The 116,433-nt window shown below is 40.9% G+C and overlaps 7 protein-coding genes and 1 pseudogene across 16 annotated transcripts; 5 read left to right on the top strand and 3 right to left on the bottom strand.

Annotated features, from left to right (window-relative positions):
* The first annotated feature begins 6,631 nt into the window (after nucleotides 1–6,631).
* Nucleotides 6,632–9,088, top strand: LOC133925960 (cinnamoyl-CoA reductase 1-like). Its single transcript, XM_062371694.1, has 6 exons — nucleotides 6,632–6,796; nucleotides 6,911–7,080; nucleotides 7,198–7,383; nucleotides 8,370–8,532; nucleotides 8,625–8,811; nucleotides 8,899–9,088. Exons 1-6 carry the CDS (start codon nucleotides 6,664–6,666, stop codon nucleotides 9,029–9,031), a joined length of 972 nt encoding a protein of 323 aa, XP_062227678.1. The 5' UTR covers nucleotides 6,632–6,663; the 3' UTR covers nucleotides 9,032–9,088.
* Nucleotides 9,089–13,395: 4,307 nt separating this feature from the next.
* Nucleotides 13,396–16,109, top strand: LOC133927736 (cinnamoyl-CoA reductase 1-like). Its single transcript, XM_062374146.1, has 6 exons — nucleotides 13,396–13,522; nucleotides 13,642–13,811; nucleotides 13,913–14,098; nucleotides 14,258–14,420; nucleotides 15,629–15,824; nucleotides 15,947–16,109. Exons 1-6 carry the CDS (start codon nucleotides 13,396–13,398, stop codon nucleotides 16,107–16,109), a joined length of 1,005 nt encoding a protein of 334 aa, XP_062230130.1.
* A 16,080-nt stretch (nucleotides 16,110–32,189) lies between these two features.
* LOC133927047 (uncharacterized) lies at nucleotides 32,190–35,956 on the top strand. Of its 5 annotated transcripts, none has more exons than XM_062373306.1 (9): nucleotides 32,429–32,567; nucleotides 32,675–32,838; nucleotides 33,078–33,201; nucleotides 34,237–34,366; nucleotides 34,576–34,612; nucleotides 34,709–34,934; nucleotides 35,054–35,173; nucleotides 35,253–35,348; nucleotides 35,467–35,956. In XM_062373306.1, the coding sequence occupies exons 2-7, from the start codon at nucleotides 32,761–32,763 to the stop codon at nucleotides 35,140–35,142; spliced, it is 684 nt and encodes a 227-aa protein (XP_062229290.1). In that variant the 5' UTR covers nucleotides 32,429–32,567; nucleotides 32,675–32,760; the 3' UTR covers nucleotides 35,143–35,173; nucleotides 35,253–35,348; nucleotides 35,467–35,956. The 5 variants fall into 5 exon arrangements, with proteins under 5 accessions (XP_062229288.1, XP_062229287.1, XP_062229286.1 ...); XM_062373305.1 differs by having other exon boundaries at nucleotides 32,431–32,567; nucleotides 32,671–32,838; XM_062373304.1 differs by lacking the exon at nucleotides 32,675–32,838 and having other exon boundaries at nucleotides 32,190–32,567; nucleotides 34,701–34,934.
* A 378-nt stretch (nucleotides 35,957–36,334) lies between these two features.
* LOC133927046 (brefeldin A-inhibited guanine nucleotide-exchange protein 1-like) lies at nucleotides 36,335–45,135 on the bottom strand. 2 transcript variants are annotated; one of them, XM_062373300.1, is made up of 12 exons: nucleotides 43,947–45,135; nucleotides 42,771–43,088; nucleotides 42,236–42,569; nucleotides 41,709–42,131; nucleotides 41,348–41,640; nucleotides 40,994–41,267; nucleotides 40,021–40,523; nucleotides 39,588–39,909; nucleotides 39,133–39,478; nucleotides 38,348–39,006; nucleotides 36,651–37,445; nucleotides 36,335–36,565 (listed from the first exon to the last, which is right to left on the bottom strand). In XM_062373300.1, exons 1-11 carry the CDS (start codon nucleotides 44,966–44,968, stop codon nucleotides 36,837–36,839), a joined length of 5,103 nt encoding a protein of 1,700 aa, XP_062229284.1. In that variant the 5' UTR covers nucleotides 44,969–45,135; the 3' UTR covers nucleotides 36,335–36,565; nucleotides 36,651–36,836. The 2 variants fall into 2 exon arrangements, with proteins under 2 accessions (XP_062229284.1, XP_062229285.1); XM_062373301.1 differs by lacking the exons at nucleotides 36,335–36,565; nucleotides 36,651–37,445; nucleotides 38,348–39,006 and having other exon boundaries at nucleotides 39,233–39,478; nucleotides 39,655–39,909.
* Nucleotides 45,136–52,031: 6,896 nt separating this feature from the next.
* LOC133925959 (bZIP transcription factor 50-like) lies at nucleotides 52,032–53,672 on the bottom strand (annotated as a pseudogene).
* Nucleotides 53,673–59,868: 6,196 nt separating this feature from the next.
* Nucleotides 59,869–69,188, top strand: LOC133927045 (cell division cycle protein 27 homolog B-like). 2 transcript variants are annotated; one of them, XM_062373299.1, is made up of 16 exons: nucleotides 59,869–60,209; nucleotides 61,059–61,131; nucleotides 61,326–61,435; nucleotides 62,507–62,553; nucleotides 62,644–62,741; nucleotides 63,227–63,525; nucleotides 64,194–64,340; nucleotides 64,829–64,961; nucleotides 66,212–66,426; nucleotides 66,511–66,576; nucleotides 67,037–67,156; nucleotides 67,234–67,310; nucleotides 67,699–67,818; nucleotides 67,949–68,168; nucleotides 68,283–68,564; nucleotides 68,798–69,188. In XM_062373299.1, the coding sequence occupies exons 1-16, from the start codon at nucleotides 60,105–60,107 to the stop codon at nucleotides 68,849–68,851; spliced, it is 2,166 nt and encodes a 721-aa protein (XP_062229283.1). In that variant the 5' UTR covers nucleotides 59,869–60,104; the 3' UTR covers nucleotides 68,852–69,188. The 2 variants fall into 2 exon arrangements, with proteins under 2 accessions (XP_062229283.1, XP_062229282.1); XM_062373298.1 differs by having other exon boundaries at nucleotides 64,829–65,069.
* Nucleotides 69,189–73,512: 4,324 nt separating this feature from the next.
* On the bottom strand, nucleotides 73,513–79,058 carry LOC133927044 (AT-rich interactive domain-containing protein 6-like). Its single transcript, XM_062373296.1, has 13 exons — nucleotides 78,292–79,058; nucleotides 78,152–78,191; nucleotides 76,918–76,970; nucleotides 76,721–76,766; nucleotides 76,092–76,184; nucleotides 75,721–75,843; nucleotides 75,596–75,644; nucleotides 75,451–75,523; nucleotides 75,140–75,206; nucleotides 74,819–74,869; nucleotides 74,615–74,707; nucleotides 74,390–74,524; nucleotides 73,513–73,916 (listed from the first exon to the last, which is right to left on the bottom strand). The coding sequence occupies exons 1-12, from the start codon at nucleotides 78,876–78,878 to the stop codon at nucleotides 74,423–74,425; spliced, it is 1,377 nt and encodes a 458-aa protein (XP_062229280.1). The 5' UTR covers nucleotides 78,879–79,058; the 3' UTR covers nucleotides 73,513–73,916; nucleotides 74,390–74,422.
* A 15,155-nt stretch (nucleotides 79,059–94,213) lies between these two features.
* On the top strand, nucleotides 94,214–105,230 carry LOC133927042 (uncharacterized). 4 transcript variants are annotated; one of them, XR_009911240.1, is made up of 19 exons: nucleotides 94,214–94,331; nucleotides 96,309–96,371; nucleotides 96,817–96,898; nucleotides 97,269–97,419; nucleotides 97,791–97,935; nucleotides 98,330–98,711; nucleotides 99,223–99,406; nucleotides 100,137–100,238; nucleotides 100,347–100,682; nucleotides 101,057–101,140; nucleotides 101,224–101,382; nucleotides 101,660–101,743; nucleotides 101,894–102,031; nucleotides 103,263–103,375; nucleotides 103,861–104,059; nucleotides 104,146–104,230; nucleotides 104,308–104,424; nucleotides 104,576–104,844; nucleotides 104,943–105,230. XR_009911240.1 is itself a non-coding variant. In XM_062373295.1 (19 exons), exons 3-18 carry the CDS (start codon nucleotides 96,323–96,325, stop codon nucleotides 104,403–104,405), a joined length of 2,391 nt encoding a protein of 796 aa, XP_062229279.1. In that variant the 5' UTR covers nucleotides 94,217–94,331; nucleotides 95,083–95,204; nucleotides 96,309–96,322; the 3' UTR covers nucleotides 104,406–104,424; nucleotides 104,576–104,922. The 4 variants fall into 4 exon arrangements, 3 of the variants coding, with proteins under 3 accessions (XP_062229277.1, XP_062229279.1, XP_062229278.1); XM_062373295.1 differs by lacking the exon at nucleotides 104,943–105,230 and adding an exon at nucleotides 95,083–95,204 and having other exon boundaries at nucleotides 94,217–94,331; nucleotides 104,576–104,922; XM_062373293.1 differs by lacking the exon at nucleotides 104,943–105,230 and having other exon boundaries at nucleotides 104,576–104,922.
* The last annotated feature ends 11,203 nt before the right edge of the window (nucleotides 105,231–116,433 follow it).

The raw sequence follows: 116,433 nt of genomic DNA, 5'->3' as shown, positions 1-116,433 counted from the left end.
AAGGAACCTTAGGTTGAGATCCAATGCCCTCAAATTTTTCCTTAAACTCTTCATGCTCTTTATTTAGAAATTCAAATTTTCTCAATAATTGTTTATAATTAGACACAAAAGTAGCATGAATTTCATTAAGGGCATTGAACTTCTTTAGTACTTTAGATTATTTCTTTAAGACCCTTTATTGCTCATTGATCAAATCAAGGAGTTCTTCTTGGGAGGGTGAATTCTCATCGAATTTATCATCACTTACATCGCTTTTGATACCTTTGGCCATAAGGTCCTTGTGTAATGATGACTTGTATGATAACGACATTGAGGAAGAGCTTCTCTTAGAGGAGTGGGTGATGAAGCTCTCATCACTTGAGTTTGAATCTTCATCTTTACTCACTCACACTACTACAGAAATGATTTAGTAGGACACCCCCTGTACAGATGCCTATTTGAAGCCGTCTGTGCAAAGAGTATGATAGACGGTTCCAAACTAGAACTGTCTGAAAAATGGTGAGAAGTAGATTCCACGAAGTGAGACACTTTATTACAGACAGTTCTAATTTACGAACCTTCCATACTAGTAATATAGACAGTTCCCAAATGAGGCCGTCTATACAAATGACACGGTACATGCGATTCTAATTTAGGAACCGTCTCAACTAGAGTGTCCCGCTTTGCACTTGCGCTTTAGCAAGCGTAGCCTCCACGCGTTCACTACTGTACGTCCCAGAACCTTCTCCAAACCGCTCCCCTCTCTAGTGAAAGCGAACTCCACCACGTCTCCTAGCTAGATATAGAGCGCCCCTCAGATCCGGCCCTCTCCCTCCCCATCTCTGGCGGCCTCACTGTCGGGAGGGAGTGGGGCCAACCCCCTGGCTCCGTTTCTTCATCAAACAAGATCCTCCCCAACCATCATCATCGGCCTGAATCAGAGCATCACCGCCGGTGATGAGCCACGAAATCCTCCTTGCGTCGCCCCACGTCCAGGTCCAAATCCGCCGCAACGACATCTATGCGTGCCACGGGGCCACCTAGCTCTCAGTGCCACTCTCCGAGGTGCGAGTCATCGGCAGGTGGGTGTGGAGTCACCCCTCGGCTGCAGTGGCGGTGGCTCCACGACATGGTGTCGGAGTGTGAGAATCATCGTTAAGTTCCTGGATTAGGCTTGACTCCTAGGCTCGTTGGGTTCATTTTCAATGCTTGAGCATTCTGTCAAACAGTTAGGGAGCAGCTCTGAATGGGCTCCTAGGTTCTTGGGGAGCAGCCTTCTTTAGTAAATTTTGTTGCTTTGTAGGACCATCAGCTGCGGACTGTGTTTGCTCATCTTGTAGCTTGCACTAATTTCTTGGGGGCATTTTGTTGAGCTATGTGATATGATGTTATAGATGAACGTGGATTTTCTTTCTAGTTTGCTTGCATCGATAGCTCTTTGTCGAGGGGGGCACATTGATTCTTGGGGTCTGAAAGCTGATTTGGAATTTGATTGTTTTAGACTGAAATATTGATGCTCTCATTGTCTTTAGATACACAACTAGCCCTACTAAATGGTTCTCTCTGCTTTCTTCTAATGAATATCGTTGGGTGTAGGGTCGGGATCAAAATGCTCACGATAGAGGTGCTCCTGAAGTTGATACCCAAAAGGTGGAACTAGAGAGCAGCAAGCTCTCAGATTTGGATCCAGAGACCAGACAAAGTGTGGAGAAGATGATGGTAAGATGTGCAAAAATGATCTAGTAACCTGTAACATTTATCTTCAAGCAGGCGTCCATAAAAGCAAGGGTGGAAATTGAGATTTCAGAAGACTCACAGTTTGTGTGTTTCGACTTCAATTAGTATGTCTTTGTTTGCTACTAAAATTTTGCCTTCAAAATCGATGCTCCCTACAAATTAGTACATGTCTTGCTCCTAACCAAATGTTTGATGACTCCCTTTTTCAGCATACCTCTGGCGCCACAGAGCACAAGGGAGGCCCGTGGATGGTTCTGCACCCTCAGTTTGGTGAATCTGTTCACTGAAGTAGGGAATCAATGCGACCGTATAGTCTTTTATCTCTGCAGTTCATGCATGTATAGTCTTTAATGAGTTTGCAATATACTTTTCCAGATTCCTTCTCAATTTTGGTATGTTTGGCTGCTACTAGTTTTATATGTTAATTGTAAACATACAATTGATCTCGGGTGGTATGTTCTTTTGATGTTAGTAATTCATTTCTGTTGTCTGATCAAAGTTCGCTGATCTATGTGTTCTACAGAAGTTCATGCATGTATAGTGTTCAGTCAATTATCAAAGTATGGGTCACAATTTTATTTTTTTGGTATTTTTATCCCAGTACAGACGGTTACAAATTACAACAGTCTATACTAATCATTTGTACAGATGGTTCTAAAATATTAGAACAGTCTATACAGATGATTAGTACAGATGGTTTTAATCACGAGTCGTCTGTACAAACCATTTGTACAAATGATTCAAAAACCATATGTACAAATCTGATTTATACAGACTCTTCCACATACGGTTTCAAAAAGCGTCCTACACAGGGTTTTTGAACTGTCTGTACAAATCTTTTCTCTAGTAGTGCCATCTTCTTATGCTTGCAAATGCTTTGCCTCTTCCCGTTGTCTCCCTCTTATTCTTGGTCTTCTTCTCCTTCTTGATATGATCAAGTGTGTTGACCAAGTTTTTCATGGAGATCGGATGATTAATCTTGGTGTTGATCGTCTTGAGATCCTTTTCCACTTGTGAGATGAGCTTGGCGACCTTGAGATCTATCTTTTCATCACTTGAGGTGCTTTGCTCATTTTCTTTATCGCTCTTTTCATCTTCATCACCATCATCTTCACCTGAGTTTGACTCTTACTCTTGCCTCCTCATCTTCACCTTCATGAGTGGGCAATGATCTTGCTTGCTTGTGAGGGCAAAGTTCTTGGCGCTGGATGAGGAAGAAGTTTCAACCTCCATGTTCATGGTAATCTCATGTGTGGTGATCTTACCGAGTACTTGGCTTGGAGTCATCTTTTTGATGTAGTTGTTGACATAGATGATGGAGACTATTAACTTGTACTTTGGAAGAAGAGCTTGAAGTATTCTTCTCACCACTTGATTGTCTCCGATTAATGTGAAATCTAGCCCATTAATCTCATTGATAAGAATGTTCAAACGTGAGTACATGGCATTTACACTTTCATGGGTAAGTTGTTTAATGCTATTAAGTTGAGAAATTAACACATGATATTTCTCATTGCGAACATCCTTTGTGCCCTCATGTATTTCAATAAGATTAGTCCAAATATCATGAGCATTGGTGAGAGAATAAACTCGATTAAATGCATCAATGCTTAGAGATGATAAAAGGGTATCTCATGGTATCGATGGCATAAACGCTACCGCTAGTCCATGTTGGAGCAGCCACCTAGCTTATAGCTCCAGGACGGCATCTGGTCACGACCCTTGAGCAACTTAAGCCTCAAATAGGTTGAGTCATCAAGCCACCAAGGCAAGGCCTCACTATAAGCCTATCTTTCGGTTACTTATCATCGTCTTCACTATAGAGTTGAGCTACCAAGGCAAGGGTCTCCGTATCCTCGTACAAGAGTCTTGCTGCTGCTCTACACCAAGTTGAAGGGTTAACAAGCTTGAGCTACCAAGACCCAAGGTGTCGGCGTACCACTTGATACAAGCTAGGATCACTCCTTGATCCTCTCTCTAGGCAGCAACACCTAGCAACAACTCTCTCTAGGCCTATTAGCACTGATCACTTCCTAATCTTGTGCTTAATTACCTTGTATGATCACTTTTAGCACTTTAATGGCTTGCATGTCTTCTCAAGTGTATATGAGCTTATCTAGACTCCAGCACCCTTAAATGGCCGAGTGAAGGGGTATTTATAGCCTCAATCCCGTAAACTAGTCGTTGCTCCAACGATCACATTTTGTTGTACTCACCAAAAGGTCTAGCGTGTGCAACATTACAAGCGTTGAACCATTCGGCGTGTATTCTCTACGAACTAGCCGTTAGAACTCCACATTCTTTCTTATGAACGTCAGAAGGTCCGGCGTGATGTCCTCCTTGAATGCTGGAACATTCTACGTACATACGAAGCCAACCGAACATTTTGCAACCCTTTTGGAAAAAAAGGTCTGGCGTGTTCATTTTGTGAACTCCGAAACAGCCGACGTGTATTAGACCCCATTTGGAAGCTCTCTGAAAAACAAGCCACCAAAAAACTTCTTTTGAACGCCGAATCATCCGATGTGTTCATTTTTTGTGAACGCTGGATTATCCTCTGCTCTTCAAATTGTACACGCGAGATTATCCTCTGCTCTTTAAATTGTACACTTTGGAATATCTATCGTGTATATTTCCAGCCGACTAGCAATTCATATTTCGAGCATAACTTTCTGTTATGAACTCCGATTTTGATAATCTTGGACTATGAAAAGCTTGTGAAAAGCTCTACATAATTGTATAGAAATCCATCCTATTTGATTACATCAAAATTCATAGAACAAGTTTAATTCATTCATCTCTTTGTCCCAACTTTGGTAACTTCTCTTTTGTTGCATTTATGAGACCTACTAAAGCATATACTTCACAAAAAATATTAGTCTCATTGACTATGTTATCATTAATCATTAAAATCACATACATACCCTAAGAGGTCCATATTCACTACATTGTATATATCTATTTATTTTCTATCTCTTTGTATTTCTCTATCTAGCTCTTTGTTTAATTATATCTATGTATATGTCTCTTTGTCTCTTTCTCTTTGTTTATCTCTCTCCATCTCTATATGTCCTTCCTTTTATTTCTCTCTATTTCTCTAGCTCATCCTTTCTCTTTATGTTTATCTCTCTCAGTCTCTGTCTCTCTCTTTATTTCTCATTCTATAGATATTTCTCAATATCTCTTTGCATCTCTCCCTTTTTTATCTATGTTTCTCTATCTATATCTCATATATAGTTAAAGACAAACTTTGATTTCTTCTGTGTGTATATGCCTCTTTCTTTTGTCCTCTCTTTATTAGTTCTGGACCAATGTTAATCACAAATTTCTCTATATGTGTCATGTGAATAAGATTCAGTCTAATACATACAATGTTTTTGTTATTGCAGGTGATGAGTTTCAGACGAGTGTGAGATGATCTTGTCTGTGCTGAGATGTATTCTTATAGGTTCAAGGTAGATTTTATCATACTTGTTACACAAAAATGGTGGATCACGTTTTGAATTTTGAGAGGTTTAAGTTGCTACTATATAGTTTTGAATGTAAACTTTTTACAGTAGTTATATATTATATCTGGACCTCATTTTTTTTAGTGTATGTGCTTCATCATTTTGTCCTTTTTTATCCACTATTCAGTAATAGTGATTTGCCTCTAATTCATTTTATCATGGGTACTGATCTCATAATTAACATCGGGTATAGTTAACTTTAATTAAGTTTAGTGTATCTTTATTTATGTAATTATATGAACTATAGGATTATCTATTTAATATTTGTTACAATTTTTAGTGCAACTTTCAGTGTCTATGTTCTTTTTCATGTGAAATTCACTAATTAGGTTTGTTTGAGAGGTACGTGCATGATTTTCTACGATTTTTTGTGAATTTAGTTCATTATTCTAATGCAAGTTGATTGTTATTGGGTTTTATTTCGCTTTTGTAGTTCGAGGCTTATTGTTTGTGTGCATTATGGGCTACCTATTGTTTTTGGGCTTCGATTTGTGTTCTTTATTGAGTTTTGGGCTCACGATTTCTATTGATTGGGGTTATGGGCTTTTTTCTTATGTGCTTTTGACAGGTTGGTGGTTTTTTCTAGAATTCTGGTGGACTTGTTGCCAAAGTTATATTTTTTACAATGTGCCAAGATGTTATTATTTCAAAATTTCATAGATGCTGTGCCACAAAATCTATCCACAGATAGCTAGAGGTCCCCAACAATATATAGCAAGATCAATCAGGCGTACAAGTGAACAGGCATTGCAAATAATCTCTAGACGTAAGCGACCGACCGTATGTGTACGTGCATCGGAGTGCTACAATAAACACTAGCCATATGCAATGATCGGTGTAAGAAAGCATGCTGAGAAGGATAGTGGAGGAAGCTGATGATGCACTGGTGGGCACGAAATAGGGTGCACACAGGATCCCATCCAGTGCTCTACCCAGTATGCGGTGTCCGCACACGGGATGTCGAAAAGAATTATATGCAATGGTGTTGTAGAACATCTCTTCCTGCAGCAACAACTAGATGGCATCTATCTGTTTTTAACGTGAATTTTAAAGCGGTGGACGATACCCACTCAACACTAATCATATATGTCATGTAATGAGAATACATGATAATTCTTTATTTTAATAGAATACATTGCTTTAATATATACATTAAAAATACGTGGCAGTTATCAGGAGGAGATGTCTGCAACACATTTGCATAGAATTTATTTCCCAGGATGCCAACTCTCGGCGTCCGCAACAGCCCACCAACGTTAGCTCAATATCTCCCACAATCAATGTTCGCCACCATTAAACAAATGCACACATTAATATTAGTAAAGTAATTACATCAAAATGGTAATTAGTGAGCCACCAGAATCAATGTCGTCACTTCTGGCGACAGGAATCAGTATATAAGCGACAAAGACGAGGCCGTCGTCATCGTGCCGTAGCAATGGAGGCCGCGGCAGGGAGGACGAGGACGACGGTGTGCGTGACCGGCGCGGGAGGCTTCGTGGCCTCGTGGCTCGTCGAGCGCCTCCTCTCCGGCGGCCGCTACACGGTGCACGGCACCGTCCGCGATCCCGGTAACCTTCTTGCGATCGATCGGCGGCGAAATCAACTACTCTTCTCTGTCTCTCTCGTCCTAATCGGTGAAGTGGCGTGCGTGCGTATACGTGACGATGGCCTGTGGTGCGCAGGCGACGCCAAGAACGCGCACCTGGCGGCGATGGCCGGCGCGGCGGAGCGCCTGCGGCTGTTCGAGGCCGACCTGCTGGACTACCGCAGCGTGGCGGCGGCCGTCGCCGGCTGCGACGGCGTTTTCCACGTGGCCTGCCCCGTCCATGCATACGCCATCACCGACCCCGAGGCAACTCAACCCAGCCCACCCTTCCCTGTCGCTCGCTGCAGCAGCCCCTTTCTTGCCTCGGCTTCGCCATGCCTTCGTGCAATCTTCATCAGACGCCGTCTCCATGTGCTGTTGCAGGTTGAGCTGCTTGCCCCCGCCGTGACGGGCACGAGGAACGTCCTCAAGGCGTGCTCCGAGGCCAAGGTCAAGAGGGTCGTCGTGGTGTCGTCTCTCTCCGCTGTGATGGTGAATCTTGGCTGGCCTCTGGTCGAGGCCATGGACGAAAGTTGCTGGTCCGATGTCGAGTTATGCAGAGCCACAGAGGTGATCCCCTGTTCCTCTAAGCAGTGCAGACTGCAAAGTAGTAACCACTAACCAGTTCCATATGATTATTTTCCTTACAAATGTTACATTTAGAATTGACACAAGAAGTCGAGCCTATCTTAGTTGATTGAAAGAGTAGATATAAGTCTACATCATCTAAGTTTAAGTCCTCTTGATACGAATTCATGTGTCTGATTCTTCTTGATATAAAGTTACACAGTTCCTCTCATATCGCTTTATTTTTATTCTTACATCTAGAATTGGTACACATATTTTCCTTATAAATATTACATTAAAAACTGGCACAACGAGCCTACCTTGGTTGAAAGAGTGGATATAAACCTACATCATCTAAGTTAAGAAGTCCTCTTGATACGAAGTTATGTGTCTGTTTCTTCTTGATATAAAGTTACATAGTTTCTCTTATATCACTTTATTTTTATTCTTACATCTAGAATTGGTTTGGATAGCCAGGGAGACTCATTCTCCCTCCCAATCCAAAAGGACTGATTGATCATACGGCAAAATACAAGCAGTAGTTGACAGGGATTATTTGATAGTGATGCTGTCACAAGTGCTGCTTTTGCAAATACACCTTTTTTGGTTTTTGTAAATACAGGGTTTATTTAATTCCTTTTCTGCTCATTTTTTTTGGTTTTTGCTTGTAAATACACTCTCTGTTTTTAATTTATATATACAGTAGGATCCTGTCCGACTGGTTCGGTTTTTAAAAAAGTGCTGCTTTTGTACTGTATAAGTCAGTGACTTCAGCTTGTAAGCCATCAGCATTTTCATCCTTAATAATGTGCCTATATATTCAACTATTAACTTCACGTTTTCATACCCTTTTTTTTTCACAAAAGGGGCCCACACACCCCCAGCCACAAAGAGACATTTGTGGCTGGGGGGCGCCCTTGTGGTATGAAAACGAGAACTTGTGGTTTTTCACACCCTCTAATCTCTGTCTCCCATCTTCACTCTCCCAGAACTGGTACTGCTTTTCCAAAACACTTGCGGAGCTCGAGGCATTTGACTATGCAAAGAGAACCGGACTCGATGTGGTGTCAGTCTGTCCATCCCTGGTCATCGGACCCTTGCTACAATCCACACTGAACGCAAGCAGCTCGGTCATAGTTGATTTCCTGAAAGGTTCAGCTTTGCTGTGCTCTGGACTGAAATTTTACCCGTTTTGCAAACGTCCAAATGAGTCCTAATATGGCTGTGCTGTAATCTCTCTGCAGGTGACTGTGAGGTGAAAATGAAGCTCAGAAACTTTGTCGACGTTCGAGATGTTGCCGATGCTCTCCTTCTGGTTTATGAGACTCCGGAGGCGTCTGGACGGTACATCTGCAATTCACATCGAAGACAGGTGTCTGGTGTCATAGAGCTGCTCAAGAGCTGGTATCCGGCTTACAAATACGCCACAAAGTAAGCCTGGTCTTTTGGGGGCATGGTAAACCGGCAATGGCGTGATCGTTGTGACCTGTTGTGCATTTTGTTCAAAACCAATGGCAGGTTTGTCCAGGTGAGCGACGAGCCTGTATTCAGCTCCAAGAAGTTGGAGACGCTGGGGTGGGAAGTCAGGCCGTTTGAGGAGACCCTCAGGGACAGCGTTGGATCCTACCTGGCTGCAGGTGCCCTGGACTAAGCAAACAACGTCTGTTGGTGTAATATTTGAGAACTGAGATTTTAGAAAATGAATAAGTATTCGGCTTTTTGCATCATGAGATGCAAACAGTTAATTATTACAAAGTTATGGTATATGCAGCTAACATCGTAGGAGAGAAAAAACAAAGTAAAAAGATAAAGAATTATGAAACTTGCAATCTATAACTGCATGACCACTCATGTTTAGCGAAGAGTTCTATTGCGACCGTCTCCAATATATGACAAACCGTCAGAAACTCTTCTCTTTATTCTTCCCTGTGTAGAAACCTCCAAACTTTAGCTAGTAAGTGACTCTGAAAAGCGGCTGCATGAATGATATTTTTGTTTTTTTTTATAAAATACTATATCATTACGACAAAGCCAAATAGCCCAAAATATTATCGATATCTCAACTAAGATTCTTCTCTTTTTCTTAGCTCCTATCTCCCGTAACCAATTACCGATCATATGTGACACGTTCTTCGGTTTTTTAATCTCTAAGGCTATTATGATAATATATTAGATAGTCTTAGCTAATGAACAATCAAAGAAAGTTTTATTATGATTATAAAAGTAGCACCTTAAGGTTTTCCTTCTAGTTTTTTTTGTCAAGTTATCTTTGGTCAAAATCACCTCACGTCCTATATACCATAATAAAACTTTTATTTTTAACGAGAGCTTAAGTTGCCAAAGCCACTTGTTTAGGATGTTGATGGGTTAGTCTAGCATTTATTTATACACCGACTGGACAGTAAATTTCTCTTTTACATTCAGATCCTATTTATAAATATCTCTATCATTAGAGAGTTAGATATGAACAAGTTATAACGTCAATTATTACCATTCAATTAATTTGTTCTTAGTGATCAGTCAGCGAAAGAATAAATTAAGATATATGCTAGTCCATTGCCATCTGAATAAACAATTCTGGGGATCATCTGGAGTTGTTCGTTTGCCGTTCTCGTGAGTCGCGACAGTATCCATTGGCTGAATGATTGTGAGCGAGTTGCTGAACGGCTGAAAGCAAGGTCCAAGTGCTACAAAGAAACAGCAGCCACAAAATTCACGCAGAAACTAGATCACGCATGCAGGGAGAAAAGAGGCACACAGGAAAACCCGACCGATAAAATGGCGGCCGGCGCAGGCAAAAGATGAGGACGGCCTCACGGCCGTGTGCGTGACGGGCGCGGGAGGCTTCGTCGCCTCGTAGCTCGTGCCGCGGCGACGAAATCGTGCAAGGGGCCGCCAAGTAACATCACTGACCCGCTCTCGGTTTTTTTTTCACCCTTCTAAATATCAGATGTCTAAAATTTAGAAAATGTGCCCAAACGACAACATATTTTTGTGGCAGTTCTCATCGGGGTTGATTAGGGGAGGACTTCCTTGTCACAGAAAATTGCTCTGTAGGAGGAGACGAACGGTGAAACAGCGAAGAGACGGGGACGCCATAAGTGATGAAGGACGGTCGGTGGGCTAGGTGAGGGTGAGGCGGGGATGGCCCGGCGGAACCAAGTTAACACGGCGGCTATGGATTCCGCAACAGGACACCTTCAAAGATGGGTGGAGACCCGGGTGGGAGGCAAGGGAGCGTGGCGCTGACACATCAGAGAAGAATAGCGCACTTAAGATGCAGGTGGATAAAGATGGTGGGGCTCATATTCGTGAGCCTGAAGAAAAGCTAAATTTCAAGCCCATGGCAAATAGCAACACCTTGGTTTTTCGGGAATACACGACGGCTTGCGCGTCTTCGCTTCGTTGGAGAAGAAAATCAACGTGGACATGACATGTTGTACGTGTTCGCACGCATGCAGGCGACCCCAGGAACGCACACCTGATGGCGCATTGGCGCTGGACGGGCCGGGGAGCGGCTGCGCCCGTTCAAGGCCGACATGATGGACTACACGAGCGTGGCGGCGGCCTTGGCTGCGACGGCGACGTCCACGTCGCCAACCCCGTCTTGACTTTCAAGGCCGCCGACCCCGAGCTGGAGATCGTGGCTAGCTCCGGCGGTAGCCGGCACACGGAAGTGCTCGACCAGGGCCTGCCACGAGGCGGACGTCGGCCGCGTGGTGGTGGTGTGGTCGGTCGCCGCCGTCGCCTTGAACCCAGGTACCGACCTGGGCGAAGATTGGTGGTCGGAACTCGGAAGAGGACTTCTTTTTTATGCAATGGAAACTTGTTCATGTCTCTGCACCTTGTTACAAAATTCTAGCTTGAGGCTGAATCATCAAAAGGAAATAACAAACCACAAAAAGTTTGAGTTAATTAGTAAGCATCACATAGCCTATTAGCTTATTAGTAAATTGTTATTTATGTTTGGCCAAAAAAATAATGACGACAACTTTTAATGAGTGGCATGCCATCCGAATGTTCTCCCTTTCTTCCTCCTGCAACAAGCACCGGTGCCCAGCGGCGGATCCAGCCAGAAAAAAGAGCTTGGACGGACTTTATGAAGCGAACATAGATGGAGTAATCACAAAACTAATCTCAACATTTGTGTTCAGATTTTCATCAAGGCTCAAGCCAATGATTACTCATTCTGAATTCTGAACCGATCAAGCATTCAAGCTAATAATTTCCAATTTTCCATCAACATTAAGCTAACTTGCTAATTGTTGTTGTTGTTAGCATTGCTAGGCTTTCGTTAGAAAATAACTTGCTAATTGCTAAAGGCCTAAAATTGGAGAGTTATAGCACTGCAGATTTGTAGTTATACTCAAATTTGTAACCAGGTGAGTCCGGTATACAATTCTATCAAGGACTTCTCTGGATTCCTTTCCTCTGTCTCTAGATTTATATGCAGTATACCTGAAAGGCTAATTGCTAGTCCAAGATAGCATTGCAGACTTGCAATATACCTGAAATTGGAGAGCAGATTGCTAGTCGATCAGAGGATGCCAAATGACCAAATTGGAGAGCAGCCGAGCAGAGGCCTAAAGCTGTGCGCGGCTGCGGCCTGTGCCTAAAGCTGTGCGACAGTGCAGTCATACGTGGCGCGGCTGCGTGCCTGTCGCCCGCCGCGTCGTCGCCTCACGAGGAAGGCCGCGGTGGGTCCAAACGCTGCGGAGAGCCGGAGACCCAGCGACATAACTAGTGTTAGTGGGGAAGGCTGAGGCAAGCTCGGCACTGACAAGCACCTTCGGGAGCAACCAGACCGCCTAACCCGCCGCTGGCCACTTAGCCCTAAACAGTGTTACCTAAACACGGACACAGATATTAAAATTCGTTTTGAATTCGAATGTTCGATTCGGTAAAGAAAATTTAGACTCGTGAAATACAACTCAGAATTCGACATGAGTGTCAAAATACGACTCGTATTTAAGGTATCCGATTTGACAAAAAAATTAAATACATATATCCAGGTAACACTAGCCCTAAACCTAAGTGAAGATTGAAGAGGGAGAGCCAGAGAGCGGAGAGAACAGAGGGGATAGCCGCTAGATTGGCTTTGTGGCCTTGCAGGCATGGGCGGCCGGTGCGGGCTAGGTGCCCAGGTGGCCGACCCAACAGGCAACAAGCAAATAGTATGCAGACCCTATAGGCTGTAGTGGTGGCATGATGGTCCAACAAGGCAACAAAACAGTAAAAATGAAACAATGCTCGTCGCCTATCGCCCACCGCCTAACTTAGTTATTCTTCAACCTCTAGACAACCAGAGTACCAAACGTTGAGACCGACCGTCAAATCCATAGGGCGTCGGGGGTGGGCAAGGGTACCTAGAGCGGCCGCTTGAGCTAGTCCTAGTGGTGGATCCACCTTCTGGTGCCATAACTGGTAAGCATATATGTATATTACATGCGTATCTGAAGTAACTTTTTTGTCAAATATAACGTCATTTTGGCAAAATCATATGAATCAACATAAAACCAGCCGCTCTAAGCTGACGGGATATATAATTAATAATATATACCTTAAACATCATATATCTGAAAAAGTTATATGACGATTGTTCATATCTTACTCGATATGAGGCCAAACGTAGCTGCCATAGAGTATTCTACCATGAACAAGGATTTCTAAATTTTGAGTGACAAGCAGGGGGTGGTTTTGCAATCCTCCATTCCTTTTCTATACGCTCAGGCTTTAGGATAGCAATGAATCCCATTGACTGCACTATTCTGTACTCGGAGCGAGCGCCAGCTGAGATAAATGGGCTGGAACTTACCTGCTTGCCACACGGCCGCCGTGCCGCACTAGCGGCGAGGCGTGTCTGGCTCTGAACTGGACCCAACATACACTTGTCAGAGCCCCTAGGCCACGTGCGGCACGTCGAAACGGCAGGCGCGGCCACCGTGCGTTATATTGCTAGAGGTGGCGTGCACGCCGGCGAGATCGGCACGAGGAGGAAACTTGAGGAGAGAGGCCATGGACGATGCGGGGAAGACGAAGACGGTGTGCGTGACGGGCGCCGGGGGCTTCATCGCCTCATGGCTCGTGCAGCTCCTCCTCTCCAGCGGCGACTACGTGGTGCATGGCACTGTTCGCGACCCAAGTAAGACACCTGATCTGATCTGATCTGATCCCCGTCCATTGATCAATTCCGCACGAGGCGCGCGGATCCTCTGCCGATCGGTTTGCTGTGGTGATCGGTTCAAAGAATTTGCGGTGCAGGTGATCCCAAGAACGCGCACCTGATGGCGCTGGACGGAGCCGGGGAGCGGCTGCGGCTGTTCAAGGCGGATGTGCTCGACTACGCGAGCGTGGCGGCCGCCGTCGCCGACTGCGACGGCGTCTTCCACGTCGCCAGCCCCGTCCCGGCCGCCAACCCCGCGAACCCCGATGTAACAGCAGTTCAAATTCAACAGGGAATCACATATTCAGCTGATGCCATCATGGCGTCGCCGGCCTGATCCATGCATATATGAACGCGCCATGCGTGCAGGTGGAGGTCCTGGCTCCGGCTCTGACGGGCACGCAGAATGTGCTCAAGGCCAGCCAAGCGGCCAACGTCCGCCGCGTCGTCGTAGTGTCGTCGGTCGCGGCGGTCATCATGAACCCCAAGATCCCCGAGGGCGCCGTCGTCGACGAGGACTGCTGGTCGGACGAGGACTACTGCAGAACCACCGAGGTGCAGTGCATCCATGGCACTCGATCCAATTTTTTGCAGCCATAAAAAGCGCTGCTCTCTTCAGCTCAATTCAGCACACCTTCAGCCATGAATCTCCCAACGACTCAACCTTGACTCGCTTCTGACATGCGGGTTCGAATTCGTTGCCACCTTCACCAGATGTGGTACTGCCTTTCCAAGACGATGGCCGAACGCGAGGCTCTGGCATACGGGGAGAAGGCCGGGCTGGACGTGGTCACCGTCTGTCCGCCGTGGGTTCTCGGGCCTCTGCTGCAACCCACGGTGAACACCAGCAGCCTGCGACTCGTCACGTACCTGAAAGGTAGGTGTCTCTGACTCTCTACCTCTCGTTGCTGAACATCTATAGGGTATTCAAGTGTTCAAGGGATATGCTATATTTCAGGCTATTGTAACTCACAAAATTACAATCAACAGTAGTTAGGAGCTATTTGGTAGTGAACTAGCTTTAGATTTGCTTCACAAATCTATAGATCCATAATGGAACAGATTCATCAGTGGACCGATGGTATGAGCATATAATATCCTCTTGACTAGGTGGGTTGGTTGGTTTTCAGAGGGACGGATCTATTTTTGAAGCAACGAACCGTTCTATAGAATTTGCATAGGGAAGTGAGACGATATATAAATCGAACTGCTCCATAAAATCGTGGAGTCGCAACCGTTTAGCAAGATATTGTCCAAATCCATCGTGTATCCTAAATCTAGAGTGTTGTCAAACACCCCATCAGTTTTTTGTTTGATTTCTATAATGGGTTTTATGTTTCTCCAAAAATTCTAGAACTTTTTGTACATGTTCCATAATCTATGCGCAACCTATTTTAATTTGATTTACCTAGAAAGAATGTGTATAATTTAAACTAAAATTATCTAAATAGGTTATTTTTATAACTCCTAACAGTTGTTAAGGCCTCAAATAAAATCTCAAAAATCTGAAAAATTCACTAATATTATTCTTATATGATGGACTAATTTATCAAATTATTTTAAGCCCTATGTTATATGGTGAAAAAGTAAGTTCCTTTGTAAGTAGGGATGAAAATTTTAGAAATTATTATATCATATAATAAGAATATTAGTGAATTTTTCTAGAATTTTGGGATTTTATTTGAGCCCTAACAATTGTTAGGTTTTATAAAACTAGTTTTTTTTTGGAGAATTTTAGTTTAAATTCTACACATGCTTTTTTGGTGAATACAATTAAAATGGATTGTACATGGATTATAAAATACGTACAAAAAGCTCTAGAATTTTTGGAGAAATATAGAGCCACTTTTTGAGTGAATTCAATTAAAATCGGGTTTTGTATGAAATTGATATATAATACTTATAGTTTTATGCTACTAGTCATAGTTTTATTTTATAAATAACATAATACTTATAGTTTTATGTAATTCACTCTAAAAATAATAATTGCACATAAATTCAGTAGCAATTGGACCAAACTTGCAGTCGTTTTCATTGTCACGATGAATTGATCTGATGCATTATTCTGTCTTGTGGATCGCGCAGGCGAAACCGCCGATGAGAAGACGAGGAACATGGTGGACGTCCGCGACGTCGCCAACGCTCTCCTCCTGGCGTACGAAACCCCGGAGGCGTCCGGCCTGCGGTACATCTGCAGCGCGCATGCGATGAAGGTGTCCGAGACGGTTGGCGTCGTCGAGAGCTTACACCCGGACCTGAAGCTGCCGGACTGCCCCAAGAAGTACGAATCAGACGTACATGATCATGCATAATGCATATCAAGTTATCGACAGCCCTCACTATTTGGCGATGATTCTTTTCAGTTATCGAAAGCCCTCACTATTTGGCGATGATTCTTTTCAGGTTTGTTCAGGTGGAAGACGAAACGGTGGTCAGCTCCAAGAGGCTGCAGGCGCTGGGGTGGAAGTTCAGGACGGTGGAGGAGACCCTCGGGGACACCGTTGGATCGTACAAGGCTGCTGGAATCCTCAAATGTGCGTGCGTTGGAGATTTGACAAAAGTGTAGTGAATCGAGGGGAGCGTGGTGATAACATATAACCTCCCCTTGTGATGATGCAGTTGTGGAAAAAATTTGGAAGTGAGTTTTAAAAAATCGCACACATTGCAACCGGCCGGATCGTCCAAAGTTCACCGGTATCATCTAGGTGGAAGAAGTGCAAGTTTCCATGCGTATAAAGCAACAAGTACTAGCGAGCTGTAATCTTAATAACTAGTAGCAAAATGACATGGAAAAAGGTGGGAGAAACCGGGATTCGAACCCCATGCCCTTTCGGACCAGTACCTAATGATTCTAAATTTATCTAGACTAGTTTTGAGACCCACCCGGCAAGACTTTTCCTTGCAGTCTGTCTTTGGCAGCCTGGTCTAGGTGGCCTCAAGACTCTGGCACCCCTCCGGTGCCAAAGCATGGCCCGAGCTTGCCGCTGATCTGAAGGCATAGACGCGCTAGTATAGAATATATTATAAGTAGCGTCTTATCGGTTGTGTAAAAACCGATATTAAGGATGTATCAGTGTCGGTTGTTAAATTTCCGAGCACGAATAATAACTGAAGCGCTAAGAACTGGGATAGTGACTTTTCAGTACCGGTTCGTACCATAACCGGTACTAATAATGAAGGAGTTATCAATACCGGTTCGTGTCATGAATCGACATTGATAGTTGATGACAACCGATTTTTCGAAATTTATAACTTTTTCATACAATGTCGGATGGAGATAAAATTTATATGAAAATTATAACTTTCGATGAGATCTATAACTTTGTTGTTGATAATTTTTTATTTTAATTAATTTAGGTGCAGAAATAATCATGACAAACTTTCAACAGGAGAGATCAAAATAAAAATATCTCGTAGTGTTATCAACAATGAGAGATAGGTGAGGTAGTAAGAAATGTACGTGCGAGGGAGATGGTCATAGCTTCGAATCCAACAGAACGCACATGCACGAAAAAACGCGACGACGACATATGCGTGTGAGGTAGCTCAGGCATCGATCATTGATTGGTTAAAAAAATCATTTTTTTTCTTTAGAACATCGATTTTTTAACCGATTGTTAATGCCGATTCAGAACCGACATTAACAATCAGTAATTATTAATATTGAGTAATCAGTATCGATCCTAATTAATATGGATAGTGATTTTTAATCGATACTGATGGAATGTTATGTAGGTGACCGCGTGCTCCCTCTCCCGACCTCCTAACTGTCCCGGGCGAAAGGCCAAGTCCAGGCCGTGATGCGACAGCAGAAGCACCGTATAAAGCAACAATTACTAGCGAGATGTATGAGACTTTACGTCCAGCGTAGAAGCAAGCAACGTCCTCTGAATGTGGTCATCTTAATAACTAGTAGCAAAATGACATGGAAAAAGGTGGGAGAATTATATCAAAAATGGATTCGAACCCATGCCCTTTCGGACCAGTACCTGAAACTGGCGCCATAGCAGATAAATTATCTAAACTTGAAACCTGCAGCGTGTGCCTTCGTTGCCAATTGCAGAAGACGGGTCGCGTATGAAATAAAATATGATGCCTCACCTCAACCACCGCGCCATCGAGGTGAGAGGCTGTTGGAAGATCAATAGGCAAAATAATTCTTCATTGCGTTGGAACCAGCGCGGCTACTTTTATCGCTCCTAATTTTTCTGCCACAGCGTGTGGAGCGATGCCCGCATGGCCGCATGCTCTCTCTTCTCTTCGGGCATCACTCCAAATACAAACTCGGCCATCTTGACTTTACTTTAGCACTTGCATGCATGCAGCATTTACTGCATCGGTAAGTAGAGTAGACCAGATAGAATTCAGATTACGGACCCAAACGCATGGAAATTCTTGACCCAAGCCGTGGTTGCTGATGCTGTCGCCGAGCGCTCCGTTTCCGGCGAGCCCGGAGTCTCGAACGCCAGGCCGGTGCGTCTCCGTCACCCCTGATGCGCTGCTCCTCGATCGGCGAACCCCGCTGTCTCCCTCCATAGTTCACTCTACTCGTCGTACACTGTCACGCTGCAATCGCGAACGTGGACGTGGTCGACTGCTGCCACCATCACGGAGCAAATGGGAGCGCAACCTGAATACGACTAATATTCTGGTTGGAATTATCCGTTTTGCCTTAATCAATAAGTTAAATAATTTTTTATCGACTATAGCTGAAATTAAGTCATTATCTTGGTCTCATATAAGACGGGGATTTAGATCCCGAAGGAGGAGACCTAATCCAGCGCATCTCAAGGCAAGCAACATCAAGATCGTAGCAATTGAGAGATGCGATGACTTCAAACTTAAATTAATCTAGATCCGATTTACTTAATTGTAATAGTTTTAGCTCTATTGCTTATACTTAGATACCAATATACAATAATATTCACATGAAACCTATGACATTATTTTAATCAAAAACTAAACCTATTTGCATTATGTATCTTGTTTCATACTTGATCTCTAATCTCGAACATACCACTTGTTCCATTGTCACGCTGCAATCGCGGACGTGGACGTGGTCGACTGCTGCCACCATCGGGGACATCGTGCTTTGGGTTGTCGATCGACCACTTGCAGATGGCAGCACATTCTTCCCAGAAGTAAAACGGGCATCATGCGGGTGCACAAAAATTCCCAGAAGAAATCAAACCCCATTAAAACGAAAAAGAAATTAAAAAAAGTGGTAATGTCAAGAATGGGATTCGAGAACCCATGCGCTTTCGGACCAGTACCTGAAACTGGCGCCTTAGACCAACTCGGCCATCTTGGCGTTAACTCTTTGCAATGATACCACCACGATGAAAGTTTTCCTTGCAGTTTTCAGACGCATCCGGCAAGACTTTTCCTTGCAGTCGTCTTTGGCAGCCTGGTCTAGATGGCCTCAAGGCTCCGGCACCCCTCCGGCGAACGGATGCATGCCGCGAGCTTGCCGGAGAAGTTGGGTTGCGGACGCGGAACGGCCCGAGCCGCTCGTGGTGATGACGAAACACCGATCGAGCTCGCGGTCGCCAAAGCATGGCCCGAGCTTGCCGCTGACCTGAAGCCGCAGACGTGACCGCGTGCTCCCCTCCCTCCCGACCTCCGAACTGTCGCGGGCGAAAGGCCAAGTCCAGGCCGTGATGCGACAGCAGAAGCACCGTGCGCGCAAGCGTCCTTTCCACTGCCCTGTGTTTTCTCATTATAGCATGATCATATCCCCTCCGATGAAAGCCTGCAAGATCATATCCCCTCCGATGAAAGCCTGTTTCGCCTGCTACCACCACGATGTTCTTGGGCAGTGATCATGGCTTAGGGGCGGAACTGGATTAGAATATGGGATCTCCAATGGTTGAAGATAGTGGTTATTTTTTAGTCAAGAGATTGTACTTTTTTAATGTTACAACTAGCATGATTTTTCATATCTCACAGAAAAAAGAGGAGCAGGTACTTAGCTCTCAAAGAGGAGACATGAAAAACTACTGCTTGCAAGTCACCTCAGCACTTCTCTTACATGTGAGATGTGGAATTATGAACGATGAAACCTAAATAAATTTTAAGAAGTATTCTCTTTCAATTAAGATGTAATAACTATCTATGACCATTAGAGAGTGCCAAGCAAACCTCATCACATAATTTTATTTGATGACAACGGCCAAATACTATACACTCTACTAAAATTTCACTGGTTATAGGCTTCTCTTGTGCATTGTTGTGTAATATTTGCTGGTCGACGTTAGTGAGAAACATAAGAATTACTTTAATTTGCTTGTACAGCATACCAAATAAGGCAATGCCAATAAATGTTTATCCGTCGGATAAAATTAATACAACCATAATTCATGAACTTGACCACGCTAAACCATTCTAATCTACACAGCATATTGAAATCAAGAAGTCGGTGCTGGTGCATCTTAGTATAATTCAGACTACGAAAGATCATAAGAATTGCACATTAGAGACTACGCAAGATCATAAGAATTGCACACTAGTTAGTCGACGGTTTTCTCATATTAATGCCCCGATGCTAAATACAAACCTTTCTTTGAAAACTTGTAGAGTGTGAAATCTTGCGCAAGTGCCAATTCATTGTATGCTAAAAAAACCAAATAGGTGGCGGTTGATCGTTGTCGGTTCACTCGATCAACAGACAAAAATGATTGAGCAGACAATAACTAAAAATGATAAATATTTTATCATTGTTGGTCTTTCCTTAAAATCAGCAGTAATAATTAGAATATGAAAGAGGTGCCTGAGCAAGCTTTGTTGCGAAAAAATGGATAAAGGTGCGTGATGATGATGAAACTTTAGAAATTTTTTATTTGGATCAATGTTTCGTAACAGTGAGTTGCATTACGACGACTTTTTGAACCGAGAGTGCATATTTACGTTTGCTTCTTCCGTGTGAACGTTCTATCAGTTCGTCTATCTCGCTAAGGCAACTTCCAATACTTTTTTTTATGTATAAAAGGAGAGAGAATAAGAAATTATTGTTTTAAAAAACTTTTAATATATACATATATGCTGCTAGTTTTTTTATATCTTCTAGTGCAATTAATTATCACACAGTCGTTTAGGATTACTCAAAGAGTTAGTTTCCTCCATAAAAAATAAGCTTATTATCTCTGCTCTTTAAATTGTTTGTCATATTAGCTTTTTACTTAGCTAGACATCTAATTAATGTTAAAGAAACCAGTATTGGGAGAGACCTAAGTAGTTATTCACCTATACATGTAGATTTTATAAGAAACAATATTCTCCTATATATATGACTCCTGCTATCAAATCTACCTTTCAAACATGACTTGCATTCTTTATTCCATAATTTTATTGAATAGTGTTGATAAAAAATTATGCGGTTAGACGTGTACTAATTGAGCATAGGGAAATAAATCTATACTAATAAGGAGTTTCTTCGTTGAAAATCCTTTTCCGTGCGTGAGCGCATGCAGCCAAGTCATGGACGACTATAGCGTGGGGCTTACGTATTTTTTTTGAAAACTTTGTCCTAGTAAACTTTTCTCGTTAACTTTTTTTCAAAGCTTTTTGAGCTAAATTTTCTGGTGCAAATTTTTCTCAAAATTTTTTGAGCTAAAATTTTCTTGTGCAAACATTTCCAAAAAAGACAAGGGAGATAGAAGTTTCTGAAAAAGCAAAGAGCGGAGGCTGTCGGGAGATTCGCAAGTTCGCATCCGAGCGCGTCCGCGCGAATTAGAATCGCCCTTTCTTCGTGTGCCAACACCAAACACTGCTAATCAGCGCGCGCGAGTAATCTAACAGCCCCCACCTTTCCTTTTTCGTAAACTTTTTCCCTCCCATCTTTCCTTTTTTTGGAAAGTTTTCTAAACAACCTTTTTGTTAAAACTTTTCAAAGAAAATTTTTCGCTCAAATTTTTAGAAAAATGTTTAGCTCACAACTTTTGAGAAAAAATTGTGAGAATTTTTTTAGAAAAAATTAACAAGAAAAGTTTATATTGAGTGAACTCTGTAAGCCGTCTCGAAAGCTACATGCGAGTTAGGCTGCTCATATGCAACCACGGAATAGGAATTTCAATCAACACGGTCCCCTCCGCACCCTCCGTATTCTCCCTCCCTTACCTAATCAAAAACTCCGAATCACATAGATAGGAACAAATGATACCTATCTGAGCCTCCGAGGTGGCCGAAGGGTGAGAACCTGAGGGGGAGGGTGATGTCATAGGGTGTAGAGAGATTGCGGTTTGGATCATAGCATGATTGACCCTGGCCGGATGGTCTTCAGTGGGGGCCAGGAGTTAGTGGCCCTCGGATTGTGGTCGTGGTGACACTCATGGGCCATAGTGGAGGCTCAGCTTTCGCCCATGTTTGCGGCTGGCCTCTCTCCTTAGCCGCCGCCGCACGCTCAGACTCAAGCTCCCTCAAATCCTAGCTTGTCGTAGGGTTCAAAATATCATCGGTAATCATTTGGTTATCATGGTTACCAGACGTTTCGATCTGAATTGTATTCATAACCCGAGCAGTTACCGACCAAACTCAAATTTAAAATTTAAAAAAAATAAAAAATTTAATGAAATTTGATAGGTTTCTAACGAATTTCACTGAATTACTACACGGTTACCACCGCCAAGCGATTTTCAAAAATAAAATACATTTGTAAACCTTGGCTTGCCCCTCTCCTCGTAAATGGAGTTCCAGCTCCCCCCCCCCACCTTCCCAACAACTCGACCGCCATAACACCCCACCGAAACCCACCCCTCCCCCCTCTCTCCCCTGCCTCGATGAACACTGCCACCCATAATCCTCGCTTAGATGAGCGCATCCACCTCCAAGTGATGCCCTGCGACCTCGCCTTGCTCCTATCAGCACTAATTGTGCTGTTGCTAGCTCTTTCAGGCAGCAGGTGGGGTGGGAGACCGCCAAGGAGGAGAATGTCGACCCCAAATTCTTCCACACTTCCTCCTCTCTCTAGAAAGCTACTTTGCCGACATACTCCTTCTGCTACTCCATCGTGCTGTCCCTCTAACGTGTCAACCGCCTCTTGTAGCTCGGAGACGACCGGGAGCACCGTGGTTCCAGAGCTCAGGAAGGACCCCCGTTGCCACATCGTTTCTCATCTGTTGCCCTCCTCCTCCTTCCAAGCTTCGATACAACTTCCTATCCCGCCCTCTCTCTCTCTCTCTCTCTCTCTCTCTCTCTCTCTCTCTCTCTCTCTCTCTCTCTCACACACACACACACACACACACACACACACACACACACACACACACACACACACACACACACACACACACACACACACTTTTCACCGCGCGGGCACGCTCCTCTGTTTTTCGCCGCCGTCAAACATCACCGCCGGCCATCTTCAAACAGCTAGCATGATTGCACTTGCTTCGATTAGTTTTCCTGCCCCACGTAGTGCCTTCCTAAGTTCATAAGCCTAAGTAGAACACCAACGCGTACACCTTGTCGAGGTCCCATCTTGTTTACACCGTTCTGGCGAGATTATGGTGAAGCGCCGCCTCGGGGAGGCCAGCAGCAATTGTGCTACTCTCTTCCCTCCGGCGTGCTGATGTGGGCACCACGTTGGTGTAACCGCCAATGCCAATGCGGCACGGACTAACCTACGTCATCACAGAAGAAAATTCTATAAGATCTTGCAAAAAAGACCTCTATAAGATTCTGATTCATACTGTCTTTTTCCTGATTTAATGGTTGGTGCGTGCAGAATATAGAAGTGGAGGACGGATGTCATGCTGGAGAGGAGTTCTTTTGAAGGACCTAGTCCTATAGAATTTTCTTCCTGTCAACACAACACAGTCAGCAAGTCAGCCATGTGCTCGGTCCACTCTTTGGGGATTTTTTTATATTTTAATATTTACAAAATTACACGATCTTTTCAAAAAAATAGCAGCAATAGACTACCGTCTTCATTGGGCGAGACCTTATGGGCTCCAGCTGGTAAGGAATTAAAAACGGGTGAGTGACCTGTGTCGTCATTCACCGAGCGAGACCTTAATGTTGCCCGATGAATGAGTGACACCTTTATCTCGCCCGTTGAATCGGCGACATCAAGGTGTCGCCAGTTGAACATGCGACACCTTACATTGGTCGAAATAGTTTTATTTGCGTCGTAATTTTTTTTGTTGAATTGTCCAACACCATTAGATGTTTGTGCGATATTTTGGATAACCAGATTTGATGCAAACAAAAAGTTGACCACAATGATTTTAATGGGAAATATACACGTGCGTTAGTATGTACGATACACGATCCTTATGACTTAAAAAAGTACCACGTCTAAATCTAACATGCTTTAGTGAATATAAACAACATGATTACAATATCTGATCTACTGAGTGCAATATGGGTAATTTCCCTTCCTCGCTGCTTCGGGTTCTGCGTCACGTGCCCGATGTGCCCTCTTGCACTTCCTCTCCCTCTCCGTCTCATGGGCCTCTGTCATTATGCAGTTATGCTGCTTCTTTATCTTCTGCTACTCCTCCTAAATGTTGCTCCCTCATCTGAGCAACGTGATGCTCAATGTGAAGGATGAACACATCCGCTTCTGACTGCTTAGTATCTAGCCACTGTAAGAAGTCATATAGTGATGGTGGCTACTGCAATGAAGACCAAAATAAGTAAATTTTAGTTATTTTTGCAGTAGTTTGGTAAGAAGTTATTACTGGGAGACGGGAGCCAATATTGGTGCTTTTCTAGGCTAGATCATACTCATAGTTGTGGCGCATGAAGAACCTCTTTTCGTAGGTGCAGGAGAACTCAGTGCAAATATCTCCACACCAGCACATGGGTACTTCACCCCCATTAGACAGAGTATATTGTATGTATATCTTGGAAAAAGGACCAGACACCATTTTCATCGAAGTTACGGAGGTTGAGGCTAGTGGTTTAATTGTACATGTGGGAAAGAGATCATGTATTTATACAGCGGAATCGTGCTGGTGCATGGACTAAGTCCATGGAAATCGGCCCTGGAAAGCAGTTGATTCTGTAGTAAGGTGTGGTCACATCAACTGAAAATGCTACTTCTGAAAAGTCTACTTCTAAAAATCATACATCTGAAAAGGCTAAGGCTACTTCTGGAAAGCCTAGGTCTAAAAAAGGTTGCTCTGAAAAGACTTCTGATGATAAAGCTAATTCTGAAAAGGCTGGGTCTAAAAAGGGTAGGTCTGCAAATTGAGTGCATGTTTAGTAATATGATCAGTTCTAGTAGAAGCCATCAATTTCATTATCACGGTTGGATGTGTGCAGTAACACAAAGTTAATAGTAATATTACATTGATGCGGATAGGTAAAGACTTCTACTGGGTGGACCGGGGATGTCTCCCCTTCATTGATGTGCCACTTCGCGCTCAACCTCTTCCTACTGGTGCATGAGTGCTTCACATCTTTGTAGTCGTTCCTCATGCCTTTGAAGCTTGGCCTCCTGCCTCCTTAGAATATCCTGTCGGAGATGATGTTTCTTCTCACGCTTCTGAAGTTCCTCGATCTATCACTTGTGTTCTTATTCTCGACATTGACGTTCTTATTGGCGCTTGTGCCTTGCCTCCTGTTGCAGTCGTGCTTTCTTCATCTTAATCTTGCACTCGCGTTTTGTTTCAGCCTCTCTGATATATCCGTCACAGTATGGTGGCCTGACATAGTTGATCCATTTCTTGAAATGACAAGGCTTAGGATAATAAACCCGGAGTTGAACGTGATATACTCAAGGTATAATTAGGAGGTGTGGACGAAGGCAAAGAGAGAGACGCACCATGAAATCATCATCAAACTCTGGACATATAAAGAACCTCCTACCAAAAGTCTAGAACTCAAAGAACGTTGACATCCGAGCTCGATCGCCACACCTGCGCAATGGACGCTCATGACATTGTGGCACTCCCATAGGGTGTTTCCTCCAGGAATCCATGACGACCTATTTTGAGGTGGCAAAAAAAGAAAATTATTATCATGGTTCGAAAAGGCTAGGTCTAAAAATGGAGTATATATTTTTATTATCACAGTTGTATGTGTGTGGGTAACACAAATTTAACGGTAATATTACGTCGTGGTATAAGGACGTATGCTGCTACATCCTCCTAACGCAAAGAAACATTGCTTCAGGACACACATGCCAGATTTGGACAACAATGCGTACTTATCATTGTCGTAATATGTCCCTGGATTCCTTCGAGCAATGGTTTGCAGCAGATATGGTAGATTGTCATATGATACTTCATAGGTCATAAACCTCATCTCAATTGCTTTTTATCTTCACCCTACATGCCTTGTTGTAATTGATAGTGTGCTTGTAGCCCTTCTCAATTTGTCTGATTATGGACCCTGGTTCATAGTTCAGGTTGTTCATAATCTGGGCGTATATCACATTGACAACAAAAGCTGAGGTGATGTTCCTATGGCTGAGCTCAAGTTTGTCCATCGTGCAAGTGTGTTCAACCACAATCGACACCACCCAATCCTCAATCAACTTTCCCTTAAAGCCGCGCACTCGCCATGGGTAACCCTTCTTCACGCACTTGATATAATATTCCTTCTTACTTGACTTGACAACATAAAATTGTCATCGAAGCGATATCGCCCATTGAGTCACATCATCCTTTATGGCCTAACTAGTAGGATACCTAGTACCCTCGATCACTTCATTCTGCATATACTCGCGGGACACCTGATTCCCCTCATTCACCACATAGTTGTTAAAGTTGGGATTATTCCAGTCCACGGGAACATGAGCGCCATCCTCATCATCCGACATGTCATACTTATGAGATTCGTCAGCCTCAAAATCATCCTACTCTATCTATTCAATCAGAGAAGGGATTCATTCCTCCTTGTCTGCCTCATTGGTCGGTTTAGTCGAATAATCCGATCAATGTGCATCATCCTGATTAACATACTCATCATACTCTTCCTCGTCACTCTCCTCCTCCGTTTACCCCCCACCCTGCATCTCCCCAACTGCCTCTTTTTTCCTCCATTGCATAAACAACATAGGAAGCCAACCTCTTTGCACAATATCCTTTAGGTACATCCTCCAGACTTAATCTTCTATGAGCTGGTACACCTCCCAGTATACTCCACCTCTTAGACGGTTGCTCACAATTCTAATGGTCATCTCTTGAACCTTATGGTGTATTTTGAAACCCCGCATCAACTAATGTCTTGCTAAGTCAATGTTTTGGCAGGAGCGTAGGTGTACAAGTGTCTGACATCTTTGTGCATGGGTTTGGAGATACCCTTGTAACTGAAATACGAATAGTACTACTATTTCCGGACCATATAATATTTCACTATCCCCATAAAAAATCCTAAATTATCATTGATCCGATATACCTAGAAGCCATCGATAAAAACTCTAACATTATTGTGATATAACATAGAAAATTATGTAAAACTACATCTATAATAATGAAAAATTCATTATAAACATGGCCCAACATATAATCTATATTGCAACAAAATATTCTCCGGTCACTACATCAAACACCTCTAAATCCTACATCTGCTACCTCAGTTATGCCTACACAATGTCTAAATCCTACATCTAATACCTAACATATGTCTAAATATTACATCTAATTTCTAAAATATACGTACAGATAAGATCTACTTGCTAAACTATGTCTAAATCTAATTCTAAACCTTGATCTACATTCTAACCTACGTTTAGTGGCTATGATACCAGATTTGTAAAAAAAAAATCCTAGATCTAATATCTAAAATCCGGATTAGATGACCCGAGAACATCAGCAATTCATCAAGATTGCATACAAGAAGCCCCTCAACTAGATTTAGATATATCTTGACTAGCCAAGACCCCTTTATAAACAGTCTCAAATATAAATACAAGATAAACATGATGTATATCTATTATCCTATGGGAGGCTTGTATCTTTATAAAATCTTTATGTGTGATATGTGATTCGGCTACAGGGAGTATTCCCTATTTCATTCACAAATCATAAGATTAGCAGTTCACAAATCATCAACACTACTCCAACCAATCAAAACCGGTAGAGCCAATAGGAATAACCATCTATAGTTCTATGGAGTTAGTCAAACGGTGGGAAGATGAGTTTGACCCATGAACCCAGCGGTGTGTCGATTCCTTTTACTGCATGAGCACAAGGATTCAGCTTTGCATTGTTTGAAGTACAGGCCAATAAACAAAGCTTTGGATCAAGATAGGAAGATTAAATTAATATTTCACTTTTCATAATGGCTACGTTACGTGCCTGTAAATAGAGGACGTCGATGGCTTTTGTCATACATACACACAAGCAAGTCTAGTTCTATAACATACACATACACTCTTGCACTCCCATATTAATATTAGTCTAGAGCTACCTATATTATACCATTAGGGTATTATGCCTTGTAGTTAAGCTATAGTTATGGACATTCAGTCGAGTTATGGTCCAAATCGCTCTCGCTCTCTCTCTCTATAGCGAGAGAGATCTTGATTATATACATATATACGTTATTGTACACCCTAGGTGTAGAATACCTAGGCCCAACACAGCCTCCCTAGTGAGCCCAACTCCGAGCCCCACGAGCCTATAGTGAAAATTTACTATAGGTTGGATGCTTTTTACTCTAGATTGAATGTTTTTCAAGTAGAATTGTTAAAATTTACTATAGGTTGGATGCTTTTTTACTATAGGTCGGATGCTCAGTAGTTGTCAGTAGTTGTTCAGTAATTTTAATTCATAGAAATATTGTTCAGTATTGTCAGTAGTCGTCAATAGTTCTAAGTCACAGTAAAATTGTTCAGTAGTATGTTAGTAGTTATCAATGGTTGCTAGTAGTATCAGTAATTTTATTCAGTAGTATCAGTAGTTGCTAGTAGTATTAATAATTTGTTCAATAGGTCAGTAGTTTGTGTTCAATAGTGTTAATAGTTCAAAGTCATATTAAATTTTGCACAATAGTTTATGTCAGTAGTTTGTATCAGTAGTGTTAATAGTTGCCAGTAGTATCAATAGTTTTTTTTTTATAATATCGGTAGTTTTTTCAATAATTGTTTCAGTAGTTCTTAGTAGCCTTCAATGGGTCAATAGCTACGCGCGGGTGGGGGTGCATGGGGTGCAGCGGTGGGCCTGGTCCGCGTGAGACACATGGCACATGAGGGTGAGTTGGCATGAGTGCAGGGGGCGCGGGGCGAGCGGGGGCACGTGGCGCGCACGGGAAAGCAGGCACGAGCATGCGCTGGGAGCTGGGTCGGCAGCCAATTGTGGGCGGGGTGGGCTGGGCGGGGGTGGGGTGTAGAATAACTATTCTACACCCTGGGTGTGTGTGTATATATATATATGTCGGATTTGCCAAAGTTTCATATAAGGGCTAATGCGCTATATCACTAGTCAATGAGGGAATTTTGGTTTTCTTAGTAAGAGGCCAGCTACGTTCACACCTCTCTTAGAGTAATATATTTATAGCAGAATTATTGTTGGTTTATATTTTAATATTTTATTTCCCTTTCTCACGCATTATTATCCATTAATATTTCAGTTTGACGTTACATTTTAATTAATGCTTGTATTTCTAAGTAGAAATACATATGTTCAGTCAATTATTCATACTATTGTCGATCACTAATGGTAGAGTGGATATTGACGTAGACAGTCAATACATTTTGAGTTAACGGGAGTGCCTAATGAAAGATCTAATCATGTAGCCAAGACTATTTTATTCACATATATGGTGTGACACGTGTATTTAAAGTATCATTTGAGATTGTCCATAGAAAAAGCTCAGGCCTCGTCATGATATAAAACACGATATGATATTAATGATTAGACAATCTATGCAGAGCTAAATAAATAATGTAGTTTTGAATTCAGAACAATTCAAGTTTAATTATATATGTAATGTCTTTATCTTCATGAATATTTTATATCCATATTTACCTTGTGTGTTAAACGCAGAATCTCAAGCTTATGATCAGGACATCGACAACTTGGTGCTATGGGTGAGAAATTTTTAGGTGACACTAATAGTACCATGTTTAATATTTTGTTTACATCAAAATAATTTGTATAAACGGACACTTAACCATGTAAATTATGATTTCTCATATAAATAAAACTTTCGCTAGTTACTTTGTAAACCACTGATTTTATTTGTGTATTTTTTTTGTCTTAATATGATTATGGGTTTTTAATCCATAACTATACAGTGGCTGTCGCGTTGCCCCGTTTTCAGGGCGTGACACTAATTGACTGTGGATGTAATGAATCCTAATGATTAAGACCTTTGGACATGTGGACTTTTATGATGTAACTTTAATCGAAATATGACTGTCGGTGAATCAGGAATCAGGGGTCCCCGAATTCCGAGGCCAGGCCAGCAGTTTACCATGTGGCGCCCTCCCATGGGGTTCACTTCCGCGAGGTACGGAAAGACTAAGTCCCAGGAGAGGGCGCTCGGAGCCACGAACAGTGGTCCCCGAGTACCCGGGTTCCCCGATGATCAGCGAAGACCAAGTGACCGGGAAGAGAGTGCTCGGGGTCATGAACAGTGGCCCCCGAGCACCCAAATCCCCCGACGATCAGAAAAGTCGAGTACCGGGAAGGGTGTGCTCGGGGCCGCGAACAGTGGCCCCCCGAGCACCCCGAGGACCCAAGGAAGGTAGTTCCGGGAGAGAGTGCTCGGGGCTGCGAACAGTGGCCCTCGAGCACTCGGTTCCCCGAGGATCCGAACAGTCAATTCCGGGAGAGAGTGCTCGGGGCCGTGAACAGTGGCCCCCGAGCACTCGGTTCCCCGAGGACCAGGAGAGGGTGTTTCCGGGAGAGAGTGCTCGGGGATGTGAACAGTAACCTCCGAGCACTCGGTTCCCCGATGGCCCAAGAAGTCCTTCGTCGGTGGCCCCCACTAGGGTCCAGCGGTGAGGTATCAGCCTGTGAAAGGCCTGATGCCGCATTTAAGATGCGCGCATGGCCTGTCACCTCCAACTGCTCCTGTCACGTTTTCAACCCCTTGTCACCTCGCGCAGCAGCCCATAATGACCGATTTTCCATTTATGGTGCCTTGGAACTCGTGCCCTCCCTTTCAGGGCACGCTACCACCGGCGGGTATTTAAGAGAGCCGACGGGCACGGACAAAGACAATTCTTTCAGAGGTTCGGAGAGAGCACAAACGCCAAGACTCGAAGAACCCTCAGTACAAGCACAGAAGCTGAGACCACCGAAGAGCAAGGAGCCCGAATCTCTAGAATAGACAAACATTCTTGTAACCAGCAACATTTCTGAGAGACGTTCTCAGGGTATTTATAGCATCTACACAGGAGTAGGGCATTACGTTCAGTGCGGCCCGAACCTATCTAAAAATCCCTCCAGTGCATTTACTGCATTCTGCATTAGATCATTTCACCCCACCTGCCACTGCATTTACACCCATTCATTTCTCCCGCAAACATATTCAGAATCATCCCCCTGGCCGAATCTCAAAAAGGGGTCCCTCCGGATCCCTGCGATAGGAGTTCACCCTCCGACAATGACTGAGATGTTATTCTGTTGTCATATATATATATATAAGCTCTTCTAAGGACTGGTACATCAGATCCGAGGAAGGGGGCGACAACGAGACACCTGCGGGCCAATCTAGTGTTTTGCAGGTGTGGAAGAGGTGAGTGCGACCTATGCGGCAGCGTGGACATGGGGGAGTTTGGTGATGCGACTACTGAACGACGATGACGACAGAATCAACGATGGAGGCTTCGTGCTCCGACAACGATCTCGGAGAAGTTGTCAACTTCGACATCGGCGGTGATGGTGCCGTCCGTTTCATGCCATCTGTGGTGGGAGCCTTTGAGCCACTGTGTGTTCCATGTAGGGCAATGCCATCGTCAGTTTCCTTGCTAGTGGCAACGAATTCACCGGTGGTGGTTGCAGACCCGACCAATTGTACACGCGAGTTCGTAGGTGTACAATGCATGTACAAAAACTAGGGCAGAAACATAACCTGGCTCGATGGTCGGTTCTCATGCAAGCTATCTGCAAGACGCGATTCAACAATATTGTAGAGCGTGATGCCGGAAGATCGTGTGACACATGTAGATGTTGTACTGTAGGGATGATGCCGGGAGATCACGTAACGCGTATAGATCATAATCAGTGAAGAGGTAACAGATCTGGTTCCATTAGCAATGTCAGGGATGTTGACGTCAGTATAGTTGATGTAGACGGTGGCGACGAGGTGGCGTTGGCGTCATCGATGGCAACGAAGCGTAGGGAACAACATTGACGGTGAGGTAGAGACTCGTAATAATAATATGTTGTTAAATTATGCTGCCAGTAGTTATAAACTTATCCTCTCCATCCCTCAAGATCAACACATTAAATAATAAAGGATACATAGGTAAGAAAATGCTTTTTTCTTATTGTTTCAGCATAATAATTGGTAAAATCTTGTTTCGTCTTCTCTCGTAAATATGACCCTGCTGGGATGAAGTATTTTTTGAGTTCGAGTTTCGGTAGAAGCTAGAGTATACTTGTACTATTAAATAACACGTTCGCACCCACTTCCGACTAACCTTCTCCTCCCTTCCCGCCCCTCTCCCGCGCAATCTAACCGCCAATTATAACGCTCCTTGGACTAGCACCAGACCCACCGCTATAATTACGCCCGCGCGCGGGCCTATTAGCCCTAGCTACCCTTCCGCCGCTGCTCCTCACTCGCGCGCGTGTCGTGTTGCGTTTGGTTAGCGCCGCGGCTGCGCTGCTAGGGTTAGGGTTTGCGGGTGCGCGCGCGGGCGCGGGCGCCCGTGCATGCGCGTGGGATGACGCCGCAGAGGTCGCCGGCGGGGGGGTTGGGAGGAGGGGGCGGGGGGACGCCGGCGCTGCACTACCTGAGTGGGCCGTACGGGGACACGACGTTCACCAAGGTCTTCGTGGGGGGGCTCGCATGGGAGACGCGCAGCGAGGGGCTGCGCGCGCACTTCGAGGTGTACGGGGACATCCTCGAGGCCGTCGTCATCACCGACCGCGCCACGGGCCGCTCCAAGGGCTATGGATTCGTGAGCACGCTTCCCCCCTCCCACTTTTTGTGTATTGTGTGTTGACGGGTATCAGGGGGGAGGTTCGATTCTGGGGCTGAAGGTTGTGATTTTCTGCTCTAAGGCAGGGTTTGTGTTGAATTGGGAGGTTTTGTGATCAGACGCGGTTTGGCGGTGGAAGCGGCGGCGGCTGTGGCAATCGGCTGGGAAGGTCATGGAAATTTGGGAGTTTTGTGTTCCTCGCCGAGGAAATTTGGGGAATTGTTGGCTTTGCGATAGAACTGGGGACAAGGTTTGGTTTTGGTACTCGGATTGGGCTACCCAGGGTTTTGATGTCTAAAAAAGAATTTTATATCTCCAATTTGGGATAGAAATTAATGTTTTTCGCGTGAGAATTGGGGAACTGTTTTAATTTGATGAGGGGAATATTGAAGGAGTTTGGGGGGGGGGGGGGGGGGAGTTGAAATTGGGGGTGATATTTCATATTTCCTAGTTTTAATGCATCTTAATTTTGTTTGGAGGCGTGTACAGGTGACCTTCCGGGACCCAGAATCGGCAAGGATGGCTTGCATGGACCCATACCCAGTGATCGAAGGGCGGCGCGCTAATTGTAATCTCGCCATCCTGGGGCGGTCTGGTCCAGCTGTGCCTTTTGGTAGGTCTTCTAACTTGGTTTTCTATGTCCTAATTGCAGAACTGTCAAATTTGTATATAATGCTTTCCCGTCGCTTAACCTCTTGTTGTAATCTAATTTCTTAATCAATGCCTATCCCAATATATTGGAGTCATCATAATCATCACTTTCATATGCTTAGTTTTTTGCACTGGCTCTCCTTTTCAATCACTAATTAATAGTCTTGTCACTACTCACTAGTTCTAAAAAGAGGGAAAAGAACTTGTCATTTAAGTAGTAGTAGATATGCAATTTCTTGCCTGATTGTTCATAGTGCCAAAGAAGGCTATAGGACCTCCCACAAGCGCATTTATCAAAATAAGTGTTTACTGTTGAAAATAAACAAAAACAAAACAAAGCAAAAGAAGCGTGACAGCTACTAGTCCTCTGATAGTAGTGATGGACTTGATTGAAGGGAAGAATAGATAACAGAAAGAGGACTAGGAGCTGGTGAGTGGTAGAAAGGGTGGACAATCATCATTGCTTTTTGATAAAATTGTCCACTTACAAGTCAGAAATCTATTTCATAGTCTGCAATTTGCAATTTGCATCCTTGCTTGTGATGGAATGCAAACCTTTTGTGGGATGCTTAGTTGCTTACTATTTATTCATGGGCCTTCCTCAATGTTTTTCAACAGGTTCTTATAATAAGAGAAATTAACACCAGTGGTTTGCAGGGTAAGAGTGTATTATATTAGCAATAGATCTTTGTATTTGCTAGAAAATTAATGGCCTAGCGAGCCCTTTTATCTCAGAAAACCATGATAGGTAAACGAAGATGGGTCAGTAGAAAGACAAATTGCCATATAGCTGAATGGTCCATGCACACTCCCCATGTGAATGTGCCAATAAATTTAGACTTGAGTTTCGCTTTTATTTGTTACTTGGCAAGACTCCGTAGCAAAAACATATTGTTACGAAAGCTTTCTTACTGCTTTATGCGTGCATCTTTGCCTTTTTAAGGCTTTGTATATTCAACTGTTTTGATAAATTTCCCCCTTCTTTTTAATGTGGTAGTAGCACCTATAAGGCCGGTCATCCCTTACAATGGAGGTGTGGCGGTTCCAGGGGGAATGTATGTGCAAAGCCCAACATATCAGCAGCCACCCTACAACTACTCACAGGCCTTTGTATACCCTTCTTATGGGTAGGTTAACAGTTCATCAACGCATTGTTGGCAAAGATCATGCACAGCTAAGAATGATCTCCTGTTTGGTTGTGTCTGGCACGATGATTAAAGTTGTAGCTAGTCTGGAACTGCATGATTTGCATGATGTGTTCCCTTTCTAGAATATATTCTTATTTCCAAGATAACAGCCTGGCTGCTTAAGTAATAACCCCTTGTTTTTCATGCAGGCCATCAACATATGGACCTGAATACTTATATCAGCAGGTTGAGAACTCCAGAATATTTTTTCCATAATGTTTCTTCCTGTATAGCAAATAAAATTTGAATTGTTGCTCATTTGTTTTGTTTTTAGCTTTGTAGAATGCATATGGTCCATATGGTGGACAGCAGTATGTTCCAGTATATGGTGGACCCAGGACAACAGGCCCAGCAGTTTACCCATATGGGCAGTTTGGCCAACATGTACCAAGTGATCATGCTTATTCGCCTAGTTATGTACCAAGTCATGGTCTTCCACTGTCAAATCAGAATGGTAATGCTGCAAATGTTGTGCGCATACCAGTGGTTCAGCAACAATTTCCTCCAGGCAAGAAATCCACTGTTGATAATGAATCAAACATGCTTCTGTAACAATATTGTTCAATTGCTTAGGACCACCCTATTATGAACTCATAATTCTGAAGGTACTTCTTTTGTGAAAAATAGGAGCTCCACGCCCTCAGCAACAGCTCTTGATCCCTGCTCGTGCCCCGCAATTCCCACAGAACAATATTTCTGAACAAGCATCGGGCTGACAAAAGGATGCCAGAAAGTGACAAATTTGAGGTGTGTTTACCTCTTAAATACTCAATTCCAACTTCTGTTCCCATTAATCTATTGTAACACCTCACTGTCCTCTCTGTAGGTATCCTATAGTTTGCAGCAGGACTAAGAACAGCAGTACTGCTAATTGGGCGGCATGCTTCTTTTCTTGCAAACTGTTATCTTTTGCATTCTAAAGGTTAGTTATTGCGTCGATATCTAACATTTATAGCATGCACTTTATTAAAGAAAGGACATCAGCAGGAGTATGATGCTTCTATGCGGAATTGATTTATCTGTTTTTCACCATATTTCAGGTTGTCCTTATTCATGGTGACCAGAAATCCTTATAATGTGAACGTCGAGCTGCTCCGTCGGATGGGGTAGAAAAGTGCGAGGTGGAAGATGAAGCCACTCTTGCTCAACTTCTGTCAGTGTCTGTACATTCCCCATCTGCCAGAAATTCTGATAGCTGGTGATCTGTGCATGGACCAAAGTGGATCCGGAAATGGAGTCCGGACCCCAACCTGTGTATAATAGCTCATGTAGGTCCAAATCGTAGAACAGGTCAATTCTTTCAAAGTGCTGATGCATCTGGTTGTGTATATTTATTCTCTTCGTCATTTTTCGTTCCTTCAATGCATGTGTTCATGTTGCATTAGGGCATAGGTCTTTCAATGCAATTGCGTCGCCATGGTCCTGTACCCTTCATAAACTGTGAAACTGTATATCATCTATATGAACGCATAATCAAATAATAACAATCTTATCCTAGAAAAGGATGTGATTTGTTGCAATTGCAATGCATGGAAGAACGGTGGCGTGCAACTTTATTGATTGTTCGCTGCATTGAAGACAGGTTCCTAGGGATTTCAATTTCATTTTATAAATTTTTTCATTCACCAGCAAAAAGACCAAAATTTGCAAAATTTTGGTTATTTTTCATTTTCTGCTTTGTGAGTTTCACATTTCAATGAAAGAAAAATATAAAATTAGATATTTCATTCCTCCGAAATTTCAGAAATTTCGGTGAAATTTTAATCCCTGCAGGTTCCACCGGTACCCCTACCGTCCCAAAGTTATACAATCGCCGTGGTGGTGGTTTAACCACAAGATCAAGGAGCTCATTTGCCTAACAAAAGATTTTCACAATACTATTCATCCGTTATATACGTAGGCCATATATGAGCAAAAAAATAAAATTCATATTTGAGTGAGTTTGGTTTCACAAGGAATTACATAGCAGTAACTTCAAAAGATTTCCTTCCAGCGCTGCCGTTAACGCGCCACACGGTACTGTACAGTAGAAACCGGGCAGAAACTGAAACCTTCTGCATTTGGATCACAAAAATTTTACCTCAGTGCATATTTGCCTCCCAGATCTTTCCCAGAATCTGCAGCATCTGTAATGTGATCCTGCAAAACAATACACAATCAGTTTAATTGACATGGAGATTATAACACAATAAGAGAGCACCCAGAAACCAGCGGGGGATTTTACCTTGTACTCAACGATTCTGAAGGAGAGCAGTGAAATCATTTACACTTGAGGTGCCAACCTAGGTATAATTCCCCATAGGAGGAATTTTCTCTAGATTAATGGACTACAACGTCAAAATGGGGTCACAAAATTGTACAGTTTTTTGAAGGGGAAAAAATTGTACAGTTGGTGGGTGAGAATCTGCTATTATACTCGTATCACGGGTCCTATAATTGATCGAAAGATATTGTACAGTGCGTGTTGAACTTCACCAGAGCTATGTTCACAGCGAATAAGATCAACTAGCAATGGGAAAAAGCATGGCAATATTCTGCTGAAGGAATCCCTCTCTAGATTGCCCAGTAATTTCATCACTTGAAGGAGCAGCGAAGTCCTAGCAGACAGTTCCTCTTTCTTAGCAGCGCTCAGCGGCACTGCACAATGTAAAGACAGATCTCCATGAGAAGCTTCATCAGATGGTTCATGTCCTGCACACTTCAGATATATCCGCAATATTTTCTCGCAGGCTTGAAGTATTTGAGATTCTATGTTCATATCTTCTGACAGGGATGGATAGTCATGTTGCAGAGCTTGTAGAAGTTTGAGGTAACTCTGGTAGGACTCGTTCTCGAAATGGACAATTGCTGGCTCAGATACCTCCAAAAGGGAACATGCTTTATGAAATTTCATCTGCAAGGAAGATTCGGAGCTCACTTCACTTGAATGCGTCGCGATAGCGGATACCATCTCCAAAAGAATGCTAATATGCTCAGCATAAAGATATTTCCTCTGCTCCTCATGTAATTTAAAAATGTTCTGCATAAAAGAAAACAAAATGCTGTGATGTGAGTAAAATTGTCAGAAAATTCAGAAACAAAGACTGGCACTTCTAGATCACTGTCCATTAATCAAGAGGTTACCCAGTATTACCTACCAAAGAAAGGCTTTGAAAACCCCTGAAAGCTCAACTTTCGTCTAAAAAAAAAAGAATCTATGACCTATAGATTCCCATCTAAATAGAACCAAACTGTCCGAAAGAGGCAACTGGGCAAAGTTGAATTATAATTGGAAGTGATCAGGATATGTCAATGTTACAGTCAGGCAGCATTAACGCCGTCCCAACAAGGCCCAACCAGCCACAGCTGACACCAAAGGCGATTAGGAGTCTAGGAAGCGGCCGGCGGTTTCAAGGAGAAAACTTCAATGACCCCATCTGTAAGTTAGAATTAATTTAGTCTATCTCCAAGTTAGTTTATTCCTAAAATTTGGTTCTTATTACTAGATTGATTTGTTAGGGCCAGCCACTACTTAAGGGAATGCACAACATTTCTTTTGGATTAAGAAAGAAATAAGAAACCTCTCTTCTTCAACCTCCTTCCTCTTCCTTGGCCGGCGCACGTAGGTGCCACGGCTTGTGGGTGGAACCCGACACGGGAACGGCCAGGGAAAGTTCATTGTTACAAGTTGTTTTCCTAATATCAGGTGCATAATGGCTACCACACTGTTTAGCAACTTTCACACCATCCCCTTCTCCTAACAGCATCACTATTCCACTCCGCTCTTTCAAAAGTTTGTATTTTAGTAGAGCACCAAACCCCTAGCTATTATTCTTAGGATTTTTACACACTTATGTAAAATCCGAACAGCTACCTATGTTTTTCAACTAGTCATCCAAAATGGGTCATCTAAATAAAATTTAGCAAAAAATCTTTTAATACCTGAATCACTACGAGCAGTAGGGCCATATGATTCTTCAGTTTGACAATAGCATAAGAAGTCGTCTCCATATTAGCTTCCTCTTCATCATTACTGTAAATTTCATGATCCGAATATTGCTCCGATTCTGAATAAGAATCAATTCTATCTGGAATTTCAATATCTTGCATCATCCTTACAATTTTAGAGAATATGACAAAGGTATGTATCACCGATTCTTTGAAGCAGACCAATATCTCTTTCCATTCCTCCTTGGAAAGTTTGTTACCAACCCCCTCTGTTAAACGCAGAAACGCAGATACACCTGTGGTAGCACAATGTTTGTAGGGACTTCTGACAAAATATGTGACAATAGATGCAGCTCTAGCAAGTTCTGGTCGTATCACATCGAAGAAATTAACAAACAAACCCACCAAACATTTCACTGCCAATGTTTGTGTTTCGATATCAGGTAAATTATACTCAGCGCTATTCGATGTCAAAATCTGATCATTGGGTGTGGACCTTTCACTGCTAAATAGAGGATAAACAACACGTTCAAAGATATCGGTCCAAAAGGTTTGCGAGAACAGGTGTCCATGATCCTTCAAAATGTCAAAAAGCACTCCTACAGCACCTTTTTTTATAGTCAGTCTCGGATCACTTGTCAATTTGGCTAAACCTGAAATGAAAAAAAAAACTTAATTAAAAAATGTCCACAAGCTTCAGATTATCATCCAACAAGAATATTAACTTTTCATAATAAAGTTAACTAAATATTTTTTTAAGGGGAAAAATAATGATGTACCTGCAAGGAGAGGAACCCAAAGGGAAGCATGACTATCTTTGTGCACAGTGGCATTTTCACCTGACATGTCTAAATTCCTGGGTTGTTCAGTGCCCCTATCTTGACAAATAAATCCTTCCTCAGCAAGTTTAACAGCACAGAACCGGAGAAATGCGATAGCATTGAGATTGGCATCACTGTTAAATTGGCTACTTGTAAATGCAATAAGACAAGTAACACAATCAGTGAATGTTCTGGTCTCTGTCTCAGTTATGTGATGAAAATAATCTCGAACAATTTTTTCCACAGTCTCAAATGCCAATAGGACAGTACTTTTTGTATCATCAGCTGCGGCAGAAGTAAAAACCTGCGAGTTCATGAAAAATTACACAAGGCACGATAGTCACTACCACACAGGTAAATTTGTACAAAACCCTCTAAACAAACTAAAACTAACCATAGAAAGCAATACATACCATAAAAACACCCTTCCACCCAGACTTTATGTTATTAACCCGAGTCAGAACCATCTGTGAGACACACCTAACGATCAGCTCTCGTACTTCTGGAGCATTACTCCTCTGCATAACAATCACAAAAGGTCTAAGGAACTCATTTTGAAAGTTATAGTTTGCCAATTCCTCTCTTTCCAGAAACTTCATGGCCAGCTGCCTCAGAGAGTCCATCACAAATATAGCAACAGAAAGATTTTCTAACAACCCAACAGACACAAAAAAGTCTGACAAAACTTTCCAAATACGTGACCAAACCAAACGTATGCGGTTCATGTTGTAATGCCTGCACAAACGAAGTTCAGAATTAGAGTAGTGAAAAAGGCATCTAGTCGTGGATGCTGTTGCCATCAGTAAAAGATCAGATTTTTTAGATGGAAATTAGGAATTTTCTTACGCGATCTCTACTATTTTTGTAAGGCAGAAGATACGAGGATCCGTTGGAGACTGCAGCTCAGTCATCGAGACTTTGCAAAGAGCTTTCACAAAAGCAACAATAGCATCACTGTTTAATCTTTGGCTATGGGCAAAGATGTGATTTAACTCAACAATGCCAATCTGATCCAACAAATTTATGTTTGATAAGAAATTATTGATCTGTTCAGGAGTAACCAGTGCTGATGCACTGGTTTTTGCCACTGTGCTGTCATAAGTACCCCCTCTAACAGCGGCCATCACAGCAGGATTCTGAAGAGCATTATTTTTCTTTGAAGATAGAACAGAAGTAGACTTCTGCGTTTTTTCTTCAGACTCAACCTGAGATACTGTGAGAAATGAAGCATCAGTGGGAACCCCTTCTCCAAGCAGATGTAAATGCTCAAACCGTGATAAACAAGTTAATACATGCTCCCAAGCTTCCTGCAAGTAATTGCCATCTTCGATTGCGATGGATATTATAGCCTGTTCATAAACATAAAATAAATTTATCATCCACAGCTTTAAAACAGTCAGACATACCAAACAAATTTGTTAATAAAGTATAGCATAAAGGAAGACTAAAATGGTTCAAACAATTTTGTATCACGAACATTGGATAGATCCTCACCAAAAACAAAAGGAATATTCCATAGGTTCAAGAATCAGCATATTTGTTTATAATTGTTTTTTGGAGAAAACATCAGAAAGTCCTGGATATCACTTTTTGGACAGTTTGAAACCGTGTGTGCTAGAAGGTAAGCATCATTATGTTTTAAAACAAGGGGTTACGAGGACAAATAAGCCTTTGCGAGAAAACAAGCTACAGATATATCATATATGTTCAAAGATATTCTAAAAATTAAGATACCTTATTTACTAAAAACAGATTGATCAGCAACAAATCAGTAAAGTGTAAACTACACAAACAAAATATGCTTGGTGTGGCCTCCTACCTTCATAGCATCAACATTTTTTTGCTTCATGTCTGCAGCAGAATGGAGGGATGTGAATTTGGCTATGGATGTTAAGAAAGCATCCCTCTGTGTCTGCATGCACATAACAGATAAGATATGCACGGCAAATCTTAATCCCTTTAAACACTGTGATGTGGAAGCCTTATCATCACACTGGTCAAGTGGCACACTGAATGCAGCCATCACAGGAGCCCAACAAGACTCCATCATGAATCTTAAAATGGTTGCATCAGCAACAACATAAAACGTGGACCTGTATTGAGCCAAACTCAAGTTAATAAAATTCTGCTGAGGGCATAAGTATTCTAACTGAAAAATTCATGCTGATCTTACTCTAATTTTCCACGTTTTGCTTTGAATTTTTCCTGTATGTGCTTAATGAGGAAGTCATTTGCTCCTTCTGCCTTGTCTTCTGCTAATCTCCAGTTGACAAAGTTGATAATATTGTCTAAGCCTAGAAGCTTACTTACACTATTGGGTTGCTTGGTTTGTGAAACTGAAGAATCAGCACTCATTTTAATTTCATTGTTGACAATCTGGTCATATAATGCACTCAGATAATCTTCTGGCAAATCCTTCCCATTATCTATTCCTCTGTTATTGCGCATAAAATCAGCCTTAGACATCTGCACAGGAAAATATTCATTACTTTATGAACCACTCCCAGATGCTAGGAAAATCACCATTAACATACCTTATTTGTCACCATTGGATTATGAGCATCAGTGTTCAGCAAGATCACAGAATAAGCAAGAACATATGCCGTATCTGCACTAGTAAAAGCATTTGGATTGCATTTACAGTAGTGTTCAGCAAACTTTTCCATGATCCGGTCAATTTTTTGTGCTTCACCTGGTAACCTGAAACCTTGCAAGAAGAACCTAATTGCCTGACCAAAGTCCATGCCTTCAAAGTTTGACGTGTCCACATAAGCATGCATGACTTTGAGGGGAAAGTCGTCTCTTTCACCCAAATAGTCTCCGATCATTGTTGCATTTAAGCCAGCAGTATTTCTCAAGAAAGAAGCCACATCTTCTGGAGACTGGCCTATTTTCTTGCTGCGAACGAGAAAATCAATACCTTTGGAAGGTTTTTTGTTGAACAAGGCAATTCCTTTCTGCAGAAAGAAGTTTTAGACCAATCAGTAATCCCAAAGACTGAACCCTCTAAACAGAAGACATTTAATAGAGGAGAAAGCCTAATTCAAGTAAGCAACCACACCTGAAGTTCTATCTTATAAGCACGACGTTGCTCAAGTGAGGAAGAATCAGTTATGTCAGTGCTACTAGCGTCAGACTGCAGTTCATAATCCATTCCACTCCCTTCTTCTCCATTATGGATATTATGGTTGTCCATCGAACCTTGAGTTTCCGAACTTCTCAGAGAAAATTCACCAATTCTTAGTTGTTGGTCCATCCATGCGCTCATCGACTTAATAAGAGTTGCAAGGCACTTGACAGACTCAATCCTAAATGCTTGGTCTTGTGCAACAGTTAATGTTGTTGTAGATCCAGCAGGGACACCTAAAGCAGTCTTTAGTAGTCCATTGACAATCCTGTGAAGATCTGACCGAATTAAAACTGCTTCACTGTAACTTAAACAAAATGGTATATATTGTGTACAGTAGTACTAGAAGAGTATAAATGTGTTCGCTGTATAGATAGTTCATTCTATTTGAAAAGAAATTTGAAGACTATTATTGATCACAAAACAAAACTGAAGGAAGATTCCCATCCAAAAAAAAATACTAGGTTACCTTTCAAAAATATTTGGTGCATCAACATCACAATCGTAGTTCACAAAGATATCAATAGTAACCTGTGGTTCTTTACATATCTTCTCCAAAAAGTTTAGAACTGTCATTTTCTGCAAAAAACTAGGCTGGAGGACATTTTCAAGAACTCTTAAGATGAGCATAGGAAAAAATATTCCAATTTCCTCTTTCAAACCAGATCTAAACCTTGACAACAGACTCATAAAAATGGAGCACAATAACTGGAAAACACTCATTGCGGACAAGGCACTGTTCTTCAACAAGGATAAACAAAGGTACTGCTTAATTGCTTCAAGATACCTGCATCAATAGGAAACACAAAATAGCAGTATTAGTGATCTGTCCTTTCTGTTGGGCCCATAATCAACTAAACAGTCCTACACAGAATGACCTAAATAACTTCCAGTATGAATTTTTTTTGGGTGTTGCTGCTTGTTTGATACATTCCCAAATGAATAAATACTAAGCTTTATCTTACTTTTAAAAGAAAAAACTAGGATTTAGAGTATCAGTCAGTAGCACTACGATATTTTTGGTAGTGTTAGCAATTAGCGTTTTCTCTGGTTCCCTCCACCAGTATCAGTGCAGATCTGCAGGTTTCAGGGTGTGCACTGTCCGTGAATGGACTGTCAGCAACTCAGCATGCATGGTCTATGTACACAATTAGGAAAATCTAGCTGGATGATTATCCATCAGTACTCTCCTGGCTCTCACTCTAGTTATAAGAGAAAATGGGTTGAGTATCAGTAGTTCAAAACTTTAGCATATCCATGAGTACATCAAGGATATCTAATGTAGACAATAAACCAATGTTTGGAACGCAGTCAAATCCACAATCATTGCTTCCTTCACCAGCCAGATCCTTATCTGAACAACATATATGAAAGCTAGTTATGCATGACATGTAGAAACAACCTCAGTACCCACTTTGGGGGGTTCGCAGCTCTTCCAAACAGGACCTTGGTGTTATTATGTATATGTTTCTAGTTCTATGAATTCCACTTTACTCTTCCTGGCTTCCAATGGTTATCCCTTATCATTCGCATTCATCAAGAATCAATGCAACAATAGCAATATAACATTGAAGGAGATAGGCAATGCAACATCGCAACAGATTAAAAATGAACATAATCAGAACCATCATGCTATGGTACATACTTTTCATTCGTCTTCCAGAACGGCCCTGCGTTGTCAACGACCATCCTAAGCAGCTCGAGTGACAACACCTTCCCCCGCAGCAGCAGTGGATCATCGGGGTTATCCGGCGTCGCAAACTTCATCGATAGCTTGCAGAGATACTTGAACAAAGCCAGGCCATCCTCCCTGATTTTGCTCATTCCAACATCCTCCCCACTGCCTTCCCCCTCGATTGGCACATCCATAGGGGGTGATTCCTCCGGCACGTCGCTCCCCTCCATGGCCTCGTTTATGAACGCCTGCGCCGCCTGCACGACGCTGGAATCGTTGAGGCTGCGGTCGGAGAGGTCCATCATGTCGGCAGCAGAGACCGTGCGCACGCGCACGTCCATGGCGTCCGCCTCCACGCGCGCGAGCACAGTGGCCAGCACCTGCGCGATCGCCAGCTTCGCGCAGAGCTGGTTCCCACCGCTAGCGCTACCGAGGTACACGTTGTAGCACGCCTTCACCACCTGACCCAGGCACTCCCCGCTGACGGAGACTGTCGGGCACCGTGCGAACGCGAGGAGCACGCGCAGCACGGCGAGCTCGAGCGCGTCGTCGCCGCCGAGCGCGCCGCAGGAGAGCACCGCGGCGAAGAGCTTGGAGACGGGGGACGACGAGGAGGGGGCGGAGGTGGGGGAGGGGTCCGCGGCGTCGACGTCGCCGAGGAGGAGGCGGAGTGAGAGGAGGCCCGCGACGCACTCGAGCGCGGGCTCCGCCACCTTGGGGGACGCCGGGTCGAGCGCGAGGAGCAGCACGGAGAGGGCGGCGTCGGCGGCTGGCGCGGGGATGCCCGGGACGGGGGAAGGCGGGGCCTCGGACCCGTATTCCGGGGCGGGTGCGGAGGTGATGAGGTCGAGGGCGGACTTGGAGGCGGCGACGAGCGCGGCGTGCCTGCGCCAGGAGGAGTGCTTGATGATCTTGTCGAGGGCGCGGCCGAGCACGCGGGCGGCCGGGGAGGCGCCGCCAAGGGCGCCCTCGGCGTCGGGCACCGACGACATTGCGGCGGCTAGGCGGAGGAGGCGGCGGCCGAGCTCATCGGGGGCGGAGGCGAGGAGCGCGGGAGATCTGGCGACCGGTGACGCGTTGCTCTGCTCCGCTGTTTGGTGGTTCTAGAAAAAGCGTGGAAGTGCAAGGGAAGCAGAGCAGAGGTGACATGAAAAGATCAACGGAGTGAACTGCAAGTATCCTATCCTGTCGTGTCGTCAATAAATTGAGGATTTACCGGTCGTAAGATTAAGATTGATATTTTGATTATGATGTTACTGAAATTATTTAAGTTAATAACTATAAATTAGAGGGACAAATAAATAAGTCATTTCTTAGTGGTGACAAAAAGTCAATTGCTTAGCTTAGGCATGGCTTCTCAGTTTTCTTCTATGCATAATTTGTACTCCTAGCTCATCTGGTCATTTTGATTGAAGAGCTTAAGGTACAGAAAAGAAGTTCGTTTCTGTAGGAATTGAGAAAAAAAAAACATTTCAGACGGGTATGGCCTGACTGAGCATTTCCCGGGCCGGGCCAAAAGAAAGCTCGGGACTTTTGGGCCTACAAAACCTTGCCTAAGCTTGCCCACTAAACTGGTCGGGCCGGGCCGGGCCGGGCTAAGTTCCTGATTTCTTGGATCCAAGCCTGGCTCAAAAGCTCGAAGTTGGGAAAATTTGAGTTTTGTAGTCCGTATTATTTGTGCTTCGTGCATAAGACAATGATCACAAGTCCACACCATACAACAAACCAATAGGACAATATTAAATAATAATCTATTATAGCTAAGAATTGGTACTCCATCTATAGTCTCCATTATGCAAATTACAGAGTACAAATGGTCTAGTTTACAAAATACCGAGATATATGAAAGCTAAGCAAGAAAATAAGCATCTAATACAGTTTTGCTAGCTGCGGGTTTCCTTTAAGTTCATAAACAAAATTTAATCTAAGCATCCAAGTCTAACCACAGTATTGAATAGTGTCTGTTTCATGAACCATCTATATCTAGAATATTATTGTCTATCAACAAAATGGAGCGGGCAATTTTGGCTAATCAGTCTTCACCAAAAGGACCGAATAATATTAGAACCCTGCAAAGAAGTATACTGTAACAAATTTGGTCTGCATTTGAACATCTATATTTTTTGTTAGGAAGGCACCTGAAGTTTAACAAATTTGAGATTTCTGACTTTGAGATGCGATAGTGGTCAAGTAATTGGCATAATCATCAAACAAGTCATCCTGATGGTTGTGTCCAGCATGGTTGCTTGGATTGGTACTACATGGACTAGGATTCAGGGTCTTGTACTCGGCAAACAATTCGTAAAGCTTGGAAACAACTTTATTGACAATATTTTCAGTAGTAGACTCATTATATATCGTCTTATAGCAGTACCTAAAGAGATTAATCTTGTATCGAGGATCAAGAATAGTTGCACATGATAGAATCAAGCTGTAATCTGACCAATATTTATCAAACTTAATTTTCATCTCTTTGACCATAGTAGACATGAATTTTTTAGGCTCTCCATCTACTTGTAGCAACTGAGAGTGGATCTTAAACACACCTTTGAAGTACAAATTAGGTGTCGGGTACTTTGTGCCAGAGCAAGTGCATGTAACTTCATAGACATCAAAAATTTACTCATGATGGCTACCTTCTTCCACTCAAGATTAGTAAGATCAAAATTACACATGAATGTTCCATCTCTTGATGCATAATGCTTCAGAACAGACTTGTAGAATAATGCATTTTCAAGCATTCTATAAGTTGAATTCCAACACACATGCATGTCAACACATAGTTTCCTTGTGATATTCAATGGAATACATTCTGAGCATAAGTGTGAAACTTATGCCTACAGATATTGGAATGATAAATGTATTGAACTCCTTGGCGGATCTTGTCAACAGCACTGTCAATCAATTTTAGATCAGACTGAACAATCAAATTCAGAATATGTGCATAGCAACGAACTTGAAAAAAAAGTACCACCACATATTAAATTTCCATGAGCTTGCAATCTCATCATAAGGGAACTTGACATGGAATCATTATAAGATGCAGTATCCAAAGTAATTGTCATGACCCTCGACTCAACATTCCACTTATTAAAGCATGCAGCAACAGTATCAGCTATTGATATGCCATCATAAGGAGGAACCAATTCACCGAACAATATTATTCTCTCCTGTAACTTCCAGTCATCATCAACAAAGTGAGCAGTTATGCAAATATAGCTATCTTTTGTGGTGTTAGATTTCTAATTATCAGAAGTAAAACATATTCTCCCATGTGCAGTGGACATCACATTTTTCAAAGCATCTTTCTCAGTTTGGTACATAGCTATGATGTCTCTCTTAACAGTGAAGCGGCTAATTTTGTTGAATTGCGGAACGCAACAGCTAATAAGATAGCTTCCTCCACAACTGAAAAAGCATGCTCACCATCAACAACAAAGACAGAAAGGCCCCTCCTAATAAGATCTGGGTCAAACTTATGGTTTTTAAGTGCAGTTGAGCCATTAGGATTGGTATCACTCCGAAGAACATACTCATCAAGACTAGCATGTCCTCTATCATGTGCCTAGATATGCCTTTTCAAATTGGAAGTGTCATTCTTACTATTGAAAGGATAATGATGCCGTTTAGAGGAGGTGAATAGGTATTTGTACAAAATTCATCTCCTTTTAACGTTGGCCTAAAATTACAGCGAAAAATAACCAAACGAATTTTTCATAAGTGAAAATCCTAAATATGTTAGGCTTAACTAGTGCACAATCACCCTAAATAAGTGTGAAAGTTACAATCCTAAGGTGACAAAGATTATTCAAAACTAGCAAAAGAGCTGCAAGAAAACGCCAATTAAAAATTCCAAAAATATTGTTGATCGGATACTCCGGGTTCAGATTGTACAGAATCCGGAGTTTTCGGGTTGACTCAGATACCCTGGGTTCAACACAGAAATAACTTAAAACTAAATTAAAGTGCGGCTAAAGAGTTCTAGCTCAAACCAAATAAAGTCGTGTGTTACAAATGATGATTCTAAGTAGATTCACGGAGTAACTACAATCAGTTTCACACGAACTGTTCATGACTTAGATAAACATATTAGATCCTTAATCGTTTTGTCATCAATAAGCCAAAACACACTTAGGGGGTCTAGATGCACTTTCAAACTTCCTGCGGCACACCACAACCTTGGGTACTCATCGACAACGCCTAGCCGCCTAGAAGCTCAAAGCTCCAAGAGTAACAAATGCTTCGAAAACTTCTTACCGACGAACTTGAGTGCTCAAGATAGGAGATACACTCACTTGCACTAGATTGGAGTGGGAGGAAGTTCTTTGAGTCCTAAAAGGTTTTTCTTTCGTGTCCAAGCAGCAGCAAACAAGGGTAGGGGTGAGAGGGTATTTATACCATTCATCTAAAACCTAGCCGTTGCATAGCTTTTTGTACAGACCCAGAGTATCTGGATCAACTCAGAGTCTCCGGGTTGACACTAGAACGCATAATCGAGAGCCCTGGCCGGAGTAAAGTATGGAGACTCTGGCCATCTGGAGTATCCGGGTCAACCTGAAACATCAGGATAAAACACTTTAGCCCTAATAGAATACCTAGCTCGCAGCTAAACCCAAAGACTCCGACCAACCCAGAGTATCCGGGTCAATGCGGAGAGTCCGAGTTCAGCACAGCTAACCCTCTGAAAACGATTATATCTTTTGATCCCGAAGTCCGATTTTGACGATTTTGGACTCTACGGAAAGCTTATTCAGAGGGCTACACATCCCAACTGAATTCATGACCTCAAACACATTGGATAAAACTAGGAACACTCCGCAACCCAATTCACACACTTCGACACTTTCAGCATTGGGCTCCTTAAGCTAACTCTCACATTGGGTTGGTTAAAAAAACTCTTGAGCACTGAGACACGATAATTAGCTCTACATTGCATCCCTCTTAATAGTACGGCATATCTATACTCAAATTCAAGTGTAAAACTCATTTGAACCAATTTGAGCCTCTGAAAACTTTCAAGTACCGTTTCTTTCTTTCAAACCTTGAGGATTGCTAACTTTTATATAATCTTCACTCCATCTCTTCTTGATTCTTTATATGATTGATGCAAGTCACTCATAGTTTTTCATAGCCTTACACGGTCCATTGGCGTAAAGCCTTCACTCGCTCTTCACCATCGCCTTGGTCTTTCGACACCAAGCCATTTGCTTGCCCTTCACCATCGGATGATCCATCGTAGCCGAGCCTTACTTGCCCTTCACCATCTTGCCATAGAAAACCATTTTGTATCCGATATTCTCAATAAATTCACTTTATCATGTATGGAGTTCAATCTTGTTCTTCACTCTTGGCATATATGATTTCAATTTAACTTATGTCTTCTTATGGATCCTAATCCCAACTCACTCTTAAACATAAAGCACACGGGTTAGTTCATAAAACTCTATTGATAATGACATACCTTTAATTACTTGATCTCCACAAGTAATTTAGCATTCACGTTTACCACTAATCTTATATGAGTTTTTCTTTCTTCTTACGAACTTCTCTTTCCAAGCATCACCTAGAGCTCATTCATCTTGATACATATCTCTCCTCCATGAATCATCTATGGAATAATCTACTAACAATTCTTAACAACGTTATTAGTTCGTAGGTATTATCATTAATTATTAAAATCACACATAAGGGCTAGATGCACTTTCAACCACCTCCATTTTGGTAATTGATGATAATCTCACTAGATTGTTATATTTGAAAATTTTAAAGTTCTAAGTATACATATAATCTGAAGATGAATGTATACAAAGAAAAAGTTTTGGAAACATCAAATATCGCAAAAAAGTTTTGGAAACATCAACTATCGCAAAGACATTTGAGGTTGCCAAAACTAGCTTTACTAGCATCAAACACCACAAAGGTTTTGGTGTTAGTAAAAGCTATTATGTATATAGTAAACTTCCCAAAAATCTATACACGTGTGAATGAATCTTGAATATCATTGCATATATTATCTATCTTAAATTTTGGACGGAATTTCCTTTATACATATCAAGCAAGCATGATAGAGTTTATATGAAAATGAATATGCTCATGCAAAACAAAACAACTTCTAAAAACGAGTTGCATGGTTTTGCTTTTGAAACTCCCTCAAATGATATCCTCTTTACAAATATATGGGATTACAAATTCTCCTCCATGAGCAATAATTCTCCCTCATAAACAAATCTCTTTTTCAAAATATAACATCTAGTCCACATTCTCCCCCAATTGACAAAAATAAAAACAGAGCTAAAAACATATTAAAACATTTATCTAAATCATTTTCTAATTTTTGGAATTTTTTCTAAACTAAAAACCTATTTTTCGGAATATTCTATGTGAATTATTTTTTAACGAGAAAATTATATTATTGCGCAAGCGTTGACGTCACTACTGACTGGACTACTGACTTGGCTTGGGAATGCTGACTGGACCACCACGTAGGACAAAAACGCCTACATGGCTTGCTGACATAGCAAGGTGACTAAGCGGATGGCTAATTAAGGTTGTGTTTGTTTCAGTTTTTGTTCAGCTTTTTCAGAAGCCAAAAGCTGAAACAAACAGAATTTTGAAAAGCTACCTTTTGAAAAGCTGAAAAGCTAGCTTCTAATGAAATAAACTAAAAAATTAAGAAGCTCGCTGGGAGTGGCTTTTCTACCTTTTGGCTTTTAGTTTTTCTCGCTAAAATGAACTAAAAACCAACATCCAACAGTCAAAAGCTAGAAGCCAGCTTTTAGCAAAAGCCAGCTTTTCTCAGCCCAAACAAACATGCCCTAAATCTAGTGCCTTGATTCCTAATTGGATGGTTCTGATTGACTATGCGCAAAGGGGTATCTATCATCTAATCCTAGCCGATCTACAATGATCCAACGGCGAAGAGACGAGCTACCTTAACTCTAGCGAGACGAGCGACGACGGCGAGCTCGGGACGACGGAGGATGGCTGGCGAAAGGCGAAGATGTTGCTACAGCGGTAGATGATGACGGTGAGCGACAGAAGAGGAAGCCGAGAGGATCGTGACTCCATTGATGGCTCATCGGGCGTCAGGGCGGCTCAAGATGACCTAGCAGCGTTGAGCTTCAATGGCGAAGGTTCGGCAACTTCGAGAACTCCGTGCGGTGGCTAGAACTTGAAGGCGAGCGGTCGCAGACATCGAGATGTGGATGGCGAACGGTGTCATGAACTCGGACGACATCGGGGAGGCTTGTGGGCACACGGTGACGGTGATGGTGAGGGTGGCTTGGCGGAGTTCGGCGGCGATGCAAGAGCTCACGGGTGGAGGAAATTCGAGGGTATTTGGGTGCTTGGGCACAGTGATGCAAAGAGGGGCTTGGCCGAGAGTTTGATTTGTATTTTATAGAGGGAGGAGGATTCGATTCGGTGGGTTGGGTGTTAACACGACGGCGAGAAATCAAGCTTCATTTCCTTTCTCTCATCCACTTTCCTTCACAAAAAATGATCCTGTCTTGATGATGGTCTTCAACGCAGTGCCGGTTACCTTGCATGGATGCTCCCTTTCCTTAAAATGCATGCGGTATCGACTAGATTCAAACGGGTGGATGTTGTTCTGTACATGGAAGAGAGGATTCAGTGGGAAGACGAAAGAGTTGACAAACAGGACCCGCAAGGTAGAGAGAGAAGAGAGGGAGAAAACGGTCGTGACAGTGTCGCATTACTGAAGCACAAATCTACTGGGTACTAGTGAATGTAACACCATGTGAAGTGGAAAAGCCACTGAAGTGGTCTTGTTAAGTTTATTACATCATACTCTCATACCTCCAAAGGGCTAGATGGACACATCTAAGATCCTAGGAACAACAAAATAACAAGAAGAATAACACAAAAGCCAGATTTCAAAACTATTCTAGATAGGATGGGGATTATGAAACAAGGATAAAAAAGAACAAAGAAATAGAAAGACAGCCCATGCATATCGGGTGGCTGCATCATGACAAATAGTAGGCATGCTAAGCTTAGCAAGTACACTACAGTCTGGAAGAAGAAGCTGAATCCCTAGCAAGCAGCAGCTGCACGAAATGGCAAGGTATCGCTTGATCTTCGCCCTTGTGCCCTTGCAATGCCTTCCATGGAGGATGACTTCCAGTGTCTCCGGGTTTCACTGCTTGTCTTTCCGGCTACCGTCCCGAGATCTCTTCCGGTGCTTCTTGGATCAGCTGGGCTTCGGTTGGGTAGACCAGGCATCAGGAATAGGCACACGATGCTCACCAGCCAAAGCAGGGAAACCATCGGCAGGGTTTCTGCAAATAGGAGGAAATAGCCTTGGCATTAGGATTTACCAAGCATCCAGCAGTATTCTGACAAAACCTGGTCGCCCTTGCCAACTTCCACAAGTCACTTGCTTGGTAATTAGCTGACGATTTATCGAAGTATATGCTTTAGAGAATGAACAAGAGGAAGATATGTTTGATGTCTTACCCGTGAGTACGGCAGACTCCTGCATGGTTGTGGGAGCACCAACATGCCTATCCTTCAGCACGCTCTGGCACAGTGCCATGTTCTCAGCTGCGTAGCACTGGAATGCGTAGCTGAGGCGACGGCACTCTGCCTCTAAATACTTACTCTAAATACTTGCTCTTCGTCTCTAAATCCTTTACGTACGTCTTCTTCCTCTCCCACGATTTCATGGCAGAATCCATGTTCCTCATTTGCCTGACAAATTGACGACGCAGTTCCCCTTTATATACAAGACAGATTGCCCGACTAGACTTGCAAGCAAACATGTAAAAGAAAAAATATTTTCACTTCATAAACCAGATTCTTCCCATCTGGTGACCAAACTTCTCCTAGCTAACAGTGTAACCAAGATGAATGTTTGTGCAAACATAGCCCTTTACCAAATCCTCACAAATACTAAATCGGTCAGCGATGCAAATTTAGTAGTTTTTGCGATAAATAGATAGCATCAACACGTTGAATCTCCTCCTGATGATTATCGCAGAAAATTCTTCTGTCAGGTACAGTTAACACTAGACTCCAACACGACTGAAGTTTATCAGGTATTCATATTTTCACACCTAATACTTGACTGCCATTTTGAATTGGATCGAGCGTGATTTCCAACATACAACCTTACTAAAATTCAACTCAAACCTAAGCACGATTCATCGCTATCTAGAGCGTCCCTTCATAATTGCAACCAAGCAAGACCACACAAAATTGCCGAATTTGTAGAAGAAGAAGAAAAAGTTAACATGTGCTGCAACAACATCATAAAGTTGACATACCTCCTTTTCTTCTTGCTAACGGGATCATTGCCATCCACCTCCACCTTCTCTGCCTCCAGCGTCTCCATCTCATCCTCCCTCCCAAAGTCCCCATCCGTGCTCCCGCCAGCCTCACTCCCCTTCCCCTCCCTCGCCCCACCGTCGTAAAACGTGTCGAAGAACTCCTCCACGCTAATCCTCTCCACCACCCCGCCCACCTCCGCCTCCTCCATCAGGAACCTCTCAATCTCCGACAGAGCCTCCTCCCCGGGAGGGCTCGCGCGGAAGGTCACTGACTCCGGCAACCCCGCCTCCCATCGCGCACCGGCGGCGGAGGCAGGGACGGGACGATGAGGCCGGAGACGTAGGCGGGCTCGTCATAGAAGGAGGCGAGGAGGGCGTCGAGGTCGACAAAGAGGTCAGCATCCATGGAGATGGATGGGGTCGTGGTGGTCTCAGTTGCACGGTTTTATAGCAGACTCCAGGCTCCGTCTTTTTGGGGGGGGGGGGGTTGCCACCCTACCAGATGGCGCACTCCAAAATGTCATCCACCCGGATTTTATCCCTCAAATGCCACCTGTGCTCACATTTCCGTCATGCGCCATCTCGCTCGCCGTCACGCCGCACCGAGCTCCCTTCTCTCCGCTATCGCGCCCGCGCCGTTATCGCGTGCTACCGCTTGCCGCTGTCCCACCGTGCGCGCAGACATGCTGTTGGCCCGTCCCGCGCACTGCCGTCGTGCCCTCCGTTCTCCCACCGCCTGGTGTCCCGGCCAACAGCCCGCTCGGTCGCGCTCAGGCTAGAGCACTGACGCCCATGCACGCGCCGACCCGACTGTCGCTTGGTCGTGCTCCACCACACATCCTCTCTACCGGCCCTTCCCCCGTCGAATCGCCACACCATCCTAGCTTTTGCACTGCTCGGTCGCCAGTGCGCTCGCCTCCAGCGCAGCCCGTTCGCTGCTGCCATCGCTCGGCCAAGGCCGCCGCGCCGCTCGGCTGGCTCGGTCAGCTGTCCCGCCCGTCCCTCTCTGGTGCCCAGCGCCCCCTTCTCGCGATGAGCCCCAGCCGCCCAAATCTGAGCCACCGCCAGGTTGAGCCCCGCTGTGCCCAGCCGTGTCTTCTCCCTGGTCGGCTCCCCTCCGGTGTCGTCTCCTTCCCCTACCCATCGGTGCCCATCTCCCTCCCTCTCTTCCTTCCGTCGCCTGGCTGAAGAGACAACGCGAAGTGATGGCGTTGCGCGGCGTGATAGAAATGTGGGCTCGGGTGGCATTTGAGGGATGAAATCCGGGTGGGTGGAATTTTGGAATGCGCCATCCGGTAGTGGTAAAAAAATAATTAACCCGGCTTTCAGAGGTTTTGCTTCGGGAGGAAGGCGATTGTAAGAGGGAACTGGGAAGGTTCCCAACAGCCGGGGGTTTTGGGGACATTGTTGGGGGATGGGGACTGTCGGAGGATGAACTCCTGTCGCAGGGATCCCGAGTGACCCCTTTTTAAAGATTCGGCCGGGGGGATGATCCTGAACGAGCTCGTCGGAGAAATAAATAGAAACGGAAATAAATGCAACGACTGGTGGTGGGGGATGACCGACCTAGTGCAAAAAAGGAGATAGATGCACCGGGGTTTAGACAGGTTCGGGCCACGCGGGGGCGTAACACCCTACTCCTGTGTGTGTGTGTAATATCTTTCCTTGAAGGGAATTCTTCAAGGATGTATCTGGTTACAAGGGTGTGCTGCCTACAGAGAGCTTGAGGCTCCCGTGTTCTAGCTCTGCTCGAGCTTGCTTGAGATGTTCTTGTTCTATCGTGTTGTATCCTGTATCGTCTTTTTTTTTTACTTCTTTTTTGCTTCTTCGCTTCCTCTGATCTTGAACCTCTGATCCATGTGTTCTCCATCCTTTTCTTTTATAGGCGCGCCGACCTCGACTTATCTTGAATGGGAAAGAGGGGGTGCGAGTGCCAAGGCGCCACGGAGAAAGGCGTCATCATTCCGTCTTGGTGAAGTGACAGGGGCGGTGGAAAAATACGGTGCGCATCCGACCACCCGCCACTGTGGACATCCTCTGGTGCCATTAAGAGGGCCCACCGGGCAGCCATAGAGGCGCCTGGTGCGCCCACCCTGTCTTGTTCTTCTGTCAGGGCAGGGTGGCAGGCGGAGCGCTTCGATCCTGGCAACGTTATCCCGAGGCACCCGGATGATACGGGACGGGACCCGTGCTTTTAATAGACCCACGCCCCCTTGCCAAAGCATGGCAGGGTCTGACACTAGGGCGTGGGCAGCTGAGAATGTCAGGATGTCAGGATGTCAGGCCGCGCGTGCCTATTAAATGCGGCATTGGACCTTTGACTGGCTGACACCCCGCCGATGGGACCCTTCGGGTCGTCGGGCGATCTTGCGTGAACCTTCGGGGAACCAAGTGCTCAGGGGCTGCCACGTGCAGCCCCGAGCACTCTCTCCCGAGCATTCCTGTAGGACCCTTCGGGGAACTGAGTCCTCGGGGGGCTGCCACGTGCAGCCCCGAGCACTCTATCCCGAGCACTTTGGTGAGACCTTCGGGGAACCGAGTCTTCGGGGGCTGCCACGTGCAGCCCCGAGCACTCTCTCCCGAGCACTTCGGTAGGACCTTCGGGGAACCGAGTCCTCGGGGGCTGCCACGTGCAGCCCCGAGCACTCTCTCCTGAGCACTTGGCTGTCTGGATCATCGGAGGACTACGGTACTCGGGGGCAAGTGGGAACCCTTCCGAGCACTTTCCTCCCGGTACTTGGACTCTGCAGGTCATCGGGGAACTGGGGTGCTCGGGAACCAGAGGCTGGGCCCCGAACATCTTCTCCCGGAACTTAGTTTCTTCTCATCCTGCAGGGGGGTCCTCGCGGGATGGTGACACGTGGCGGACGGTCGGCCTGGTCTCGGGACTCAGGGACCCCTGGTTCCTGATACACCGACAGGGACCACACGGGGTGGTGCTGTGGCCTGGCCAATGGGAGGAGTGGAATGCGTTAGGTCAGCTCACGGGTTTTGTTAAGGAGCTTGGGCTGGATTTGTGAGGTGGGTCTGGCGTTGATGGGCTCAAATACGCGATGCTACGGTTCAAACGTTGTTATGTGGGAATTACTTCACTAGGCCTAGATTGTGTGATTCCTAGTGATGCAATTGGATTCTTAATAGGTAGTTTTGGTTACTACTTATTTTCTTTTTTTCTTAATTTAATTAAGTGGGATTTAATCTTTAGTTATTTTTTAAAGTTTTAGATCAATCCAATAACCCAAAAAATACAAAACTTGTATCCCTTCTTTTTTATCAAGGCCCTTGAATGGATGCAGGTGGGTATCAAATTAGTAGTTTTGGGTTACTACTTTGTTTATTTGTTGTCTCAGCTTAATTAAGTGGAAGTGCATCTTTAAGATAGTGTATGGTCCTATGTACAGGGTGGTCCATATATATGAAGATGCGGGATATGCTATCAAACTTGTGTTTGGTTGAATGAACTATATCAACTCATCCATGACAGGATGATACAGATTCTAAGAATATTTTATAAATATGTTGAACCATTTTATAAGGGAAAGTTGGTCGAACAACCTTGTACAGGCTCTGTCGGCTCTCGTAATTGCATGTACTTAGTGGTAATTAGTGAGTATTAGTGAGAATTAAGAACAATCAGTTATGCATCAGTTACAATTATATGGTATTAGCCATAATTAGGTATTATTATGGATAATTAGTTATAAATAGTGACATGTTAAATTATAATTAATACTAAGTTATAATTATAAAATTATCATATTATAAAAAAATTAAGTTATAAATAGATATAGTCCTTATCTTTTTAGCAACTAAACACATTTATATGTACATCCTATACATCCAATCAAACACTCAAATGTACCATTCTATACATCGAACCAAACATATTATTTGTACCATCTCATCCAAAATCATCTCGTCCATACATGACGATCCTATTCCGTTTAACTCTATATGACCAACCAAACGCTATCTAATTCAACCGAGTGAGTTCTAAATCGATCCAATGATTAAAAAACAAAATAAAACTTGCATCCCTACCCTTGATTAAAACCAAGATTCTTCAAGTGAACACATGATGGTGTAAGCCTGGCTAAAATTAATTTTGATGGCACATGACGAAGGCTATAGGATGTAGTACTGCGAGATCAGCAATAAAGGTCTGTGGTGGGTGTTGTGGGCAAGCTTAGATTTTTGTTAGACGCATTATAGTATGGAGGCTAAGGTCATGTTTGGTTAAACTTTTACTGACTTTTGTTCCTCAGAAATAGAAAACTGAATTAAACTATTTGTTTCTGGAAATAGGTTCTGAGAAGCAAAATTTGATAAAAGCTATCGTTATTACTAAAAGCCAGAAACTAGCTTGGAGGAGCTTTTGTAGCTTCTAGGTGATGATGTTTATATATTATCCATATCAAAAGCAATTCAAAAGTAGTTTTTCAACAACAGCTTTTGAAAATAGTTTTTTTTAAAAAGTAAAAATAGTTTTTAAAAAAGCCTCGGCCTAACCAAACAGGCATTAAGACTTGTTTAGCTTTATTATAATGACAATCCTTTCCCAATTTCACTATTACTTTTCTAATCTCCTCATTTTCAATGCCCACTACCTATCCCTACTTGTACTCAGTTCCAACAATACTAACTAAAATGCAACATCGAAATTTCAAAATGAGATCTATATAGAAGAACCACATAAACTTTTTATGATTACACGAGAACAAGCTTAATTCCCACCAATATGAAAGTTTATTTTCTTGCTTGTAAGCCTAAAAAGAGAAACTTGGGCCTGCTGGTTGGCTATCGTATTTTGTCAAACTTTGTATGACTTTTTTTTTACATATGTTTGGTTTTATTACAATAATTTTGTGCATGTAAACTCCACCTATTATAGACTCATTTGTTAGCTAAACCTTAAACATCGTTGGCCGCACCTTAGGTAACAAGAATGTGACCCCTAGGATAAAGAAGAAGAAGAACGAGCTAAGGAAACTCGCAAGAAAAGTTCCAACCGAGCATCTCCATTATCTTTTTTCTTGTGTGTGTTCCTAAGAGAAGGAATTTGTCTATTTTATATTTCATTGTCTAAAAAAAAGGCGTGGAAATAAATAGAAACTATTGAATGGAAATTGAATAGAAATGTATCCCCAGGTTATTTAGAAATGGTAAGATCTTTGGCGCAAAAAAGAAATGGCAACCCATATAACGACTAGAGTGGGGGAGTTAGAGTCAAAAAGAGAATTCCTCGTTGTGTATTGTGTGGTAGTAAACTAAACATGTCCTTGATAGTATAACCATAGCAAACCCTGATCCAACCATGTTAAAGGCCAATGTTGACCCAATGTTTAGGGATGAAAACAGTTCAAAAACGATCGAAAAAGGCCTACCACTTTCAGTTTCATATTTTTGCTTGGAAAAGAAGTCGATAACGATAATACTGGAAACAAATACGATAATATCAGAAAACTAAAAATGATGTTATTGAGACGAAAACATGCCGGTATCGATTGAGAATCGATAATTCAAACCTGAAAGAACAATCTGACGTTAAGTTTTTAGCATACGCAATTCATTCTAAGTAGGAGGAAATATACTAAAATTGGCTCACGAATCCATGCCATTTGTTGCTATGTGAGACACCACAAAATCAGTATTTACTTCAGGAAACACCATTGCACAATCCTTAAACATAGTATTGCTAACATTGTGGATGTGTTTTACATATCGCTTTTCTGAATAGAACAAAATGAAGTGTAAAGGCCTAAAGGGCACCGACAGGTTACCTTCATCACAAGCAAAATTACAAAGATGACGACCCATGACAAGCAATAAACCTAGAAAGGGCATTAAACAATGCTTGAGTATATTAACAGGCTAGACAGCACAAGTTGATCGCATAAATCAGAAATATATCTAGTAATGCAAAAAGAGATGTGCAAATTACCGGCACAAGCTGATAGTTCAAATCCAATTGATCCAAGCAAAAATGGTCAGACACTCAGACTTGACAACTGACCAGTCTGGTTTTGCTATACATCCAATTGATTTGGATCCAATGTCTAATTACACACAACTGTGATTCAGTTAAACAGAACAAATTAACCTCAAGACTTGCTATACATCCGATTCCCATTTCCAGACCATTGGATTTGAATTATCAATTTATAAATGAGTTGCACTTTTTTTTTCCAAACTTCATCTCCATTAAATATGATGCAAAGGATATTATTTTTGAAAACAAATTTCACAGAAGGTCTTAGAAAGTCAGAATCCAAGTGACTTTTGGGGGTTTTTGCATTTTTCCCAAAATAGAAAAACTCAAAAATAATTAGAGGTTGTTTAAATCGTTTTCACGTAATTTTATCGTTTTCATTTTTATTTTTCATATATTATTTTAGGTTTCTAATATAAAAAAATTTGAAAACTATCTCTAAAATTCTGAGTTTTACCATTTTAGTTTCGATCACTATCAACGTTCACATTTCACACAACTTGCCGCACACCACAGTCGCATGTCACCATCCAAAACCGAAGACCATGTCCCCACTTGTCACCGACCTGCCGGCTGACGCACATGAATCCTCCCTGCAGGCGTGTACCCGAAGCGCCGTACGACACTCGCCCGCCGCCGCTCGAGGCAGGGCAGGCACCAGCCATTTCAAACGCCACGGCCCCACACTCACACCCACGCATTCCGAATCCTTGGAATCCCAAATCCAAATCGCACCCAAAAGAGGCCTTCGACCCCGTCTCGATTCAAATCAAACGAGCCTGCTGCGCCTGCGCCTCCACGACGACCACCTCCGCTCCCTCACCCGCGCTCGCCGCCGCCGGGGCGGCGATGGAAACCCTAATGGCGGACCGCGTCCACAGCAGCCTCCGCCTCTTCATGCACCGCAACGCCGTCTTCCTCTGCGAGCGCCTCTGCGCGCAGTTCCCCTCCGAGGTAGCCGCCGCCATCTCTCCCCCCCCCCCCCCCCGCTCCTCAACGAGGCTAATGCGGCTCGATTTTGGTCACCTTGTTGGTGGGAACGATTCTGTGGGGGTTAGATCGGGAGCGCGGTCGGCGTGGGGCGCCGATTTGGCCGCGGGTGCTCGCCTGCGCGGTGCGGTTTGGTGCCGTTTTATGGTTTTTTAAGCGTTTAGGCTGCATTTGGAGCTAGAACGGTGGGATCTGCGGTAGGGTTTTCGGGGAGTTAGAATCACAACGGCTTCCTCTAGCTATTACCGGAAATGGCTTGAGTTTGTAGGGAGCTGGAGTACTGTATACGATTCATCTAGGGTTTATGGAGAATTGGTCTGGAAAGGGGAATTTAACCGCCTAAAATTGGCAGCAGTTTCGCAGATAGTAGCTCTATGTAAGTTACGGTGATGCGTTAAAGTTAGTTTTTCCTTAGTTGAATCTCTGGGTAGCAATAATTGTAGCCATTCTAAGGTAACCATTGGCTTAGATCCTATTATGAGATGTCCACCCCTCTTTCCGCGATCTTATAGTTGCCCGTGCATGTGGGTTTAGGATTTTATTTTGATTTTTGCTGTAGTTTTTGAGAATTCACGTGGGATGAGGTTTGTGCAAATCTAACAGAGTAACAGTAGAATTATGTGGTGTTCAGTGGTTATTGTATATGTGTTCAATTTCTTATCAATTATTAGCTGAAAGCTGGACAGTGAGTAACCTGAATTCAATGCCAGTTTTCCTGTTATAAGACTTATTTCAGTTTTCCTCGTTTTAAGCTGGTTTACAACCAGGGTTGTATATTGCACTAAATGTTCTTGCTCTTTTTCCTGTGCACAGACTAATGTGCAGTTGCTAGCAACTTGTTACCTCCACAACAACCAGCCATATGCAGCATACCACATTCTGAAAGGTAATAGCATCTTCTCACTGTGTAGAATTGATATTTAATGGTTTGAGAGTCAAAACAATATGAACATATTGTCCATCTTTTGGACATATTTCTTTTTCCTATTTTGCGATTTTTATATTTTTATATATTTCTTTTGCTTTCAGTATGAATGCAATTTGGATGATTGATGTTTTTTTTCCTGATGTGCTATGAAGGAAAGAAGCTGCCAGAGTCCCGGTACTTGTTTGCTCTATCATGCTTCCGAATGAACCTCTTGCGTGAAGCAGAAGAAACTCTGTGTCCGGTCAATGAACCAAATGTTGAGGTATATAGCATGTTTGTAAAACGGTCTGTTTCTGAAAATATCTCATCCATTTGAGTAGTGTTGTTGTCGTTGTGTAGAGGATATTGTAGCAGTGGGGTATTGTTCAAGTGGAACTATAGCAACTGCACACTATTCATGTGGGACCTGATGGCGGTACATTAGTCACAAAATTATAAATATGAATAATTATTTTCTTACAGTATATCCCATGCATTAGATATAAGTTTTCTGAAGAGATTATTTATAGGGACGGCTCAACGTGACCCCAAAAAGACAATTTAAACATAAGGAAACCTTTCTCTAATGCATGCAATATATCTATAGGAAAACAAACCCAACTAACATGGACACTAACTATTCATATCTATAATTTCCAACTAAGGTAGTGTCGCTGGGTCCTGCATGAACAATGCACAGTTGCTGTAGTGCCATTTGAACAACACCTCATTGCTACTGTACCGTTCTAGTACTCAACGCAACAGTTGTGATGGACAAGGAGTATCACGAAATAGCTAGTTGTAAGAAAGAGAATGTGTTCTACGATGTCTTGTGGTTTCCAAAATTGAAAAACGAAAAGGGGATTTATAATGTGTTTGATGGTTTGTGAACTAAGAACTCCATAGCTGGTGCAGCGAGCACATTCTCTAGTAGCAGTAGAATAATATTGAGCATGGCTGATACATCTTGGCTGCTGAATTATCTGTACCAATTATGTTATTAAGTTCAAAGTCATATTTATGTCCACCCCCTAGGTTATTGGAAGTGTTGTTTTTTATGAGTAATGTACTAGAGTACTAGAGAAGTATTGGCATTGCAAGATAAATGCCTTGTGTGTATTTACTCTCTAGTGTAGGGGGCTTTCTGCATATGTTCATGGGGAGTTGATACATCTTGGCACTGCATTAAATGGGGAGAAAACATTTTTATTTTATTTATTTTCTGGGGCATGAGATTTACCTGAGGTTCCTCCCTAACTATTTGTAAGTGAGAAAATAAAAGCAGTCACATCTTTGTTTGCTTTTATTCCTTTTGGGTCACTTGTCACTTCTATTGTTTTCATCTTTCATGCAGGTTCCTAGTGGAGCAACGGGACACTACCTTCTTGGAGTAATTTACAGGTTCATTATTCGTGGCATAACTGAAGCTGTGTTGCAGCCTATTGTGATTTTTGGCACAGAGTTCATTGTATTTACCTCATCTGCTTGTAGGTGCACGGGCAGAATATCAGCTGCAGCTGAACAATTTACACAATCTTTAACTCTAGATCCTCTTTTATGGGCAGCATATGAAGAATTGTGTATACTAGGTTGGTTCCTTATACAGCCATAATTGAAGTTCTTTAGTAGATTCGTATTAATTTCGATATATTAGAAGTACTTGCATCAAGTGTTGTCTCACATCATAACTTTTGAAAGGTTTAGAAGTAGAGAATGGAAATACGATGCTGATTTTGCAGAATGCACCTTCCTAAATATCTTACTTGTGAATCTTGAATATGTCGTGGCGTCGTAGGTGGCTGTCTTAGTTCTAACTTAACATCTAAAAACATGGAAACTTCTGCAAAATCAGAACACTTGAGTGTCACTGCGATAAATTTCGTATACAGATATGTAATCAACCATTATGGATAGCTTTCAATGTTACCAGACTCCTTGATTTCTAGTGTGCTACATATTGCCCTTTGCCTTTCTGTAGCATTTTCACTAGGTTCAATAATCATTGCTTGCAAGGACTCGTCATTTAATGCTTCAAGTCACAAACATAAACTAAAAGTGTATCACCATCTTGTAGGCATTGCTGAAGGTGCAGATGAATGTTTTAGCGAAGCAACTGCTCTACGTCTCCAGCAGGAACACACATCCACATCAAGTCTGGAAAAGTTAAACTTTGTCAATGGGAATCGAGTTCTATCTTCCAGTGTGTCCGCAAGCCTCGAGGACAGTAGCCCCAAGCAAACCAAACAGCTTCATGCGAACAACACAGCAGAAGTACCTGCTTATCCTCATGTAAGAGCAACTGCATTGCATGTGCAGAACAGCGTATCCTCTAATGTAGCACAGTTTGACACCCCATCACCAACTGCAACACAGGTTAGTAGAACCTACTTGATTCTTCACTCTGTAAGATTTTCTGACAATGTGAATTTGAAGGATTAAATGTAACCAATAGTTGGCATAGAACCTACTTGATTCTTCTCTCTTCAAGATTTTTCTGACAATGTGAATTTGAAGGATTAAATGTAGCGAACAGTTGGCATAGAACCTACTTGATTTTTCTCTTTGTAAGATTTTCTGACGATGTGAATTTGAAGGATTAAATGTAACCAACAGTTGGCACAATCATGTTAACATGTTAAGCAGCAGCAGTGTCTTATGTTTCACATTGGTTGGCACTAGCAGTGATTATTTATGTTAGGCTGCCAGGCATTGTCCATATCTGCATGTTTGATCTATCGATTTTTTATTTTTTTTACATTTTTCTTTGAAACGGTAAGATCTGTATGTCTTGTGGGAAAGAATTATATTGAGTATTGACTATTGAAACATGTAACAGTTTGGAGTTGATAGTACATGGAGACCTCATTTTTATTTTTATTTTCTTCTTTCATCCTTTTTTTGTTGGGTCTTGATGGGTTTCATCTCTAGCCTACCCCAACTTGTTTGGGACTAAAGGCTTTGTTGTTATTATTGTTATTTAGTTTATAAATTGTCTATGAGACTATGACAGAGTTGCATTTTACTTTAACTTAATCTTGCAGAATTCTAGCCTTGTACCACCACCACTCTTTAGGAACTTCCAGGCTTATCAGAATACAATAAGTGGTGATATTCCTGCCAAACAAAAGGCTAATGCAGGGAACCAACCACTCAGAAGAAAATACTTGGATGAAGCAAGGCTAAAGAAGGTTGTGGTCCTGCCTCGTCATCAACTGAAATAACTGAATGCTGCTCTTTTGTAACTTTTGTACTTGTCTGTTGTCTTATCTTTGGAACTTCTAGGTGTTTCTCTTGATTTTTATGGCCTATGATTACATACTATTTTTAGCCTATTCTATTCCTGTAGTGTTGCACCCAACAATGGGATATCACGAACTGAAAAGATTGGTATAATCCTAAATATTTTTCTTTATCACTTTCATCTTGTAGCCACAAGTTCATCCATGATATAATACGCAATGGGAAACTGGTTATCTTAATGATCTTCCTTTTTTTATTATTCTTGTTGGAATGGCCCATATAACTTAACTTATAATCTTTGTTTTTATTGTTCTGTTAAATTTTTAAGCATGTCTCTACACCTTCCCATGTATTCCTTCTTTTGATAATATACTGTTCCCACTTCATTTTTTAAATATTTTCTTATGATGATACTAGACTTAAGAACGCTTTTCAGGTTTCTGGAAGGCTGTTTAATCAGAGTATTGATTCAGTACCTCGAAGAAGTGCAAGACTTTCTCGAGATACTACAGTAAATTCGAATTCAAATATCTCTCAGTTTGGAGGGAATGGAACCGATCACTCATCAGGTAAATTGCGAGTAAACTCGTCCACACCATCAAAATTGTGTTCAGCAGCCGTACATTCCGTGCAAGTTAGGAAAGGAAAATCATGGGCTACAGAAAATTTTGATGAAGGTGATTATCATTTCAATGTGGATGATTCATCAAATTATATAAACATAGCAAAATGTGGTTGATGTGTTATTATATACCTGTGCAATCCTGATCTATCTGTATATTTTCCTTGATGTTCTGTTCAATTTATGAGTTTAGATTAGTTATATTATGTTCTTGGTAATGTTTCGTTGTTTCTTATGCCCAGTTGCCCACATCTGTATGGTTGTTGCACTTCTGTTTGGAGATTGCAATGGTGATTCCAACTTTTACAAAACATTAGTTTTCTGTTTCACTAACAACGAAGCATGAAACTACTTACTGAATTTGTTGTCGGTCCATGGTATTGTTATAGGGATTTCTCCTAATGTTTGTTAAAAAATTATACACAGCTACTTCCTCCGTTCATTTTTATTTGACGTCCTATAATCTGTGCCTTCAAGCTTTTGAAAGTTTAATAATTAATATATTTAAAACTGTTAAGATTGGCTACATAAAATCATATTGCTAGATTTGTCTTCATAAATGCTTTCATAAAAGTATTATTTTATTATTATATAGTAATATAAGTTATAAAAAGTTGTTATCAAAGTTACGTCTCGAAGACCGCATAAAGTCAATAATGTTCAATAAAATAGAATGGATTGAGTATAATCTACCAGAAAATCATCTGCTCTCTCTTCAAGCATATTCATGTCTTTATATTCTCAGTTTATGACAGCATAGGAGCTGCAGAATTGCTTGTCTGTTTTCTTTGATGTGGCATGATAGTTTGCATGTTTCTTACAGAAAGAAAATGACCCTGAAAGTAAATAAGGTGTGCCTTCCAAATCCATATGTTTTTTTTTGTTCTATGCTAGTATAAACTTTCTCAGTCCTTTTTAAAATCATCTCCCCATTATTGTGATTAAATGCTGAAGCAATTTCTTTTCACCACAAAATCCTTTTTCAGTGACCATGATATTTAGACTCCTAAATGGACCTATAATTCACTCCTCATCTCCACCTTAGCCTTTGCTATATGTTTGTATTGTTTCCTGTGAATCTGTGATTGTACTTTCTTGGTACGATGTTTTGCATTAGGTAGCACTGTATGGATCAGCATTTTATGCTCAACCATCTTCATGAATGATGAAGTGATTTTTTCTTCTTCTGAATATTAGGAAGCAGATACAAAGTTGTCGATGAAATGTGCACAGATAATATATCAGCAACCTCATCTTCTGCAAGTATAGCTGATGGAAGATGCTTCGAGCAAGATAAAGCTGAACGAATTCTGTTGCGTGAATCCTATTTGGCAGTTGGTATCAGGGAGCTATTGGGACTTTTGCGAACACTTGGGGAAGGTTTTAGGCTTTCTTGCTTGTTTAAATGCCAGGTGAGGTATACAATGTTTGATTTACTAATGCTACCCTTGTATCCAGTGATGTTACTAAATTGATTCCATTCACTAAATGGTCAGGAAGCATTGGAAGTCTACCGAAAACTGCCAGAGCCACAATTTAATACGGGATGGGTTCTATGCCAGGTACAACCCATGCAAAGATGATTGAGAAATTCCATACATGCTTTTGAATCTTGCAACTTCAAGTCTGTATCTTAACGAGTGACTTCGGTGGCAACTTTGTTTGCTTCCTTTGAATTTGAACTTGTGAATGACTTGAGTGGACCCTATGGCCTAATGAATTCATGGCAGTCTATCTATTGTAAGTCTAAGATAATAGTTTATGTTGCCATTTGATCTGTTATTCGAGTCAATTCAGAAAAAAAAAAGACATTTGTAAACTTACAACTCAAACATCGACCTTTGATAGTGCACATGACGAATCCCTTAATGTTGTCAGATATTTGGTCCCTTAAAACATGGGCTTTACTCCATAAAAACTGTCATAATATATTTGGTATTACACATATATATGTAAAGTGTGGCCTGTACATTTATTTCTTTTGGCAAGAAAAGCTTATTTTCAATTTGGTCAACTATGCAGGTTGGTAAGGCTTATTTTGAATTGGTCGATTATTTAGAAGCTGATCATTACTTTGAGTTAGCGCATCGACTGTCGCCATGTACGCTAGAGGGAATGGACATATACTCCACTGTTCTCTATGTAAGTGAACTCCCTGCAGTTGGACTTGGCTACATTTTTACCACATTTGTCTTCAAGGTCGCTTGCTTCTTTTGCAGCATTTGAATGAGGAAATGAGACTAAGCTACCTTGCCCAAGAGCTTATCTCCATTGATCGACTATCTCCTCAAGCATGGTATGCCTTTTATCCTCTGACTATCTCCTCAAGCATGGTATGCCTTTTATCCTCTGAAAGTGAATAACCATGCAGGGCCCTTTTTTGTCCCAGTATTTCAATTTTGCTTTTTCCCCCTCCATCTTGTAATGGTAACTGTTTTCAACTTAAACATGGGCTTACAAAAACTAAAATTAAGGAGTCTGCTCTATGGGGTGATATTTTTTAGTTGGTATTGTCTTGGTTTGACCATTTTAGATGTGGGCTTGGTGCCGATGCAGTGCAAAACAGCTGGATTAGTCTAGGGAGCAATTGCAAATCTTTAGTGGGAAATGCTTTCAAGCTGGCCCTTCTTGTTACATAACATAATGTTACATTTTCTAATGTATCTGTCTGGAATGTGTAACAGGTGTGCGGTGGGGAATTGCTTTGCCTTGAGGAAAGATCATGAGACTGCTTTGAAGAATTTCCAACGTGCTGTACAGCTTGACTCAAGATTTGTATACGCTCACACTCTATGTGGCCACGAGTATGTTTTGGCTCCCATAAATATTTTTTTCTATATTTCTATTTCATACTCCAGTATCTTATAACTGGTGCAAATTTGAACTTCATCTTGAATGAGGAAATGAGACTAATCTACCTCTGTTGGACTGTAGGTATTCTGCATTGGAGGATTATGAGAATAGTATTAAGTTCTACCGATGTGCACTTCAGGTGGATGAAAGGCACTACAATGCCTGGTATGGCCTCGGGGTGGTGTATCTTCGCCAGGAAAAGTTTGAATTTGCTGAGCATCATTTCAGAAGGGCATTTCAGATAAATCCTCGCTCTTCTGTTCTTATGTGCTATCTTGGGATGGCCTTGCATGCTCTAAAGGTTGATGTCATTAATCAACAACAATAAACTAGTTTTTGGTTTCAAATTTCCCCTTCAAAATCATCTCCTGGGCAATGGTTAAATGAACCTTATTTCTGAATGCAAACTTGTCAGAGGAATGAGGATGCATTGGAAATGATGGAGAAAGCTATATTTGCCGATAAGAAGAATCCACTACCCAAGTATCAGAAGGCTTTAATCCTTCTAGGCCTTCAAAAATATCCGGAAGCTCTGGATGAGTTGGAGCGGCTGAAGGAGATTGCTCCTCATGAGAGTAGTATGTATGCACTGATGGGGAAGATCTACAAGCAACTCAATATTCTTGACAAAGCTGTTTTTTGCTTTGGCATTGCCCTGGATTTGAAACCTCCTGCTGCTGACCTTGCTGTAATTAAGGTATGGAACAATCTTATTTTCCGTATCCTGCCTGCCTCCATCCACACCTTTTTATTTTCCTCGCTGCGCTTCTATTCCAGCTTTTCTCTGGCTCTGTTCCTAGCAGTGGTCCAGTAATTATTGCTAGTTGAATTGTGACCTTATTAGTTGTCATTAGACAGAATTCATTTGTTGCCATTACTTTACTGTTCTCACTTAGTAACTGATTTACATGTTTATCTGATGTTTGGCAGTCTGCAATGGAGAAAGTACACCTTCCAGATGAACTGATGGAGGATGACCTTTAAATGCACTCTAAGCACTGTGACAAAGGAACATTTACTTGTGTCTATGATGGCCTGCTTGTGCTTCAAGAGTTCCTGGCCTGCTTGTGCTTCAAGAGTGGAACTCGGATGTTCAAGGAAGAAAGCGCTTCATGCTGATCAGAAGCTGCTCCGATTGATTCGCTCAGGGCGTTACTGACCATCCAGTTTTGTAGCTTTAGTTGTAACCTGTAATCAGAGAGTACATGCACAGCAGCTGCAGTAGTTTAGAACTGTGTACAAGTTGGCAGTGAGGCCTGTATCATCATTGTACAATTGTCAGAATGGTAAATAAATCATTATCAAATAACAGAAATTATCGAAGGCTGCGGATCCTACTGATTCAAGCAGATCGCATGTCGCGTCGACTGGCTTTTTCTGGTGTCATATCCAAAATTGAAAGCATTTCTGCGCAACTGAAGATTTGGAGAAGGCAGAAGAAAGGGTGCTTCACTGAGTCAGCCCCGTTCCACTGTAAGTGGTGAGGAGATTAAGCTATCTAGGCTTTGTGTGCAAGCGAAGTGTAACCTCCCGTTCTCTCGCTAGTAGCCTTTATGATTGCTGGCTTGCTACTTATCCGGGCATCATTAAGAAATGATTAAAAGGAGAATGTTACAGTGATGAGCAATTTCTGGAAAAGTTTTACTTTTGCATTGTGCAATGTGATATAGTTTCTTATTTACGTTGACTTGGTGATGATCTGGTAAAATCTGTTTTGGTCCCCCCGGACATGGTGGCTCATCGGGTGCACAAAACACGACGTGTCTCTACCATTTGAAGCTACATTGCAGCGAATTAATTCACATTATGAACTGAGCTGGTAGATCTTGCACCGTGTTTTTACGCAATGGTGAGTTGCATTGCATCCAGCAATCGACTGGTTTTCCTATCTTTTTTTTATGACCTCAAACTGTGAGGATACGGAGTTGCACAAGACTGAGTTTGTTTGTCATCAGTACTTGAGGTGGGTCGCTCAATTTTACCGTTTCTTTCTTTTGTAGGCATTGTGAGCGGCAGTGCTTGCCGGCCACCTCACTGTAACACATTGCCGTAATCAATATACATTGTTACACACTTACTGGCGATAGTGCTTGTGACCTCTCGAGTAACAGCGACGCTCTAAGACGACGCTTTGCAATTATTAATATTGCCCGAGATTGTTGACGCCATTTTATATGATTTCAACATGATTATGCAAGAGCATGATACGGTATGCTGCGCAGCATCACCATGCATATTGACTTTGGAAAATAAGCTTATTCATATTAGTCGGAGCAACCAACTTAACCTACCAACGCTACAAATTCACAATGCTTAAAGTGCCTTCGCTTCCCATTGACAGACGGGTCTCTTATCTTGACAGAATCTACTGGGGTGCAATAATTTGTTAGGACGACAACGATGTGGAACAGAAACCACGTCGTCTCGGCCTCCTAGATGACGAGTTTTTCGCCTGTTCTTACGTGAGATTTCCTTGTTTTTTTTTTCTAACGAGATGGCGCTTGTGGTTGGTGCATGTGCTGCGTCCCGGTCCTCTAATTTCTTTTCGTTATCTATGGCGTGCTTCACCGTACGCACTCTTGTGTTCTTGTGTTTAGAAGAAGTACGTTCTACGTATTGATGTGGTGACCATTGTATGGTCTCAATGAACATTGTGATTTCTAGTTGGATTGGTTTCAATGAACATTGTGATTTCTAGTTGGATTGGTCTCGATGAACATTTTGATTTCTAGTTGGATCGTGTACTCAACTGATCAGAGAGAATCGATTGCCTCTTTCTCATAGCAAGCGAAATCTGCTTTTTGCTGGATTGATTATGAAAAATGACTATAATAACTTAATCCAAGCTATGTTCAAATTGCATACAAAACCCTTCCGTTCCGTATTAACCGTTTCGTTCCACCATATAACCACCGACGACCTTTGAGTCCTCTTACATAAGCGATGTCAAATGTATCTTAGAGTGTGCGAACTAACCGACCATCCTTCTGTGCTAGATTTCTCTATGAGGCAAAGAAGGATGGCGATATTTCCCGACCAGTATGCATCCGACATCTGGGTTTTTCTATTTATTCACTTTGCTTATCTTTTTTCCATTGATTTGAATGCTCCTCTTTTGTGTTAGACGTTCCAGGAAGACGCTGAGTTGATCAACAAAGAAATCCCAAACTTCTTGGTGATGTATATACTCTTCGACGAGGGTGTGATGGCAGGTTCACGTAAAAAACAACAAAGATCGGCAAACTTAAGGGGTACAAGGACGTCCTCTACTATTCAACAAGAAAAGGACGAGGCCGATGAGGACGATGATTTCATGCCACCAGTGCCTCGACGTTCCAGCAGCAATACAGGAGAATGTTTAAGGAACACTGCAACAGGACGTTCACACACCACATCGATATGTCATATGACCAACAAGAAAATAGAACATGCTCCTACCGTGATTAGGGTCTAACCGTGATAGCTCAAGATGACAACAAGGACAATGATTTTATGTCACAACAGCCCCTCCCTCCGAGGCCTCCATCTCCAAAGGACACTGAGGACCCTAAAGATTATGGTGGATTTGCTTCTACCTATTCTCACAACTTCTAATCACTAACTCGACAATGACAACTATATTACCCTGATAGCATGGACTGACACAACTGGTATTTTTCACTAGTTTACGTCAGCACTTTCCACCGCCATCTTGAGATGATCTAGGTAATCAATAGTTATACACTATGCATCTTGAGATCAATGATACAAGAAGAATATTGCCACTACTACATTTTTAAATTGTATATCTTCAAATATGGCTAAGTGCTAAGGCTCCTCACAGCCTTTGAAACTACATGGTGAATTAGAAATTTTGAAATGTACATTTAAATTAGCAAATAATTTCTAATTTTATCAATAGTTTACAATTGCTAACATTAATGTGCTTATGCTCAAACAATGATATATGTTCATACTTATACTTTGACTCAGCCTTTAAACAAAAAGTGACCAAAGTTTTAAGTATAAAATGATAACACATCTATCCTGACTCTATCTTTAAATACAAAGTGACCATATAACAGAGTTTCAAACATGAAATGACAACACACCTATTTTTGTCTCTGTCAACGAACGTTACGTGACACAACCGCTCCTGGTATAAAATAACAAACAGGAAGTGTTACGTGACGCAACACTTTCTGGTACAAAATGACAACATCAAAGTACCTACAGGTATAGGCTATATTCCAACACCTCATGTGCAGAATACACCTAATATTCTGTATATGAGGTGCTGAATATAACAGAGTCCGTATTTTTTCGATGTACGGTGTACCGAAAGTTGAATAATAGAGCAAACAATGTACGCAGGCAGATAATCCTCTGGAACTGCAAGCATCAAAACACAGGTTATGGTCACAGTTTAAAAAACCGATGGTAACCACCCAAAAATCGTGATAACCGACCTTCTCGATCGGGTCCGGTTTCAGAAACCGAACGGTGACCGAATTTGAATTCAAAAAATTCAAAAAAATAAAAAAAATTCAAAAAATTCTTTAAAAAATTAGACACAATTCTAAGACCTTCTGTGAAAAAAAAATTCAAAAATAATATCGTTTGCATCATATTCTATAGGGAGGAAGTTTAAAAAAAATAAAAAAAATTGAAACGTGCGGCTCAGTTATTAACTCATGTTAAGAAAAATTTAACATGCAAACACATATTTTTCTTGTGTAAAACGTGTTTTAAGAGAATTTTTAAAATTGATTTCACTTTATTTAGAGTTTTATTAATTTCTCTATAATTTTTACAAAGTTCACAAGCATAAAGTGAATATGTTAAGAAACAGCACTGTAATTAACTTTTTCATGTCTACTATTATTTTTCCTACATAAATCATAGTATAAATAAGCTAATGAAAGTGGTTTTACTAATTTTTGAGGTGTGATTAGTCAGTTATGAATTAATCTAGTCGCAACATATTTATACAATTATGCATGTTACAATAACTAATTCATGAGTTCATGTATTTTTAAAAGACATAGGATCATAGAGTAAACTGTGTATTTAACTTGGTTTAACAAATACAATTTCTCACAGAAAATTTTTAACTTTTTTGTAAGTATAAATATTTTTATCATGTAGATCATGTTAAAAAAAACCAACAAAATTTGTTTCACTTGATTTGAAATTCAGATAAATTAGTTATTGATTTTACAAGATTAAAATAATTTTTGGGTTTTTTTAACTTCACTAAAAATCAAGAAAACCACTCGATAAATCGAGCGGTTACCGACGATGCGAAAAATTCGAAAAAATCGCTCAATTTTTTTCTAAATTTTAAATTTTACCAAATAAATTTTATCTGATTTTTTTTAAATTTTTAACCGGTTACCGTAGTAACAGTGAATTTTCGGTTACCGCCGAAGCTCGGTAACCGAGCTCCGATTGATAAGGTGAACCTTGGTTATAGCCCATCAGAACAAAAACATCCTTACACCGTTCTTACAGAACCTTAAATCCGTGAACATATTGTTCTGGCACCAACAGAATCAATAGCCGACACTCAGCAGACGTTTAATCCTGCATGTTTTTCCTGGTTCAGTTAGTACTAAGGCACAGAATCACAATACAGACCCAGATTCCAAGGTGCGGCCACAAAGTTTTGAGACTGTTTTGACAATAAATGTTGAATAGCAATGCACCGGGCAACAGTTACATACAATGAATTTACCTGTCTCCATGTTCTGAGAACTCAAATACTGGGAACAAGCTACATGCTACAAATGGTACCCTTTATGACGGTTAAATAGGAAAGAAACCATGAACATGTTGAGCATCATACTATTAACATCCTAAACTACAGGCTCGGTAATTTAGCTTTTGCTACATATCACAGCCGAATACAGAACTAGGTCAACTAAAAAACTTAATTAATACAGGAGAGATCTAGCCTGGAAGGAGTCCAGAAGCATTAGAATCAGCAAGGAACTAATTTTTGTTGAAGATCAGGGCGAGAACTTCTAAGCTCAAGTCACAATCATATAATCACACCCACAAGACGAATCTGCAAGAGAGACAGAAGTTGGTTAGGCGTGTGCTAAGCAGGAAACAAGTTCTGAGTTCAGAGCTAGTTACACAAGATTAAATTCAAGTGAAATGGTGTTCATAAATTAAGGCTTGACACAGCAAGCAGCACAAGAAAACTCAAGCATTCAACACAAAAGAGTAAATCAGAACATAAAATCCTTTGCAATTTGCTAGTCCACACATGTGGTTTATACTTTATAGTGGTTTCATAGCGAACCATAGCTTTCAGATTTATGACTCATGAACAAACAAGAGAGAACAGTATACAAGCTCTGATGCACACCAAACTATCCACATATGTGGTTTATAGTTTTACTAAAATCATCAATAATGAATCTTAACATTGACCACACACATGTATCTCCATTTTAGATTCCATTCTTATAGATGATAGCTTCAGAATAAAACAACATAGAATTTGCAGTGTATCATTGGAAAACAAGGGCATACATGTATTATTGTGCTTCACTGTGAAGAGCATCATTATTTTGATTGCTCAAACGGTGCACGCACAAATAGCTGCCCATGGAGAGTGACGACTGCGGAGGTTTGGTGAGGATCAATTCGGGAAGGCAAACTAATGACCTGTAAAGGATGCGCCATTTTCAGTACCAACTAGTCTAAACTTAAAAAAGGAAAACTACTATCAGGATACAATTCAAATGGTTAACAGACCTTCTTGAACGGAGTGACACCCCATGGATTATCTAGTTGCTCAGGCTCTCCAGTAACTATCAAACGACCAGCAGGATCAGACTGAACATGTACCTGCCCCAAAAGATGCATCAAGAAATATCTATAAGCAACTTTTGCAGCATGTGTGGGAAAATCATGACAAGGACAAATAACCAACCAGTAAAAAAGATTGCATTTACTTACCTCTTCCCGCAGAAGGCCAGGAACCAATGCATAGACTTCATAGCAATCCTTCTGCAAGAAAATAAGAAAATCTCTTACACAAAATGCCCACAGGAGATCACAGTTTCACTGATTTCTGGCTATTACCGTGATAACCAGAAGACCTAACAGATCTATACATTTCATAAAGGTTCAGTGGTTCACTAGAACATTTTTTAATGCTTCAGAAATTTTCCAAGGAGTTCATGAAACTAAGAACTATGGGGAAACAGCAAAAACATACCAAACAACATAGAGCAATAAGATTTAACAAGTGATAAAAAATGAGATACAGATACTCACGGTTCTCCTAACATTTATCTTCACCCAATCAGCAGGAGGGCCCATGTCAGTAACCATCGAGTCATTTCTGCCAGATACCAACAATTTATCCAATTACATCAATGGATGTCCAAGGAGCAAGGATGAAAGAGGGCATTACTCTACTGCCATGTCAAGCCTAAATAGTTATTTAGCTGGAGATTAGGCCCTATAAGGCTATTATGCTAGGCGAAACAACAGAGCGATCTTTCTTACTGATTTTCAACAACCGAAAGAAAAAAAAATGCAAGATTTGCGTGAAGATTATACAGAGAAATGCAAAAGGGATTTACTGTAGCTTATCAGATTTATATGGCACCACCCTGTCGTCATCCAAGGTTGGTGTCCTTTTCCTCTTGGCAGAACCTACACAAATCCAATGATTAGTAAATAATGGTTCTAATGGATGTCTAATAAATAATAATCCAGAAAAGGTACCACTGCTTTTAGGAATTTTATCCTTCTTTATGACAATAGCACCTTTATCCTGGGAAAAATAAAAAATGGTTATTATACAACAAATGCAGATCGTTAACGAGCCTTGACTTAAAAGCAACAAATACCTTAATAAGTGGATCAGCAATTTCACCATTGCCTAGGAGACGCTGAGAATGCCAGCCTTGCATAGCACGAGTCGCAGATTCTCTTCTGGCTCTTCCAGAGCCTGATGCGTGGCTTCCACCCACCTGTGGAAAGATACAACCTCAACTTCCAGGCTCCTTCCAAATCTCAAAAGCAACATATCCTTCTCATATTTAAGCATAACACAAGCATCCAGTTAGCAGTTAGGAGTTCATGGAATGATCACGGTTTTAGATGCAAAATGAATTTCATTGCATTTGAAACTAGTTTGCGTTAAATTGTTTACAAACAGGACTAATTTCTATTTGAGTTCCATATAAAACAACTGATGCAAGCTTGCATAAAACTGCACCTGATTTTCAGAAGCAATTCGTTCTGTTAAAGTGGATGCAGCTACTTGGAATTCTCCTGTTGCAATTTTGTGTTTCTCATATTCAAGGAGTGCCTGCAGGAGAGAACAAAAAAAAATGTCTGTAAGAAACCAGGGAGGGGGGGATCAACGCCCGTTAAAGAATGCGACCACTCTCACAAAAGTAGCATTACACTTTACAAATATATTGTACTTTCAGTTCCTCCCCTGCTGAGACCAGGGGTCTCTTCTGCAGCTCTGCTATTTAACGGAGAAACCTACATGGACAAACTAGCAGAAGATGTTTGCATCTCGCCCAAAGTTCCTACCACTAGAATAGAAATCCACAATGTAGCCTTAAATTTGATCCACTCTGTGCCGGTTAAGGAGACTGAGTTTAGGACATAGTCCTATGTTGACAGCTTGGTAATACTTCCAAAGAACGACATTTATTTGAGCTGGCTAGACTCATTTGACACAATCATGCAGAATATGCTTAAATGGAAGGTTTTTGATTCAACCAATTACCATGGCAGTTACTGGGCATGGCAGAGCTCAACAAGAAGAGTGCTGCAACTAGAGAACTATAAAGGCTGACCAGGTAATCCCAGGTACTGGGAATGTAAAATTACCTTCTCATAGAAGTTACGGAAGGTCCATGAAACAGTTGTGCATGTCCTGCATTAAACATGTCGGTAACATCATCAGAGAGAGTACAGAAAGAAGAGCTTATGTCAACTATGCCCAGTTTATGTCATCATAAAATTACAGATGAGAATCATCAAATGAAAACCCTGAATGGAATGATTGCATACTATTAAAATCATACTTTGGAGGTTTGAACGACTCCCCCACTTGACGCCACAGTTTGCACGATGTCACCTATTGATTGTTGATGCAACTAGTCAACAAGCATACAATGCAAATTTCATAAATACACATATATACAACAATGTTACACAATCAAAACCACTCCCCAAGAAACAGGGGCAAAAATAATCATAGCCACAAATCAACAGATACATATTTTATAGTCACACAAATAAATAAGAATGGATTAAATATCACATTTTGTGGGCAAAAATAAAACTATGTCTCATCCATTCAGTAGAGAATAGCAGCATGGACAATTTTTCCACTTAAGGAACCCAGTATTTGCTAGTTTATGTCTATATACCCCGTGGTTACATTTCAATATTAAAAATTATGATCAGTATAGTTGTTTTCTCTGCAAATGGTGGTTTCTCAAATAGAAATGTCGGTCAGGATGCTTATTAAGGTTACGCTTTTTTTTTTTTTTGCCCTGCAATGATTTTTACCATTGCTTTTGCTATATACTATTCTTTGTGTCAACTTACTGTACACAAAACAGTGCCAGACAGGGTAATGGGAGGGATGGTGTATCTCTGACCGCCTGAGGCAACCAGGAGCACCTAGCGCTGCATAGGCAGGCTACGCGACTGCCTTTTAGAACAGCGAATAGAAGATTTGAAAATGGATACAGGATGTTACCAACAAGGTGAACAGGTTAAACATACTCCACACCAAAACAAGATAACAGAATGATCAGTAAATCTGATTGTTGTGTGTATGACTCTGGAAGAGAAAAGAGTGAAATCAGATAAATAACAGTGGCTGAGTCCTTGCGTATGATACGTAAAATTAAGACGATCTGATGGTCAAATAAAACATGTAAACAAAATTTTAAGTCCTACTTTCTATAGAGGTACGAAGTAAAATGAGAATGATATGCTAAGTGTTCGCACAGGAAAGCAAAGGCATATCGGGTGAGAAAATTACTTGGGATTCAAGTCTAGTTAGAAGCTCGTTGCTAGAGACATTTCCAGACATAATTACTAGCAGAGCAAAAATGCTGATGACTGAGTAAGTGCAATGCAAAATAGAACATCTCAACCATTCCCATATGAATCAAATCATTTGTGTTTTCTTCAATGACACAAAGAGGCATAAATTAAACATACTGTTGTGCAACAAATGCCCAGTAAATCTAACAGGAATTACATGAGGCCCACATATTTTCACCAAGGCATAAACATGAGTACCTGATCATAGCCACCTAATCCAGTTACTTGTCTCCACAACCTGCAAAATGATAACAAAAATGCAATTAATACAATCAGCATAGTCAAAAGACAATGAGTAATACAACAAAATAAGAAAAAGAAGCTTTTTTGGTGCTTACTTGAGGCAATTCAGCCCTTCACCGTAAAATTTTGGGGGCTTGAACTCCATCATCTTTTCCCTGTAGAACAGCTCGAGCTCCTTCATGAAAGCAGCCTGCTCGTCCTCCGTCCCTGAGTCATCACCGCCACTGGTGTAATCGAACATGAAGGAGTTGTTTGAGATCTTGGACGGTGCCAGGTCCTCCTCAGCCGGCACCAACACAAGCTGGTTCTCGGCAGGCTGATTCTGACCATCCACGCCCTTGTTATCGCCATCGCTACCGCCTCCCTCCTCCGGCGAGCCGCCCTTCTCACCTTCCACCTTCGCGCGCCCATCCCCGTTCTCCAATTTCTCAGCCTCACCAGCCAAATCCACCGCCGCGTCACCATTCCGCTCCTCCCCGGACCCCTCCGCGCCAGCTCCTTCAGCGTTCGCCGAACCCTTCACGGAATCAACGGTGCCGGCGGCCTCGGTCGGGCCTCCCTCACCTATGACGGATTTATCCTCCTCCACCGCCATGGCCTCGTCCACGGGGACATCAGCGGGTGGCTGCGCCTCGCCTTCCACCTGCGGCGACGCCTCGCCCCCACCTTCCTCTTGCGGCATCCCTGGTCCCAGCGGTGGCAAGGGCGAGGAGGGCGTCGGGCGAGGTGGGACGGGCAAACCCTAGCCGGAGATGGGGGAGACGACGAGAGGAGGCGAGGGAGAGAGGGGGCAAACCCTAGCCGGAGAGGTCGGGAGGAACGGTGGGGAAATGGTTTGAACTGAAACCGGGTTAGGGGGAGCGGGGGACTCCCAACTTACCCTTTTTGTTTTAGTTTACCCGTTTTGGCGTTTTCTGTAAGAAAAATCCCTATTTACTGTGTAAAGGGAAGCAATTGTATTGTATTGCATTAGGCCATCTCCAGCAGTGAGGAAGCATTTTTCAGATCCGGCTGGTACAGTGTTTGCGGGGGGGCACTGTTCACGTACTGTAGCGACTTCGGCAGAATCGGTGTCCGTTGCTACAGTATTACGGAGATGTCCGCGCAGAGACCGACAAGGGCCTGAAGGAAGAAAGCAAAGTCTGTACTGTAGCAATACTGTAGTTGTACTGTTCACATAGGCTGACAGCAGGCCTAGAGAGAGAAAAAGAGGAGTAGAAGGTAGAAAATAGGGTAGCTGCTGGAGATGAAAAAATAAGAGATGTTGTAATAGTGTTTTTAAGGATGAAAATTTGAGGTAGCTGTTTAGGGTGTGATTGATTGCTCATATGAATGGTATATGTAGATTGAGAGAAAGCAGATTAAGTGAAGTTATGTTTGTTGAAAAGAAAACGTTTAGTTGGTTGTATCTGTCTGGATAGGCTGAGCTAAGTTTCTGTTTGGTTGATTAAATCTGAAGTCGCACGAGCGGATACAAGAAATGAGATTTTAATTGATTGCTCGTATGAAGATAATTGTATAACATTAATAAGCGAATGTAGCCGTCTACATCTGTCGAGACTCTCAAGTCGAACTGGTACAGTATATGCAAATAACTAAATACATTTCTCTCTAAAATTATATACATATTTCAAGTTAAGATTCATTTATAGGAACAACTAATCATCCTCTTAGTGCCTCTAGTCAGATCCTACACCTAGTGCAATGCCCTGCTCACGAGTCAGGTTGCCAAACTCTTCCAAACCATGTTAGATAAAAATTTATCTTTAAGATTATAAACTGATAGGAAGCTGTGCACCCCCTTCTTGCATAAGACCAAGCTCACCAGGCTAAGATTGACCGCATGTACAACTTGTTCCACATAGGAAAATATATGTAGTCGTATTTCATAACAGCTATAAAAAAAATGGAATTGGTGGTGACATTCTGTCCGCCTCTCTTTGTGTAGCGCATTCACAGTTGGGCCATCTGGTATATCGTCACGTGGGTCGGCTAGCTATAGTTGCATCTGGATAAGAGAAGTATCTTAATGCTTAAGGTCATATGGTTAAATGTGTTTAAATGGCCCGTGAAATGTTTAATAATCAGACCGAGATAAATAATTTATACATGCATGATAGGTCCACGGTTTGCCGACTACATGTACAAATCCGTATAATTGGACGAGTTGTGTACCAACAGGTGGGCTGCTTTTATCCCGAAATATATGCGGCAATTGGTACAATCGATATGAGCTAGTCCAAATTACAAAGCAATACGATTTCGTTTAAATTGGCAAAGCAATATAGTTGGTACAATTAGTCTTGTGTTGAACAGCTCCACGAGAGAAACATGACCTTTAGCGTGTCTTTGAGCAATGAGCTGCATATTAATTTGTATTACATGTAGAAATTTTTGCCCTTTTTAAAGTACTAGATGCTCTAGTTCTTAGTTCAAACTTCCTCGCGTCCGTGTGTGCTTCTTCTTCGCCAGATCGGGCTCTTCCCCACCCAAATCGTGACCTCCCGCGCCGGATCTAAGGCTTGCCCGAATCGCACGAGGCTCTATGCCACTGAACTCAGGTGGGACGCCTCGCAAGGGAAACCAAAAGCCCTTTCTTCTCTTGCTTTGCCTCTTCTTGCCCGGCGAGGTTAGGCAAGCCAAGCTTTGGAACCAAAGCACAACCACAAAAATCAGGCTATATCTATAGAATCTAAGAGGTGAATAGAAAGTTTCAAAACTAATTATTTAGCGATTAAATAAAACTTGTGAAAATTAAACTAGAAATCATTAAAATAGTATAAATACAACTAAAACTATGTCAAGATTTTTAATCATAAGGTGTCATACAATAATTTATATTATAAAAAGATAAATTGCATAAAATAAATTGTATGAATATAAATAGCACAATAGATGACACCTGAATTTTATCTCGCAGTAATTTATCGATCACCTATAATCCACATTGAGGTGAGTTCAAGTTTCTAATCGTTCATCTATCAATTATGCAATTATCAACATAATAAAAGGCTCACACCAACCGACTTTATCTTAAGCCACTCCAGAATAGAACAGTGAAATACTCCGATGAGGCGTGCTCAAAACCTCTCATAATTACCATTGTGGCTCCTTTATAAACTTCTTTGAAGGGCTTAACGATGAAACCACCTCCAAGCCGTCTAGAAGACGGCAACCTTCAAGAGTAACAAGTCAACGACACTTGATTAAAAGATTATTGGTGCCACAAAGCTCAACCGCTATAATGCAATATACTAGATGCTTTCACACTGTCAAATATGCAACCACTAAGCTAAGAAAGGAAAAGGAGGAAGTCAAGTGCTCAAGAATTCAGAAATAAAGTACTACCCTACCCTTTTAAACCCGAAAGAGTCTATTTATAGCTCACAACTCAAAATGTGGTTGTTGCCCAAAGTTTGAAAACTTTGCGTATCTGGCGGTTAGACCACAGTTCATCTAGTGGTCAGATCGCAGTTCATTTGGCGGTCATGTCGCTGCCAATCCAACGACTACAAAACGTGTAATGATGACTATGACATCAATGAATAAATGACTTGGCGGTCAAACCGCCGCTGATCTTGGTCGGACGCGGGCCTCAAATCGAGTACCAAAACTCTTTGTTCTCTGATGATCAGACCGTTAAATCCTGGCAGTTAGACTGTCAACTGGAGCAGAGAGTCCAAAACTCTTTGTTGCTTGGCGGTTAGACCAGGACACCCCTCGGTCAGACCGTGACTAAGGTATTTGAAAAACTTCTGCCTTGTTTATACATCGGTTAGACCGGCCACATCTAGTGGTCAGACTACCATGATACAAAACACACCAAAAAGCAGTTTTTTCAGTTCTTCTCAAACTAAATTACTCATTCTAAATGAAATACAAGTTTAAGCAATTATGAAACTTTTGATATCTTAAGTAAATGTACATCAACCCCTCTTAATATTATGATACTTATTATATCTATCTGATTATTTTTCTTCTCTAATCAACATTGACCAGTAAAAAGAAAATGCTCCATATTTTATACATTTGTCTTGAGCTAACCATTTGTATATCTTCCACATATGTTTCTTCTAGCTTCGTAACATTCTTAGGACTAACATTTTTCATACCTTAATTCAAAACATGTTAGTATATAATTCATATTGTCATTTAATTACCAAAACACAAATGAGAGGCCTAGATGCTTCAACATCATGTGGTGACTGATCTTAGGCTAAATGTCATTAGCTCTAACCTCTAACATTGAACACTCACTTTAGTGTGAAAGCTTTGCTAACATGAACATCCAAAGGAGGAGAGCTAGGAGGAACATGAATTAACACAAACCTAGTAATAGGAGCATATCTAGCATCTTCAATATTCTTAATGAAGTTAATTACTTCAAAATCAGAAGAATCCAGCAAAACTCTCATATCAACCATTTTGCTGGTTATATCAGGTTAATTAGAGCATCAAGTGAATTAACATAACAGGGGGTTAATAGGATAAGTACCCAAGGTTACTTTTCTTAGCTCTCTTGGTAGCCACTTCAGTCATAGTCTGACCTATCGGGTGAGCACACCTCTCACTGGTCCTGTTAAGTGTAGGAATCACCTTCATCTTCTTGGTTGGTTTAGGAACAGTGTCGGAGCGTGAACTCCTATCGCAGGGATCCGGAGGGACCCTTTTTTGAGATTCGGTCGGGGGGATGATTCTGAATATGTTTGCGGGAGAAATAAATGGGCGTAAATGTGATGACAGGTGGGATGGAATGATCTAATGCAGAATGCAGTAAATGCACTGGAGGGATTTTTAGACAGGTTCAGGCCGCACTGAGCGTAATACCCTACTCCTGTGTGGATGCTATAAATGCCCTGAGAATGTTTCTCAGGGATGTTTGCTGGTTACAAGAATATTTATCTATCCTAGAGCTTCGGGCTCCTTGTTCTTCCGTGGTCTCAGCTTCTATGCTTGTACTGAGGCTTCTTCGAGTCTTGGCGTATGTGTTCAGAGTTCCTCAATCTCTGAGAGTGTGTGTCTGAGAGTTGTCTTTGTTCGTGCCCACCGGCTCTCTTAAATACTCGCCGGCGGTAGCGTGCCCCGAAAGGGAGGACACGAGATCCAAGGCGCCATAAATGGAAAAGCAGTCATCATGGGCTGCTGCGCGAAGTGACGGGGGGTTGAAAACACGCCCCCCGCCCTGTCTTGGTCGTCATGATGGCGTTGGCAATGGGCGCCGTGGAGAGGGCCCACCGGGCAGCCACAGAGCAGCCTGGCGTGCCCGCCCGGTCTTGTTCTCCTGACACAGTAGGGTGGCAGGCGGGGCGCCTTGGACCTTGCGATGCTATCCCGAGGCGCGCTGGATGACACGGGATGAGACCCGTGTATTAAATATCCCCACGCCCTTCTGCCAGGATGTGGCAGGGACTGACACCGAGCGTGGCAGGAGCAGTTGGAAGTGACAGGCCACGCGCCCTCTTAAATGCGGTATCAGGCCTTTCACAGGCTGACACCTCACCGCTGGACTCTTGTGAGGGCCACCGGCGAATGACTTCTTGGGCCGTCGAGGAACCGAGTGCTCGGGGGGTCACTGTTCATATCCCCGAGCACTCTCTCCCGGAGACATCATTTCTTGGTCCTCGGGGAACCGAGTGCTCGGGGGGGGGGCACTGTTCACGGCCCCAAGCACTCTCTCCCAGAAATGACCGTTCGGATCCTCGGGGAACCAAATGCTCGGGGGCCGCTATTCGCAGCCTCGAGCACTCTCTCCCGGAACTACCTTCCTTGGGTCCTCGGGGTACTTGGGTGCTCGGGGGCCACTGTTCGCAGCCCCGAGCACGCCCTTCCCGGTACTCGGCTTTTCTGGTCATCGGGGGATTTGGTCCTCGGGGAACCGAGTGCTCGGGGGCCACTGCTCATGACCCCGAGCACTCCCTTCCCGGCACTTGATCTTCGCAGATCATCGGGGGACTCGGGCACTCGAGGACCACTGTTCATGGCCCCGAGCACCCCCTCTCGGGACTTAGTCTTCTCGTACCTCGCGGAGATGATCCCCGCGAGAAGGCGCCACGTGGCAAAATGCTGGCCTGGCCTCGGAATTCGGGGATCCCTGGTTCCTGATTCACCGACAAACAGGCTGAGAAACAAGAATATCCCCTTCTTTTATAGGATCCTCTACTACAAGGAGCATGCAAAAGGAGCATAGTGCAGAAGTCGAGGAGGCCACAGATCGACGGCTGCACAACACCAGGGAGCGATGGCGGTGTTTGGGATTTGACTATTGTGAAGAGGTGGATGACGCGAGATTATGGAGGGGGCGACGGGCATGAGCAACGAAGGTTTCGGGAAGAGTGCGGACAATTTGATTCATTTTTTCTAATTTTGCAGTTTTTTGGTTTTTATTAGATGGGAGGGAGTGGGGTGGGAGGACGTAGGACCTATAGGTTTAAACTTTTACTTTATATTAATAGAGAGTAGAGATTGCGGCAAGATGAATTTTCCCATTCTAGCCATAAACTTATCAATTCAATATTTCAACTTATTTAGATTTAGTGAACAAGACGGGGAATGTTAATTTTAGAAGAATATAAGTAGCATTGTTTTTCAAACTCTCCTTCTTCTTATTATAGTAAAAGATTAAAAAATTCTCTTTAAAATTTTCATTTATCAGGGGTAGCACAAATTTTGTTTCCCTCTTTGTCTGGCTGTTCTATCTCCGAATGAACCTAACATATATGTACTTCTCTTAGAGGAAAATCCGAAAAACATTTTGTTCAGTTATAGTCATGAGCTTAAGACTCTACTAGTTAAATATCTATGTGTTGCAACTGGAATATAAAACTTTTACGAGATAACATGCGTCACCATCAGCTTGATACGAGACGACTATGCTATCAACTATTAATCGAACACATTTGCATTCACTTTCTTGCAACAACCCTTGCCTCGCCACTACTCGCGCTATCTCAAACTGCCTCTTACTGTCATACCCTGCCAAGGCACAGCCATGCTACCATTATATTCTATAGTTATATACCAACTGGCAAGAAGACCATACTCCAGAGTCCAGAACAAAAGGCGATACCACCATTCGATGAACATTTATAGTTAAGAATTGTAAATTGAGGTTCTGCGAAGGGCTTTCGTTATAATCACCGAATGAAAGGACAGGGAAAGTTCATTGGTACAACTAATAGACAAGAATATCTCAACTTATTACTAAAATTACTAAATAAAGATATTGCAAAAAAAAAAATAGAACGAAGATGAGTTAACATGAGTCGACTTATCACTAAAATTACTAAATAAAGATATTGCAAAAAAATAGAAAGAAGATGAGTTAACATGAGCTGTCGTAGTATTGATTCTTTCATGAATGATCTCTCCATAATGCAGGCTAAATACAACCACATCAGTCAAAGCTCACATTAGACTAACATAATCTTGAAGAGAGGAAAACAATTGATCACCCATCAGAGACCGTACTCAACCGACATCATTCTACAATACAACATTATCATCCACCCCCTCCGTCATTGTTCGTGCCATCACCGCTGAGTGGCACTCGTTGCTTCCTTCTACGTTGCAATAGGCGTGATATTGTGCAATTCTTTAAAGAGTTTTCCTGCCTTTTGGTGTTCAGAGTGTTCACCTGATGAGCAATTCTTCAAACAAGCCTTGAAAAACTCCCACTTGGATAAAGAATTGATACTGAAAGATAACGCACTATTGTTTACTTTTGATCTCTCAAAAAACTTTGAAAGCTCTATAGCAAGATTTTGACCAACATGACTTGCTTTGAACGTCTAAAAAAATGGTCCACACTAACAAAATTACTCTTGGTCTTTTTTCGACAAGACCTATACATAAGCCCAAACAGTAAAATAATCCCTAAGTTCAGAATTAGCAGGAACCAAATTAGTAATAAAAAGGCTCCTAAACTCTTAAGAAAAATTTCATGCTTTCAACATACAGCCATATAGTTTGCCCTTGCTAATATTTCCAATCATAAATTCCTAACCATCTTCAGGCACAAATATCTTGATTGTTGTCCTAGTTGGAAACAAAAGGTATTCCATATTGTAGATGAAAATTTTACTTTCATAACATTCTGAGCACAATATTGGGACACATTTTGAACTACGATAGGCAGATGCAAGATTCCAATTTAGTGGCAGCCTTTAGTTTGGTACAATACAAAGAGTGTTAGCTTAAATCTGAGTTAGAGAAAATGGCTCCGGGTATGAGTTGCGTGTGCTCACCTAAAATGAATAACCTTACTTATTGTTGCACATATCACCCCAACCATATGAAAAACCTAAAATAGATAACAGAGTGAAATTTCATACCAAACATATACATAATGTAGCCATGAATAAGCTTGTAAGCTTGTGAGAGCTTCTCAATTTACTAATTTTAAATAAAAACAATCACAATGTCATGATAGCAAAACTGATATTTTCATAATCTAAAATAAATTTGTGTTCACTTTCTGAAACAAAGTGAAGTTAAGCGATATTAACTGGCTCTAACAACAGCACATGGCTACGGTGCAGGGAAGGAAATGGGAAAGAGTGATGTAAGGGCATCATCTTACATCATTCTTCCTGTAAAGACCGCTACCACCATTGCCTTCACTTCGCGTGTTGCTATCCCCCGTCTGGCTCCCTCTCCTGTGTCAGATTTGCCTACACAACTGGACCTGTCGCGCACGTCACATAGGGCCTCATCGCATTTGCCTAATTTTTGTCCGGCAAGAATGGTGAATGCAGGAATACGTTATGAACAACAATGCACCTATGAAAACCAGCAATATTTAGATGCATCATGCATATCTAATCAAATCGAGAAAATGTGGAAACAAACTGAGAATAGAAACAATACACAGATATAGAAAACATGAAAAGGACCACCATCACTAATTTGAGGCTCAAGAAAAACATTTTCTTGATGCTTCATTTGAAATGCAGGAAACTAAATGCAAACAAATGATTTCCACATGTTAGTAAAGATGGATAGCATCTATACTAATTCTAGAATGGGTTTCGCTACCTCGTTGATCATCTCAGAAATAGCAATACACAAAGGATTCACACTAATTAGCCAGATCACACTACTATCACTAATTGGCAGAGCAAAACATTAAAGTAATATCCAATTTGAAGATAATGTTGAACAATTCGCTTATCAGTGCGAAATTCTAACAAATATTTGATGTGCATGATGTGTTGATCGCATACCACAAGATGGCCCATCAGGGTAGACCACTGGCACCATAGCTTTATCAACTTCTTTTAGAGTACCATATGGTTATATACTTTAACACAAACTAAAATCATGAAACACATAAATATTTAGATCAAATAGTGAATTTTTGGGGAAGCAGGAAATAACATACCTTAATGGTGGTTCTGAAGCTTTGTAATTAGAGCAAGAGCAAGGATCATAAGGGATGGGAAGGGGGTGTTGTTGCTCTCGTTGTCTAGGTAGAATGGCTGCACGGGTTGAACCTGAACCGTTGGCTGACCGATCACCTTATGATGGTTATGCCTCGGTGTAGGTGCAATCGTAGTCGTAGTGACGCCTCGATGGCACAAGAGGCGTATGACGTAGTGATCTTGGGGAGCCAGCGATGATATGGATGGATGATGTCGATCACGAAGCAGCCATATTCCTGACTCGCACTTTCGAGCCTTGGAGCGAGGCGGTGTGGGGAGGGAGGAGACGGTGAAGAAGGTGGTGGAGGAGGCGGTGAATTCAGCCTAGTGGAGGCCGACGGGTGGCGGATTTGGCTGGTAGAGGGCGATAGGCATTATATGAGGCGGACGATGCGGCCTCCATAAGTGGCGTTAGCACCCCTTTTCCCGCTGCCTAGGAGTGATGCGGTGCGAGGAGGGAGGAGGCAGTGGAGGAGGCTGCGAATCCGATCTAGTGGAGGCTGGCGAGTGGCAGAACTGACCAATGGAGGGCAATCCGTGTTGGATGAGGCGGACAATGTGTCCTTCAGCGGCGGCGGCTACGTCCCTTTGCCGCTGCCCATGCTAGCGATGATGCAGTATGTGAGAGGACGGCTAAGGAGAAGGCGATAGTGGCATGCTAGGGTTTGACCAAGGTGGCGGACATATGTGAGGTTAGCGAAGAGGCGGGATTTGGGGCAAGGTGATGCAAAAAGGTGAGAGGGAGGTAGAGGGGGTGGAGTGGATTTAGGATGATGAGGGCCGTAGGATGAATAGGTGAGGGGGATGGGGGATGTGGGATGTGGGATGAAAAGGTGAGAGGGGAAGTGGGTGTGAGATCCAGGGTGGACGAGAAACTCATTAAACACTTTTTAAGTAGTAGAGATTGTGATAGGATGTTCTTGAGAGGTGGGTATAGAAATACCACCAAAAGACTATTGAGATTGGATGCTCATACGGTTACCAGGTTAACTAGTCCCCAACCAAAGCAACCATTAATTCATTATTAGTTTAAATACTTATCTATCCACGATGTTGGTCAGCTAGGCATGCTGCTACCGGGAAAATAGCAGGCGACCGCCAACCAGGGCCCATTGCAAGTGACACGTCTGTAGCATCCGACCTATTTATGTTGTCGATGTTGTGTGCCAGATGTGGCTTGTGATAATCTGGATTATATGGAGATGCTCATTCCTATCAGATTGTAGATTGTGGGATTTTGTGGTATAACTTGGCTTATACATTGTGAGAATTAGCTTTTTAAAATGTGACCGTTTGTTTTTGTTTTTACTTTTGAGGCTAGAATCTATAACCATAATAAAAACAAACAGTATCTTAGCCGCACAATCAACTCATTCGTCTAAAAACCTGAGGGGAAAAAAAAAGCAAAATCGTATGGTCTTGTGCATATACGTCTTGTCTCAGCCGTTTACCCTTCTCACTTGATACTCATCTACCTCTCGATTCTCTTCACTTACTCTATAATTTTTTTCATCTTTTTCTTTAACACGAATCTCAACATAAATATATAGCCTTAATAAGCTATATACGCGTATGCATATGTAAAAATTCTCGCCCAACCAACCAGCAGAGGCTGCCGGACAAGTTGACCGTTATGTCTGGTGTCTTGGATGATTATCGTAGCACAGCAAATTGCCCATCTTTATTCAATTAGTCGTCATAGATCGTGGCTCTACGCATGACAATCCTCATCAACAATCATTGTTTCCATTTTACCTACTTAGTGTGGTTAACTGTTTGTCGAGTCTCTTTTTTCAAAAAAATTCTCTGGTAAAAAATGTGTTAGCAACTGGGTTTAGGAATTTACTTCTAATTTTCATGACACTTTCAACCATAGCACGTAGCATGGGCATCTTCGTTTCTTAGCACTTTTTCGAGTGCTAAATGCGGGTTCTGCCACTTTTGAGGTATTTTACCATGCTTGGGATTAATGAGAGCCGTCCATTTGCTCAAATCTAATGGTTAAAAAATAAGAGGTACCCAATGAAAAATATTTTAAGTTGTGGAACGTAACTAAAAAATATATGCCAGTAACCAATTGAAAGATAAAATCAAAGAGTATATTATTAATTTCATTCTCTTATAGAATTAGACAAGAGGCCAGGTAATTTAGTACTAGCACATCCTTCCTTGAATTCACTAGAGGGGCTTATCTCTTTGTGCTTCTCATTGTTGTGTGCTCGTCATCGATCGCACACCGATGCATGGCTCTAGAAGTTGTCCAATTCCGGCGACCCACCCATGATAGAGCTGCTAGTGTCTATGCGTCCAAGCCCACCACCCTACGCGAAGCAACCCGCTACAACTGCGAGCTCGCCTGCGCAGACGTCGTCGTGAGCCTCCACCAGCGCACACGGCGACTCCCTCTCTGCGGCTGCCGCGAGTTTCGGTGATCCACCAACGGAAGAGCGACATTGCGGCGCTACAGCCTGTAGTGGGCGAGCTGAGCAGGCAAGAGCATCATGGGCGAGTGATGAGCTCACTCTGGCAGCGGGGAGGTTGTTGGGTGGCAAGAGCTCAATCTGGGCAGTGGTGGGGAGCTCGATGTAGGCAACATGGAGCTTGTTTTCGTCGTCAGGGATCTCGTTTGGGTGACGAGGACCTCAATTTCAGCAGCGGGGAGGTCGATTTAGGCCTCCACTACATGATCTCAGCGTAGCAAGCGGATAACCGTCACCAGCGTGGGGTTAGCCATGTACGCCAACCGGTGGAGGCGGCACAGGGTGACAGCGGTGGGAGACAAAGCCAATAGACCTACCCTGCTGCACCACACACGAGTCTCGCTGCCCGCCGCTAGGGTTTGCCACAGGAGTCGGCTCAGTAGGCATGCAGCCGTTGCCGCTTCGGCTTCATGAGGAGGATGACTGGGGAAGGGAGGTGGCAGACGAGACAACCATTGGCTAGAGCACTCGAGGAGGACAAGAGCTCGATAGCTAGATGCAGAGCGGTTCAGAGATGAGAAAGAGTGGCGGCACAAGAGATAGAGAGGTGCTATGAGGGCTTAATTAGCTAAAAAATCAATTGCTAAACTATCATTCTTTACGATAAATGATGTTTCTAAAGTGTCCTTATCAAGATCAACCGTAAAAACATTTTGAAGGAGAAGTAACAACTCTCGCCACTTTTATATCTCTTGTTATCGTCTTGACTATATCTACCACTTTTATGACTCTTCTGTTACCCCACGTGTCAAAAGAATCCTTGAGAGTTGTTGCTTACTGAAGCTAGAAAGCCAGCATTGCCCTTCCCCCTCTACCAATGTGGTGTACGTCTCATGAACTAGAAATTTTACACTAAGTAGAAGAAACATTGGAAGCATTGTTTAGATGGCTCAGTTGAAGGAACCCGAGGGATTAGGCATAATTCTTACTTATCCGAACAAGCTTTTTATTGTGTGCTAACTTTTTTTTCCCGATGACAAGGTTTTCGTGAATATCAGAAAATATGATGGAAATTTGGTAAGAATTTGATCGAATTCAACCGGTCAAACTAGTTTGACCAAGGCAAAATTTGTTCGAATCGACCATTTGGTAACCGACAAAATTCAACTGAAACCGACCACAATTCTCGTATTTCGTTTGTGGTAAAAAAAACCCGCTCGAATTTCATCCAACATCGTTCGGTTTTATCGAATTTCAATAAAGTTCAAAAAAAACCAAAAATAGTTCAAACTTGTAAAATCGATAACTAATTCATCTGAGCTTCAAATAAAATGAACAAATTTTGTTGATTTTCTTACAATATGATCTACATGATAAAAGTATTTATACTCACGAAAAAGTTATATATTTTCTGTGAAAAATTTTATTTGCTAAATATAGTTAAATACATAGTTAATTATTTGATAATCCAAAAACCATGAAACCATTTTTTTCTTCTTACATGATCCTCTATCTTATAAAAATACATAAAATTATGAAATAATTATTGTAACGCACAGGACTGAGTAAATATGTTATAACTAGATTAATTCATAACTAATCCATCACACTCACAAAATTAGCGAAACTACTTTTATTAGTTTACTTAAACAATGATTTGTGTAATAAAAATAATGGTAGACATAAAAAAGTTAATTACAGTATTTTTTTCTTAACATGTTCACTTTATGTTTGTGAACTTTGTAAAAATCATGAAGAAATTAATAAAACTCTAAATAAAGTGAAACTAATTTTATAGATTCTCTTAAGGTACACCTATATAAAAAAATATATGTTTGCATGTTAATATGTTCCTTAAAGCGAGTTAATAAATGAGTTGCACGCTTTTTAAAGCATGTTTTTTCCCAAACTTCCTCTCCATGAAATATGATGCAAAAGACATTATTTGTTTAAAAAATTCACAGAAAGTCTTAGAATTGTATCTAGTATTTTTATTTTTTTTTTATTTTTTTTAATTCAATTTAAAAACCGATCGAATTCAGAATTCGGTGCAGACCGAATTGATCGGTTTTTATGGTTTTTGACTGATTTTGAACGCATTTGTGAACCGTGACTACATTACCTTATCACTCAAAATCGTGCACTTCACTACCTAAAGTTTACAGTATCCATAGTTATCAACATTTGGTGGTCAACATGGGTGAGACTGACGTGACTAGTCCACCCCTAAGTTGGACCAGAAGAATGCCAGCAGAGTGACCAACACCGATCATGGCACGAAGAGAGGTTTAAATTATTAAACTGTAATCCTGATGTGTAGTAATCTTTGCACTTTGCTCTTTTTTTTTACATGTACAAATTACAAACTCGTTGGGATACATAGGAGCAAGGTTTTCAGGATGGAGATCATAGGTAATATTGTTTCTTTTAATAGGATAGACTATAGAATCAGACCACTAAGCCTTTCCCTGCTCGCTAATTAAGGAGTCGTTTGGTAGAGCTCTTCAATCTTCTGATTCTGTGGTAGAAGTGATTCTGTGGTAAAAGTAGATTCTACGGTGAAAATGATTTTATTTGTAAAATCGTTTGATAGGTTAGTGGTGGAAGTGATTCCTAAGAGAAAATTGTGTTGAAATTAAGGAGAATCAGTCGAGAATCGGTGGAAGCTAGATTTTTCGGCTCCCACCTCGCAGTATAAAACGTGAGAGTGATTCTCTCTGATTTTAGCGTTGAATCGATTCTGCGGCAGAGCGTTTGGTAGTGTTCCCGCTGATTCTGGGGCGCAATCAGCTCACAGAACTCTACCAAATGACCTCTAAACTATAAACTATGAAACCATGATTCTATCAACGTTTAGAAATACATATAATTTATAAAAGAATTGCAACATGTTCTTAAAAATGGAACTCTATAGTGTTGATTTTAATATGTTTATTTAAATTTTGCAAATTTAATTGCACTTATTCATATCTACTTCTATATAACTCAATTTAAATATTATTTAGTAATATTTCAATCATTTAAAAGGTCGCATATATGAATTATAACCTTATTTAACATATGACAACATGTATGTAGTAAACGATGAGAAATTAAACTGATAGAACTTAAATTAACCATAGATATTACTTGATTTCAAGTGTTGACAAAATTGTTGTCCAAATCATGATACTACCAATCCTATATGATCGGATGAGATTCTATTTGATCCTACCAATCCTATACTAAAAGAAACATAGGATGTCCATCCTAAAATCTTAAAAAGGCATATATATATATATTAGACGATCTTATGAGATTCTATTTGATCCTACACTTAGTATTATTATTTTATGAAATTAAGATCCACTTACTTATCTGCAACACCTGTACTCCATGGGACTGAAGACGAAACGATTATAGATCGTATTGGTCTCTGTACAGTCCTTTCGTTGTTATCGGTTTCAGAGAGGGCAATGATGGCCGACTTTGAAGCTGATGACATAACTGGACGAACGCCGGCGGCAAAGATTCCTCGAGGTTGAGGACACACAATCTATCGGGTACCTACGCCGTAGACGAAACGTATAAAAAATTAGTGGCGCAGTCAGTCACGGTCGCACGGACCACCAGCCACCGTGAATGAAATCGTGACGCACCAACCCAGCGTCACAGCCCAGTAGCTACATCTACATCTATATCTACTTATATTCTAATAAAATAAACAAGTTAGAAAGATGATCCACTCGGTATTAAATGGTTATATCTTCTTTCTTAGAATACTTTTAATCTCTCCACCTATAAAAAGAAATTATTAGTGAGTGTGCTATCTTTTTAGCAATCATATATTTATATTTTTAGAAAATTTAATATTTACTATATTTTAAATTGATACTAAGTATGAACTTGTTTTTTTTTAAAAAGAAACAGTCCGATTGCAGGCCCTGTAGATTACGGAAGGAAATTCTATGAGACTTGATCTTATAAAAAGATTCTCTCTTATATATATCACGTATCTTTTCTTTTTTACTCAGTTACACTGATATTTATTGAATCAGAAAAAGATGATATGATCAGGATTTTATTGGATCTTTTTGGTAGATAGTATCATAAAATTTCCTTCCGTAGATTACCACCAACACCGAGGGCAATTCCGTCACGCTCCCTCGCTCAGGCGGGATATCGGGGCCGGCCAGCCAGGTAGCAACCCCCGCTCCGCTTTATTCTGCACAGATGCCCATGCTCCTCCGTAGTACGAACACCCCCTAAACCCCCACCTCCGAACTCCACTCGCGTCGCAACCGCCTTCGCCGCCCGGTAATGCTCTCTAAACCCTAGCTCCGATCTCGCTCTCCCAGTCTCCGTCCTCTCGCGGCGGTAACCGCGCCGTGGATTTCGGGGGGGGGGGGGGGGGTTTCTCGCGGGTTCGTGGGTGTGGCTGGTTAGGCGGGTGGGTGAGGTGCCCTCTCGCGGCGTGCACTGATGTTCGGTTACTCTGCGGGACCGTGCGGCGTGGCTTGATTGCTCGATGATCTTGTTTGGGGTTGGGGTTGTTTCTGACGCGTACGTGCTTATGAGTTGCTTGCGTAGTGGTCGGCGCGTGATCGTGGGTTACTTTAATTTGGTGCTTGTGGACGAATGATTTTAGATGAAGGCTGTGTTTCCTTTGTTGCCTTTGGGAGTCTAATTGAAGTAGTAAGTGGCCAACATTTCCCCTTTCGGTCGCGATTTCGAGTGTTTTTTGTTGTTCTTGATGTAATCTTGGTGGAATTGGTGCGATGTTTTAGTTGTATGAGAAGGGCATTTGGTGATCCATTGCCTGCTGGCCTTATTTGAGGCCTCGGATTTGCATTTGGCTTGTGCCTGGGTTGGGTTTTGTTACTTGCCTTATTTACGCATATGATTGTTTGTGGTACTACTAGAGTTCAGAGTCATTAGTTGTATCGTGCTGTATGTTACATTTTCGGTGTTAGCTCGATCCATATGCACAAACATATAATTTTGCACTTCATTGTATATGATTTACCTGCTGAATTTTTGGCTTTTGTGGCATTTTTATTCTTTGCAGTTTCTACAGCAGAGTCTATAGATTTTATATAGTTCATCTCCACTAACTGGCAACTGCAATCAATTCTTCTAAAGCTCAAACTACAGGAAGCCACGCCACCTCTAATTCAGAACCATCCAATCGTGAGCTCCCAATCTGATCTATCCGCCCATCTTATCCTCCCTTACGCTTCACAGCCCTTCTCCTCAGTGAATTTATATTACTAGGTAGGGTGGTTCTATTTGCCAAGAAGGAAAATCATCTAATTACCCTGCTGACTTGATCTAGGAAGAGTGATTATGCTGCATCTGGGCAGTTCATTATTCATAACACCATCCAAATGTTCATTTTCTCGCTTAATTATTTCGTGGTTGGTGCTGTTTGAGGATAAAAGATAGGTTCCTAGGATCTACTAGTTGGATGCCCATGCATTGCTACAGGTAAATATATTATATTACCAAGCATGTCGATCTGTTTTTACCAGGTTTGGCTTGCGTTATTGGCTCAGTGCCACAACGCAAGGGGCAGAAACAGGATACATCACATAATTTTATTTGATGATAGAGGTCAAGTACTACACACTAATGAGATTCCCCACAGGCCTGAGATTAAGGTGTTGTATTAGAATGTTTTGGAGTATGAGGAGGGCCATGGCTCTTGTCAATCTTCCCTAGTTCAGCTGCTGTGCTTTGTCTATGTTGCTGTCATTGCTGCATGCGTCAAACCTCTTCTACCATGCCTGCCATGCGCCATACACTCTCCCTGTTTTGTTGTCCTTGCTTCGTACTGCTTGTGGCTAAATTGGGCTTCACCTGACTAGGTTTGGTGTATCGTGTGTGTGTGAGAGAGTGAGTGGTTTTGGAGATAAGATTGAATCTGTTAGAACTAATTTAATATGTTTGTTGGACAGATTTTTCCCTTTGTTTTTTGTTATATATATTTTTTTAAGAGGTTGGGAGTGGACGATGCTCCACCAAGACTATTCACCAACTGAGTTTCTTATAGTGATAGTGGTTAGTTATTGATGGTCTTCGACTACTTCACAATAATTCTGGACATGTTTATGCTTTGCATGCGTCTTGGCTAGGCATTTCTATATTTTACCTTCATTTTGTTTTTCAACTTTGGAGAGTTGATTAAAATTTGGGTGTAAAACACAGGTTTCAGTTTGGTTTAGATTTAGATGCATCACCTTATGCTTCAAGAATAATCAATTTTCATTCCAATGGTGCTGCTGTTTCTAGCAGGTGAAGTAGAGGAGATGGTAAGTGAAGCATTTGATTTGAATGAGCAACCACACGACAATCGAGGTATGAGTGTCATTCTTATTTTGTTAATTGTTAGGTCAACATAACGGAATAGCCACATAGTTTCTCCATAACAAATTTTGATAAAATTGTGCCAAATCCATTAATCCTGCTCAAATGTACATATTGCACAGTATGAGCTGTACTTGATTTTGATAATTTACCACATATACTCCGCGCATATTATCAGTTGTAACTTGTAGTCATGTACTTTCAACTGCTCACTGATGGATGGTGGGCTTGGATTGAGTCCAAATTCTTATATACACATGCTATCTGCCAAAATTCTCATTCCTACTTTGTATTTTTTTTCTTAACTTGAACTTAACATAAATATATTATTATGATGATGCTTACTTCTTTTAGCTTGTTCTCTGACTACATTTACATAGTAGAATACATTTTTTTTTCAAGATTTGGCCTGAAGAATGTAGTTTTTTTATGGTAGGTGGCAGCTTGAACTATGTGTTGCTGCAAAAGGATTCTAAGAACATATGCCGCACCAAAGTTTGTGATCTTCCCATAGAAGTGTAAGTTGCCGAGTTTTCTAACTAGTTGGTTTCATTGAGTCTTCATATAGACGTTTTCATTAAGTCTTCGTATAGACGTATACTATCTTGGACCGAAGCTGCTGGTGAAAAAGGAACAGCTCATATTTTCTGTACCATACTATTGCACTTAATTTAAATTTAGGCAGATGGCCTTTTGACTGGTTGTAATTTGCAATACTATTGACCCTATGTTCAACCCTAGCTTCATCCACTTAATGAGTTTATTTTTAAATTATATGGAAGCATTCTATGTCTTTACATTTCATGTCTAGATGTATATTTAGCTTAATTCTGCACCAGTGCTCTATAAGATCAGAACAGTTGAGTAATTTATGCTCTCCGTTTACAGGCCCTTCATTTGGTCAATTATTTCATTTGTGCCAACTAAGGCATACCAACGGCGTGATTTCCCAAAATTTTCACTGCTTCCTGATCCAGAAGACGGTCGCCAGAAATATGAATGGGGAAAGTTCATGCGACACCTTTCGGATAATAAGAAGGTAAATATTTTTTTGCATAGTACAAAAGGTACCTTTTTGTATCTTTAAGTTACTCCGTGAAAAAAATTGGGGTCAGGATTAGGGACATACCAATTTACCATCCTGGGAGATAATACTTTGGTTGGGTGGGTGCAACTAGCTAGTGGTGTCAGGAAGAGGGCATAGCAACAGGGACATCTTGATTGAGAAGAATAAGGAAGGCTGAGTTTAAAGGGGCACGATGTGCTGTAGGAACTTTTTAGTTCAATCAGCTAAAATACCGCAGGAAGGTTTATATGCTGTGTTTTGTTGTAACACAGTCTAGTAACTCTGTTTTTGTTGTCTGTAATGTGAAGGAACTTATCTTTTTTTTGGGGCTATGTTTTTTGAAGGCTGGTATTGTTAGATGCGGGTCCTCAACTTTCCACATTCTTGCTCCTCAACCTGATGAACGCCCAAACTTTTCGCATGCGGTGCTCATGTACGAGTGTGGACAAAATGGTCCTGGGGATTTCAAATGGATGGCAGGATTATCTGGTGAGGGCTTTTCTCTGATTCTTCTTGAACACAACTGCTTTGCTAGGATAATTCATTGTACACAGGTACATTTTTTCCAGCATGTTATATTGTATTATTGCTTATTGAATAATGAGATGCTAATTGCCTTGGTCAATGGAAGACATTCTGCACACCTCTGTTTCATCTTTAACAGTTTCTTTTGTGTTGGTGATACTGTGCCAATTTCAAAAGGTTGCATTATTGACCTATCTTCTGTTTACTTCATTTGGATTATTACTTGTTCGTGGTGCTGGGTTATCCATGGTTGAAGTTGAAGCTATGCATGACAATGTACCATGGTTTCTCGGAACTTTTGATGATTCGAATTAATTTTGCTAACTGTCCATTCTTTGCTTATTTGTTATGACAACAGAGGGACATTTGAATAGCCCTGCAAGGAATGTTTCAAAGAGTTCTTGCAAAAGTGAATTCCAATATGGCTCCAGGAATCCTAAGCCGCAATACTTTAAGGAGGAGATTTGTGATAGTGGACCAAACCCCAAGGAGATGGAAACTTCACGTAAACATCATGATCGACATACCACAGAAGTTCCAGAATCCTCACCATGCGAGTCTGGTGAAGAGGGCCCTAGAGTTTTGAATCCAATAGAGAAAAAGAGAACAGATTGTCCTACAAAAAATTTCATCAGTGCAGACCCCAGTTATCTGCGAACACTTAGTCAAACACATGCTGGCTGGATCTTTGGGGCAATAGCAGAGCTTATTGATAACTCCAGAGATGCAGGTGCATCTAGGTATGCTCATGTCTTTCAGGATTCTGTAATCAGAATATGGTGATTTTTTATTTTTTGCAATCATTTTAGTCTAGTCTGCAATCAACTGCAGTTGCATTGTGTCATGAGATCTAGTTATTTAAGAAAATCTTTGCTAATTGTAATAATAAAATATTCTTGTGTGGCCATAAGAAAAGGTTTCAGTTAATTAGTATTTTCACGAGAAGGAGAATATGCAGCTGTAATAGAGAATCTTTTCCAGTTCAATCCTGTGTTGCCGTAGCGCACCCTACGGAGTTGTAAAAACGAAAAGTTTCTTTGAGAAAAAAAAGGACACCATAAAAATGAAACTATCGAGCGTAGATTACAAGCCACTGTAGTGTTAGACAGATATCATGTTTCTATTTGTAGTTTTCAGAACGTGTCCTGTTGCTAGATATGTTATTATATTATTTTATGGACTACTTTTGGTTATTCTTCTTTGATTGTGCTAACTACTTGTTTCATGTTTATTCTCCTTTTATTCTGGAAGGTTGAGTATTTCCATTGAATCTTTGTTTTCGAAGAAAGCACAAAGAAAAATTCCTGTCTTATCTGTAATTGATGATGGATATGGAATGACTTATGCTGATATGATGAGAATGATCTCTTTTGGTCACAAACGACCAAACGGACATTGCAAGGATCAGGTTGGGAGATTTGGAATCGGATTTAAGGTAGACATCTCTCAGTATTTTTCTCTAGAATGGCTTCATCTTCCTCTGTTTCAATATTTCTACTCACAGTGCTAGATTGCCATCTTCTGATTCTATCCTCATTGTTGATGTGATCTATGTTTTAGATTACCTCCAAATATTTAAATCCTTCAAGTCCCACTGATGAATGCAATAAGATTTAGTATGGTTTCACTGGAACTGTTTTATCGGAAGGCGCTTATATGTGTAACGCTGACAAGTAAATGAACGCTTGTTTAGTAGTCCCAAACGACCTGTTTATTTTATACTGTCGATGCTACAGACCTACAGTCCTTCATCATTTTTGTTAGCTAGGTTTCTCTGTCCAATGCTAATTTTATCCTCCAAGTTGCTTTCTTCATTTCTGCCCTGTAAGCTAGTATGATTGCGAACATACATTGTTTAGTTAATTGAGTGTGGATTTTGTGTCCATGGGTTCTGCCATCCCCATTAGAGAATTCAGCATGTCACAATGTTTAGAAAATTCGTCAAAAAATCATGTATGTGGTGCACATAAAGTTAAATAAACCTGCCAAAATTCAGTTATGTCCGTTCATAGCCTCTGCTAGTGCTGTAAACAATTTATTTGAAATCTGCATGCTTCAATCATGCCTACAGTCTTTGTTGATAAATTTTTTGCATACACAGTTTTATTGTGCGAAGACTGTTGTTGTTATTACCAACTTTACTATTTTCTGTGTGCTATTTGTAGACTGGTGCTATGAAGCTTGGAAAAGATGCAATTGTGCTTACACAAACTTCATCCTCCAGATCAGTGGCCTTTCTTTCTCAGTCTTTTAATGAAGAGAAGGATGTAAGTGTTGTTCTAATTATTGTTTTATTCTTAGTATACCACTCTATTGAGGATCTTTAAAGAGTTGTCCCAATTTAAAGTTAATTTACATTGGACGATTTGCTGCAGAATCTTGAGATCCCTGTGGTGGCATATCGTAAGGAAGGGCAATACATGGAAGTTGATTTGAGTGTCCAGTCTGAAGCAACTGCCGAATATAACCTGAATGCTATCAAGGAATTTTCTTCCTTTAATGAGTATTTCATTGGAGAAAAACTAGGGCTATTTGGTGAAGATCGGACTGGGACACAGATCTATATATGGAATTTAGACAAATGGGGTACAGATTACACTTTGGAATGGAATTCTGGGAAGTCTTCTGAAAATCCTGTGCATAATGGTCGTGGGGACATATTAATTCGTTCGAGAAGAGCCAGATCACGTCCAGGACAAACAAGTAACAAGGTACGCTCTGTAACTCTTGGTCAATTTTATTTTTTTTATTTCTTTTTGAGGCAATAGACAACCATATTCAAAGTGACTTCTAGGTTGGTATTTGCAATTTCGCCTTTATAGAAACCAGAAGTTCATTGTAGCTTTCTCATGGCATTCTGTAGCTTTTTCTTTATATATACTGTCTGTAAGCTTGATTTTTGGTAGTTTCATGAGGATGCAGTGGCAGCATTCAATCATTGAGTACTCTGAACCTTGTGCATGACTGTGATTTGGAACCTAACCATTTTCTTTGGTCAAGTCATGGTTGGCAAAATGGTTCTTATTTTTTTATTGCCGATTCTTTATGTGCTATTGGTTACTTCTTTTATGGGTCATATTCTTAGGTGCTGTTGGACTATTCTCTCCAATCCTATTTGGAAGTTATGTTCCTGAATCCTCGGATGCAGATATCTGTCCAAGGGTCTTTGGTAAAATATTCACGTGTCATTTCTTTTTATATTATGGTGTATTTATATTCCTGTTTACATTTGCTGTTTTTTTGAACTTGTAGGTCAAAAGCCGCCCATTGGCAAAGACCCTTAATAAGACTTCTGTTATGTCTGGTGAAATTATGGGAAGGACTATTCTATTGACCCTGGGAAGGAGCAAGGTAGAATGGGACAGAATGAATTGCGGAATCTTCTTGTATTGGCATGGTCGTCTAATAGAGGTAGATTAGCTGCTCTGGTATTAATAGTTGCATTGCATGCTAGAGTAGAGTTGGGAGAGCGAATTGTAGCTACATCTGTGTTGAGCACGGAAATACATATTGAATGTAATAGATATTTACAGGAATTTGATTGAGCTATTCATGTACAAGTTTATTTAGCTGCAAACATTTGTTTTGTTGTAGTACACTATTTGCACTCTTTGGCTTTTGTATTCTGCGGTACGTACTCGTATGATATCTCCCGCCAACTTTTGATTATGTGTTCTTTTCTTTTCAGTCTTACAAACGAGTTGGAGGCCAAAAGCATTGTGCTGACACGGGACGCGGAGTAATAGGAGTTGCAGATATTACAAATCTCATTGTATGGTTTAAATATCACGGCCTTGCTATACTTTATATTTTGTTTTCAGTGCGTGAAGTTCAGCTATCCTGTACTATATCCTTTTTGACGGAATCCTGCTATTTTTTTTCCTTCTAGTGTCCATGTAGTTAACTTCTCTATTTTTTGCAGGACGATGAAGATGGTAATTCATGGGTTCTCAACAACAAACAAGGATTTCAAGATTGTGAAATGTATGCCAAACTGGAGGAGTGGCTTGGTAGGAAAGTGGATGAATACTGGGATACTAATTTTGACAATCTTGAATTGGTATGGATTTGAGCCCTTATTTATTTGCTTTGGTGATGGATAAGGTCAGAAGGGACATTTAGGGAGATATCCCTTAGTGTATGCTCTTTGCTGACGATGTGGTGCTAGTTGACGAGAGTAGGATATGAGTTAATAGGAAATTAGAGTTGTGGAGATATACTTTAGAATCGAAAGGTTTTAGATTTAGTATGACCAAAACCGAGTATATGAAGTACGATTTCGGTGCTACTAGGTATGAGAGAAGATGTTAGTCTTGGTGGAGAGGTGGTTCCCAAGAAGGATACTTTCGATATTTGGGATCGATGCTACAAAAGGATGGTGATATCGATGAAGATGTTAGTCATAGAATCAAAGCCGGATAGATAAAATAGTGTCAAGCTTCTGGCATCCTCTGTGACAAGAAGGTGCATAAAAGCTGAAAGGTAAGTTCTATGGGACAGCAATTCGACCTATGATGTTGTAGAGCGTCGAATGTTGGCCAACTAAAAGGCGACATGTCCAACAGTTAAGTGTAGCAGAGATACGTATGTTGTGATGGATTTGTGGCCATACAAAAAAGGATAAGATCCGAAATAATAATATATGTGATAGGGTAAGGGTAGTGCTAATTGAAGAAAAGCTTGTCCAACATCGGTTGAGATGGTTTGGACACATCCAACGGAGGCCTCTAGAGTCACTTCTGCATAGCGGGATACTAAGACGCGCTGACAATGTGAAGAGAGGCAGGGGTCGACCAAACCTAATATGAGAGGAGTCTGTAAAGAGAGACTTGAAGGAATGAAATATCTCTAAAGAACTATCCACGGATAGAAGCGCGTGAAAGTTAGCAATTCACGTACCAAAACCATAACTTATGCATCAGTCTCTTTATCCTGTTATTACTTTTATTTTTTTTACTACTACTAGTATCTTTATTATTATTGTTTTTACATCATCTTTTTAGTTAGATCTTGTGGGCTTCATCTCTAGCCTACCCTAACTTGCTTGGGGAAAAGGCTATTGTTGTTGACGATGAATTGGTATGGATTTATGATTTAGTTATATTGGAAAATATTTTTTAGATACTTCCATACCCTTCCAATCCTTGTTTCTATTTAAGCCATCAGGAGCTAAATGTTCATATTATACATGAACTAAGTTCTCATTGTAGATTATTTCATATTATTATGAAAATATTGTGTTCCCTCTTTTTTCAAAATCTTGCTCACTGTAATTAACTTTCTTCATCCAGAGAAAAGGGAATGAGCGCTACAAGGCTGATCAGGACTGGGTTCAATGCTACAGCTGTCGTAAGTGGAGAATGTTGAATTCAGGCTTCAATATAGACACTCTTCCGGATGAATGGTTTGTATGCAAGATTCTCATACATGATGAAATATTGTGATTTTATTATTGTGATTTACATGCTAACTGCACTTGACCACTTTTTACTAGTGATTATTTCCTTTGCATGTTATCAGGCGATGCTCTCTTTAATCACACACGATGCTCATAGATTATTACGTGTAGTGATTTTACCATTGTGCATGGCCACCGTGATACCACTCTACAAATAATATTGATACATTAACCGCACTAGATCACACTTCTTTATTAACGATGATCATCTTGCTTGTTTTTAGCTTACTGGATGATGTTCATGCAAGGTTCTCTTGTACTATCAGCTAAATAATATTTGCACTGAGGATCTCAATTCATTGATCAGTTCAAGCTATTTTTGGATACTCTTGTACCATCACAGTTGAAGAACTTAAAAAACGGGAGGAGTTTAAGATATTCGTTCACTAAAGTTTGTACGTGGGCATCACCTGTTCCATTCCATAATTCAGGTTTTGCTACATGTCACCCTTCAATGGGAAATGTGAGGTTCCAGAGCAACAAATGGGACGAGGTGTCATTGTGATAGGTGAGAAGAGATCTGGTTATGATGAACAAAATAAGGTTGCCCAGCAAGGAGAGACAACAAAGAAGGAAATGACGTCTGAGAACGTTGAGGTTCAAAGGACTAGTCAAGATGAAGATGTGAAGGTAACTAGAAAACCTTTAAGCGTAAATGCATTTTTTTCAAGATTAAATCCATGGAAGTAAATAGCTTAATCACGTTCTGTACTCAGAATGTCCAGGGTATCCCAACGATTGGCAACAAGCAAAAGAAATCTTCAAATGGCACCCCACCAATGCACAAGAACAACAGCGAAGGTAGGAACGTTGTGTAGTTTAGGTCCCCTTATTCTTTTCAATTGTTTATCTTGTTCGAACTGAAAATCCGCTTTCAGATGATCTTGAAGGTGCGTCCTCACAAACTGATGATAAGGCCCCACGCCCCACTTTGAAGAGGCTAAGAAGGGGGCTTGCAAAGTCTTATAAGCAGTGAGGGAAAATGAAAATGCACGGTAACTATTGTCTTTTTTCTTTTTACTCCATCACGTAGGCCTTAAAAGTTTACACACAAGTTCTTTTTTTTCTTTTTTCACTCAGCTTCTTCTCTCTAGATTCTCTATTTCTCGTCTCTTATTAGACTCGGTGCCTCTGTTTTTTACCCAGCTGGTGTAATGCTTTTGTTTGGAGCCCGATGCCTGATCACTTCGTCAAATACATCATTGGAGGGGCTGCAGCAGTATGATTCCATTGCTTTTGTGTAATCAATCAAATTCAAACACCTACTATGCGACCTTGTTTGTAAATAGTGGATTAGTCGTTTGTCTGTAAGTAGGGGCTCGTCTTAGAGTAGGGCAGCTTCTCAGGTGGTAAAATGTGTCTGTGAGCCCTCAATGTTGGATCGGATGTGCTTGCAGGCAAAGCAAATTATTTTGGTGCGCAGTGTGCTCTTCTCTTAACTGATAGGGCCACAGAACTTTTTTGCGTTCATGCCAGAACTTAACCGTTGCATCGCCTTTTGCACCTACTGCAGATGATGTGCTCAAGGGCTTCTATTCGGTGTGCGAGGTTGCAGACCTTAGTTGCCATATGACCTGTCCGAGTCTTGCCGCGTGTAATTTCTTCACTCTAGTACAACTTCTCTACATTTGCAGCGGTGCTATTATGCCTAGCGTCGTATTCGTTTGACATTCAAGGCATCGATAATCAGTGACTGCACAAATTTGATTATCAGTTTTCTAAGTACATCTTATCAAATATTCAAAGATGTATATTGGCAGAGTTATTTTTTATAACGAATCTTTTAATACAATTTTCATTTGACAAAGCTAAATACAGATGGCGATCAGCCAATCACCAAAGTAACTGAGGTTCGATTGCACATGGTAGGCATTCCAAATGCAAATGTCTTACAGCAAATTAGTTCTTTGATGCATATTCTTCCACATCTCAAAATATAAGCCCGTAATTGATTTTCTATTGCTTCTCATTGGTTTGCTTGTTCTATGGAGCACATGAACATAGATATTAAGTTCCCTAATGTATTTCTTAGCTTGTTTCTTGTATTGGATATTGCGTGCGGCTTATGTTTATGCTACGGTTAATGTAATGAGTCATCAATTACTGTCTGCAATTACTAGTTATTATTGTCCTTAGGGGAGGGGTGTCTCCCCAGTGGTAACTTCCGTCCATTTAAATGTATAGGAACATTGCAATGAAATTAATGGTTCGTCTCTCTATTGTCCAATTACTTTCTATTCTAACGCGTTATTGTTGTAAGTAGAAAATGGTTGGACAGAGAATAGGGAATGGTAGAGACTAAATTCATTGATTCCATTGCACTGTTGTTGTCTTTTTATACAAACTGAATGAAAGTTGTCCGATGCAACAGACACTAATAACTGGAAATTGCAGTTATTGATTGATCATAATTAACTTCAACATGTATTACGCACTTTTGTTCTAAACTTCATTAATCAGCCGGAATATCACCGAATTTTTGCGTGAAGCAAACAAATAGAGGAAGAAATTTATTTAGTGGATAGTTGCACTAACACAATACTATAGAATACAAAATATTTTTATACTCTTACTCTTATAAAGAAACATGGAAATGTTATAAGCATCGCCGGACGCGATACATTAATTGTCGGTTCGAGTCGAGTCACAATTAATCTTCCTATAGGTATAAACATAGTGATCAAGAATGTACTCCTGTATCCCAATTTCACTCGTTCCTTACTCAGTTATAAAGATATCCGTTTAAATAATTTTCTTGTGGAAACTCAAACTGAAAACGGTGATAAATACTTATTTCTCACCAAATTTAATTGATACGACAAGTATGTGCTTGAGAAAACTTCTTCTTTATCATCTAGATTGTACTATACACACATCAAACCCATACTACATGTTGCATATAAAATAATTTTTCAGAATCTTGATAAATTCAAGACTTGTGATCGCCTTGGTCATATCGGTGTAGGGATCTTGGGAAAAATTACTAGCAATTATGTTGGTCACAATATTATTGTTGCAAAACTTTCGAAATCATCAGATTTTGTGTGCACCATATGTGCCACAAGGAAATTAATTTTGAGGTCCTCTTACCTCAGAATTAAAAATGAGAACCTCAATTTCTTGAACTCATTTAAGGAGATATGTGGTCATATTCAACCATTATCTAAACTATTTAGGTACTTATGGTGCTCATTGATGTATCCATAAGATGGTCCCATGCGTCTCTTATCCACAAAGAACCATATTTCCCTAAATTAATTACAAGCAAATTATCCTTAACACAATATTAAATCCATTTAGATGGATAATGTTGCGGATTTTACTTCATGGGCATTCAATGATTATTGTGTGGCTATAGCTATCAATCTAGAGCATAACCTTATGTTGGTACTCAAAATTGCTTAGCTAAATCTATTATCAAGAGAATCAAATTAATTGCACAACTACTCCTATAGAATTGTAATTTACCAACATTTTGTTAGAGTCAAATTCGACCAACTGCATATCATACGGCTTTTCTGTTATAATTAGTACGTGAAAATCAACCAAGTATTTTCCATCTATAAAAATTTAGGTGCTCTATGTATGTACCGGTATCACCATTGCAGCATACATCAATATGCCCTCATAGAAAATAGGGATCTATGTGGGGTATAATTCTCTATCCATCATAAAATACCTTGAGCTCCAAACTTGAGATCTCTTCATAATCTGGTATGTTCATTGCATTTTTTATGAGGATAATTTTCTGGCATTAGGGATAGATAAGTATCCCCAATGGATGATGGAAAATAGATTAGAATGTCACATGTATTCAATCCTTAGATCCACGTACTAAGAAATCTGAATAATAAGTTCAGAGGATCGTAAATCTGTAACACACTGCAAATAATATATCATATGCATTTACTAATCACAATGGTATCACTAAATTATATATCCCTACGGTCAATGCACCAGAAAGAGTGAAGGTGCCTAATAAAACAACTCATCTCCCAATTACAACTAAGAGAAGGAGAAATCTGGTCATTAAGGATAATGCTTCTCAAAAGCATCCGTAGAAGAAAATGAAGATATCTTCTAAATTAGTAAATGAAATTCAATCTCAAGTTGAAGACACCTGATAGAACCCATCACAAATATGCGCGCAAACTTAGATGCTAGAACATTGGGACATCCAGACTCCATCGTTATAGGAAATCACAAAGTGTTAGTAGATGTAAATGAAATTTCCATAAACTGCATCAATTCAAGAGAATCATATACAATTGTCGATATATATTTCTCCTTGAAAATTGCCAAAAACCTCGAACTAGATCCAGAACCAAAGTCCAAGAGTGCCTCAATCACTCATATTAGGTCAAATGGAAGGAGGCAATTGAGGTAGAATTACAGTCGCTTCACAAAAGAGAGAGATTTTCCTCAGCAATACGTACTCCTCATAATATTTTTGCTGTGGGAGCCAAATGAGTTTTCATTTGGAAAAGAAATAAAAACAATGAGGTGGTGAGATATAAAGTGAGACTTGCAGCGCAAGAGTTCATGTAGAAGGTTTACTCAAATAATGTTGATTGCCCATATGTATTTATAAATAAATCTTCAACACGATTTTGCATCATATCAGTATATGTCGATGATTTTAATATCATCGGGAATACACAAGACATTAAAGAAGCAAACAATCATCTTATGACGGAATTTGATATAAAAAAAACTTAGGTAAAACTGAAGGTTTATCTAGCCCCTAAGTGTGATTTTAGTAAGTAATGACAATACCTATGAATAGACAATTACATTGAGAATTGTTAGTAGGTTGTTTCATATGTGATGCATGGAGGATTGAACATGGATTCATTAAGAAATGACATGTGATCAAGAGAGATGCATCAAGATGAATAAGCTTTAGGTGATGCTCATGAGATAAAGGAGAAGATTGACAACAAGCATGAATGCTAAGTTATTTATGGAGATCAAGTAACTAAAGATATGCGATTGTTAATTGAGTTTTATAGATTAACCCATGCACTATGTGCTTGAGAGTGAGTGAGGTTAATGTTCCATATGAAGATTGATAATAAGAGTGAAGACTAAGTTACTTGTGAAGATCAAGTGACTTAAGGTATAAATTATCAGTTATGTTATATGAACTAACTCATGTGTTTTGTTCTTGAGAGTGAGTTGTGGTTAGGTTCTATAAGAAGGCATGGGTTGAATTGAGATATTCAATACGCCATGTTGGAAGAGCAAGGTCAAGACAAGCTTAGTGGATAACTTGTGTGCTTCATGCTTGCGGTTCATGCCTAAGTGGTGAACTGGATGAAGATGATGAAAAGAGAGGAGTCTTCCATGTTTGGTGCATGGGAAGCAATCAAGTAAACTTCATTAAGCTTTTAGAAGATCAAGTGAAGATCAAAGTGGGAAGCGAGGATGATCCTCGTCATCAAGATGAAGAGAAGTGACGACAAGCCTTGAAGAGCTATGAGAAGCATCAAGGCTTGGATGATGTGTTCGTCAAGTCCGATGGAATTTTTCAAGGCAAAGGTATAACTAAAATATGTTTTCTAGTTTTGCAGGTCTCAAGGAGTTTGGTGGGGGACCGGGTTATAGGATCGATAGCCGTACTATCAAGAGGGACTGCCAAAAGCGTTGCTCGATTGTTGTGTCGAGTGCTCAAACCATACTTACTGTGGGATAGGTTTATGTTGAGAGTTTGTTTTAGGAATCTAGGGTATTCTAAAAATGTGTTTTAGATTTAACCCTTTGTGTTGTCGGCCTTAGTGGTGAAAAGTGGTTGTAACCAAGCCTTAATGGTGTTTGGCATGTTACAAGTGATTTTTAGTTTAATCTTGGAGGATTAAGCTTTGAAAATTGGCTGAATTGTTTGAATCAGTCTTCGGAGTGTTCCTAGCTTTTATCCATTGCGATTGAGATCATGAATTTATTAGGGATGTGTATCTCTCTAAATAAGCTTTCCATAGAATCCAAAATCGCTGAAATCAGACATCGAAAAAGAAAGTTATCGTCGTTTTCAGAGGGTCAGCTGTGCTGATCTCAGAAGTTCCAGCTTTGTACAAGAAGTTCCAAGTTAGTCAGAAGTTCTGGGTTCAGCCCGAAAGGAAGCTCTTGCTTTTGGTTTTCTCATGGAATCAGAAGTTTCGGTTTTGGACCAGAAGTTTTGGGTTATGACAGAATGCTTGTAACAGCTAGTTTTTCACAATAGGTATAAATACCCCTTTGTCTCCTTGCGTGGGGGCAGAGCTTTGAAGTGGTTTTCACTCCCTTTGTGGTGGTTGTGAGATGTGTTAGAACTTTGTGTTCCAACTTTGAGTGCTCCCCTCCCCTCTCGATCAAGAATTTGTGAAAATCAAGCCTTTTGTGGCTTAGTGAGGATAGAGTGAGGTGTGTGGAGCTTGGGTTGCTTACACGTGTTGCATTAGTTACGTGTGTTTGAGCACTCGGTGTTGATCGTGCGTGACTTTGAGAGTGTATTACTTTTGGAGACCACCGTCTCCTAGGCGGCTCGATGGTGGATTGTCGGCAATCTCCATAAGTGAAGATTATGAGGAGGCCCGGAAGTGGTTGCAGAACTCACCATCTCTGGTGTGGAGGAAGAGTTAGCCATAGTGGAGACGAGGAATGCATGTGTACAACCTCGTGAGAAAAAGGTTGAAAAAGACCCCGCTTAAGTGTGACCAAGCTTCCTCAACAGATAGGTAGGATATCGGTAGATATCCGAACTTCGGTAACAAATCATTTATCTTTATATTTCCTTACTCTTGTGCATTACTTTGATATCCATGCTTGTATTATTATATGTATGTTCATTGAGTTAATTTGTGATATTCAAATATGTTTTTCTGAGCTGATCGGAAGTTTCGATAAACAGTAATTTCAGAACTTTTGATTAGAGTTTTTTTTGCATATATTGCTAGATTTGAATAATCTTTGTCATATTCTAGGATTATAACCTTCACACTTATTTAGGGTGATTATGCACTAGTTGAGACTAGCATATTTAGGTTTTTCAATTGTGAAAAATCCGTTAGTTTATTTCTGCTGTAAGTTTAGGCTAAATAGTAAAACGGGTCAAAGTTTTGTTGAAACACATATTCACCCCTTCTAGACGATATCATTATTCTTTCATTTGGTATCAGAGCTAAATCTCTCTTTTAGAGCTTTACCGCATAGAGAGTAAAGATATCAACTAGTAGACTAATGCATATAGAATCACTCCTATTTGATGACTTAAATTATTTTGAGTGGACTACTCATATGCTTACTATTTTTAGGACTTTGGGTACTTAAATAGAGAGAGTTGTAGATGTGAGCATTTCTCCTTCTAATTATAAATTTATATCACTCGATGAAGAAGAGAAATGCATAAATCTCAATGCTCAAGCTACTAATGCTTTATTCAATACTTTGAGCGAAGATATATTTGACACCATCGTGCAGCTAGAGGACGCTTATCTTATTTGGACAATGCTTAAAGAAAGATATGACAAGCTCAAATGCAATGAGGAGGTTTCTCTTCCGGAGACGTTATTTAAAGAATGCTCTACTTCATCATCCAATCATGAAGAGTATCAAATGACTTTATGTTTTGTCTAAGAGGACATCACTTTATCATCCACCTCACCAATTGACAAATCTAACCAACATAATAATATGGTGAGTGAGATTAGTAAGTGTCCAATCCTTCCTTTAAACTTTAATAACACTAGAAATGAAATTATCATACCTACTAGTGTTATTAACCCTTGCATATCATCTTGTATTAAAATACCTATTTATCATGATGATATGATTATTTGCCCTTATAATGATACATCCATTTCCACTAGTACTTGTGAGACTAATATTTTGAAGGAAATATCAGCTTATGAGAGACAAAGCTTAGGTGAAGAGGCCACAAAGAAAATCAAGAAGAATGCTCTACCTAGGAGAAGATTAAAAACAAACAAGATGTGCTATACATGTCATCAATATGAACATTATATCATCGATTGTCCTCAACTTGGAAGTGAAGCATCTACTTCTCTAAGGTGCTTATCCCCTCACACTAATGCTCCTATGTGTCTTATGATATAAGGTAAAAATAAATTGATAAGTGAGGTTAATAATGTTAATGTTAGTAATAGTGATGAGCTCTGGTTTGATCTTTTGAGAAAAAAAATATATGTCCAAAATGATCAAACTCATAAGTATAATAGAAGGCCAAGAAGAAAACCTTGAGAGACAAGAGGAATTCTTCATTGAAAAAATAGAAGAACTTAATGCCTTAAATAAGAAATATGAAAAACTTAAAGAATCATATAGTTCTTTATCCAATCTTTATGGGGACTTTAGAATTAAGTATATTTCTTTGATTGATAAATTAGATGCTATGCCTTTAGTGGATTTAGAAATATTATGTTCTAATTGCAATACTTTATTTAAGGATAAATCCACTATTTCTCCTAATGATGATGATTATGTTTCTAACTCTATTTCTTGTATAGCATCTTTGGAGAAAGAAAATATTGAGCTAAGGTCTCAACTTGAAAATCTAACTAGCAAGTATGTCGAACTAAAAAAAATCATGACAAGCTTTTGTGCACTCATAAAAATCTTGTAGCTTTTCATACAAAGCTAGAAATAGCTCACGAGGTCATTTTCACAACAGTAAAATCATATGAATTTCATGTGGATAATAGCACACATTCTTTGCATAGTTTAGATTTAACATGTGCTAGTCCTATCAATTCATCTATTATAAATTCTATATCCAAAGATGAATTGTCATTTATTTCTTGTTGCTTTAATACTAATGTGTCATCTAGTTCTACTTGTGATTTTAATCTTGTAAAGAAAATAAAGGATCTTTAAAGAAAGATATGACTATGTGCTTTAAATGGAAGACCACTCTATATGAGATTCTTAGAGACCGAAGTCATCCAAAAGACAAAAGTGGACTCGGATTCAATTATTACAAGAAGAACAAGTCCAACAATACCGAGAAGAATGGTCAAGGTCAAAAGAAGACCACCACACTTATCACTTGCTTCAAGTGCAACAAAGGGGGACATCATGTCTGAGAGTAGCCTTTTGAAGAAGAAGAGAGTGTTGATGGAAAAACGACAAGATAAAAAGTCAATGGAGAAAAAAGCTCCATCACCATCAAGTACTCAATCAAAGACTCATCAAGATGACAAACAGCCAAAAAAGAAACCCTAAGCCAAGTCAAGATCATATTTGACAAGGAGCCAAACAAATAGTCATCAAGGTGAAAAGCTTCAAGTGAAGAGTCTTGGCGGCAAAATATGCTATATATGCCGCAAGAAGGGACATTTATCTTCATCGTGTCCCTAAGGTATTCATCCTAAGCCTCAAGTTGTCAATAATGATTATTTCCTTGGGAAGGATACAATTAGCAATGTATTTGCCAAATTTATTGGTGCTCAATGTGGCTTGAAGAATAAAAAGGCAATTTGGGTTACCAAGCCTATTGTGACTAATGTCTTAGGACCCAATAATGTTGGGGACTATAAATCTCAAAATTGATCAATATGTAAAATCGAGGGCATTGGAGACTTGACAAATTGTTTGGAGATTTATCTAAATGATTAAATAGTCAAGTTATGTGAAAATATAATTATCATCTATCAAATGTTATTCTGTGAAGGTAACTCTCTATCACAATACCTTAGATTCATGTTCTTCATCATTATGTTATATTCATTATTCTACATAATTTCTGGAATTTTCCATATATCAGAATATCTGATTGCAAAGTCGGAACATCTGATGTGCCCAAAAACATTGAAGCTCTAGCCCTTTGCATGTTTAGATTTTGTATCTATGATTGTTTTAGAGTTTATGGTTGCCTACTAGTCTGTGCAGGTCATATATCTAGTATGGGTAAGATGATTGCACATTCATGTGTTGAGCGTGATTTTGGAGCCTCATTTGATCTTACTCATCTTTATTGAATTCTATTTAGCTCTTTAGAGAAATTAATTGATTATCACATTATGGAAGAATATTATGCTTAGTACATCTTACATACTCAGAAGCTGTGAATATTTGAAGAATACCACTTATAATTGATATTATTGCTTATCTAGCATCGATATGGTTTGACAAGCTCATTTAAGACTCAATGTCTTATAATATTTATTAATTGATTCACATTTGATTTTAATTGAAACTTGAGATTCTTGGTACTTCTTTAGTGATCTATTTAATCTCAAGATATTTCTTGAATCACCTTCTTATTCAAATCAAATCAGCTATGATTTTTTATTTGTTCACTTGTGCTAGGTGACCTTGTGAATAATGCTTTTGAAGCATGGTGCCTAATTCTTATATTTCTTTCAAAGAAGGTTGATCTATGGCATTTTGCAAATACCATCTTAAGATATTTGTATATACCATTGTATCCCTACAATTGGTAGTAATACAAGTGATAATCTTTATTGATCATCTTCCTTTTAACTTTTGCTTCTAATGACTTCTTTTTTTTTAAAGATTTACTTAACTCCAAAAAGCAAGGAAATGAGTTTATGGAAGCTTGCTATCTTAATACTTGAATCATTATCTATATACTTGCTTGAGATAATTTTTTTGAACAAATATACAATTTGTTTGCTATATGCTCAATATCCTTGCTTAGTCCATTTGTTGAACTTTGTGAGTGATTATTTGTTGATATTTTTGTCTCAGATGTAATTTGGACACAATTTTTGATATTTGACTTCCTATTTGTATCTTTATGGCTCAAATACTATCTTATCCAAATTATATCTTTGTTGGATCTTGAAAGTGATGAGCATGCTTGTTTAATATAAATATTAATATTTATAGTATGCTTACTTTCTTGAATCCAACATATAGAGTAAGTATCTCTCAAGATCTTTTAATAGCTACAAGGTTCATAGAGTTTTCATTTGACTTCAATTGGTATATGCTTTCAATCTATTAATTAGTACAAATGTCAATTGGTATCTATTCCATATCAAGTTAATATGCACCGTTTATGGGAGAGTTTACTCTATGTGTTGAGATTTTTACTAACATCTTCGTACCCAATTAGTTTGGGAACCAAATTATACTTGAATATTTTTTAGTAAAATAGAGACGCATTGGATGCTTGGGTTAATCACAATGAAGTTCCTTTAAAAAAATCATTTCAATTAGAATTCATGAAGAAGGTATTGATCTTACACTCGATATTATAAAGAAGATCCTCTTCATCAACTTCAATTAGAATCATAAAGAAGGGTCATATCAATGTAAAACCAAGCAAAGATGAATAATGATCTATTACATCAATCCAATACCTTCTCAGTAACTTGTTCTTAATTTATGCACTAAATATCATAGATTCAACCTTATGTAGGTTGCATCATAGCATGGAAATAACTTAAAAAATGTATTTTTGATGCAAGTGCCTAAAAACATCTTTATTGTAAATATGAGCAATTTAAAGTATCATATTTTGTGGAAACTCTATAATCATATTTCTGATTCATCTAATCCCAAATATGCAAAAGAATTTATATTAAATGCTTGAGTTGCACTTATATGCAATATTGATGAAAATTGCAAAATCTATCTTTTGCTTCAGGTTTATAGTCCGCTTTGAATGATCTTTTTGAACATATAAACTTATAAGTTGTTGACCCTTTGTGATAAATGAGATATTCGTTATAATATCAATAATTTTGCTATGTTCAACCTTAAGCCTAATCCATTGTACTTATGGTTTGGACATTAATTTCGGACTGATGTTTGATTTGCCTTCAATTGAGTTTGTTTCAATTGGTACTCGTTCAATTGGCATGTCTTGGATTTTCAATTGGTGTCTTTTGTAGGTATTTAATTGATATCTTTTAAAATTTTAATTGGTATATCTTGCAATTTTACTGGGGTTGTCTTGAATTTTTTAATTGGTATCTTTTGCAATTCCATTTGATATATTTTTAAATTGGTATCTCTTTAAAATCTCATATGTCATCTCTTTAAACCCCTTTGACCTATTGTATACCATAATCTCCCTAAATTATTCATAAGTGGATATGTGCATTTGATTTAACTCAAATTATGATAAATGCACAAATTGTTAAGAGAGCTCATTATATACATGGTTGTGCATTAGATTTCAATGATTTCTTTTGTGGGATAGGACTAATGTGCATTGGGGAAAATTTCTATTTGTCAAGTCCTCCAAAATTCTTCCATTTGGATATTGATGTTAATTGGCGGAGAATTTCTACTAGATGTTATATTTGTAACATGGATTTTCTTATGAGAGAGTTTTAAAGGCTATGCCTTTGATAAATGAGGTGAAGGTTTTTGCATGTATAAGTATGACAGAAACTCTATCTAAAATTTAAGATAGACAATATATGCAATGATATTTAAGATTCATTCACACATGTATAGATTGTGAGGGAGTTTGCTATATGTATATGTTTAATTCTACTAACATCAAAATCTTAGTGGTGTTTGATGCTAGGAAAGCTAGTTTTGGTAACTTCAAATATTTTTGTGATGTTTGATATTCTTAAAACTTGTTCTTAATATACATTTAATTTTCGGATTAGATATATAGTAATAACTTAAAATTTTCAAATATAACCATCTAGTGAGATTGTCATCAAATTACCAAAATAAGGGAGATTGAAGGTTTACCTAGCCCCTAAGTGTGGTTTTGGTAATTAATGATAATACCTATGAACTAACACTTGTGTTGAGAATTATTAGTAGGTTGTTCTATATGTGATGCATAAGGGATTGAGTATGGATTCATTGAGGAATGCCTTGTGATCAAGAGAAATGCATTAAAATGAATGAACTCTAGGTGATGCTCATGAGATAAAGGAGAAGATTGACAATAAAAATGAATGCTAAGTTACTTGTAGAGATCAAGTAAATAAAAGTATGAGATTATCAATTAAGTTTTATGGACTAACACATGTGCTATGTGCTTGAGAGTGAGTGGGGTTAGGTTACATATGAAG

Source organism: Phragmites australis, chromosome 8 (genome assembly GCF_958298935.1).
Source record: "Phragmites australis chromosome 8, lpPhrAust1.1, whole genome shotgun sequence".
Classification (NCBI taxonomy): Eukaryota; Viridiplantae; Streptophyta; class Magnoliopsida; order Poales; family Poaceae; genus Phragmites; species Phragmites australis.
This window is presented reverse-complemented; position numbering and strand designations above follow the sequence as displayed.

Excerpts from the sequence above, each read along its gene's own strand:
- LOC133927046 (XM_062373300.1), bottom strand. The coding sequence starts at position 44,968 with ATGTCGTCGGTGCCCGACGCCGAGGGCGCCCTTGGCGGCGCCTCCCCG. Across the intron at positions 40,524-40,993 it reads AAAATGTTGATGCTATGAAG|GCTATAATATCCATCGCAAT; the intron begins GTAGGAGGCCAC and ends GTTTATGAACAG. Across the intron at positions 39,007-39,132 it reads TTGGGTTCCTCTCCTTGCAG|GTTTAGCCAAATTGACAAGT; the intron begins GTACATCATTAT and ends TTTTCATTTCAG.
- LOC133927042 (XM_062373293.1), top strand. The coding sequence starts at position 96,323 with ATGGTAAGTGAAGCATTTGATTTGAATGAGCAACCACACGACAATCGA. Across the intron at positions 96,372-96,816 it reads GCAACCACACGACAATCGAG|GTGGCAGCTTGAACTATGTG; the intron begins GTATGAGTGTCA and ends TTTTTATGGTAG. Across the intron at positions 100,683-101,056 it reads CAGGACAAACAAGTAACAAG|GTGCTGTTGGACTATTCTCT; the intron begins GTACGCTCTGTA and ends TCATATTCTTAG.
- LOC133927044 (XM_062373296.1), bottom strand. The coding sequence starts at position 78,878 with ATGCCGCAAGAGGAAGGTGGGGGCGAGGCGTCGCCGCAGGTGGAAGGC. Across the intron at positions 76,185-76,720 it reads TCCGTAACTTCTATGAGAAG|GCACTCCTTGAATATGAGAA; the intron begins GTAATTTTACAT and ends TCTCTCCTGCAG. Across the intron at positions 75,645-75,720 it reads TTGCTGATCCACTTATTAAG|GATAAAGGTGCTATTGTCAT; the intron begins GTATTTGTTGCT and ends TATTTTTCCCAG.
- LOC133927736 (XM_062374146.1), top strand. The coding sequence starts at position 13,396 with ATGGACGATGCGGGGAAGACGAAGACGGTGTGCGTGACGGGCGCCGGG. Across the intron at positions 13,523-13,641 it reads TGGCACTGTTCGCGACCCAA|GTGATCCCAAGAACGCGCAC; the intron begins GTAAGACACCTG and ends TTTGCGGTGCAG. Across the intron at positions 14,421-15,628 it reads ACTCGTCACGTACCTGAAAG|GCGAAACCGCCGATGAGAAG; the intron begins GTAGGTGTCTCT and ends TGGATCGCGCAG.
- LOC133925960 (XM_062371694.1), top strand. The coding sequence starts at position 6,664 with ATGGAGGCCGCGGCAGGGAGGACGAGGACGACGGTGTGCGTGACCGGC. Across the intron at positions 7,081-7,197 it reads ACGCCATCACCGACCCCGAG|GTTGAGCTGCTTGCCCCCGC; the intron begins GCAACTCAACCC and ends GTGCTGTTGCAG. Across the intron at positions 7,384-8,369 it reads AGTTATGCAGAGCCACAGAG|AACTGGTACTGCTTTTCCAA; the intron begins GTGATCCCCTGT and ends TCACTCTCCCAG.
- LOC133927045 (XM_062373298.1), top strand. The coding sequence starts at position 60,105 with ATGGAAACCCTAATGGCGGACCGCGTCCACAGCAGCCTCCGCCTCTTC. Across the intron at positions 63,526-64,193 it reads CATCACCAACTGCAACACAG|AATTCTAGCCTTGTACCACC; the intron begins GTTAGTAGAACC and ends TTAATCTTGCAG. Across the intron at positions 65,070-66,211 it reads TACAGAAAATTTTGATGAAG|GAAGCAGATACAAAGTTGTC; the intron begins GTGATTATCATT and ends TCTGAATATTAG.
- LOC133927047 (XM_062373302.1), top strand. The coding sequence starts at position 32,331 with ATGACGCCGCAGAGGTCGCCGGCGGGGGGGTTGGGAGGAGGGGGCGGG. Across the intron at positions 32,568-33,077 it reads GCTCCAAGGGCTATGGATTC|GTGACCTTCCGGGACCCAGA; the intron begins GTGAGCACGCTT and ends AGGCGTGTACAG. Across the intron at positions 34,935-35,053 it reads TCAGCAACAATTTCCTCCAG|GAGCTCCACGCCCTCAGCAA; the intron begins GCAAGAAATCCA and ends TGTGAAAAATAG.